The sequence below is a fragment of the Sorex fumeus genome, unplaced genomic scaffold (genome assembly GCF_029834395.1).
Source record: "Sorex fumeus unplaced genomic scaffold, SorFum_2.1 ptg000155l, whole genome shotgun sequence".
Classification (NCBI taxonomy): Eukaryota; Metazoa; Chordata; class Mammalia; order Eulipotyphla; family Soricidae; genus Sorex; species Sorex fumeus.
Genome location: NW_026606212.1, coordinates 543,204 through 681,309, shown reverse-complemented (window position 1 = coordinate 681,309; position 138,106 = coordinate 543,204). Strand labels below are relative to the sequence as shown.

Below are 138,106 nucleotides of genomic sequence, written 5' to 3'. Positions count from 1 at the left end.
TCAAGTGTGAGAAACCCAAGAAGATGGTGCTACCCTGCACTGCTAACTCAGGACACCCCTCCGGCTGCCCCTGCCTCTCACGCTCCAGCATGACAGCCACCAAGGTCAAAAAAGAAAAATGGCTAAGACATCAGACAGATAAGTCAGCAGGCAGGGTGCTTGGTTCAGAAGGGGAGGTCTGGGCTCAATCCCCAGCACCACAGGGGCATGCATTACCACCAGAAGAAAGAAGGAAGATCAAAATCTTGTCAAAGTTTTAACTAATATCACCTTAAGCCTGCAGGATACTTTGGAGAGACAGTTGGACAAAACTACCTTCAAGGAGGATGAAGAAAACCTGCTGGGAAAAGCAAAGTCCAACACAGGTTAAGGTCAAGTTGGAAAAGTAGAAGCCTGGCCAGGACAGATGATTCTTCCAAAAGCTGTTATTTTAGATCTTTTATTTCTGTCAAACTTTAAAAATATACCAATCCTTAGACGATGATTTTCAATCAGATTCCCTCTTCCACTCCTCTGCAGCTCTCCCAGGACACTGAATTCTCAATCCAAGTTGGTGAGAACCAGCCTGGGAATCCAGTACTAATAAGTTTTGGCCTTGAAGATTTATTCGTAGTTGTGATTTGCATCAATACTAGCCTATGGAGGCTGGGAACACCTACTTTACAACGTTGGTCATGCATACACTGTGCCTCTCCCAGTATTTTGTTGTTTTGTTGTCACTATTTTGTTTCATAATTTATTACAGTCGGCCCTTCAAAGCAATAATATCTGTTCCCACATAACCTACCTATCTTTTAACTAATAAATTCACGCTGCAAATAAATGTACTGAAGTAAATTGTACAAACTCATTTTTAAATGGTCTTTCTAAAGTGATTTATCAAAATTTCATATAATTAGAGATCAAGTTATCCAAAAAGATGCCAAGGTGAAGTTACCACAAAGAAGTTAGAGCTGAGGACGATTTCTCTCTCTATTCCCCTCTTTCTGAGGGCAAAGTGTAAATCTTACCCGGGTACTCAAATTCTTCATGATTTTATTGAGGAATAAAGAAATGACTATAATGGTAACAGAAAGATATTTTAAAAGAAGAACTTTTACAGAAGGAAGTGATGTGACTTCACAATACTCATTGTTCAGACTACTATCTCCAGGGCTAAATTGGTGGCCTGAGAAAGAAATTGTTGACTTTATAAATTATATTATAATTTTTATGCATGCATAATAATGTAATAAATTAAATAAATGTGAAACTGGTAGAGATTAGGCCAATTGTCCAAGGCCATAGAGCTTGCAAATAGCAGAGCTATCTCATATAAATGATATATGAATATATACTATATATAGTATATATGGGCTAGAGCGATAGCACAGCGGGTAGGGCCTTGCACGTGGCCGACCCGAGTTTGATTCCTCCGTCCCTCCTGGAGAGCCTGGCAAGCTTCCCGTGGAGTATTCGGTATGCCAAAAACTGTAACAAGTCTCACAATGGAGATGTTACTGGTGCCCACTCGAGCAAATCAATGAAAAATGGGTGCTATTTTGTTTCATGATAATGAATAAAAACGTGGCTTTAGTTCACAAAAACAGAAAAGGAAACACACATTTAGACTGATTTATAGCCAGAAGTCATTGCTAGCTTGAATGCAAGACCACAATTCCACACCTTGAGAATGCTGTAGATTTTAGACATACAGCTGCAGACTTACAACTCCATGTTTGATTGAACAAAATTATGCAACTCTTTTCTTAAAAAAGGGAGACATTGACTTTTTTTTGAGTGAAATTTAAGATGTATGACGTCTTTCTGGGGAATAGAGACATAACTCAAGTGGCAGGACACACGTGCAAGGTCTTGGATTTGATGCCCCAGGTCCCCACACCATTCCTCCACCGAAAACCACAGATACGACCCTGGACAGATGGGATGAAGAAATGAAGTGGTCACCAAAGTTCAGAAGCTGAGGCTATTGGATGGAGCTAGAATTGCAGGAAATATCTAGCCACTCAGAAGTTCCAGGGCAGTCTCAGTGGCTACAACACCTGCCTTGCAAGTGTGAGGCTGCAGGCTCAATTATTAGGGCCACTCACATGTGCTATGCATGATCCCAGAAGCTCTGAGTGTATGATATCTGGTGCAATGGAGCCAGGCATGCATGAGCACTACAATTATAGAGTGAGGCCGCTGGTGAGCACCAAAACAAGGCGTGTGTCACTGCAGCAAAGCAAAGGGAAGCAGGAGAAGACACAGATTCTTGGAGAATGCTGAGAAAGGGAAAAGGCAAGATATACTATGGCACCTTCCTTTCTACTTCCTTCCACTCCCTCCCGTTCATTTATCCAGTCAGCTGACTCAGAAACTGGGAAAAGAAGCCTGCAAACTTTACTAATAACTCCACAACGTTTCATCACCTCAAAAATAAACCACATATCCACTGGCAATCACTCCCCACTCTCCTCCCCCCACCAATCCCTGGTAACTACTAACCTACTAACCATTGTCTTGATAGATTTGTGTATTCTGGACGTTTCTTATCAAAGAAAATCTATGGGTTCTTTGCATTCAGTTAGTGTATTGTTTCTGAAGTTCTTCCCATCCTTTTCTTTCCATCACTGAGCGTTTCATCTTAGGGATAGAACACATTCTGTTTATCTGTTAATGGACTTTTGAGGTGCCTCTCCCTTTCAGCTATTGTGAGTCATAGCGCTGGCAACACTTTGGTGGAAGTAGGCCACACGCATCAGTACTAAGGGCCTACTCCCATCTCAGTGCTCAGGAATGCAATGTCACAGTCATGAAAGAAGAGAACAATTATCAAAGAGACTAAAGTTTGGAGTAATGATGTTATTTTCATGTGCAGTTGAGTATCCTGCATGCAAACACGTGCTCTAGAGGCTGGAGCAATAGTCCAGTAGGCTAGGCAATTGCCTTGTACACAGCCAACCCAGGTTCCAACCCTAGAATCCCATAGAGTTCCCCGAGCCCCACCAGGAGTGATTGACTCCTGAGCACAGAGCCAGGAATAAGCCCTGAGTACTGCTGGATGTGACACAAAACAAACAAAAATATGTGCCCCAGTCCTTAAGCTATTTCCTTGGCTCTTTGAACTCTGTGCTGCCCTTGGTGGGGATTGAACCTGGGTCTCGTGCATGAAAGACTTGTATTTTAACAGAGCCACATCCATTGCCCAGGATACACGTGTATATTTTCAGGTTTTTTTTTATATACTTAGGAATGGATTTAGGGATCAGATGATAATTCTATGTTGAGCTTTTTGTGTGTCTTTTTTTTTTTTTTTAGCTTTTTCAGTTACACCTGACAATGCTCAGGGGTTACTGCTGACTATAATTCGGGAAGTACACCTGGCGGTGCTTGGAGGACTCTATGGGATACCAGTGATTGAACCAGTGTTGGCCACGTGCAAGGCAAATGCCCTCCCCGCTGTATTGTCGCTCTGGCCCCTATATTGAGCAGTTTTTTTTTGTTGTTGTTTGTTTGTTTTGCTTTTTTTGGGTCATACCCGGAGGATGCTCAGGGGTTACTCCTGGCTCATGCACTCAGGAATTTCTCCTGGCGGTGCTCGGGGTACCATATGGGATGCTGGGAATCGAACCTGTGTCGGCCATGTTGGCTGCGTGCAAGGCAAACGCCCTACCTGCTGTGCTATCACTTCAGCCCCTATATTGAGCGTTTTGAGGAGCTAGCTGCCAGACTCTTTTTCCACAGTGGCTGCCCCATTTGACTTTCCCCATCAACACTGGGGGGGGGGGGGGCAAGCTCTTCCTTTTTTCTTTCTTTCTTTTTTTTGCTTTTTGGGTCACACCCGGTGATGCACAGGAGTTACTCCTGGTTCATGCACTCAGGAAATACTCCTGGAGGTGCTCAGGGGACCACATGGGAGGCTGGGAATCGAACCTAGGTCGGCCGCATGCAAGGCAAACGCCCTACCCACTGTGCTATAGCTCTAGCCCAAGCTCTTCCTTTGAAAGAGAATCAGAGGGGCTGGAGAGATAGCACAGCGAATAGGGCATCTGCCTTGCACGTGGCAGACCCGGGTTCGATTCCCAGCATCCCATATGGTCCCCTGAGCACCACCAGGAGTAACTCCTGAGTGCAGAGCCAGAAGTAACCCCTGTGCATCGCCGGGTGTGACCCCCAAAAAAGCAAAAAATAAAAACAAATAAAGAGAATCAGAAACCCTCTTACTGATCAAGAATCATAATCAGCAATGCCATAGTCATGAAAGAACGGAACAATTACCAGAGACTAAAGTTCTGAGTAATGATGTTACTTCCATGATTTTGGTCTCTCTCAGCCCTGTGTTGCCCAAGAATAACTGTGCTAAGTTGAGTCAGTTTTCTCCATTTCTCATTAGACAGTAGCTCACCAGCAGCTAAATGCTGGTATGTCATCTGAAGCTCCCATGACAGAAGGGAAGACCAGCAGTGACACAGAATGCATGCTTTTCTGATGATCAGATCCAGAACTTCTGAAAATGACAAACTCTAACAGTGGTTGTTGTGCAAGACATCATGTTCGAAGAAATATGTAATTGCTCTAATTGCTTTCCACAAAGAAAATGTAACGTGAGGAGCAGATCTCCTGCCTGCATGCATGCCTGCATCACTTTTGGGGGAAAAAAAAAAACAGTTGAAAGGGAAGAAAACGCCTCCTTCCACATAAACTGAGTCCTGACTTTGAGTCATGCAGAGTCTCAGAGCTCAAAAAGAAAGTTCTGGGTAATTAACTGAGCTGCTGGGGAGACTTGATCTGTAGTCTGACAAGCATCGCTAAGTATTTCCAGGCGCAGGTAACATTCCAGCTTCTCAGAGTACAGGAACTGAATTGACCTTGTTCCCCGGGGAAAGAAACTCCTCATTGCTTCTGTGCGTCCCGATTCGTCCCAGGGAGATATACCTCTCTGGAGCTGTCCGGATCAATGGATGGATGAACTCAGGAACTGGTTTGCATTTTAGTGTCAACTCTCACAATTTGCTTTCTTGAACCCGCTTTGCATATCTCACAGCGCTACAGAAAGATAATACATAGTTTTCATCCACAAATGACCGCATTCCATTGTTTTTATTTGGAGGGGGAAGGGGGGCGTGGTTTGAAGATGTTTCTAACTATGCTCAGGGGCTGCTCCTGGCTCATCACTAGGGGGGTACTCTAGTGACATTCAGGAAATCATTCAGTACCAGGGATAAACCTGAGTCTCCCGCATGCCCAGCAAGCCCTTAGACCTGTTGAATTCGTTCCCAATGTTGTTCTCTTTTCTTCAACCTGACTCATTCCCAATACTTGACTTAATGGAAGTTTCCAGAAGAAGTGATGCTTTCAGTCTTAGAAGCAAACAACTGCACTTGATCCAGTGGTACCTCTCATAGGTATTTATCTAACAAATATGAAAACATTAATTCAAAAAAAGTTGCACCCCTATATTTATAGCAGCACTATTGCCAGTAAATAATTCACACAAAGTCAACCTTAACACCTGACAAGAGATGACTGGATCATAGGGCCTGAGTGATAGTCCAGTAGGTAAGGCACTTGCCTCACACACGACCGACCCGAGTTCAATCCCTGGCACCCCATATGGTCCCCTGAGCCTGTTAGGAGTGATCTTTGACACAAAACCAGGAGTAAGTCCTGGGTGTAACCTAAAAACAAAAACCAAAAAAGGAGGGGGCTGGAGTGATAGCACAGCGGGTAGGGCGTTTGCCTTGCACGCAGCCAACATGACCGACCCTAGTTCAATTCCCAGCATCCCATATGGTCCCCCAGAGTAATTCCTGAGTGCAGAGCCAGGAGTAACCCCTGAGCATCACCGGGTGTGACCCAAAAAGCAAAAAAAAAAAAAAGGAGATGACTGGAAATAGAAGAAGCTGTGTCATATATACCTGTAGAATACTACTCTTGTTATTTTTTTAAAAATGAACTCATGTCATTTGAAATAAAATAGAACTTAAAGTGATTTGGCTAACTAAAATAAGGAAGTAAAAAACAATTACTTTCACTCATATGTAGTTTCACTCATAGATGATTCATAAAGCAAATGAAGTGACAAAAAAAAAATAAAACCCTCCTCAACTTGGTGAAAACTATGGTGATTTCCAGAGAGCAATAGGGATTGATGGGAGTGGATAGAGAATTTGGTGATGGAATGATAATGAAACCTTGATGGCAGATGCAGCAAATCCTATACACATATAGAGGTTTTCATACAAATGCTATGAAAACAAAACAACAATAATCAAAAATCTATTAGGTAGATCATAAGGCCAGTTCAGAGAAAAAATAAGAAATAAAATGTGCCTCTTGAACAAGAAATGAAAGTCACCTGCCAACAAGCATGGTTACAGAGATATACAGCTTAACTGAATCTTAAAGCACAATTACAGGCAGATCCTTCATATCCTCTGTAGATCCATTTTAAATTTCAGATTTAGGGTCCAGGGAGATTGTATAGGCATAAAGCAATTGTTTTGTATGTGACCATCCCATTTGAAACCCCACACAGCACTAGGGGCTGCTAAGCAACACCAGGTGTGACCCAAAGATGAAAAAAAAAATAGGGGTTGAAGCAATAGTACATTGGGTAGGCATTTGCGCAGCCCACCTGGACTCAATCTCCAGCATCTCATATGGCTCCCCTGAACACCACCAGGAGTGATTCCTGAGAACAGAGCCAGGAGTAACCCCTGGGCATTTCTGGGTGTGGCCCCCAAATAATTTTTAATTAAAAATAAACTTCAGATTATTTAGGAAAACAAAGTAGTGGGCCCAAGAGCAAGAAATAAGACTGGGTTCTATCTTTCTTGGTATGGGGGCTTCCAAGATGTCCTCAGGAGACCCTAGGAGTCCCACCTGCAATTTTCACCCAACCAGGCTGGTGGTTCAATGCAAGGGTCTGAGGATGTGGTGCTGTTCCAACCTGTAGTTCCAGGGATACTCAGGACCCACTCTGAGTTCTGGAGGCCTCCAGACCATACCTGATGGTGCTTGAGGGCCTCCAGAGCTGCACCTGAAGATGCTATCTGAATACTGGACACAGATTCCATACTATCTGGATAAATTTTCTTACTATTTGGATAAATTTCCATACTTTTTGGCTCCTGGGAATACTATATTATCTGACTCCTGGGTTCCATAATTTTAATCTTACCCAAATAATTACATAAATAAAAGTCTGGGCCATCTTCATCTACTTAGGCTGCAAAAATACCATGAATAGGTTGACTTAATAAAGGAAAACAGTTTTTGGGGACTGGAGAAAAAGCATAGTGGGTAAGGCATTTGCCTTGCTTGGTTCCCTGAGCACTGCAAGGGATCACTCCAGAGCATAAAGCCACGAATAGCCCCTGCGTACTACTAGGTGTGCCCCCATCTCCAAAGAAACAAAATTAAAAATCAGATATATATATTTTCTTGCTTCTCTGGAGGCTGGGAAGTCCAAGATCAAGGACAGATTGTTTCTGTTTCTGGTGATGGTTCTTCTCTTTGCTTGCAGACAGCAGCATTCTCCCGAGTACTCACATGGCAGAAAGAGGGAAGAAACTCTGGTAACGCTACTTAAATGTGAGGGTCCCTACTTTCGTGACCTCACAAACCCACATTACCTGCCAGTAAGGCTCATCTCCAAATCCCTTCAGAGGGCGGTGGCAGACAGGGCTTTAATATACCGTTTTGTTGGGAATACATTTTAGTACTAGATGAGCTAAAATTAATGGTTTCAGATTTAATAACCATATTCCTTTTGGATTCCTTTTGCCAAATATATCTTAAACTTTTTTTTTCCAGAATTGTTATGTTGGCCCTCCACCATTATGCCTTCCAACCATTTTACATTTTTAAGATTAGATTAGGTCCTAATCTTCCTGGTCCGAATCAGAAGCTCTTTTTAAAAACACTAAACAGTTTATTTTATTTTATTTTTAAGATTATATTTTGGGTGTTTTTTTTTTTTTTTTGGTGGGGGCCATACCCAGCCATGCTCAAGAATTACATCTGGGTCGGCACTCAGAAATGACTCTTAGCAAGCTCAGGGGACCATATGGGATGCCAGGAATTAAACCCAGGTCAGCCACGTGCAAGGCAAACACCTGTCCACTGCACTGTCACTCTGGCCACACAAGACACAATTTCATATCCACGAGCATGACTCTTATTTTTGGTGATGAAAATTCTTGGAAGTTAGGTAAAATTATTATAAATAAGAATTATATATGAACAATTAAAATATAGGCATTTGGATTTCCTTTTTTAAAAAAAATGATTCATTAAAAATAAAAATTTTAAAAAAGGAAAAAACAAAACAAAAAAGCTAGTTGATGATCACAAAACTAATTTGAGATCCTCAGGACAAGGAAACTGAGAGCACAAGATTAGTCTTTGGTGACAGAATGAGGCCAGGATTCCTTACTCTCCTTATCTTTCCTTGCTTACTCTCAGCCAATGGGCAAAACCCAGCTATTATTGTTTTTGTTTTGCTTTCTTATTTTGGTTTTGGAGTCAAAACCAACTTTGCTCAGGGCTTACTTCTGGCCCTGTGCTCAGGTATCACTCTTAGCAGTTCTGGGGGGCCATCAGGGATACCAGGGACTGAACCAGGGTAGTAACAAGGCAAACCTCTCTACTATCTCTATGACCCACAAAACCTAGTTTTTAGAGCCCGGCAAGCTACCGAGAGTATCTCGCCCACACGGCAGAGCCTGGCAAGCTCCGCGTGACGTATTTGATATGCCAAACACAGTACAACAAAGTCTCCAATGGAGACGTTACTGGGCCCGCTCGAGCAAATCGATTATTTATTTAGTTAGGTTTTCTGGGTAACACTCAGTGCTGTTCAGGGCTGATTTCTGACTCTGCACTCAGGAATCATTCCTGGTGAGCTCGGGGGAATGTATGGGGTACCAGAAATCAAATCCAGGTCAACCACATGCAAGGCAAGCTATAGTATCACTCCAGTCCCAACAAAACTTAATTTTCAAACACTCTGTTGGAGGATATATCACTAGCATTGGTTATCTATATCACTAGAATAGACAATGATGATCAATATCTAGAGGCTTTTAGGCTTGCGATCAAACTAGGGAAATAAAGTATAAGTGAGCTCTCAGCAAAAGCAGGATAGTAGGTACAGAGGGAGCCCAGGAACCAGTTAGCAGAGACAACTGCAAATCCTTCATTTCCCTCGACAGTGGGTTCATTGTTGTCTCAGTTCATGGGAAGCAATTCTAAATAAATGACCAATTCTAAGCAATTCTAAGTAAATGCAACACACCATAGAGGGCAGCTCCCAGCCTGTTGAAAACGCAGTATCTCTGTCCTTCTGTTGTACCCATCAGTGTGAGCCTACTTTTTAGATCATGGGTAGAAGTGTGGGCTCCCTAATCAATCAGACTGCCTGGTCTGGAACCCAGTCCCCTCACATACTATCTTGGGATTTTGGACAAGTTACTTGCCTCAGATTTTTTACCTATCAAAATAGAATAAGGTAAAGGTATCAAAATAGAATAAAAATAGCCAAAAACTTAAAAAGAAACTATTATAAGCATTACAAATAAAATACATGCAAAGTAGCTGGCTTTTCTATTTGGTTGGTTTTGGGGGCCACAACTAAACCTGGTGGTGTTTAGGGCTTGTACTTGGCTTGGTGCTGACCATGGTCCCCTGAGTCCTGAGCACTGCCAGTGTGATCCGCCCCCCCGCCCCCAGGCAAGCTATGAAAGTCTGATAAATTATATGTGTCTGGGGGGAGAGGCAGGGGATCCCCAAAACTTAGGAGGTCCTAGGGACCCCACCAGTGATTCTAAGTCAACTATACCAGGAGTTGAATACAATGGGGCAAGGATTACCTGGTCCACCCCAGCAAGCTTTGCCAGGGGCCTCAATGGTTGCAGCCAGTGATTCTCAATGCCCGTATAGAGCATAAACACAGTCACTGAGCGCCATCACAGGCCTCTCTGTTCTACTTTACACTTTAATTAGTTCATTTTACAGGGGTCTCTCCCATCAGAGCTTGGTCTACTTCACCTGAGGTCCGTGAGTCTAAGGTACTAAGGGATCATCAGTGGTTCTAGGGGTCACCAGGGCTGCACCCAGAAGTGATTATGAGCAGAAGCATATGGTTCTGGGGGCCAAACTCAGGACTCTGTACATGCTAGACATATGTTCTACCACTTGAGCTCTCTTTTCAGCCCCACATTATTTTGCGATGCCAGAGATTGAACCTTATTTGGTTTTCATGGAGATATTTTTAATAACTGAGCTGATGACCAATTGAAGTTAAATGACCCCCCAAGCTTAAAACCCAGGGTCTGAGAGCCCTCTCACAAGCATGAGATAAGAGTGGGCCAGTTGGAAGGATAAGGTCACAGTGAGTTTCTTGGTTGTCTTTCAGTGAGATTAGGTGTCCAACATCTTCAGGAGAAGTTGCAGGACAAGCCAGTTACAAACAAGCCAGAAAGATCAGGTCATCTCAGGGTCTCTTCCAGAAATCAGGCCATTCTGGCTCTAAAACCAGCTTGACCACCCTGGCTGCTATCATTCTTCCTCCTAAGAATTGGGGAACACTAGTCTGCAACACTCTTGGGACACATCTATGTCCACTTATTCATTCATTGCAACATATTTTTCCAAATGCTCTTTGTTCAGTGTCTCTTTGGTTGATGCGGGACCAGATTCGAGGAGTGGAGTGGGAGTGGGCAGGACAGACAGGTGAAGAGAAAGTGGAGAATAAATCAAAATCCAAGGACTTCTCCCCAGATTTCAGGGAACCTTTAAAATGATATAAATTTTTTTTTCATACCTGGCAGTGCTTGGGGGCTACTCCCGGCTCCGTGCTCAGGGGTTTCTCCTGGTTGTACTTAAAGGATCATGTAGTGCAGGGGATCAAACTTGCACCTTCTGCATACAAAGCATGCCCTCAGCATATTGAACCATTCCTCAGGCTTCTCTCCAGGATATTTCTATTCCTAAATATGAAATAAGATTTAAAGGGCAGTGCCAGAGGGTGGGAAAGAATGTTCAAGTTAGGTATTACATCTACAGATCTGGGCCATCTTTTGTTTGGTTGGGGGGGGCACAATTGTCAAGGTTTGCTTCTGGCTCTGTGCTCTTGGGTACTCCTGGAAATGCTCAGGAAATCATATATGGTGCCAGAAACTAAATGAAATGCAGTTGGCCGTGTACAAGGCAAGCACCTTACCTACTGTACTATCTCTCTGATCCATTTTTGGGCCTTAAAAAAAAAGAAAGAAACTTGATGATGGGTCACCTATTTACAATAGATAAATAAGCAGAGATAGAGTGGATGGATGAATGGATGGTTGAATGGATAGAACTGGATTACATCATTTGCCTGCAATATTTTTAATATTATTCCTTTTTCTAACCTGCAAATACATTTTACTCAATCAGGCACGTATAGCCACTTAAAAGATAATTTTTAGAATGGCTTAAATATTGACTTTTTCTGGATCTAGCTATTAAAGTTTCTGGCTTTGTGATATCAAGTTTACAGCCAAAGATAAAATTATCAAGAGCAAACTCCAAGAATTTTGTTCTCTTGGTATTCCCTCAGTATATGTTGTTGAAAAGAGAAGAATGTTTTTTCAAATCTATGTAACAATCTTTAAAAAGAATGAAAAATTCCCTGTCTTTGGATGGGTAGGGTAATAGCATTTTCAAGCAAAGAATTACTCCTTTTCCCCTGCCACGGTGATGAATTCAGTGAGAATCTTATGACCCCATTTAGACCAATAATATTGTGTTTAGATTTTTGTCTAATTTGTTTCCCAGTGAACAGAAATGAGAAAGGATGTGGGTTTGAACCCAGAGGTTGCCATTAGAATAATTTAGTAATAGTTGCTTGAAAGAGGAGTTCAGGACAAAAAGAAAAAGGGGAATTCAAGAAAATGCAACTGAGAATTAGCAAGACATAAATGGTGTACTGGTTTCATTGTGAGAACCTCATATTAAGATTTGATTAGAGGAGTCTTGTTAGGTTGGTTTTTGGAGCCAATTCCTTCCATTTCTATGTTTTGACTCAAGCATACTTGGTCAGTTCCATTTGGTCATCTGTACCCAATGATTTAATAATCATTGATGGAAAAAAATATCTCTGTTGGGTCTGTACTGACATGTACACGCCTTCGTTTTTCACCTTGTTTATCACTTTATGCTGGGATTTCATTGTGTCTATCCAATTTGTCTGTAAATGGGAACGAGCGCCAGCCAGTCTGCCTTGGATTGTAAACTGTTAGAGAGAAGAGACACGGTTTAGCTAATTCTCTCTGTGAATCATTTAGCATGCAAAGAACCACACACAATTAGGGATTTAATAAATGTGTTTGTTATGACCTTTGGAAGGAGGTTTAGTCCTATTTTTATTGCCTTCTTGATGCTGGCAGAACTTTTCAAAAGAATAAGAATGTTGACTTGATCTACTTTTCATACATAATTCGTGGGAAGCAACTTCTAAATTTGATAGCAGACAATGACACCGATCATCAGCAATGTCTGCTGGAGAAAGTCTTAGTGGGATAATGAGAAAGAAATTTTCTCTGTGTATAAGGTTCTGGCCACAGACTTCCAAAAACCCTCAGAATTTTTGGAATGGCATGTATTTTGATATTGAGCACCCCTGAATTGATGCTAATGAGACCCAACGTGGAAACTTTTGAGAGCCTCCAAATGGGGCTGATCACCAGAAAGGCCAAGTAATTAGTGAACTAAAATTTCAGCCCACCTATCAATCTCTGGAAAGTGATTGATGGCTGGATGTAACCTATCCTTAAGCACTGAGCTGGTGTAGTCCTTGAGTACTCCTGAGTATGGTCCCCCAAAACGAAACAAAGCAGGAAGATGATATAAATTATCTTGCATTATATGGATATCCAAATTTCAATAATCTTACAAGCAGGGCTGGGATGTAGTTCAGTGGTAATGAGTATGCTTTTCATGTCGAAGGCCTCAGCACCAAAAAAAGATAAAGACAATGAAGACGACAAAGACAAAGAAGATTGCCAATTATATTTGTCAATATCATAACATTTGTCAATTATATTTCAATACAACAAAAAGAAGCTACAGAAAAGGTTATATGAAACAACAGAAACTTGTATGATGCTGCCACAGCAAGGACCCCTCATAGCCACTAGAAGGTGGAAGAGGTAGAGACAGATCCTCCTCCTAGAGTTTGGCAAAAGTATAGCCTGATCAATGCCTTCATTTAGGAACTCAGGTCTTCAAAGGTATTAGGTAAGGTAAAGGTAAAGGCCCTCCCGTTGATCGTCGATTTGCTCGAGCGGGCCCAGTAACGTCTCCATTGGAGACTTTGTTGTTACTGTGTTTGGCATATCAAATACTCTCGGTAGCTTGCCGGGCTTAGAGGACTTTTTTTTTAAACCATCGAATATGTGGTTCTTTGAGGAGCAGCTAGGCAAAACTAGTATATTACTCTCCCCCGCCCCACAGCCATTGAAACTCCTTGAGTAACTGGGCTGGGCATTTTTTGGAGTGTGGTCATAGTGGGTGCATATATAATAGATATCGATTGATATGAGATATGAGTACCAGTGGGAAGTTGTAGCAACTCTGCATTTCAGTTGTTTGTGAATTGTTTCCCCAGTACAGTAGCTATAAAGAGGCTTTAGGTGAATGCAGATTGAATGTACAAGAATTAACCTGTTTCACAAGGTCTGTTTTTTTTTATTAGAATAGTAATATGGGGGAGCAGAATGTTGGGCTGAGGATAGAAGACTTGGCAGGGAGTCTAACTTCATCATTGCCTCATAAGCCTCAGGCAAGCAAATTTACTTCTGTGGCTCAGTTTCTCAAGCCATGAAAAGAAAACCCTGTTCTCTTTCTGTCTACTAAGGAAGATCATGAGGGAGAGGAGGGTGAGGAGATTGTAAAGTGCTCTCACTTAAGAGAAATATAAAATGGCCCCGATTATTTGTTTTGCCCTGGAAACAAACTTACATTCAATTTTCTATATTAGGCTTTATTAACCATTCGGTCAAGAAAAAGAGATATAAGTTGCTAGTTCATATTATCTTCATTTTAAAGATGGAGAAATAATATAGAAGAGGGTTTTGTGTTCAAGTCAGCAAAGTAACTCACGAACAGAATTCCAAAATGATTTCATGAATCTAAAATAATATGATCTGTGGGACCATCTATTCTCCAACTGCAGTGATGGTTCACTAAAGAATAGTAAGTATTGTTGAAACTAGTTTTGTTTTACTGTAGCCGGTCACAACATGGGGATTTGGGTAATATGTGGTTTAGACATCCCAATCGAGAGATGCTTTTTTATCAGAGAGATAGTATAATGGGTAGGGTACTTGCCTTATACACGGCAAACCTTGGTTGGATCCCTGGCATCCCATATAATCCCCCAAGAACTAGCAGGAATGATCCTTGAGTGTAGAGCCAGGAGCTCACTGGTTGTGGCCCAAAGCAAAGAAATGAATTTTCATTCCATTGGTCAGTTGGTTTTATGAGATATCTACAGCTTTTTTTCCTTTTTGGGTCACACCCAGCAATGCTCAGGGGTTACTCCTGGCTCTGCACTCAGGAATTACTCCTGGCAGTGCTTGGGGGACCATATGGGATGCCGGGGATCGAACTCAAGTTGGCCGCGTGCAAGGCAAACGCTCTACCCACTGTGCTATCACTCCGGCCCAGAGATATCTACAGTGTTGACATTTGTAAACATGAGAATAGTTAGAAAATCTCTTTGGTCTTGTCTTGAAATTAGAGTCATGAAATTTAAGCAATGGCCACAAGGAAGAAGAATGAGCTTAATGGGGTAAAATTGCTGCCATTGTGAAGGTGACTACAGAGGAAACCAACACAGCAAACAAGACCTAGTTCTCAGATACTTTCATGTGGATCATATCTAGGCAACAGGAGTCATGTACTAATCTGATGATGCAATTTAACTCAGATGGGGGGGTGGGTGGGAGTGGGTGGAGAGTTGCAAGTGCTGGAAATGAGACAAGAGTGGCAGAATGTAGAAAACTGCTAAAACTGGGTGATGAGTACATGGAAGCGATTTACTTCATATATGTTTAAAATTTTCCAAAATAAATAATTTAGTATGAGAAGTTGCTAAACAACTTTGCAAAATGTTCATCTGGTTTTCTGTGACTTATCTTTCTTTCTGTTGCTAGACTAAAAATAACTTTCCACTCTGTTTTAAGTACAGTTGATTTTGAAATTATTATTCAGTCATTAAAATTTTTTTTGGATAATTTTTTTTGCTTCTTAAATTTCAGAGATATTTTGAAATTCTTTGGCTTAGCATACTCTGAAATAAATAATTTTTGAGAAATTAAAAACAGAAATTCAGGGAACAGCCCTATTACAAGTAATTGAGCTGCAATAAATTATTTTGTCTTCTGATTACTAAAATATGAAGATTTAGATAGATATAATTATGTGATTATGTTAGCAAATATATTTTTCTGAGCACAACTGGTATAATTACAACACAATTGAAATATATTCTTGTATAAAGTTTGAAACAAAAAAATTAAATAATCTAAATATTTATTTGAAAACGTATAAGTTTTTAGTCCAAGATTTCTCTCAGGGTTCAAAAGGTTCCAATTTCAAGTATTTTGATTGTGAACACATGTGCACCCTATTTATTTCCTTGGTATTTTTTTTAAATTACATAGTCCTTTCCAGTGTTCCAGAAGAAAGAATTCACCCAAAGATTTATAAAAAGCTTGCTTTGGAGGGGACAGGGGGCATACTCGGCGGTGCTCAAGGGTTACACCTGGCTCTGTACCCAGGAATCACTCCTGGGAGTGCTCAAGGAACCTTATGGGATGCAAGAAATCGAACCCAAGCTGGCTGTGTGCAGGGTAAGCACCTTCCCCCCTCTAAGGTCCCTAACCCTCCAGGTCCAAGGTCCTTCCTTTACATGCAACACTGAACAAGACAAATCTTCAAAGGCTTAGTTTTAAAATGGTCTCCAAAATCTAAATCTTTCTTTACTCTTGTTTAAATTGCCCTTTTTAAAAAAATTTTTTTTCTTTGACTTTTAGGGTCACACCAGGGGACACTCAGGGGTTACTCCTGCCTCTGCACTTAGAAATCATTCCTTGTGATGCTCGGGGGACCATATGAGATGCCAGGAATTGAACCCAGGTTGGCCACACGCATTGTAAACGCCCTAACTGCTGTACTATTGCTCTGGCCCCTAATTTGTCCTTCTTTAGACATTCTTCATTGGCACTCTATGTGTGTTGTTTCTCAATTTCTTTTATTATAAAACTTATTTATGTAGTTGTTACCATCACAACAATCAATATCAACTTTCATTCTCCTCAAAAGAAATCGTATGCTCATAAGCACTTTATAGCCTTCTTACCCTTAAACCCTAGACAACTGTTGGACTTTGTGTCTCCATGAATTTGCCTGCAGTGAACATTTGCTAGAAATTAAATCCAGGGCCGGAGCGATAGCACAATGGGTAGGGCGGTTGCCTGGCACACGGCAGACCTGGTTTCAAACCCTGGAATCCCATGTGGTCCCCCAAGCACCACCAGGAATATTCCTGAGTGCAGAGCCAGGAATAACCCCTGAGCATCGCTGGGTATGACTCAAAAAGCAAAAAAAAGAAAAGAAAAGAAAAAGAAAGAAAGAAAGAAAGAAAGAAAGAAATGAAATCTAGTGGTCTTACTTGATGAGAGGATGTTGGCTTCTGATATGGGGTACCATGCCCTAGCAAGAATCAAGTCCAGGTTAGAGGAAAGCAAGGGAGGCACCTTAGCCCTTGTACTTTTTCTTGGGCCCGTAGTTTGTCTTTTGTAATTAAGTTATTTCGTTTAGCATTATGTTTTCAAGGTTCACCCCTGTCATAGCCTGTGTCAGGTTATTTTCATTGCTATTTTGTCTGAATAATATTCTATTGGATGTATATATTTCATTTTATTTATTCATTCACCAAATAATGGGCTTTGGGTTGTTTCTGCTTTTGTTATTATGATCATGCCGCCATGATCATTCATGTATGTTTTTGTGTTTTCGGTGAACATATGTTTTTATTTCTGCCGGGTTTACATCCCAGGAGTGAAACTGCTAGGTCATATGGAAACTTAATATTTTAACATTTGCTGAATCTGTTCTATAAAAGTTATTGTTGTTATTATTATTATTCCCAATTTCTTCACGTCTTCAATAACTCTTACTTTTTTAAGTCATCCAAGTGGTTGGGGTCGAGTCAATAGTACAGCAGTAGGGCGCTTGAGACCCGTTTGGGTTGGATCCTTGGTTTCTGATATGATCCTCCCAGCACCGCCAGGAGTGATTCCCGAGTGTAGAACCAGGAGAAACTCCTGCGTACCGCTGAGAGTGGCCCCCAGACAAAATAAAACAAAGTCCTCCTAGTGGATGTGAAGCTGCATCTCACAGCACTTTTGATTTCCATTCCCTTGATGGCTTGTGCTGTGGAGCATCTTCGAGTATTTTTCACTAACTCTTGAGGTCGACCTACTGCTTCATTCCGAATAAAGGGGAAATACAACTTTGAATCCCCAAGCAAGTCTTTTGAGTTTCTTTGTGCCTCAGAAAAATCTGTATTTTTTTTTTTCAGGAAAGGGCGGATGCTGCTTCGACATGGGGCGTTTTTCCAAGGAAGATATTTCAAGATTATGTAGGGTAAGAAATCAAATTACATGATTTGAGCAAGAAAAACAAGGAAATGGGGGGGGGGGGCTAGATAGACAGTACAGCGGGTAGGGCGCTTGACTTGCACGCAGCCCACCAGGGTTCTATTCCTGGTACCCCATATGGTCTCTCAAGCCCACCAGGAGTGATTCCCGAGTACATTCGGGTGCAGCACCACAAAAACAAACGAACAACCCCCCCAAAAAATGTCAAATGTAAGCTAAATAATTGGTATTATTTCAGCCAACGGGAGTGGTGTGGCTTCGAGCTTTTACCTAATACAGGCTAGATAACAAAAACGATGTTAACAGAAGCCAACGATTTTAGGTCCTCCTGAGAACTAAATCGACACCTTCGTTCCTTAATTAAATACTGTTTGGGTGGGACGCGAGAACAAGCCTAGGCAAAGCAGCCGCTGTCAGCCAGGCAGGCAGAAGAGACCGATGCTGTCATTCGCCGCCTCAGTTTCTCCTCCGTCCACCCGCTCCGCCGAACTCGCTCGTTGTCGGCGGCTCTGCACGGGGCTCTCAAGGAGCAGCTCGTCCGAGTCCTTAGCTCTCCAAGTGTTTTCGATAAAGCCTATTGTTTTGAAGTCGGCCGTGGCGGGCGCAGCTGTCACGACTCAGAGGAGCCTCCGATCCGGAGGTCGACGCGAGGTTCGAACGTCGGTGCGGCCCTGAGGCCCAGCTCTGACAGGTACAACAAAAGCCTCGCGCCCGGCCGGCTTTTCCAAGCTTGCCACGCCCCCTCCCGCCCCCACGGCCCCGGGAATTTGACGACCCAGCCAAAGCCAAATCCCCGCCGCGCAGGTCGCCTTGGGGACGCCGACTCCTAGCTCAGCCGCCGCGCAGGGAGCGCGCCGGGCCCGGCGCCGGCCGCCACGCCCAAGCCGGCCCAGGGCTTCGGGCCGAGTGGAGTCTTCCGCACCCGGCGCGGCCCGGCTCCGCCCCGCTGCCGCCACCCCATTGGCTCTGGTGACCGGCCCCCCGAGCGCCGGCTCCGGATTGGCCGTCCCGGCCGCCGCTCGCGGTGGGCGTGGCCACGCCCCTGACGTCGGGACGCCGGAGCGCTCCGGGAGGAGCCGCGCTCGCCGCCTCGGAGGAGGGCGGTGGTGTGAGGAGCTGGTATGGTGCAGAGTCGTCGGGCAGAGCCGGCGCGGACGCGGCGGTCGCGGCCATGAAGGTGAGGGGACGGTGCGCGCGGGCGGCCCTTCTGCCCCTCCCTCCTCCCGGCCGGGGCGCCCGACCTGCCTTCCCTTCGCCTCGCGGGTGGTCCCGCCGGCACGTCAGATCCGCCGAGGGGGGTCCCGGCGGCGTGGGGAGCCTCGCGGGGGGCGCCCCGCGGCCCGGGACGGAGCTTCGGGGCTCCACGACCTCCTGACCCCGGATGGCGCCGCCCGTCAGGCCGCCGAGGGGGGGGGCAGGTCGGGCGCCCGCCGCGCTCCCGCCGGGCTGGGCCCCTCGCGGCGCCGGGCCGGGGCGCCTCCTGGGGTCGGGGCCGCGGCAGCCCCCCGCGCCCGCCGAGCCCCGGCCCGCGCCGCGCCTTCCCGCGCCCCGGGTTCTTGGGCTCACCCGGCCGCGGGGCACGTCACGGGACTCGCGGGCCGGGATGCGCAGAACGGCAGCGACCGGAGCGGCGCGGGACGTCGGGAGGCCGGGCGCGGGCGAACGGGGGGGGCGCGAGGCGGCGCGTCGGGGACGGCGACGCCCCCCCCGACCTCTGCACCCCGTGGCCGTGACCCGGCGCGCTGGCGAGGGAGCCGCGCCTCGGTCGCCGCTAGGTACGCAGGAAGGAATCTGACAGCTTGACTGCTCCGAGGTGGGTGTGAGCGCGTGGGAGCGTCCCCGAGTGAGAAGTTTCGGGCCGAGGGGGAAGCGGCTGATTCTGGCCTCCTTTGCGGAGCCGGTTCTCGCCGCCGGGTCGCTGGGAGTCCTCAGGAGTCCCCACCAGCGTGCAGCGGCTCATCCATCTGCCCAGGACGTAGCAGGTGGGGCCGAGGCAGAGGGTTTTTGGTCGGTGGCTGCATTCGTCGCCAGGAAGAGCGCGGTGGGAAAGGCGGTACGACAGCGCGGGCTTGACACAGTGAAGGGGACCGAGAGAGAGCACAGTGGGTCGAGCGCCTGCCTGGCGGACGGCGGACCCGGGTTCGATCCCCGGCGTCTCATGCGGTCTGCCCCTTTCCCCTAGCACCGCCTGAGTGCAGAGTGTGGAGTAGCCCCCTGAGCACCGCCAGGTGTGGCCCTAGCCTCCCCCAACCCCCCCCCCCCCAAAAAAAAAACAAAAAAGCAAGCCTCCAAGGATTTCAGTGCAGTATATAGAACCGAGGTCGCCAAGGAGGTGTGAAGGGGGGTGGGAAATGGATCTTATGAACAAGGGGCTTGTCGTGTGACTAGAAACCAGCAAAGCTCACAAATCCTCGGAGTGTGAGCTAAGAGGGAGACAGCCACAAGCGAAGAGGTTGGAAATACAGCCCCGTCCTTTAAGTGTACAGTGACACAAGGTAGAATGTGATGTGAGGTCGCAAAAAAAAAAAAAAAAAACCAGGGCAAAATCCCCAAGAACCATGCTATTTCTGGTTACAGGGGAGGGTTTTGGAATAGGTAACTTTTAATTTTGCATTGAAATAGATGGTTGTAAGGGCTTTCTAGATTATTAAATATCCAAAAGCAACTCCTGAAAATCGTTATTTTACTCTGTACAATGCAGAAATCTTTTCAATGCTTTGAATGCTTTCAGATTCTTGTTGCACATCAAGGAGCTAAATGTAGGAGAGAATTTGGTACTGTTCCATTGATTAATGGCTTTTTGTTTGGGGGCCACACCTGGCTCTGTGCTCAGGGATCTTCCTGGCAGTGCTTACTGAATCATATGGGATATGGCCCATGTGGGGGACCATATGGGATCAAACCCAGGTTGGCCATGTGCAAAGCAGATGCCTTATCCACTGTACCATCTCTCTGGCCTCCCTTAATTTCTTTTAATCATATTTTTAGCGTTTTGATTTTTGTTTTTTGTTTTTGGCCTACACCAAGCTGTGCTCAGGGATCACTCCTGGCAGGGCTCAGGGGACCATATGGGATCCTGGTAAATGAACCCTTGTTATCCGCATGCAAAGCAAGCGTCCTCCCTGCCACCATACTATCCTTCTGGCCCCAAAAAGTGTTTTAAATTTAAATGGAAGATGCTGTCTTTGTAGTTAAAATTTTAGAAACAAAGTTTGATGGTAGTTGAAAAGGTCTATTTTTATGAAGCAAAATGCTGACCTAAATAGATATCACACTGAGCAAGATGACATCAGGGTTTTGATTTTTTTTTTTTGTGAAAACGATTTACAATATAGGGCTTGGACTACTTAATTTTGTTTGATATTGAAATTGATTGTGGGCTATGCTTATCTGTAGATTATATGCTCAGTCCGTGATTGCTAAATGTTCTGGAATTTTATATATATATATATATATGTTTTTTGTGGGGGTGGCCACACCCAGATGTGCTCTGGGGCTACATCAGTATGTTGCTGGGATACAGCCAGATTGTCCCCTGAGCAGTGTTCAAAGGATCATATAGAATCTGGGGATCAAACCTGGCCCACATGGGCTGAACTCTCTCTGACCCCTCTAGTAGATTCTTAAGTGGAGTTAAAATTACTCTCTAGACTAAACAAGTAGATAAGTAAATCTTCACTCCAGGAGCAGCTGATTTTAGAATACATATGAACACATATTTTCTTTACTCTTTCCCTTTAGGAACTGACTTGAAATAGGTTTTATCTCACAAAGATTCTAGTAACTGTCCTTAGAGTAATATCTATGAGATAAAAACAAAACTCATATTGGTGTCCTGTTAGATTTAATGACTCTTGTTTTCCAATATTTATATTGATTTCTCCTTTAATTATACTAATGTGCATTCTTCCAAGCTCATAACAAGATGTTAGGAGATAGTTATCTACTGAATGCAATTTTCTCCTAGTGGTGCAAAGGATCAAATATACCACTTAAAAAACAGGGTTGGGGGCTGCAGCGATAGTACAGTGGGTAGGGTATTTGCTTTGCACGTGGCCAACCTGAGTTCAATCCCCAGCATCTCCTGTGGTCTTCAGAGTGCCTCCAGAAGTAATTCCTGAGTGCAGAGCCAGGAGTAACCCTGTGCATCAAAGAGAAAAAAAAAATCCAAACAGGAAACTACCATTTATGGTCTCCAGCATACATTATTTTAACAACCAATCTATTTGGATAGAGGTCTTTCCTGCAAATGTTATATTTTTTAAGATCAGAATCTGTTTTTTTTGCCACATCTTTCATGTCCAAATTGTATGAGATAGTAACTAGGATTTTCTCCTTTGTGTAGAATTCTCTCCTTTGATGTGTATGGTCTGATATTTGGTGATTAAGCAAGTAGTGTACCCTGCATATTATATTTCAATTCACAAAGAAGTTTCAATGAGAAGTTCAGCGTGCTAAGAACCGTATTTCTCAAATGACTCTAAGGTGAAAATTTTTTTGGTTTGGGGGCCACCCCCAGTTATGCTCAGGCATAACTCTTGGCTTTGCCCTGAGGAAGCACTCCTGGTAGTGCGCAGGGGACCATATGGGATGCCAGGGATTGAACCCGGGTTGGCCACATGCAAGGCAAGCACTCTACCCACAGTACTATCTCTGGCCAAAAGGTGAAGATTTTTGATTGTATCAACTGTTTCTTCTACTTTGCTTTAAGTTCTATAGAAAAATTTAATTGCGATTTTAAAATGGAAGATCTTTTTAATATAACGTTGCTAAGATTTGAAACATCTTTTCTGTTTTTTTGGCCACCCCTGAAGAGGTTACATTTAGAAATCACTCCTGGCATTGCTCAGGACTATACGGGGTACCAAGGATTGAACTCAAGGTGGTGTACAAGGGAAGCACCTTACGTGGCTATCCTATTCCTCCGGCCCCTGAAACATCTTTTCATGTTTAGCACATGGTCCTTGAATTTTACCATGTTGAAGGTTTAGGGTTTAAAACAAAGCTTTGGTGGGGAAATCCTTAGCACTGCCTGGTGTGGCTCTAACACAGTGTCTCCTCCGCCTGTGACTGTGACTGAGACTGCCTGTCTCCTCCGCCCAGTCAGTGGTCTCTTACTGCTGTGTGACACAGCTTTGGAAAGGCAATCCTCAGTCCCAGTGATACTAATTAAGTTAGGTTTGCGGATAACACCTTCATTTACACTCCTATAGAAAGTAGGGTGTTTAATTTGTTCTCTAGGAAGAAGCAAATGCAAGGAATACTTTCAACTCTTTGGGTTGATAAGTTTTAGCAAAGAAACTTAAACATGCTTGGTATAACACTTCCTGGGTCACAGATCTACCTTCTCTGTCATTCTGTCTTCACTCAACAAAATGGAAAGAACTGCTGTTTCATCAGCTATGATGCTAACTTCGTGGCATATTATCAAGATTAAATGGGCTGCCCAGCTAAAGTTATGTTCTGCAATTGGTGTTACCAATAAAACACCAAAATTATATGTATATATATATGGTTTTATATACATATAGTTAGCCATGTGCAAGGCGAGCACCCAACCCACTGTACTATCACTCCGGCCCTAAATCTATGCATTTTAAACCCATTCCAAATAGGGAGTGAAATGTAGTATCATTGGCCTGCTAAATCTGGTGCATCTTTTGGGGGAAAAAAAACAGTATAAGAATTGGCATTAGAGGGCTGGAGTGATAGCACAGCAGGTAGGGCATTTGCCTTGCACGCGGTCGACCTGGGTTCGATTCCCAGCATCCCATATGGTCCCCTGAGCACTGCCAGGAGTAATTCCTGAGTGCAGAGCCAGGAGGAACCCCTGTGCATCGCCCGGTGTCAAAAAAAAAAAAAGAATTGGCATTAGAGGGGCTGGAGTGATAGCACAGCTGGTAGGGCATTTGCCTTGCACGCGGCCAACTCGGGTTCAATTCCCAGCATCCCATATGATCCCCGGAGCACCGCCAAGAGTGATTACTGAGGGCAGAGCCAGGAGTGACCCTTGAGCATCACCCGGTGTGACCCAAAAAGAAAAAAGAAAAAAAAAAGAATTGGCATTAGATACCAGTGTAACACGAGACTATAGTGTCTAGAGAAATCCAGACAGGAGTCTTGATGCCCAGACTGAATCTTTAGGGCTATTATTTTTCAGGTGTAATATATTTCAAGACCCCCTTGGTAAGGTGTTTTTTTTTGGAGGGGGGGCACATCCAGAGGTTCTTAAAGATCACTCCTGGCAGGACTTGGGGAACCACGTGGATGCCATGGATCGAACCCAGGTTGGCCGTGTGCAAGGCAAGCTCCCTACCTGTTGTACCATCTCGCTCTAGCCCTTAAAGGCCTTCCTGGTGAATCCAGCTACTGCTCTTTTATTACGGGGTTGGGGGAGGCACGCTTGATTGAGCTCAGGGCTAACAACTGGCTCTGGCTGAGGACTCATTCTTGGTGGTGTTTGGGGAACCAGAAGGCAGGCTGGGGCTCAAACCCTGTTCAGCTGTGTAGGCAAGCAAGCACCTTACCAGACATACTCTCCCTAGCCTTCACTATCTTTTTAGAATTTAAGCTTTGTTTTAGGCACCATGATTGCAAGACTGTTCATGATAGGGTTTCACGCGCAGAACATTCCAACGCCTCACCCTCCACCAGAGTATCTGCTTCCCTCCACCATTGTCTTAGCGACCTCCTGCATGTGCCCTCCCCAACCCCCAGCTCAGTTTTGTAGACCAGTTCTCAGGCAACCACTAAGAGCAGTTTTATATTCCTTAAGCAAGAGGCAGTGACACCAGCCGTACCAGCTCTTGTGGCACAGGACAGGATTCTGGGGAGGTTCACTCATGTAAGTGATCACTTTCATATCTGCAACTGCAGTGCCAGAAACAATACCTCAAGGGGAAACAAATTCAAGTTTTTGTTTTATTTTTGTATTTTGGGACACACAAGGTAGTGCTCAGGGTTGACTTCTGGCTCAGTGCTCTGGAGACTGCTGTGATGATGATCCAACCAAGGTTGGGTGAGCAACAAGGAAGGGCATTAACCCCTGTTAATGGCTGGTTGAGGAAAGAAAGATAACTCCAAATAAAACTAGTAACTGGGCTTCCACTGTTTCAAACTTCTGAACAAGTATGCTACATTTGGAGAATAAGAATAAGCAAATTTTTTATTTGCTAGTCAGAATTTTTACTTTTCAGTTTGGTTCTGAGTACTGTGTTAGGACATTATTCTCTCAGTGGAAGGTATTTGTCCCAATATTAACTTTACAGAATGAGAGCGAAAACTAATTCTCATTTTGCCTTTACTGTTACTACTTTCCCTCTGCTATCGTCTTTGGCTGACTTGTAGCAAATATTAGGTCACAACAACATGTTTTTATTTTTCATTTTTTTTGGGGGGGTCACACCTGGCAATGCTTGGATTACTCCTGGCCCTGCACTCAGAAATCTTTCCTGGAGGTGCTTGGGGGACCATATGGGATGCTGGGGATCAGACCTGGATCAGCTATGTGCAAAGCAAGCACTCTACCTGCTGTACTATCTCTCTGACCCCAGCAATATGTTTTTGGCTGGGGAAACACTGAGGGTTTACTTAACCTTTGTTTTTTGGATCACTTCTGGCAGCTTTGTGGGAGTGGAGGGGAACCAGATGGGGTGCTGGGGATCAAACCCAGGTTGACTGCATGCCAGCCAAGCACTCCAACTGCTGTACTATCTCTTTGGCTCACTCCTTGAAAATTTTTTTATAATGAGAAAAACAAGTGGTTTATTATTTTCCTCTTTTGGGGGCAGAAGGGGAAACTCCCTCCCCCTTTACATAAGTATGAGGCATAAGATGATACTGTTACTGTTATCTTTATTTTATTATTTTTTTATTTTTTATTTTTTGGGTCATACCCGGCGATGCACAGGAATTACTCCTGGCGGTGCTCAGGGGACCATATGGGATGCTGGGAATCGAACCTAGGTCATCTGCGTGCAAGGCAAATGCCCTACCTGCTGTGCTATTGCTCCAGCCCCTACTGTCATCTTTAAATATTGCAGTTTAACAGGGATTTTACTTGTTTACTAAAAGAAAATTTTTACATCGCTGCTAATATTTTTAGTCAGGAATTTTAATGATCATACTCATTAACATGGTATGAAATTTGTCTTAATTTTCAAGTAAACCTGATCTATTAGAACAAAGTGTAGGACAGTGTTTTTCAAGGGAGTCTTAGTAGGGCTAGACCGATAGTGCAGTGGGTAGGGTGGCCTTGCATAGCATACGGGTTCAACCCCCACCAGGAGTGATTCCTGACCACAGCCGGATGTGGGCCCCCTGCCTCTAAAAAGAGCCCGAGATAGTCCAGCAAGAAAGGTGGACTATGGCTGACCCAGGTTTGATCCCCGGACCCCCATATGGTCCCCCAAGTACCATCAGGAATGATCCCTGAGCACAGAGTTAGGAGTACCTAAGAACCACACCCAAACCACCACCCCAGAAAAAGGAAGAGTTTCACTGGGAGACCAGTGGCTTAATGTGTCTGCACATTTATGGGCACTGCAGCAACCTGCAAGGAAGGAGCAATAGCACAGCGGTAGGGCGTTTGCCTTGCACGCAGCCAACATGGCCGACCCGAGTTCGATTCCTCCGCCCCTCTCGGAGAGCCCGGCAAGCTACCGAGAGTATCTCGCCCGCACTGCAGAGCCTGGCAAGCTCCCCGTGACGTATTCGATATGCCAAACACAGTAACAACAAAGTCTCCAATGGAGACGTTACTGGGCCCGTTCGAGCAAATCGATGAACAACGGGAGGACCGTGACTGCAGCAACCCGCAGTGAGCGCCACACTGTGCAGGCACAACCGAGGCAGCATAAGCCTCATTTAGCACCAGGCTGCAATCCCTCAGTGACATCTGGCAGGCACCACAGCCAGGTATATGTGCAGTCCCTGTCATGGGTAACAGCCTCAAAGGGAAGGCATTTAACTAAAGTACAGGAAATAACAAAATCATCAGGGTTCTGACCAAAGGAGTTGGTAGCAAACATTTTAAAAAAGAAAAAGGGGGAGCGGAGCAATAATACATCAGGTGGTGTGTTTGCCTTGCACATGACCCACTGATGTTCAATTCCCAGCATCCCATATGGTCCCCCAAGCACCGCCAGAAGTAATTCCTGGGTGCAGGACCAAGAGTAACCCTTGAGCATCGCCAGGTATTATCCAACACCCCCCCCATGAATGAATTAATTAAAAAAAATAGAAAAGGGAAAATTACTGGACATTTTTTACTTTCTGGGTAAGAATTTTTACCTTCGTTCTTTTTCAACAAGAGACAATTTGAACTTTGTAGGTAGTATGCAAAAGTTAAATACTACTACTTTGCCTTTAAAGAGATAAATCAGTTATTATTTACTTAAGGTGGAAATAGATGCTGTGAAGAAAGAAATTCTGTCCACAAGGAACTTTCACAGGAGTTGGGGAGACATCATCCCCCAAGATCAGAAAGGGGATGAAAGCTAACACAACTATTTAATTTTTTATTGAACAGGTCAGTAGGAAACTCAAAAACGTCAGTTCTTCGAACTCTTGGAATGAATAAAAGTTTATTCCAGTGGAACTTGATGTAGTTGAGGTACTGTTTTCCCCAAAGGTGTCATATGCAAAGTAACCCTTTTCTTTCCTTTCCCCTCCCTTTGTCGTTATCATTAGGCCACCTGCTTCCACCTTGGGTTGTGCTGTGCTGGAGACTACATAATGGCAGAGCTGCCTGGGTCACACTCCACTGGGGAGTGCTGGGGACTGAGCTCAAAACGTCGCACCTGCTAGAGACACATTCGTCCACTGAGCCCATCGTTTAGTCTCGGAATTTGGGGGCCACTTCTGGCTGTGCTCAGGGATGACTCCTAGCAGTGCTTGGAGGACCATGATGCCAGGGATCAAATCTGAGTCAGCTGCATGCAAGCCAGGCAGCCCCTTAACCACTTGGTTTCTACAGCTTGCTCCCCAATTTTTTTCTGTTTGTTTTGGGGCCACACCTGGAGGTGCTTATGGCTTACTCCTGGCTTTGCAATCAGGGATTACTCTTGCAGGCTCAGGGAACCTGGGGCATGTATTGGCAAATGCCCTACCTGATTATTTACCCAGCCCTCAACCCCCAAATTTTAAGATAAAATATTTTCAGTTGTCTTAATAAAACAGACCATTGAAAGAATTTCAGAAAACGCCATTGCCAAAAGAACAATCTTTAAATGAATTTCTGGTAAGAACTTCTGTTGTTTAAACCATGGCCATAGACGAAGAGGTTTCCAGACTTGCTTGTCCTCCTGCCCACTTCTCAAAAACTACACCTTTCCCGATTTACTGTCTTTTAGCAAACAAAAAGAAATCACACCCTAGTTGCACTCCAGGCTGCTGCCTCCTCTTTGAATAACACCAGCATCCCCCCAGGAGTTGGAATTACTCCATCACTTTGGGAAAGTGCTCTAGTGTCTGAAGTATTTATCACAAGAAATATTAGAATTTAACCTGACTTTTCTTGGGTTTTATTTTGGAAGGGCTGGTTACTCCTAGTGCAGTGCTTGGTGGAGGGTGCTTGGGATCCAACCCAGGGCTGCCACCTATATGCTTGCCTTCTGAGCCATCTTCCCAACCCTTGACCTGACTTTTACTTTACTTTTGTTTTCTTTGGGGGCCACCTAACAGTGCTCAGGGCTTGTGCTAAATTAAGGGAATTAGGGGACCTATATGTGGTATTGGAGATCAATCCTGGGTCAGCTGTGTGCAGAAGCTCCTGACCCACTGTATTCTCTCTCTGGCCCCATCCAACCTGACTTTTAAAGGCATCACTATTTTCCTAAAATTGCAATGCGTGTTGGGGCTGGAGAGATAGTATAGGGGGTAGGGTGCTTGCCTTGCAAGTGGCCAAACCAATACGGTTTCCCAAGCACCGCCAGGAGTGATTCCTGAGTACAGAGCTAGGAGTAACCCCTGAACACTGACAGGTGTGACTAAAAACAAAAAAAACAACCAAAATCAGAGTACTTAAGCAGTGACTGATATTTAAACTGTTTCGAACCTTGTTTTGCTGCTTCTCACTCCTCTACCTTCCCCTTTTCCTGTGTTTAATAATGCTTATTACTCTTGGTAGAAACAAGAATAGCATAATCCTTTATAGTACCCCACATAGCTATTTAAAATAGTTTTAATATTTTTAAAAGAACTGGATATACAGTAATTGCCAGGATAACTGCTGGAAACATGTAGCTATCCTGTATCACTGGATGTGAGCCCCAAGCCGGAGGCCTGCTTGAAAGACTTTGTATACCACCACCCCCGAAAATGTGTAATGAAATTAAGTAATTTTAAACTTATTTTCTTTCTACCTAATGCTAGTTGGAAAATCTACATCAGTGTATAGAAACCTGCTGTCTGGTCCTAGTGTCGGGCTGCCAGATAGTATGATGTTTTCATTTCAGATAAACAGGGCACAGTGTTTTTTGGTATAAGAATACTCCAAACACTTCACAGGATGTGTTTCTAGCTGGTATTTTTTTTCTACGAGCATATACACATGTTGTGTTATATTTTTAATAAAATTGGGAACAGGGGCTGGAGCGGTAGTACAGCGGGAAGGGCATTTGCCTTGCATGGAGCCTACCCAGGTTCGATTCCCAGCATCCCATATGGTCTCCTGACCACTGCCAGGAGTAATTCCTGAGTGCAAAGCCAGGAGTAACCCTTGTGCATCACTGGGTGTGACCCTCCCCCCCAAAAAAAGAAAAAAATTGGGAACAAATGTCTTGTTAGCAATTTATGAGGGGCTAGGGAGAGATTACAGTGGGTAGGGTGCTTGCCCTGCAAGCAGACAACTCAGGCTTGATTCCTGGTACCCTGTATGGTACCCTAGTACCACCAAGAGTAATTTTTGAGTGCAGAACCAAGATTTACCTCTGAGCATCACCAGGTGTGCCCCAAAAGAAAATAAAACCCAATTTGCCATGAATATTCCCAGTGCCAAATACTCTTTGGAAATACCAGAAAACGGTGTTTTTCTAAGATCTTTTTTTTTTCTTTTTTTATTAGTGAAACACCATGGGGTACAGTTATAGGCTTACAAATTTTGTGCTTGGGTTTCAGTTATACAATGATCAAGTGCCCATCCCTCCACCAGTGCCCGTCATCCATCACCACGGGTCCCAGCATCCCCCCCTACCCCCCATCCCCCCCGTCCCATCCTGCCTCTGTGGCAGGGTATTCCCCCTTGTTCTCTCTCTCTTCTTTTGGGTACTGTGTTTTGCAAGAGAGGCATTGAGTGGCAATCATGTTTGGTCTATTGACTACTTTTAGCATGCTTCTCCCACCCTGGGAGGGTCCTCACAACACCCTTCATTTGGTGCTCTCTTCTCTATCTGAGCTTCCTTTTCACCTAGAACGTGTGGCTGGCCCTAAGATCTTGAGTGTGACATAAAGCGGGTAGGGCGTTTGCCTTACACACGGCCAATATGGCCTACCCGAGTTCGATTCCTCCGCCCCTCTCGGAGAGCCCGGCAAGCTACCGAGAGTATTCGATATGCCAGACACAGTAACAACAAAAGTCTCCAATGGAGACGTTACTGGGCCCGCTCGAGCAAATCGACGATCAACGGGAGGGCCTTTACCTTTACCTTACCTTATTTAAACTTACCTTTCCAGAATGGCATTCCCTGCATATTCCAGAGAGACTGGGTTCCACTTTGGCTATAACTGTGTGGTCCTTACTTGTGTTTCTCTTCAGGCGGGCGCTACATCTATGTGGGCTTCATGCTGTGGGCTGCTGAATGAAGTCATGGGAACCGGAGCTGTCAGGGGCCAGCAGTCAGGATTTGCAGGAGGCACTGGGCCCTTCAGATTTACACCAAACTCTGATTTTTCCGCATACCCACCAGCACCTACAGAAGGGCCTAATATAGTTTGCAAAGCCTGTGGACTTTCATTTTCCGTCTTTAGAAAGAAGGTAAGTTGAATGAAATGTTACATACAAAAGGATAACAGGTAGAGATTAGAGTGCATGCTTCGCATGTGTGTGCCCTTGGGTTCTAACAAAGCATTGAATTATTAGCCAGGTTTTGTCATGATTGGCCCCTGGAAACCCTAGGCACTGCTTGGGAAGCAGTTCCCTCACACCCTAAGTAAATAAAACATTTTCTGACTAGACATTACTAGGCATCATCGAGTGACTGAACATTTTGTACTTTGATTCTTCCTGATCATGCTTCTGATTCAGTCTATAATTTTGTTAAGAGATGTTTTATTCTAATCCGGTGTCAAGCTTCAAAACCGTATGCCCATCCATATTCTTAAGAGATGAGTATAACTGCTGTTTGTGATTCAGCATAAAACACTTGCATTCAAGGGTTCTTCAAGACAAAGTCATTCTACAAATTATCATCTAGTCTTCTCATAGGCCTTAATCATAAATTTGCTCTTTTAAAATACTTCAAGGAACAAGCATTAGCTTGTGATAACAGTGCAACAAGCAGAAATGACCACATCTTTTAAGTGTTTCTTCTTATAAATTTAGATAGTGGCATGGCTTCCAGTCTCTGTAGAGCATTTCTCAGCTGGGGGCCCCCCAAGATTTTCCAAGGGGGCTACAGGTGGAAATTGCATCCATGAAGGAGCATGGCACATGACCTGGGGACCAACTGGTGGACAGGGTGAGGGGCACAGGAAAGAAACAAGATCGGAAGGGGCCTTGGAGGGAGAGTGGTTGAGAAGCACCGCCGAGCATAGATCACTGCCGGTGGGCTGCGGAGCTGGCCTCAGGAAAGACACCTTCTCTTTCTGCTATGCTGCCCACTTTAAACGGGTGATACTGTTCGCATAGGAAAGGAGCAAGAGAGTGTGTGTTTTCTGCTCCGTGTGGTTCAAGTCAGCTTAGTTCTGCTAATTACATGTTTGTACCAGGGGGTGGAAAGGTTTTAATTCACTAACATAAGAGTGTGTGTTTTACTTAAAGGACTGTGAACTTGTGAATCTAAACTGCCTTGGCAGTAACTATTTTGATCCCATGGTTTTTAGAACATAAAACACCTGTGACAAGACATAGTGTCACAGAGGACCTTGCAAGAACCATAACAAAATTTCATAATAGAACGGCAACAAGAAAATTGGTGCTTTCGCTATGGCTTCTATCTAGCAGTGCTTCTTTTCTGTTTCTTCAGCACGTATGTTGTGACTGCAAGAAGGATTTTTGCTCCGTTTGTTCAGTCTTACAAGAAAATCTCCGTAGATGTTCCACTTGTCACTTACTACAGGAGACGTCCTTTCAGCGCCCTCAGTTAATGCGACTGAAAGTCAAGGATCTACGGCAGTATCTCATTCTCAGAAACATCCCAATTGATACCTGTCGAGAAAAAGAAGACTTGGTCGATCTGGTACTGTGCCATCACGGGCTAGGGGCAGAGGACGACATGGACACAAGCAGTCTCAATTCCTCCAGGTCGCAGACTTCTAGCTTTTTTACACATTCGTTCTTTTCAAACTATACAGCACCCTCGGCTACCTTGTCTTCATTTCAGGGAGAGCTAATGGGTGGAGACCGGACCTTCGGATCTGGAACGTTGGCACAGGTATGAGGACTTAATTCTTCAAGATGTGAATGGCTAATCTGGGCACATACAGTGCAGCTTTCAAGGCTTGTTGCCTCCTTGCAGTAGACTGCAGCTTCTCCTGATTTGTCAGTGCTTTATGTGCTGGGTGGCCCCAAGGTCATTTGTCTGAAGGATCTCAGTACACTTGTGTTTTTTGTTTTGGTTTTGGGCCATACCCAGCAGTGCTCAGGGCTTACTCGTAGCACGCTCAGGGGACCTTGAATCCATTTCTGCCGAATGCAAGGCAATAGCTCTACTTGCTGTACTATCACTCCAGTCCCACACTTCAGCTTCTTAACCCCAGTTATGTATGAATGTTCACAAACTGCAGCTGGAACCACAGTACAGCAGGTAGGGCATTTGCCTTGCATGTGGCTAACGGTTCAATCTCCAGCATCCCATATGATCTCCCAACCCTGCCAGTACTGACCCAAGTGCAGAGCCAGGAGTAAGCCTTGGGCACGACTGGGTGTGGCCCAAAAAATAAAATGTTTACAGGCTATTTAAGTATCAGTAACCATGGAAACAGTAATCCAAGTTAACCTAATCCTCAGCATTATAGGAAAATTATTCTGATTTAAATAATGGGAAACAGCCGTCTGAAATTATCAGAGAAATGTGGTTATTCCGTAATTTCATAGAAATACCAGTGCAGAATATCATTTCAGTGAAATGTGTAAAATGTGTAGTGGCTTAATATTAATTATATGTATATGAATGATCCTAAAATACTGAAAGAAGCATTTTGATCAGTTCTCTAACATTTAGCTTTCTACCACGAAGGAATTATTGAAAAATAGAGGGAATGGAGGGCTGCGCTTGCCTTGCATGTGGCTGATCTGACTTGGGTTTGATTCTTGGTATCCCATTTGGTCCCCTACGCCTGCCAGGAATGATTCCTGAGTGCAAAGCCCTGGGAGTAAGCCCTGAGTACCACCTACCAGTTAAACAAAAACAAAAGAAAGAGAAATTTGTTCTAATTTTCTTCCAAGCAATCATTATAAAGTCTTAAGCTGGGCTGGTGAGATAGTACATGAGTTAAAGCATTTGCCTTGCAACCTGTTGACCCTGGTTCGATCCCTGGTACAGCATATTATCTCCTGGGCCGCTGTGCCAGAAGCCTTGGGCATGGCTGGGCGACACACACACAGAGAAAGACAAATGAAAAGTCAACTTTGGGGGCATGGGAGTACAGCTGAAAGTGTTTGAGCACACATGATTTGCATGCAGGAGCCTAAGCTCAGTTCTTAGCTCTACTTGTTCTCCCTGCCCAAACCAATAGGTGTGACCCAAAAACAGAAGCAAAGTCCAAACTTTGAGCTTTAGGATTTTCCCAAATTAGAGTTCTAATTATGACGCAAACACAAAAGATGCCAGCTGTGATTTTAAAGACACATCTGACTTTTGTTCCACTTTGGAGATACGTGACGCCACTTAGGAAAGGGAGGACTTTGGATACAATAGTCAGAATACAGTTACTGAGTGAAAGATACACGCAAGATAAATAGTCCAAATTTAAGGGATTTCTGGTCATTACCTCTGAATGTGTGGAGAAATTTCTGTTGTTTTTTGGTGGTCGGTGAGGGAGGTCATATCTGGCTGTATTCACATCACTCCTGGTGGTGCTTAGGAGACCCATATGCTACATGGCGATGAAAACCTGGGTTAGCCACATGCACCTAACCCACCATACTCTCTCTAGCTCTGTTGAGGGATTTCTAAAAGCAATCAGTGAAGTCAAGAAAGCAAATTCTGTAGAATTTGAGTATCTCAGTGTCATGTAGATCTGAATTCTTTGAAATGTCCCTAACACTTTGGCTGACCTTACTAAGAGCTTTAGTTTCTGTAGCTTAGAGGTTCCACGTCAGAGCAGTCATTTACAATTTTTTAATGTCATGGTGTCATTTATATGTCCTTGAGCATTCGCTGATGACATTTTCCTTAAGTTAATACTCTTGTAATATTTTACAAGTTTACACAAACACAGGAATTTGAGTTTTGAGATAAATTTATGGACGGTAAACTCTAAGTGTAAAGGTAAATGATATTAAGGTGTCTTAACTCATTGGGAAGGACAAGAGCAGGGTCCATAGACACGGAGTCTGCCAGGGGTTACTTGTCCTCCTTCGGGTCAGTCCATGCTCTAATGATAATTATGGGTTGATGCATCCTAGCGTAATTCCTGACCTTAGCAGATCCATAATGTGTATAGGTACAAAGTGAAATCGCTTCAGCAAACACAGAAGATGATGTTGACGATGATGACGACGACGACGATGATGATGAAAACTTGGAGGAGAGGGTAAGATTTATAAAATTTGGATTCTCTGACATGTGAAGCATGTGTATCTTGCCCATGTTAGCCAGTTCAGCCAAGTGTGTCTGTGCTGCCTATGCAGAATTTAGATTAGTACAGGATGTTTCTTCTGGTTCAAATGCAAGGCAGAATAAATGCTTCCTAAGGATGAGAACTGGAGGAAATACCCATGAACGGTGATGACTGGAGGGTGAGGGGAGCATGTTTTGCTTTGCCCTAGAGGTCGGCGTTTGCAGGATCATTCGGTAATGCAAGATCTGTTTTCAGACACCTGGCCTCTCTAAAAAGCGAGTGAGAGCTTCGCTGTCTGACCTGTCAAGCCTTGAGGACGTGGAAGGGATGAGTGTGCGCCAGCTGAAGGAAATCCTGGCTCGGAACTTTGTCAATTATTCTGGCTGCTGCGAAAAATGGGAACTGGTAGAGAAAGTGAACCGGCTGTACAAAGAGAACGAAGAAAACCAGAAGTCCTGTATGTTTCTCTCTCCTCCACCCCCCATTAGTATCAGTCCTTAAGCTTTGAAACACTAGACTTTTTAACAGAATTATTTAAAATTTTGTTATTTGGAAACCTGTCCTTTTTTCCTTTATTTTTTTCTTTTTGGGTCACACATGCACAGGGGTTAGTTACTCCTGGCTCTGCACTCAGGAGTTACTCCTGGCGGTGCTCAGGGGACCATATGGGATATTGGGAATCGAACCTGGGTCGGCCGCATGCAAGGCAAACGCCCTACCCGCTGTGCTATCATAGCTCCAGCCCCCAACCTGTCCTTTTTTCAAGTGTGAATATGAATCTGATTGTTAGATTTGTAGATTTGTTAAGTACCAAGTTATCTTGATAATGATGTTGGTTCTGAGACCACTGCCAAAGTCAGATGATCATTTTTTCACTCTGGCTTTTCTTGCCATAATTTTTTAGATACCCTCCCCCCAAAGGAAATTCCCTGTCTCTACAAAAATGTGATTTCTCATTAAATCATCTGCAGGCATATACCTAGGATTTAAAAAACTTCAACTGAGTTAAGAGTAGGGGGAAAAATCCCCTTGAACCAAGACATAAAGTAGTTTATAGCATCTAGTAGTAGGTTTCTGTATAAGTCTTCAAAAGCTGAGATTAGGAACTTGTTTTTTTTTTTTTTGAAGTAGAAAAGGCACTGATAGACGGGGGGCGGGGGTTGGGGAACAAATCCAGCTGCATTAAGATGGTATGGGTTTTTTTGTTGCTTTTTTGGTTTGGGACCACTCAGCATGCTTAGAGTAAACTAAGGGTGTTCGAACCCAGGTTGGCCTAGTGCAAGACAAAAGCCCAACCCACTCTACTATCACTTCGCCCCAAATGTTTTATTCTTATCTAGACTTAAGCTTTCCATAACTTGAGATCGTTTTGTATATGAAACTAGTTATGATGGAATTTATTTGATCTAATAGATTTATACCCCAAAGAGATTCATATAAGCAGAAGTATTTTTTTGTTGGGCCATACCTAGCTGTGCTCAGGGGATCCAATGGTGCTGGAGATCAAGCCCAGGTCAGATACATGCAAGGCAAGTGCCCTGACCTTTGTATCATCTTTTTGGCACACCTGTTTCTGAAATGTAGCCACAGTAGTAGACACAGGAATATGCTGAGGCTTCACAGGTACCAGGCTATGACTGGCATCTTCGTAATAAGGTGGGGATTGAGTTTACTTCAGTCAGTGTAAATGCCAACTGTGTTCATGATGGTTTACCCTGCGTTTTTTGTTGAGGCCACAAGACGAGCAATTATTAAGAGTAATTTTCTCAACTCAGTGCTTAAAGATCATCTTGTTTCAGTCTCTAAGTGTGTGCATGCATATTTTGAATACAATTGAAATTTTCCAAATTCGATTGCCTTCGGCCACTTGACCAAGACTCACCCCAATAAACTTTCCAAATATCGCCCTGACAAACTCAGATCCTCACTGCATTAAGCTTAGAATTTGTCTAAGAAAGGACTTGTCCATGTAGGACCGGAGACAAAGGCTCAGACTTTCACTCTACAGAGCCATCCATGAACTAAGACCACAAGTTGTAGATGCGGGGTGGGATGGGGGATGAGGGTGGGGGGTAGGAGGAATACTGGGATCATTGGTGATGGAGAATGGGCACTGGTGGAGGGATGGATACTAGATCACTGTATAAATGAAACCCAAGCACAAAAATTTGTAAGTCTACAACTGTACCTCATGGTGTTTTATTTAAAAAAAAAAAAAAAGACTGCAGGTTATAGAAATCTTTTATACCAGTTTTTCTGAAATGCACAAACTACTAGCCCCCTTTTTTTTTTTTAATTCCTGGCGGTGCTTGGGGGACCATATGGATGCTGGGGATCGAACCCAGGTCGGCTGCGTGCAAGGCAAATGCCCTACCCGCTATGCTATTGCTCCGGACCCCACTAGCCCTTCTTAAGTTTAAACTTTTCCCCCCTTAGCCATGCCCACAGAGATCAATGAAACCTACCGATCCCTATATAGAAAGGAAAACCTCAGTATGGAGAATTCTATGACCAACCCTCAGGTTGAGTTCAACATGACTCCGAATAAGCAATCTTCTCTAGAGGCTGAATTTTCTCAGAACCTAAGTCAGTCCCAGAGGGAGATTCTTCCATGTAGACTGACCCCAGCAGTACCAGCATGGCTAGGGACAGAAGACCCAAGGCTTGGGATGTGCCTTCCTCGATGGGCTCCTTGGCGCATTCAGTAAGGCCACACACACAACAGGTGTGGGACAACTGAAGACTTAATCATTTTGTTTAAACATTTTACGACAAAGCTTTTGCATGTGTATTTTCATAAAGTGGAATAACATGGTGGTAGTTCATAAGCTGCTCTTAAGCTCTAAGCACCTCATCCTTCGCAAAACTAGTGCCATTTCTACTGTTGGAACCGAAGTGCAAGGAAGGTGGGCTTTTTTCCCCCCATGCTGGTACCACCAGGTGGGCGGTGTCACTCGGGAGACGGGTGCACAGCCTGTCTGGTGGCCGCGTGCACAGCCTGTCTGGTGGCCGCGCACACAGCCCCTTCTCTGTTGCTTTTCAGATGGCGAACGACTACAGCTGCAGGACGAGGAGGACGATAGCCTGTGCCGCATCTGCATGGATGCTGTCATCGACTGTGTCTTGCTGGAATGTGGCCACATGGTTACCTGCACCAAGTGTGGCAAGCGCATGAGTGAGTGTCCTATCTGCCGGCAGTACGTGGTGCGTGCTGTGCACGTGTTCAAGTCCTGAGGTGCGCTCTGGCCCCGATCCCAAGCCCAGACATTTCAGTGCACAGAAGGAACTGGAAAGTTATTGTTCAAAAACTGATTATTTTTAAAAATTATTTTCACTACTAACTGGAGACAAAGATTCGTCTTAAGTTGTGGCAACACTGGTCCACACCATAAAGCAGAGAGACAGGCCTTTTTCCCAGGTTCTTCCGGCTCCATCCCATGTCCACAATCACTACTTGCTGAATTCCTCCTTGCTGAAGTCCAACTGCTTAGGGCACCGGGTAGTGCTCTGAGGAGGACCTTTATTCCGTTCCCTTTGGATGAGATCACTGTCCACAAATGGCCACTGTGGTTCAGGCCTCAGAAGTGGCTCCTCTCAAAATTCACTTTATTAGTCATGTATATTTTAAATGCTACTATTTGATGAATGTAAGTTTCCACATTGTTGCTATTTCTGCTTTTAAATTTAAATGGGAACAACTGACATTCTGTAGTTAACTGCCAGGGCCTTAGACTAAGTATGTTAGTTTCTGTTCAGTTACAGCTTTTTATAGCAAGGGCTGCATCTAGCTTCTTTCATTAGAAGTGTGTGTACTGTTTTGTATAGTGAAAGTGTATTTTCAGTGCTACCCGCTAGCTAATTTGGACTTTAGGAATAAAAATAGATTTTAAATGCTGTTGTTTATGTTGTCCCAGTCCCTATTTTACTTGGGTACAGGACAAATGGACGTCTGTGCCCCCTTCTTCACAACGATGCTGTTGCAGATTACCTCTGCATGGTTACTAGTAATCTACTTACCATGACTGAGTGCTACGTTAAGGAGATGCTTCAGCTTTCTGTAGTGACTTAGGAGAGATTAAAGAACCAGTCTAAAATTCTTTGTTTCAAGGTTGGGAGAGAGAGTCCAGTGGATAGGGTACTTGCCTTGCACATGCCTGACCCAGCATCCATGTGGTCATCCAAGCACCACCAGGAGTAATTCCTGAGCACTATAATTAATAATTCCTGGGTGTGGCCCAAAAGCAAAATGCTGGGATGTAGTTCAGCTAATAGAGTACGCACGCCTTGTGTGTGTATGGCCTTAGGTTCAGTCCCTGAACTGCAAAGTAAGATGTCAGTTTAAAGTGATACATCAGAACTTGAGACCAATTGGTGGCAATGAGTGTATATGAAAAGGTCATGGAAATAGCCATGACTTTAGTGAAGACAGATAGTCTGCCCGATACTTAGGGCAAAAACTTTGATAACTGAAGAAAACCAACCTATCCAATTCCTTTAGGGGTTAAGGGACATAAGAACTCCTGCTATACTCAGATACTTTTTATAATGGTATGAACAGATGGTTGCCTACTCGACGCTTAGATTTTTCAAGCTTGGTTTTGGCTATACGTGAGGCAAGTGCCTTAACTTCTGTATAATTTCTCTTGGGTTTACACACTATCTACAGCACTTGGTTTTAGAGAAGAGTATAGGATTGTGACGACTGTTCATCTGGAAACTACTATTGCCCTAAAAGCAACTTCCAATGAAGAATTGACTTTGGAGGGGGCTGGAGTAATAGTACAGCTGGTAGCACGTTTGCCATGCACGTGGCTGACCCAAGTTCAATTCCCAGCATCCCATATGGTCCCCTGAGCTACACCAGGAGTAATTCCTGACTGCTGAACCAGGAATAACCCCTGAGCATCAGTGGATGTGGCCCAAAAAAAAGATTTGACTTGGAGGTTCATAAAACTCAGATTTGTCAAGGAAACAGAAACTTGAACTCTCGGGGACAGGCTTACAAAGTAAACCACCTTTCATAGACACTTAGTTTAGACCCCAATCTTCCCTCTGTTAAGTGTATCTCCCCAAGTTTAATTTGGGTACAACAACATTGAATGTTTCCAGTCAGTCAAAAAGGATCTCTGGATTTAAATTACCAGGAAGCATGATTCTAGAAGGAATCTAAGACCATTTTTACCATGCCCTCCCCACCAAAAAAATGAAAAACAAGCCCAAACTCACTGCCTCTGTATCTCTCACCTGTGGAAGTACCTCACAGCTGAAGGCTTTCGGATACAAGGGCACAAAGCTACCAAGCCCAGTGGGTGGCTTTGGTGGCCGGCTGAGGAGCTGGACCCCACCCCCTTCAAAACAGAAGCACCAGGTGACAATGGAAGTTAGTTCAACAGACACGGTCATACCTGTCATACCGGGTACTGAGAGCTCAGCTGGTCTCAATATGAGTCCAGGTTAATCTGCATGTGGGTTCCCACATACTACCAGGGATTCCCTCACAACCCAAACACTACACTGGCATTTCAGAGAGCGAAGCCACCTGACCCAGAAGGAGGTTTCTGTCCGGTTCGAAATAGGGGCATGACCCTTCACCTCCTTTTATTAGCCGTAAGCAGAACTTTCTGAAGACAGCAAAAGCATGTGCCGAGGGACTACTATTCGCACTCATACAGACAAATACAGGTCATTTGGCCTCAGAACAACAAATGGAGGCTTCTGCTTCAGGACATTCTGATCAAAGGTCTAGTTCATTCCTAGAACAGAAACCCTCAAAGTCGAAGGGTCATTTTTTTTGTACAACTGTTTATACAAATTTAACAAAGGTAAAACCGCGCCACGGAAGGCCTAGGAAAACAACACCGTACAGCAATGGCACTTATGAATGCCTAACAACTAGGAAAGAGCCATGTTATAACCCTTAAATGAGAACCCAATCATACTTCAAAGGAGAGAAAAAAAGGGAAAGAAAAGCTATTTTGGATCATTTATTCTACTTCTTGACTTGCTGTATAAATTAGACCTATGTGGCGTACAAGAGTTCATGCTGGGCCAAAATCCTCCTGAGTACAAAGGCTGAAGTCTGAATTTTAAAATTTCGAGAAAAAAGGTGAATTCTATACAGAGAAAACTTGGCAAAGGATCTTACTTTGACTCTAATTTACAAATATCCACAACATGCTTATGTAATTCAACGTACAAAACAGACTCTCACTTCCAGTTAAACATGCTTTTAACCAGAAGGTCTTAGTCTGCTCTGCCAGACCTGGGCACGTGTGTCAGTGAAGTACAGGTTAAGTTCTCTCCTATCTCAAGAAAATCAGGAAAGTTGGCAATCTCTAAACAATAAAAACACTGGTATGCATTCAAATCTTGCATAAATAACTTTCAAACAATTTATACAAAAATAGTTCTGCATAATGTAAGATGTAACAAAACCAAACAAACAGAAAATGTCAAAACAGCTGCAGATGTGGCATGTGGTCCACTTTATGGGGACACCAAAAACCCTGGAGTTGCAAGGAATGAGGTGTCCAAACCCTACCACCACACACTCCGTAAGCTCATGCTTCAACAGGAAAATTTCTCCAAAGTCCATCCTCCTCTCCAATGGGAATGTCTTCTCGGTAAAGGCTGCCTTAGAAATGGTCCAGAAAGCAGTGCAGTAACAATTCCCAAATGTCCAGCTCACTCAGCTCGGAAAGGTGGTGCAATGGCTTCCCTTGCAGACACTTACAAAGTGGAAATGTTCTATGGTCTGTCATTCCAAGTTCCAAATTGAAAATAAAAGCCCTCGTTTTTGTAAAGTGTTTTGTTCTCCTTGCCAGGACCCTCCCCTACCCCCAACCCGTATTTACATACTTGTCCTTGGACTAACTCAGTTTTTGTAGCAGTTTTTCTTCCACTTGTCCAAACTGAACACTCACAGACATTTCGGCTATGAACTGCTCACAGCCTTCCTTGGTAACTTGCTTGCAGTACCTCAAGTCAATATGACAGATATTTCCACAGCGTTTGAAGAAGGACAGGCACTGATCAGTAACCTTATTGCAGTCTGCAGGGAAGAGAAATCAATGTGAGGCAAAGGAGTGTGGAGCTCAAGCCTCCCGCATCCCCCTAGGATACAAGGGACTGTGCTCTCCAAGGAAGTCTGGCCCCTGGTGCCCTAAGGAGAACCACTTGTTAAAAGCTGATTATTGGGCCAGAGAGAAAAGGCACTTGCCCTTACAGGTTCAAATCTCTCGCAATGAATAAATACCTGAGCACTGCCGGGTATGAATCCCCCCCCAAAAAACACAAATAAACCTCAAATTATCAAAGTGAATATATGCTTGAGGGCCAGAGTGAGAGTACGGTGTGTATTAGTAGTGCTTACCCTGCAGGAGCCTGACTCAAGCAGTTTAGTCCTCGGCACCCCATATGGTCTCCAAGGCCCGCCAGGAGTGATTTCTGAGAGCAGAGCCAGGAGTAAGCCCTGAGCACTCCAGGTGTGGCTCCCAGACAAAAACGGAACAAAAAGCCTTGAAAAGCATCCAGAGTTTTTTGGATAGTGTGTGGATCTTCCCATAAATAGACCTCCTGTGTATCTGACAAAGATAGGATCATATAATCTTTGAGCGGCTCACGTTTCCCACCTAATATATCCTTGATGAGAATCTACCTGTGTGCATTACAGGCACCTGTCTGCTTTTCCTTAGATCAATTCGGAAGTAATCATCCATCGTCATGACGGGACTCACAGCCTCTCTCGGTCCATCTCTTGCACTCTTCCCTTGTATTTTTATCAACTTGTTGATTTTGTCATATTTTTGATTTCGGTTTTAGGCCACACCCAGCAGTGCTCAGGGCCGACTACTCCCAGATACTTGTGGGTTGTTCTGAGCTGTGCACGGGGATTACATTAATCTGGGACCTAATCTGAGGCACCTGGCTGCAAAGCATGTGCTCAGTCATATAATCTTTGAGCGGCTCACGTTTCCCACCTAATATATCCTTGATGAGAATCTACCTGTGTGCATTACAGGCACCTGTCTGCTTTTCCTTAGATCAATTCGGAAGTAATCATCCATCGTCATGACGGGACTCACAGCCTCTCTCGGATATCTTGTGATGTCAGGGCTTACTCCTTGTGTGGTACTCAAGGCAGGGTCCCCCCCACTAAGTTCCTTTAAGAACTTGGGGGAACCAGACATAGTGCTGGGGATCGAGCCTGGGTCAGCGGTGTGCAAGGCAAGCACCTTACCCACAATACTTTCTCTCCAGCCCCATGTGCTCAGTCTTTGAACCATCTCCCCGAGCCCTGTCAACTCTCTGAGGGGGGAAAGGTAACAGGGATCAACCCAGGGCCACTCAAGTCACGTCCTTTTCTTTTGGAATTGCAGCCGGAGTCAGCGATGTTGGTCAGTTAGCACCCTCTGAGGCTCTGAGGTCCCTCTTGAGCCAGATGAATTCTTTCACCTCGGTGGCTGTGATCTTGAGACCTTTGCTGTCATTACTCCTACCCGCATTTCATCCCTCCAGTAAATGAGTGGGAAGGAGGAGTCACGGTAGACTGTGACGGTGCCGTCACGTCACCAAGGTCCCTGGAGGTGAAGACGTGGCACACAAAATGCACAAGGTGCGCGCAGTCTCGAGTCCACATTTCAGACACTGCATCGCAGGCAGGACCACCAGCAGATAAAGTAGCAAGGATGTTGACAAAGATACTTGAGAACTGGTTTCCATCACCAATCTGCAGGAGCCACAGAAATGTCGACTGGCCTCCAGTAAGGGGCTGCTGCCAGCACCTGGGGGCCTGACACGAGAGTGCGACTGGGAAAGTCTCACTTTAAAGTCCAGGATTTACTTTCCACCACGAAAGTAAATCCTGGACTTTATATGAGGGAGTCAGATGTTTGCAAATATTTTTCACACAGATTTTAAAAGGCTGGGAAACAACTGTTTTTGGTTTTTTTTCTTCCTTTTTTTTTTTTGGTTGTTGTTTGGGGGAAACCACACCAGGCAATGCTCAGGGCTCAAATCTTGGGTCAGCTACTGCAAGACAAGCACCTTATCTATTGTACTAGCACTTCAATCCAACAACTACTGCTTCATAAGGTAACATTCCGGGGACCGGAGAAACAGTACAAGGGTTAAGGTGTTCACCCTGGTTCACTCTGCATGCAGCCAACCTCAGTTTGATCGCTGGCACTGCCTGTGTTCTCAGAGCACCATCGGGGTGACCCCTGAGCACCGCCAAGTGTGTGAGCATCCCCCATCCAAGGGACTGAACTGGGATGGCTCAAAGGACTGGAGTGCACACTGGCATATGGGGAACCTGATCTCCTAGCCATGGCATGATCCTCTCAGCAATCCCAACCCTGCCTCAGAGTTGGGGAGAGCATTTGATCTGCGGAGCCACACCACCACATTGCTCCCCAGCACTGCTGGGTGTAGCCCGAGTGGCCCCAAGCACTGCAGGCCGCAGCCCTGCCCAGAGCCCAGTACCAATGGGCCGAATATGCCAATAGGCCTGCACAGCTGGGCTGAGTATCACTGGGAGTGCCCCCTCCTTGAAAAAATAAAAAATAAAAATAGGCAAAGGAACTGAGTATGCTTCTCCAGAGACATACAATGGCAGTGAGTTAGCACCTGAAACTATGCTCAGCATCATCTTAACTCTTCCTGATCGGGATGGCCGGCACGCCAGGATGGGGTGTTGCTGCTACTATGGAAAACAATGTTTTTGAAAACAGTGACTATGAAACATCATTCCTCTCCTGTCACCAGCCATGTAAGACCAAGCCAGACCCTTAAGATTTCAACATCAAAAGAAATCTAACTCTGAGCTTGACTAAGGGGAAAGCAAAAAAGCAGAGTTATTTTTTAGAATGCCAATATCCTGTTACTGGAAGGAAAGGTTTATTCAAAGTGGAACGAAGACGGGGATAGAACAGAAACATCCAAACTTATCTGGCTTACTCCCCCTGATCAGCAGCCCTTGGAAATCGAGCTCCTTTTGTTAACAGCAGTTAAATATAGTTTAACAGCAGTGCATTTTGGCTTTTGTTTGTTTCTGGGTCATACCTGGTGATGCTCATGAACTATTTCGGTCTGCTCAGGAGAGAACCCTGGCCAGGAACCAAAGGCAGGGGTTTGGGGGGTGTCAGCCACTTGCAAGGCAAGTGCCTTATTCCTGTATTATCAGGACTGCATTTTACAAGAGGAACTCAAGCAAAGCCCCGTCTGCAGGCGGGCTGGACCGGGCTCAGAGACAGGAACAGACCTCGACATGGAACTGGGCGTGACGCGCCAAAGTATTTTCATGAGGTCCGACCTCACACAAAATGACAGCCTCTTGGACTCTAAAGAGGGGGAATCCTAAAAAGAGTCAAGATAGATGTGGGAAAGTTGAGAAAAAGAAAAAAAGAGAACATTAACCATGAAGGAAAATTTCCTAGAACTAAAGATCATACATTCCCAGATTGAATGGGCTCAAAAGAATGTGGTAATAAAAAAACAGTCAAGTTAGGGCAAGAGAGATAGCACAGCGGGGAGGGCTCTCGCCGCACAGTGGCCAACCTGGGTTTAATCCTCACATCCCATATGATCCCCAGAGAATACCAGAAATAATTCCTAGAGCAAACCTGGAGTACCTCCGGATGTAGACCGCCTCCCCAAAACAAAAAACTCAAGTCAAGGCTCATTATTAAAAATTACAGAAAACCAGAGACCAAGGAAATGGGCAGAGTGACTGAAGGAGGACTGAAGCGTCGCAGGTTCTAAAGCGGCCTCTGGAGACCGTGACTGGTGGGGCAGTGCCTCCCGCTGTCTCCCCACCCCACTGTGCTGTGCCAGGAAGCCCTTTTCAGACAGATGCAGTCGCGACGTTCTCTTCACTCAGAGTACTGAGAAGGATGGAATCAAGGAGAGACGGGCTCTCATACGCAGGCTAGAGACCAAGGAAATTCTTGGCAGGGGTGTGGCAATAGGAGAGCTGGCATCTGCTCGCGGGCTGGAGCCTGGAGGGGAGCTCAGAAGACCAGTCCAGGAGAGACGCCCTGGTCCTCCACACAGACACTGACCTGCTCGGACACTCAGCAAACACACACCAGGCGATTATTAATTCCAGGAAACAAAACAATCAGACTGGTGCTGCTAAACAAGCGATTCTGCTGGCTTTGTCAGGGTCAAGAACAGTGATGGATCCAGAGGAAGAGGGAGAGAGGGGGGGGGGAAGAGGGGGGAGTGGAGGCAAGAGCAGCATTCTCAAGTTCCCCGTAGCAAGTTCATCAGTCGGGAGTGTGGCTGAAGAAGAAAATCAAGAACCACGACATCAGCGTGCTGCTCAGGGGCGCCTGGAGGAAAGGTGGCTGGCCAGAGGCACAGGCTGCCAGGCTCCGAACGAAGCTGGACAGCCACGACTCCACTCTGTCAACAAACTGCTCCAGGTCATGGATCCCGAGACATGTCACCCTTGTGGCTAACTGCACTACTATGAGCTCAACTAAAAAAAATAAATCTGTGAACTTTGTTTTGTTTTTGCTCTTTGGATCACACCCGGCGACGCTCAGGGGTCACTCCTGTCTCTGCACTCAGAAATTACTCCTGGCGGTGCTCGGGGGACCATATGGGCATATGGGATACTCGGATCAAAACTGGGTTAGCCACATGCAAGGCAAACTCCCTACCCACTGTACTTTTAAAATCAGTCAACTTTTTTTTTTGCTTTTTGGGTCACACCCAGCGATGCTCAGGGGTTATGTAACTCCTGGCTCTGTACTCAGGAATCACTCCTGGAGGTGCTTGGGGGACCATATGGGATGCCGGGGATCGAACCCAGGTCGGCCACATGTAAGGCAAACGCCCTACCTGCCCTATCGCTCTGACCCTATAATCAGTCAACTTTTAAAGAGAATTTGCGGAGTGAATATATTTGTCTTTCTGGTTGTCATAATCTTTTCCTTTTGGTTTTGGGTTGTTCTTGTTTTGGCCACATCCAGTAGTACTCAGGAACTACCTGGATCTGCGCTCAGGGATCACTCCTGGTGGGCTCGGGGGGGATCATATAGGGTACGAGTATTTCTGTACTATTGCTCTGGCCCCATCTGTTTGTCATAACTCTGAACAAGAATCTGAACAGCTCTATATACGGGGATAAGGTGACTAGAATGGACTATGGAGACAGAAAAACAGGAGATTCAACACCAGCGAGCGCGGGGCTTGTCCTGGGATCTCGGCCTCTGTTCCTCTAGTACCTGCAACCCCACACAGCCTAACTTCCATCTGCCACATGATCCATGACCCATCAGCACTACCGCCCAGCGCACACGAGCAGAGGAGGTGTCTAAGGATACTGGGGCCCCCATGCTGCCCCATTCCCCTGGAGGGTGGCCTGGCAGACAAGAAGGGACTTTATCAAGTCCAGTAGCAAGAACTGGACTCTGAGAAGCAAACAACTAAATGATATGCAACTCCCAACGAATGAAACAGCAGACAAGCTTATGTCAAAAAAAAAAAAAAAAGAGCAAGCGGAATTTAAATAGGTGAGAGCATCCTGTCTTGGCAATTTCTGAATTTCTTTCTCATCCCCCAGAGGTCTTACCTACCCAATCCAACTACCTGTAACTAGCAGAACAAGACAGGTTAGCTGGCTGGGCGTGGGCAGTGCTGCTCCACGTGACAAAGCCGTAAGACCAAACACCGGAGAGGAGTCCCAGGCCATCTGCAGACACTCCACCAAAAAGGAGTTGGCTTCACGCCGCTGGGAAGACGCACAAGGGCAGAACCAATGGCTTGTTCCACTGGCTGCAGCCTGCTCGCAGGGCCTTGGCCTCAGTGCACCCCTCTCCCACTCGACAGCACTGCCTGAGAAGCAGCTCTACCTCCTCATCCTGGGCTCTCTGGTCCCAGTACTTTCCTGGTAGCAGATTATTAGAAGTCACTAACTTGTCTGTGTCCCCTTTGGATGAGGCCTGTCTTGTTCACGGGTATAGGCTAGCATCCAATAGTGTGACCCCAAATTTCAGAACACAAATTACCAACCCAACCCGGACCCCCCGGGGCCCCCACTGACCTGACAGGTTGATTTCAGTTAAGGAGTCTCGGGTGGTGGTGCCCACGGCAGTGAGCAGGTTAACGGACTGGTCGGTCACGTGGTTACAGTAGCTGAGCTGCAGCTTGGAGAGCAGGGGCATGTGGCGGATGATGAGCCGCAGGGAGGCGTCGGTGATGTCCAGGCCCGCCAGCCGCAGCTCCACGATGTTCCGGAGCTTGCTCCGATTGTCCATCTGACCTGAGGGGCAAGGGGGAGAGGTCACACGTCGCCGAAGGCAGCACTGGTCACTGGGATACGCACGCCACTGGCCAGAGGGGACCTGGGCTTTCTCTCAGCACTAGCCTCCCACCCCACACCCGAGTCCCGACATTTGGAAGTCAGGACACCACACATCAAATGGGACATGGCTGGATTCTTGAAATATCACGCAGTCTTAAGCCACTGAGCCCAGCTCCCCCCAGCAGTGATGGCCCCAGGGAGACACCGTGGGGTTCCCTCGAGGAAGCGGCTGGCAGGAACATGACCCAGCGTCAGTGGCCCCATTCGGTGAGCACCCCGAACAAACCGCTGCACAGGCCGAGGCCTAAAAGCAAGGAAGCACGGTGCAGGGAGATGTGGCTGAGGCTCACGGTGTCCGGAGGAAAGCCTGGGAGCCGCTGCCCTCTCACCCATGCCCACAACCCTGGAGAAGGGCAGCCACTGGGCCATTTCCAACCCCGCCCCCCGACGTGTGGATAACACAGGTCCAAGCACACAGCCAGGTCACACCTGCCACCTGTCCAGCCTCTCACCTGGCCGGTTATCAGTAGGAGGGGACAGCAGATCCCGCATCTGGGCGTCCTTCAGTCCTTCCACCCACTGGACATCCAGGGTGCGGAGCAGAGGACAACTGGCGCTACAGAGTGCGGAGACGGCCACCCACGAGCAACCTGACAGCACCAAATCTCGCAGCCCTGCAGGCAGAGGTGGGGGGCAGCGGTCAGGCGCCGGGCCTGAGACCCAGTCACAAGGGCGGGCTGGGCTCCCCGGCCCCGTGCTCACCGGGCAGCCGGTTGATGAGCCAGCTCAGCTGCTTCTTGGAGATATTGGTCCAGCTGAGGTCCAGGGCGACGGGCTGCCGACGGATGACGCCGCTCAGCAGCAGGGGCGTGATGGACTTGCAGTGGTTCAGGTCAATGCGCGTCCACAACCGCTTATCACAGCACCTGGGGGTCAGCCCACACGCAGGACGCTAGAGACCCCTGCACCCAATGTCCCGCGCCCCGCCTCTCAGTGCTCCTGCCTGGGGCCCAACGTGCCCTCGGGCCTCTGCACCCTGCATCGTGAGTCTGCAGCAGGGCCAACGGCCCAATCGGTACAGTTGAAGTCAGCGCTCCGAATCCCTGGTCCCTAGTCATCTGCCAGGGAGCCCCCTCAGGAAAGCAAACAGGTCTGCTTCTCCAGACATGAGCAGGCTGACAGCCCGCCACCACCGCCCAGCTCTGAGGACAATGAAGCCTCATGAGGGACTCCCTGGGGCCTGGGACCCATGCGTGCCACCCTCTCTGGCCTGGCTCACCAGCGGTTCCAGGTCCTGCAGACCCGCATGCAGACACACAGGTCTTGGTGGCTGAGGTAGCTGAAGACGGCCATCCACACCTCCCTGTGCATGACGTGCGCGGCCCCGTCGTCCAGGGGCAGCGAGTCAGGCGGGGGGCTGATGGGGGGCGGCCGGATCACGTGTCGCTCCATCTGGATGCACTTGGGCGGGGACATCGAGGGCGGGGGCCGGGAGATGAGCCGAGGGGGGCTGCGCAGGCCGGGCCCCAGCTGGTGCCGCAGCTCCCGCGGGGTGCCGTTGAGCCCCTTGCTGAAGCGGTGGGGGCGCTCGCAGAGGCCCAGCAGCTGCTTGGGCTCCTCGCTCTCGCTCTCGGGCTCCGACTTGATGGGCTGGTGGTTCTCGTTGGCCAGGCTGTTCTCCGTCTTCTGGATCTCCTGGTTCAGCTCCTTGCTCAGCTCCTTGCTCAGCTCCTTGTTGGGAAGCCTCCGTTTCCGGCGCATCTTCACTTTCTTCTTCTCCTCGGGGCCCTCGGCCCCCTCGGTGCTCGGCCCGGCCGTGGGGGAGCTGGAGCGGGAGTGGTCGCTCTCCCTGGTCTTTGGGGGGGCCTCCGGCAGATCGTCTTCGGGCTCCTGCTTGAAGCGCCGGATAGGCTTGGACAGGGCCATCCGGTCCTCCGTGTTCTTCCAGGATCGCCGCTGGGGAAGGAGGGAGAGGTGAGTGTCCAGGCACTCAGCTCTGTCCAGCCCCCAGGCCTCCCCATCGTCTGCCCGGACAGGCGGCCCCGGGACTGGGGTGCGGGGAGAGGGGAAGATGGTACCTTTTTCCTGAAAAGCTTATCCTCTTTGCCAGGCTTTAGCTGTCACGGGAGAAAAGAGGACGCAGAGCTCGTTGCCGGTCCAAGGGATCCGGTCTCTTCCACTACCCGCCACAGGGCTGCCCCCTGCCCCCGGGCCCCTGTCCCAGGTCCTCTGACAGACAGTGGGGCCCTGCCTGCTGGGCTGATGGCAGCAGCTGGGAGCATGGTCAAACTACCTCCAGGCTACTGGCCTCCCCCCCCCTGCAGAGACCCCCTGTCCCAAGGGTGCGGGAATGCTGGCACAGGCGGCCGTGAAGCCTGGGTGCCGCCTCGTGGCTGCTGCGGGAAGGGCGGGTGCAGGAGAAGGGTGCAGGATCCTCGGCGCGGGCGGCAGTTCACCCAGCCCCACCCAGCCCCGCCGACAGGCAGGGCTGAGGCCAGAAGCAGGGGGGCCGGTGGGGGGCGGGGCGGGGCGGAGGGAGCACCTGCTGCTGGAAGTAAGTGAGACTGGATCTCCACCAGGGGCTGAGGCTGCTGCCTAGAGGGGGCCTCGGCGAGAGGTGAGAGGAACCGGGGGACGTTTGAAGCGTCGAGGCCTAAAGGGGTGGGAAGAGGAGTGACTCGGCCGTGTGCCCCTCCTTGCTTTTGGGCCGGGCTCTCGGGGCTCAGGGGACCTGATCAGGGCAGCAAGAGGCCAAGATACCAGTTTTCCCCCAGCCCCTGCCACCCCCTGCACCCCCAGACTCAGGACCTGCCAGGCTGCCCCTCCCACCCCTTCCCAGTTCTTACTCGCTTGCGGCCACTGAGCTCTGGGGGCTTCTCGTATTTCCGCTTCCTCCTCAGGTGCACGTCGTCCGACTTCCGGCGGAGGATGCCATCGGGGGGCACCTTCTTGGGGTGCTCGTCTGACCGGCGCCGGGGCGCCTCCTCACACTCGCTCCTGCGCTTGGCAGGCTCCTGCCCTTCCTTGTTGTCCCGGTTCATCTTCTGCTCCTTGAGCAGGGAGCCCGGCAGGTTGGAGGCATACTTGAAGCCAGGGCCACGCTTTTGCTTGTAGGCCAAAAAGAGAGAAGGAAGAGACCGACTGTATATCCCTGGACCTACCTGCTGGTCGGTCTCCCGCCCTCCCTGCCCGGCGGCACCCCAACAGGCTCACGCCCACACCGGGGACAAGCCACGTCTGGCAAGGCCAAGGTCCGCCCCTCCCGCTGACCCGGGACGGGAGCCCAGCACTCACTTTCCCGGTCTTGCCGGCGTGGTTGCACTTCGGACACTCCCAGCAGTTGGGAAGCTCATCGTTGACCACGCCCTCAGACTCCTTAATCTACAAGGGACAGGGGCCAGAGGGCAGGGGTGGGGCGTGGGAGGCCAGCTGGACAGGAACGCCAACACCCCCTCCCAAATACCTCGGAGAGATCATCTTCGCCAAAAGAAAACAGGGCTGCTTAGAGAGGTGGGTTCGAATCCTGGGTTGCTCCTCCCAGCTCAATGACCCCAGGCAAATCATCTCATCTCCGGGCAAGGTCCCTGTCTCATCCCACCCAGGACAGACTCAGCGAGCTCGGGAAAGCTCCGCGCGCTGAGTCTGGCACCAGCGAACCAGGCGGCCTCCAAGAAACCCCGCAGCCTGTGAGCCAGGAGAGATGCAGGGGGAAAGAACCCTAGTCCTCCCTTCCGAATGGGGGGCAGAGGGCCCACCTCCACTCTGAAGGGAAAAAGAGACATGACATCCCAAAGAAGAATCACTGGGGCCAGCCCTGACATCTAAAACAGACACACGCAGGTCAGGCTTATCCTGCTGAGCGGGCACAGCACCAGCCCGGGAGGAGCCCCAAGGGGAAGGCCCTGCCCCCGCGGCAGAGCGCACAAGTACTGCTGGGGCGCGGGGGTGGGGCACGCAGCCAGGTCCCCGCAGGCCGCTCACCTTAAGGCATCCGGGGTGGATGATTTCATTGCAGATGGAGCACTCCATGAGCATGAGGTTGAACTTGCCTTCCTCCTCCTCCACCGTGTCCTCCTTCCCGGCCTCGCCGCACACGAGGCACACGGCGGTATGGGGCAGCACAGGCTACAGAGCCGGGAAAAGCAGCCCAGTGAGCAGGGCTAGGCCCCGGGACGGTCGGCGTGGCGCACAGGCTCTCGCTCCCAGTCCCGCCAGCCCGGAAGGCCGCAAGCAAGGAGAGGCCCAGTGAAGCCGCCTCCCCCAGGGAGGCAGACACCACCGTGAACCAAAGTCTGGCCGGTGACAGCACGGCGGAAGAAAAGTAACCACAGCGAGGACTGTCCTCAGGCGGAGGCTGCACACGTCTTACGGCCTGGCTGGCAGACTCCAGGCTCTCCAAAGACCCAACTAGCAAGCTGGGGAGACCCGACTCTTTTTCTAATACCACTGAGACATTATTTGCCTTTGCCCCTTTTGAATTTTGAATTTGAGCCATGCCCAGCTCAGGGGACCCTCTGGGGTACGAGGGAAGAGCCCTTCCCGCTGTACCCCTGCTGCAACCCCATGATTCGCCTTTTTCACTGTGTCGCGCTGGCAGTCAGGGGAGCTACTGGCACTCATTCGGGCTCTGGCAGGCCTGGCTGTCCCTGGCTCCCTAGAAAGTTTGCAGACTTCAAGCTACAGAGAACACAGAGTAAGGCACTGGCCAGGCATCTTCGGAAGCCAGTTCAGATCCCTGGAACCATACTTGGTCCCCCGAGCATTGCCAGGAGTGACTCCTCAGCACAGAGCCAGGAACAGACCCTGAACAGACTGGGTGTGGCAAAAAAAAAAAAAGACCTCTAGCTTCGTGTAAGCAAGTCTTCGATGAAGCAGTAGAAGTGATGAATTTTATTATGGGGGTGTCCCTAAAACCCACAGTGGCCCGAGTCCACATCCTTTAGCCATTCTGTATGGTGAATAGCACTTCAGTTGTCCGAGGCCCGCAGAAGTGATCAGTGCAAGGGATAGCGCTGAGTGACTGTGAGGGCTGCGTGCCCAGAGACAATCTCGCTCGGAAGGACAACTGATCAAATGCCACCGCCATTGCTATTTACAAGATTAATGAAGTTAACTTTCTGAATCTCCTATTCAGAAAAATAACTGGTGGCATGTATTGCAAATGATCAAATTAAAACACACATGAAAGTTAGAATTTAGGGAAACGAAACAACCACCACCACAAACTAGACATCTTCCCAAAACTGCGAGGCTCTTCTGACGAAGACTGCAAGCTATCTATTTCTTTTAGGCATTTGAGAAATCCATCTAACTCCAGAAACGGAAGCAGTTTTCCAAATGAAGGATGCACCATGCTACAGTATCGAGCAGAAGCAAACTCATTGATACAGTTTCAAGTTCCACCTGACACCGAACTTTTCTCTGGGGAGGTTGGGGGGTGGGAGTTTGTGCCACACTCGGCAATACTCAGGGGTTACTCCTGGCTCTAAGCTTAGGATCACGCCTAGTGGTGCTAGGGGGCCCATACGGGATGCTGGGGATGGAACCTAGGTCAGCCGTGTGCAAGGCAAGAGCCCCATCCATTGTACTATCTCTCCGACCCCCACATTACAAAAAATCTTTAAGAACTGAATGTCCTCAGATGGTCCCTCCAAATCCAGGCAACACAACAGCTTAAGCAGTGGAGAGATGGAGGTAATCCAAGCAACACAACAGCTTTTCTAAAGATTTGTAAGAATAAGGGGCTGGAAAGAAAGGCCGCTGGGCGGTTCCACAGCTCCCGGAGAATGCACCAGGTCCCAAAAAGAGCGGAGATCACCGGGAAGCCCCAGATGGGGTAGGTGCCGCATCCCGCCTCCTCCAGATGGAACCCCAGTGACTATGAGCCTCTACAAGCGTAGCTCGAGTATGTGGGAACCAGGACTTTTACTCCAAACCACGCGGCCGCATAAGCAGCCGCGCGACATCCCCCTATATACAAAGTGATTAATGGAAAGTAAATCATCCAACGTTTCTCCCTGAAAACCAGGCTTAACTCTTATACAGGCCACAACACCAAATGAGACAGAGAGAGAACAAAAGGGAATGTCCTGCCACAGAGGCGGGTGGGATGGGGGATTGGGGGGTGGGAGGGATACTGGGATCCGAGGAAATGGTCACTGGTGGAGGGATGGGCATTCAAAATTAATTAATTAATTTAAAAAAGAGAATAAGGGGCTGGAATGATAGCACAGCGAGTAGGGTGTTTGCCTTGCATGCGGCCCGACCCAGGATTCAATTCCCATCATCTCATATGGTCCCCCGAGCACGGCCAGGAGTATTTCCTGAGTGCATGAACCAGGAGAAACCCCTGTGCATCACTGGGTGTGACCCAAAAAGCAAAAAAAAAAAAAAAAAGTCGTCTTCCTATCAACTTTTTGTTTTGGAAAATATTTTCTTATAGATACGTCATTTTCAGGGGGGCAGAGGAACATTACAGCAGGTCTTGCACACAACTAACCCGGATTCGACCCCCAACACCCCATATGGGACCCCAAACCTGCCAGGAGTGAACCCTGAGGACTGAGGAAGTAGTAAGCCCTGAGTACTGCAGGGTATAGCCCAAACACTCACCCCTGCAAATGTCATTTTGTTAACATGTAGAAGGACTCTTGGTTTTGTTGTCTGGCACCAGTTATCAAACCAGGGCCTCCACATGCAAAATACATGATCTGACAAGAAGCTGAACCCCCAACTATGCTCAGGTCTTACTTGAGACTACACAAGGTGCGGGGATTGAACCTGGTCGGCTGCCTCCAAGGCCAAGTGTCCTTATCCACTGGGCTATCTATCTAGCCCTCATATTATTTTTAAATAAGTTTTTTTTTAAATTTCATTTCCAGTTTTAATTTTAGATATAGTAGGCTTAAAGAAGAAATAGCTCACATAAAGGTTTTTTGGATCTGTAAGATTTTAAGACCACACAGGGGCTCCAAGACCAGTTTGAGAACTATAAAGCTCAAGGGCACAGCAAGCAGACATACTTGTACACACACACACACACACACACACACACACACACACACACACACACTACCTCTCCTAGAATCTACACGAGTCTCTCCCAGAATCATCTACGTACAATTGCGCCTACCTCTCCCCGAATCTAACACACACACACGCACGTGTGCACCATTCCCAGCACCTGCAAAGACAGCTTTAACTGACTGTGTTAGAGAATCACCATGGCACTATGAATCTGTATGATATGGGCCACAAGTACGAGTTCAGAACATGGAACACTGAAGGCAGATGTCACCCCCCCACCCCCACATTAGACAGATCCTCCATAAACCTCGAAGCCCAGATACGAGACCAAGGGAACCAGCAAGCGCTAAGATCAGGGACGAGACAGGGATGCCCACTCTCTCCACTGCTGTTCAATATAGTACTGGAAGTACTTGCAATAGCGATTAGGCAGGAAAAAGATATTAAGGGCATTCAGGTAGGAAAGGAAGAAATCAAGCTCTCACTATTCGCAGATGATATGATACTCTACTTAGAGAACCCAATAACTTCCACCAAAAAACTCCTAGAAACAATAGACTCGTATAGTAAAGTTGCAGGTTATAAAATCAATACCCAAAAGTCCATGGCTTTCCTATACGCAAACAGTGAGAGAGAAGAAAGCAACATGAAAAAAACAATCCTGTTCACAATTGTGCCCCAGAAAATCAAGTACCTAGGAATCAGCTTAACTAAGGAAGTAAAGGACCTGTACAAAGAAAACTACAAAACGCTACTTCAGGAAATAAAAGAGGACATGAGGAAATGGAAAGATATCCCCTGCTCATGGGTCGGGAGACTTAACATTGTCAAAATGGCAATACTACCGAAAGCATTGTATAAATTCAATGCAATCCCTATAAGGATACCCATGACATTCTTCAAAGAAATGGAGCAAACACTCCTGAAATTTATATGGAACAATAAGCCCCCACGAATAGCTAAAGCAATTCTTGGGAAAAAGAAAATGGGAGGAATCAACCTCCCGAACTTCAAACTGTACTACAAAGCAGTAATAATTAAAACAGCATGGTACTGGAACAAAGGCAGAACTGCAGACCAATGGAACAGGGTTGAATACACTGACATCTCCCCTCAATCATATGCTCATCTAATCTTTGATAAAGGTGCAAGTAATGTGAAGTGGAGTAAGGAAAGCCTCTTTAATAAATTGTGTTGGCATCACTGGACGGCTACATGCAAAAAAATAGACTCAGAACTCTGCCTAACACCATGTACAAAAGTAAGATCAAAATGGATTAAAGACCTCAACATCAGACCAGAAACCATAAGGTACATTGAAGATAAAGTTGGCAAAACCCTCCATGACATTGAAGCTAATGGTGTCTTCAAAGATGCCACGCCACTGGCCGAGCAAGTGAAAACAGAGATAGATAAATGGGACTATCTTAAACTAAGAAGCTTCTGCACCTCCAAAGAAACAGTGACCAAAATACAAAGACAGTCTACAGAATGGGAAAGGATATTCACCGAATACACATCTGACAAGGGGTTGATATCCAGGATATACAAAATACTGGTTAAACTCCACAAGAAGAAAACATCCAACCCCATCCAAAAATGGGGCAATGAAATGAACAGAAACTTTCTCAAAGAAGAAATCCGAATGGCAAAAAAGCACATGAGAAAATGCTCTACATCATTAATCATCAGGGAGATGCAGATCAAAACCACAATGAGATACCATCTCACACCTCAGAGACTGGCCCACATTCAAAAGAACAAAAGCAACTGATGCTGGCGTGGATGTGGCGAGAAAGGGACACTCCTTCACTGTTGGTGGGAATGTCCACTGGTTCAGCCCTTCTGGACAACAGTATGGACGATTCTCAAAAAATTAGAAATTGAGCTCCCATTTGACCCAGCAATACCACTCCTGGGAATATATCCCAGAGAGGCAAAAATGTATAGTCGAAGTGACATCTGCACTTGTTTGTTCATTGCAGCACTCTTTACAATAGCCAGAAACTGGAAGAAACCTGAATGCCCAAGAACAGATGACTGGTTAAAGAAACTTTGGTACATCTACACAATGGAGTACTATGTAGCTGTTAGAAAAGATGAAGTCATGAAATTTACATACAAGTGGTACAATATGGAAAGTATCATGCTAAGCGAAATGAGTCAGAAAGAGAGGGATAGACATAGAAAGATTGCATTCATCTGGGGGATATAAAGTAACAAAATATGAGATTAATACCCAAGAATAGCTGAGATCAGCACCAGGAGGATTACTCCATAACTTAGAGGCCAGCCGGGTATCCTAGAGAAAAGGGCAGTTCAGATAGAGAAGGGAGCACCAAATAAAGGATGTTTGGAGGATCCTCCCAGGAGGGGAGATGCATGTCGAAAGTAGACTATGGACTGAACATTTTTGCCACTCAATGCCTCTTTTGCAGACCACAAGACCCAAAAGGAGAGAGAGAACACAGGGGATTGCCCTGCCACAGAGGCAGGGGGGGATGGGGGGATGGGGGTGGGTGGATATTATCCATGGTGGTGGAAAATGGGCACTGGTGGAGGGATGGGTATCTGATCATTGTATAATTGAAACCAAAGCACAAAAAATTGTAAATCTACAACTTTAATAAATAAATAAAATAAAATAAAGGGAAAAAAAAAAAGAGTTGGCAACATGGAGCAGGCACCTGTGGGCAGGCGAGCCACGAGAGGCGGTGAGTGCCACGGGCATCTGAGGGGCAGAGGCAGTTAGGGGCAGGGCAAGGAGGGAGACAGGCCTGGTCTGAGCCAGAGGGGCAGAAGCAGAGTCAGGAGCAGGAGTCCGGGCCTGGGCTGGCCGCACTGCCTAGTGGGCAGGGATGGAGGGGTCTTGCAGAGAGAACAAAGGCAAGGGGAGGGGGCCCTGGGAGGAGGCGGCTAAGGGTCTGGAGCAGGAACTGAGGGGGACCTGTTGGGCCAGAAGCTGGGAAGGAAAACATGGCAGCAAGTGCAGCCACGGTGGGGCTGAAACCAGGACACACAGCGGGGAAGGCCGCCTTCGACCACACTCCCCCAGCTAGGCACTGCTTGATAAGCAGAGCCAAAAGGCACGACAGAGACACCGACAGCTGAGGAGAGCAAGTCCCCATGGCCCTCTCCGAAATGCTGACAAAACGCAGAGTCACGTGGCCTCCTGCGACAAAGCACACTGAAGGATCCGAGAGGGGCGCTCACACGACCTGCAGAACAGAGATCAACTAGAAACACCAGCAGAAACACGTGAAAGAAAAGGAAGCTAAGAAAACGATTCACAGAGGAACAAGGGCAACATGCAGAAAGCGAAAAACTCAACAAACCAGTTGTCTGAGAAGGGCTTTATTTCCAGAACACAGGAAGAACTGCTACACCTTCACAGTAACAGACCACGCTCCTCAGAAATGGGGCAAGGAACTGAGCAGACACCTCCGAAGAAGCCAACTCTAGGGCAAGAGGCCGCGCGTCACTGAGCAGCACACAGCACCCATGCCGAGTCCGATGGTCGCGCTCAGAAAGAAAACCCAGAAACAAGCAAATGCAGGCAGGGGAAGGCTGAAGGCCTGGGACCAAGGTGTGGAGAGGAGTCAAGGGATCCAAGTACATCGGTGGTGGTACAGCTAAACATCCACAGCACAGCCAACAACACTGAAAAGAGATCCGAACTCAACAACCAAACTTACAAGTGGGCCTGTCAAGGCAGTGGGCTGAGATGGGATGGGAGGGAACCCGGGAACCCTGGTGGAGGGAGAAGGATAATGGGGTGAGAATGGTGCTGGAACATGGTATGTCTAAAACCCAACTCTGAATACTTTGTAAATCATGGTGCCTAAATAATTTTTTTTTGTTGTTGTTTTTTGGGTCATACCCAGCATCGCACAGGGGTTACTCCTGGCTCATGCACTCAGGAATTACTCCTGGAGGTGCTTGGGGGACCATATGGGATGCTGGGAATTGAACCCAGGTCGGCCACGTACAAGGCAAACGCCCTACCCGCTGTGCTATGGCTCCAGCCCCTGAATAAAATTTTTAAAATTTTTTTTAAAAACCCTCAGAACTGGGAGCGAGTCCACCCAACACATTCAGGTTATTTATCCAAGAGAACCCCCAATAGATTCTTGAAGAGTTTCACATGCCTGCACTCAGAAATTACTCCTGGTGGTGCCTGGGGGACCATATGAGATGCCAGGGATCGAACCGAGGTTGGCTGCATGCAAGGCAAATGCCCTATCCACTGGGCTATCACTCTGGGCCCTCATCCCTATGCCTTTGTTCACTACATCATTCACTATAATCAGAGGTGGCAGCTAAGTTGCCATCTCCTATGTGGAATATTATGCGGCCTTCACAAAGGAAGAGGTCGTTCCTCAGCATGGAAAAGCCTGGACAGAGCATAGCATGCTTAAGTGTAACCAGCCAGCCCCCAAAGGAGAACCTGTGGGATTCCCAGGGGAAGAATCCAAAGCTGGTGCACAGTTAAAAAGAGGGAGTAGGGGCCAGAGAGACAGTATGGTAGGGAAGGTGTTTGCCTTGCACATGACTGATCCGGGTTCGATTCCCGGCATCCCTTATGTTCCCAGAGCATCACCAAGAGTACTTCCTGAGTGCAGAGCCAGGAGTAAACCCTGAGTACCGCCAGGTGTGACTCAAAAAGACCAAAAAAAACGGCGGGGAAGGGAGTGGAAAGGTGTGTATGTGTTGTGTGTGTGCTTTGGGGGTGGGGGCAAAAACCAAAAATTGGTTTGTACAACACCGACCAGATATAAAAGTAACACATACAACGGATGCCTAAGAGCAGCTAAGATGGCAATCTTCAGGCCACGTGCTTCACTTCCACCAAAAAGAAGATGCTGTGGCAGAGACCAGTTAAGACGCTCCTGGGCACAGAGGGGCTGGCGGCCAGGGATGAGGTTCACCTGGGGCCAGGAGTAGAAGGACCCGGGGATTCAGGGGCCATAGGAGGTGCAGAGGCAGGTGAAGCTGGAGCGAGGCCATGGCAGTGCTGCGCACCTCTGGGCACCATCCATCGGCCATCTTCATCCGGGGCCGCCCCTCTGTGGGCACTGACCTTCCCACACACCCAGCCTTAGGTGGACGGCAGGAAGGAAGGGTGGGCTCAGAACTGTCCTGAACTGGGCCATAAATGCTGCCGACGGGGGTCACAGACAGGACAGGATGCTCTGACCTCTTTAAAGGCAGAGACTTCAAAGCGCCCGGCGAGCTGCGGGAAGGGCCCCGACTAGGAAGAAAGAGGAGCCTGAGCACACGTGGCAGGGCTGAGCAGCGGCCTGCCCGCCTGGGGTGTGGAAACAGCCCCAGGCCCAGCTCCCTGCTTCCCCCAAGGGGCAACTTCAGACCTTCCGTGGCCAGAATATCCTCCACCAGCCGAGGCGCAGGCCCCGGGACCCGAGGGCGCCAGCCCCCAAAGCCACTGTGACACTAACCGCAATGCACTGCCGCATGATGCAGCTCTGCTTCATGCGCCCGGGGCCCCCAAACTTCTTCATGTCCTTGCAGAAGTGGCACTCTCCGCACTCCGTCCGCAGGCAGGCCTCGCACTTGCGGCATCGCGTCCGGCGCCGGCGAGCTCCCGCCGTCGTCCGGTTGGCGGCCAACTTCACGGCGGAGGCCGGGCCCAGCTTCCCCTTGGGCCGACCCACCGCTCGGTTCTGCAAGAGAACAGACAGGGCTGGTGAGATCTGGACTGCCGAGAAGGCCAGACTCCCCGAGGGAGGGAGGTCCTAGCAGAAGCTCCTGCCCTCGTCCCGTGGGGCCCTGTATGTAACTGGGAGCCAGTGATGGTGTCCCTGTGAAGAGGGCGGTGCGGACAAATGCAGAGGGACACAGGGAAGGACAGTCTTTTTTTCTTTTCTCTCTTTGGGTCAAACCCTGCGAGGCTCAGGGGTGATTCCTGGCTCTGCACTCGAATTACTCCTGGCGGTGCCTGGGGGACCATATGGGATGGTGAGGATCCAATTGTGCTCAACCACGTGCAAGGCAAACACCCTTCCTGCTGTACTATGGCTCAGGGAAGGACCATCGTGAAGAGGAATGAATGCGAGGATGCGGTAGACACCAAAGCTGGTGATGGTGGGGATCTGTGGCCCCGCACACACCAGGGGTCCGTACATGGTGCCTCTAGCACTTCAAAAAATCCTGTTTCTGGCTGGGTTGTTTAGGGCCACACCCAGTGGTGCTCAGGGGACCATGCAGTACCATGATCAAACCTGGGGCTCCCGTATGCAAAACCGACACCAGTCTGTCCCTTGCCTGTAAGTTCCTGTTGCTTTAAACCACCTAGTTTCTGGGAGCTTGCCCATAACCACCCCCACCCCAGTTCCGGGGCTTCTGCCCCAGCAAAGGGCACAGGTTTAGATAGAAGGCCCCTTGGCCACCCGCCTGGATAAGGCTGACTGCTCCTGGGGATGCAGTTCACACCCGGGCACTTCAGGGTGCCAACTACTCCTGTGTGGGGCCTTCCCTGACTGTGGGCACAGGAAGGCCATGTGATCCCAGCGTTCCTCGGTCAGACAGCTCCCCACACAGGAAGGAAGCAAATCTTAGGACGATGTGACAGTAGCCGGGAAGAACTTCCACTTCTCCCCCATGTTTCAGAGGAAAGCATAGCCAAAAGCAGAACAGGGCATGGCACAATAACCAAAAACGCCAGTCCGGCCTGAGACCTGCACATCCTGGCCAGCAGCTGCTGGAGGATACTGTCACTGAGGTCTCCTCTCCCCACCTCAGAGCACAATGTGAAAACAGGCGGGAAGGGTGTCATCCCACACCCAAGGAGCGCGACACTGCTGCGGAGCGGCTCCTGCCTCTGAGCAGGGGTACCGATCACCCCGAACTATGGGATCTAAGTGCATCTAGTGCTACTGGCCTCAGCCCACGCAGTCACCCTGGGTGACCCACCCACATCACACTTGGCTTCTGAGCAAATTCCCACCTTCCTGCTAACTCTTACACCCAGAAGGGCGTCCCTGCATCCCCATGCAGGACCTCCTTCTGCAGACACCCCCAAATTCCCTCATCCCCCTGCACCATCACAGCTGGGCCCTCAGTTCTCCACAGTGCAACAGTCCTGTGGATTGCTGATTCCCGCTGAGTTCCCCCACCCCCCACATGAAGAACTGCAGCCAGGGCCGGAGTGATGGGACAGTGGGCAGGGTGTCTGCCTTGCATGCCTGAACACCTGTTTTGGTTCCGGGACCGCATATGGTCTCCGGAGCACTACCAGGAGAGATCCTTGAGCCCACACATCAACACACAGACTGCTGTATTCCAACATTGTTTCCTCTATCAGCAATTTGGAAGCACAGTTCCGAAAAGGAATGTTCTAAGGAACACTAAGGGACTGTTTCATTCAGTCCAAAAATGTTTAGTGCTCCCAATGCATATTCCAACCTCTGAGTATCTGTGGGCTAAAGCAGCTTCTTCATTCCTCATCTCTCCAACACTGGACAATTACTTGGACTAGGGGGTTGGAGCATGTACAGCAGTCAGGGCTCTTGCCTTGTATGTGGTCAACGCAGAATCTATTCCCAGCACCTTATATTCTCACCAGGAGTGATCCCTGAGCATAGGATCAGTAATAAGCCTTAAGTCATCTCTGGTGTGTCCCCGCCAAAAATAAAAAATAAAAAAAAATACTTGGACTAGTCCAAATTAATGGAAAAACATTCTGTGTTCATAGATTAAAAGACATTTATTATGGGTGAGGAAGACAGCAAAGGGCTCAAGCACTTGCTTTGTGTGCAGGAATTCTGGGTCCGATCCCTGGCACAGCAGGGGGCCCCCAAGCAATGTAACACATGATCCCCTTCAACCTGAAAACAAACAGTATCATTACGAGAGCAACCCTAAAGCGATTTCTAGATTCCATGAATCTTATATATTAAAATTGTAGATTGTGCAGATACTAACCTGATCCTACAATGATGGAAATGCAAAAAATAACCAAAGTGGTTTGTGGGGTTTTTGGCTTTTTTTTTTTTTTTTGAGATGGTGATGGTTAACCCAGCTCTCAAATGTTACCGCTGAGCCCATCCCCAGGCAAAACACTCCTGAAAATAAAGAACAGAATTGGAACGCTCTCATTTCCCATTTCAAAACCTTCTGTAGAGGCTAGGGCAAAAGCCCAGCACGTGTCCGATTCGGGTTCGATCCCCAGCACCCCATATGGTTCCCTGAGCCCACCACGAGTGTCCCTGAGAAGAGAACCAAGAGTACGCCGTGAGCAACGTCGAGTATGGTTCCCCTCTCCCTCCAGAATAATCTACTGCAAAGCCACAGCAAACAGTGCCGTGCCAGTAGACAAGACAGACAAACAGACAAGCCAGTGGAGCAGAATTTAGAGTCCAGAACCAAATGCGTTCACATTTACGACGAACTGATCTTTGACACAGATGTTAAAAAGACAATTCACCAACGACCAATTTTTCCAACACAGCACATTAATTCCTGTGTGATCTCTCCAATGTGCTTCTCCTTTCCCACAAAATGGGCAAAGGAGAGTGGAGAGGTAACTCAATGGAAAGTGTTCGCTGGCACACGAGATCAGAGTCTGAGGCCAGCACTGCCCAGCTCCAAAAAAACCCACAGGTGGGGCCAGAGCTACAGCAGAGGAAATAGGAAATAGGACATTTGACTAATGTCCCCAGAATCCCAAACGGTCCCCAGAGCACCTGCAGGAACAATTCCTGAGTACACAGCCAGGAGTAACCCCGAGCACTGCCAGGTGTGGCCCAAAAACAACAATAAAAAGAACTACAGGGGCCAAGGAAATATTACAGAGGGCAGGCACTTCCTTGCACACAACAGACCTGGGTTCAATCTCCAGCAGCCATTATGTTCCCCCAAGCACTGCCAGGAGGAAGCCCCCAGCACTGTCATGTGTGACCCCAAAACCAAAACAAAGCAGAAAAAAATGTTTAACTACAATGAGCCAAGGGTTAGTAAATATCCCCCCCAGAAAAGGTATGAAAATGACGTAGGCTATGAACACAAGAAATGATGCGCCACAGGGCCAGCCAGCGGGATGTTACTGCTTAAGTAGCTCATTTAATCTGTCCCAGAGACTCATTCGCTCACACCTCCTCCCACCCACTCACCCAAGTGTTTTCTGGCTGTGAATTTTGCCAGGTTCAGGGTTAGGTGTTTGGACTACGGCAATGAGTAAACCGAGTCCCCTAACCTCACAGGCGCTCGCTGTGTGGGGAGAGAAAGCCACAGAACCACACAACACAATGCATCCCACTGTGGTGGTGACCATGCTGAAAGTATGAACGTTAACATAACCCTTCAGCTTAATCCCTGCACCAGTAACCTACGATGCAGGGTCTTACCTCCTTTTAAAATGTGTAAAGGGAGGCAGATAAAAAAGGGAAACCAGGAAGCCAGACAGGAGACCTAAAGCTTGGACCAGAGGAAGGTCCAGGTCGCACTGGAAAGGAGGACGAGAAAGTGGGCTGGAAACCAAGGTGAGTAAGTCTGACGGGAGAAGAGAAGCCTGGGGCCACAGGAAGGGGTGTGGGAGGGACAGAGATGGGAAGTGCACAGCACACTCAACAACCGACACAGGCCCGGAGGGCCACTGGGAGCCTGTCCCTGCTGGGTCACTGGCGTGGCCCCTGCCCAACTAACAATACGAAGTCCATGCACAGAGCAGCACGAGTTTACTCTAGCGGGAGAAAGCTTCTACCTCTGGACAGCGAGGAAGATGAAAGGCAGGGACACGAGGGGTTGAGGTCGCAGCAGCTGGGACAGAGGCGCTAAGGCGATGGAAGGACGCCAGGAGGAGCTGAGCAGAAACCCAATCCCACTCCGAGAGGAACAAGCGAGTAGCCACATGCTGGCTTCCAGCTTGAACAGAGTAAGAGGCTTTGGGGAGGAGAAAGCTAATTCTGCTGTGGACCCCTCCTGATCCCAGGGCTGGGACCTGAGCCGAGAGACAGAAATGGAAAACCAATAGTGCAGTGTTCAACCCTAGTCGAACAAGTCCAGGAGGCCGAACAGAAGTTTGGGAGAGGGAGGAGAAGATCCTGGAGACTTTCCAGTTTCCAGGCTGAAAATCTGCATTGGGGGCCAGGTGAGAAAGTACATCCTGCCAAGGGCCGGCCAGGTAGGTGGGAGGGACAGCGCGGGGGCCGGGGAAGAGCATCCAGAACAGTGATCTGGGGCCAGAGCTATAGTACAGCAGGTGGGTGTGCACATTGCATGGGGCCAGCCCCCATATGCAACCTCGAGCCCATCGGGAGTAATTCCGGAGTGCTGAGCCAGGAGTCACCCCTAAGCATCGCCAGGTGTGGCCCCAAAACCAAGAACAGTGATCAAGTTGGAGAAAAAAGTACACTGGGCAAGGCCTTGCATGCAGCTGACCCAGGTTTGACCCTGATCCCCAGAATCCTATGTGGTCCCTGGAGCATCACTAGGAATGATTCCTGAACACAGGCCCAGGAGTAACCTCAGAGCACTGCCAGGTGTGGCCCAAAAACAAAACAAAATACAGTCGCCTCCTATTTCACCAATCAGGAGAAGCCAGAAGCTAAGGAAGCACTAGAACATGGCTGGCTGTCTGCTGAGTGACACTGAGTCCCACATGGGCCCTTCCCCAAAGAGTCCAGTCTGTCACATACATTCTATGCCTGACAGATTTACTGCCTGTCCCCAAATCTTCAGTAATGGATATCCCAGGAAATGCTGGATGTGAATAGCATCGAAGGTCCTGTAACATACACCTGTAGACTCCGGGGAGTTTTGTTTTGTTCACATACTGAGGGTAGGAAGAGAAAAAAAACACCCAAGAGCTACCAGAAACCCAGGGGATGAGCGGACTCTGGAGAATCTGAGGAAAGTGAAGAACCTTTAACCCCAGAACAATGTACACAGGAACAAAGTCCCCAAACTTCCAAGTACAGCGTCAGGAAGGCTCAGGAATCCTATCTTAAAAGTTCACTATTGCGGGGGCTGGAGAGATAGCACAGCGGATAGGGCGTTTGCCTTGCATGCGGCCAACCCGGGTTCGATTCCCAGCATCCCATATGGTCCCCTGAGCACTGCCAGGAGTGCAGAGCCAGGAGTAACCGCTATGCATTGCCAGGTGTGACCCAAAAAGAAAAAAAAAAAGAAAAAAAAATTCACTATTGCGCATATATGCTGCCCAAGCCCATGTGCTGCTTGTGCCCATGTGGCCGAGCACATGTGGTGCCTGAGCACTTGTGCTGCCCGCATCTCCCCTCTTGAGACGTGGACTTTCATGCTTTATGCTGGGGTGTGTGTAGGGGCTGGGCTCTCTCCACCCTTGGAGAAGCCCACGTTCTCTCTTGAGCGTGCATTATTCTGTCTCTCTTACTCTCCACTCTCTCCCACTTTCTCTTCCTCCTTCCCTTCAAAAACCCTCCAAATAAAATGTTTTACTTCAAAAAAAAAAGTTCCCTATTTAAGGGGCTGGAGAAACATTACAGCAGGAAGTGTGCTTGCCTTGCATACAATCAATCCAGGTTCCATCCCCAGCATCCCATAAGGCCCACCAAGCACTGCCAGGAGTAATTCCTGAGTGCAGAGCCAGGAGTAACCCCTGAGCATCACTGGGTGTTTCTCTTCCCCCGTAAACCTCACTATTTAAGAGACTATGGTTTGGGGTGCAGAGTTATAGTACAGTGGCTTAGACCACGGTGTTGAGTGCATGGTCATGAGTTAGAATCCCTGGAGTATCACATGCTCCAAGCACGGCCCAGGCAACTCTGCTATTTGAGCCTGGCAGCTCTGCCGCCTGTGATCCCCCACACCACAAGCAATTTTCAGCTGCACTACAGTAAAGCGTTTGCACACCACAGAAAGGGTAAGACCCTTTTCTCAGTAGCCTCAGCACAAGTGCCAAAACTGAAAGGCATGCAAAACCTTGGTAAGCACTAGCTGTGCGTGCAAGCTCTGAAGCCTGATATGCAACCCCCAGTCACTTGCAACAAAGAGGGCGATTAAAAATAAGAAAGCGGGCAGAAGTAGTACAGCAAGTAAGGTACTTGCCTTACACGTGGAAAACCTGGGTTCAATGCCCAGCACCCACTATGGTCCCTGAGTCCTGCCAGGAGTGATCCCTCAGTACAGAGCCAGGAGTAAGCTCTGCTCAAATCACCAATAGGGGCCCAAGAGCCAAAAAATAAATATAACAAAAAAAAAAACCTTAATTTTTAAAGAAATTGTAAAGGTAAACACAATAGCTGTAGTGACATAAACTGAAAGACTTTCTCCTAACTTCTTAATTATAATTATTTTTTCTTTTTGGGTCACACCTGGCAATGCACAGGGTTATTCCTAGCTCATGTGCTCAGAAATTATTCCTGGCAGTGCTTGGGGAACCATATATATGGGATGCTGGGAATCGAACCCGTTTGGGCCACGTGCAAGGCAAACGCCCTATCCGCTGTGCTATTGCTCCAGCCCCCTTAATTATAGTCTTTATTGAAAGTGCCAATCATAATGTTTATAAATGGTATACAGAGTATGTGTCTATATGTATTATATGTAATATATATAAACTTTTTGTTTGGGGGCCATACCCTGCTGTGGTATGGCCCCACAGGGCTTACTACTGGATCTGCTTTCAGGGATCACTCCTGGACAGACTTGGGTGACCCTATGAAGTGCTGGACATCAAACCCAGCTGCCCTCATGCAAGACCAGAATCCTAACCACTGTACTATCCAGTCTCTGTACTTTAAAAAAAGAAAACCAAAAAAAGCTACTTAGAGTGAAAAAAACACCTTAATTTTTAAAGAAATTGTAAAGGTAAACACAATCGCTGTAGTCACATAAACTGAAAGACTTTCTCCTAACTTCTTAATTATAATTTTTTTTTCTTTCTGGGTCACACCTGGCAATGCACAGGGTTATTCCTAGCTCATGTGCTCAGAAATTATTCCTGGCAGTGCTTTAAGGGTTAAAAAAGACCCAAGTACAAGAATTCTGTTCCAGAGCTGCCCACCATCAAGGTGTAGCCCCTCAAGCTGAAAACCAGGCTAAGGAGTTTCATAACACCAAACGCAGTCCACGGGGGAAGGTCAGTCGGAGGTGCTCAATGGCAAAGCACAAAAAAGGGGTTCCTGGTGTCAACGTCTCGTCCACCCCGTCCCCCATTCCACAGACTAAGGAAGTTGTGGGATACCAGCCCAGCAGATCAGGTCCAAGGAAGCTTGCTGACCCCAGAAAGGGGGTGGGGTGGGGGTCGTAAGAGCAGGCTAGAGAGATTCTACCAAATCCAAGTGCAGCTGCAAAAACAGGGGAACGCATCTGTGTGCATACACTCCAGGACCCCCACTCCTTGCAGGAGACTCACCAAAGAGTGGGGTCTGGAACCTGCCGGCAGGTGAGCCTGACACGCAGGAGGTCCTTAGAGACAGTATCAATCAGCTGAGGTCCAAGAATCCCAAAGCCGCCACAGGGTGGTGGAGGCAAGAGCTGAGAGTGCGGAGTGACGGAGATGCAGGGCCCGTAGCTGATAAGCATCTTCCCTGCTGGACTATGGGGAAACCTGCTGTCCACAGCCCTGACCCTGAAGGCCGCACCCTCGGTGGAGAAAAGAAGTCTGAAAACGAACATGGCAAGCAGAACATGTGTTCTACCGTGAGCCTGCCACAGGACCTATCGTGGGTAGCCCAGAGAGCGTATGAAGTCTTTTTATTACTCAGGGTCAGAGACTTGATCTCCCATGGCCACTCAGTATGGAAAAAATAGAAAAAAATAAAAAATAAAAAAATAAATAAAAAACACCGCAAGAGGTAGAAGGAACCTTAACCCTGAAACACCAAAACACAGCCAACAACAAACGCGAGCGCCTCGTGAATAAACATATCCCAAAGGGCTCACACGGGCAGGTGGACCCAAATGAACTGAAAACTTTCCAGCCAAGAGCTGGGGTGGGAACCAGGGGGCAAGAATGCCAGGACCCGGGGCTGGAGCGATAGCACAGCGGGTAGGACGTTCGCCTTGCATGCAGGCGGGCGCGGGTTCGATCCCCAGCATCCCATATGGTCCCCTGAGCACCGCCAGGAGTGACTCCTGAGTGCAGAGCCAGGAGGAACCCCTGTGCAACCGCTGGGCGTGACCCAAAGAGAAAAAAACAAGAGAAAAGGATGCCAGGCCCCTCCAGCTGCAAAGTTTCTGACTTGACCCAAGTTCCCAGCCCCTCTGGGCAAACCCAACCCACCAGGCCCGGGAAGACTTGGAACGCGTGCCTGGGGGTGGGGGAAAAGAATCATCAAAACGGAGAAAGCAGGAAAATTTCATTTTCCTCTTCACTTAGAAGCAAGCGCGGGATGTAGCGCCGGCATGTCCAGCACTTCCTCCACGCGCCGCTCGGGAGAGAGAAAGAAACGAGCGAACCACCGCGAGCGTGCGGGCGGCGCAGACTCTCCCCGATCCACGACCCGAGGCAGCCGGGGCCGAGGCGGAGCGCGCGAGGGGCGAGGGGCGAGGGGCGAGGGGCGGCCGCGTCGCCGGCGTCGCCGTCACCTGGCCCCGCGCTGACTGACAGGCGCCGCCGCCGCCGGCTCCCGGAGCCCCGCGCGACACAACTTTTCCCGCGGCTTCCCGAGGGCCCCCGCCCCCCGAAGCGAGCCGCGCGCCCCGCACGCACGCCCGGGCTTTTGTTGCACGGCCGCGCTCGCCCCGTCGCGGGCCCGGGAGCCGCGTCCCCGCCGGCGGCCGGGCCGGCGCTGCCATCTGGGGTCACGGCTTCCTCCCGCCGCCGCCGGGCGCGCGGGTTCCGGCTCCCCCGCGCCGCGCACCCCTTCCTGTCCCGGCTGCCCACGGCGGCGGCGGGCGGCGCCCAGACAAAAGCTCGGGCCGTCGGGCCACGCGCGGGCCGCCCCCGCCTGCCCCGCCGCCCGCCCGGCCGCGGGCGCCCCCGGCCCCGGCGCCGCGGGGTCCCGGCAACTTCGCCGAGAGGCGCGGGCGGCGGCGGCGGCGGTCCCCGGGCCGCCGGGCCGCGCGTGGGCCGCGAGCGCGGGCGCCGAGGAGGGCAGCGGCGCCCCCCCGCCGCCGCCCGCGCCCGCAACTGGCCCGCGGGGCCGGCCCGGCCCGCCCGACGGCGAGGCCCACATTGTCCCCGCGGCGCCCGCACACGCCCCCCGGCCCGGCCCGGCCCGGCCCGGCCGCCCGCGGGCCCCGCGCGCCTCCACGCCCCGCTCGGGCCCGGCCCGGCCCGCCCCGCCGGCGGCCGCCGCGAAACTTTCTCCTCCGCGCCGCGCCGGCGTCGCGGCCGCCCCGGGGCGCGTCGGGCGGGCGGGCCGGTCCCTCCCGGCCCCACCCGGCCGCCGACCTGGTCCGGCTCCGATTCATAGTCGTCGTCCTCGGCGCTCACGGACATGGCCATGGCTCATGGTGGGCCCCGGCTCGCGCGCGCTGACATGGCCGGAGCCGCCGCGCCGCCGCCGCCGCCGCCCGGAGCAGGCTCGGCTCGCCCCGGCTCGGGCTCGGGCTCGGGCTCGGGCTCGGCTCGGCTCCGCGGCGGCCGCGAGGAGGGAGCCGCGCCGCGCGCCTCGCACGCCCGCGCGGGAGGGGGCGGGAGGGGCCGCGGGGGGCGGGCCGGGGCGCTCATGCATATGCATGAGGCGAGCCAGGAAGGGGCTGGCCCCCGGCCGGCGGGCCAATGGCGCGGCCGCGGCGCTCGGGCCGCACACAAAGGGAGCCGGGCCTGCGGTGACACAGGGGCGGGCCCGCCCGCGGCGGCCCCTCGCGGCCGGCGCGCGGGGCCCGGGGCTGCGTGGGGGCGTGCCCCGCGCCCGCCGGCCCGCCGCGCCGCGGGTGCGCACGGGGGACCGCACGCCGCCTCTGCGGCGATCGGAAACGCCCGCCCGGCCGGGCCTGGGGTGGGGTCTTTTGTGCGGTCGGGAGGGGCGGCCGGGGCAGCCTCGGGGGCTGCACGCGACGCCGGGCGCGGGTCCCGCGTGGCTCCGGAGACCGCACACGTTCTGAGCTCGGGATCGTGCCCGCGAGCCCGGGGGCTCGTTCGCGACGCCCGCAGGCCCGCCGGTCTCAGTCCCCCCCCCGCCCCCCAAGACAGGCTGCTGCCTGCCTAGGGCTGTCAGGTCTGGGGGCCTCGCTGGGAGTAAAGGAGGGGCTCCAAAGAAAACGTTCGAGGCGCTCTAACCCGGGTGGAGTCCTCTTCTGGGGTGCCCGGGTCTTTCGGCCCAGGGATGTTTTCCCGGGGAAATTAGCAATCTCCTCCAGTGACACAGAACATCTACCTTCTGCACGATACAAGTTCCCAGTGCTTACCCTGAAAGCAGCCAGCTCCTGCAGAAAACGAATGCTGGAAATCCACATGGAAATCCATTAAAAGGGGCAGGGGTGGTTTCTGGGGCACTGTAGCTCTGGAGGAACTCAGTGACCATTAGCTAGTGATCAATGACGTGGTGAGCACCCAAACCACAGTTTTACTTAGCTAACTGTGCGGCTGGCATCCAGATTACCCAAGGTGACAGGAAAACATGCACACCTGTACCCGTTCACTACCTTCACCTGTGAATCAGCAAGATCTGCCCATGGAGGTGCGGTAACCTGCTTGAAAGAGATCCGAGTTTTCGCTCAAGAATAAGCCCAGAAGCAGTGAAACTTGGCGACCCACTTTGCATAGGCACCTTATTGCTACTGGTGCCCAGCACTCTGACCCTGAGAAATCACCCTGAGAATAGACCCACAGGCAGAGCGTGGTGGAGACCTTGGAAAGGAAACTCAGGAAGCTCTCAGCAGCCAGCCGGCAGGAGGGAACACACAGGGATGTCAGTTTGCGGACAAGACACACCCACTGACGCTGCGGGAGAAAGCGCAGCAAACTCGCTCTTCACTCACACAGATCTGCTCCAAGTTTCCTTCCTCCCTTGGTTTTCACCACCTACATTTTAACTTGTAAACACAAGCCAGAGAATACTCCCCAACCCCGCTGCACAGCAGCCCTCTGTGCTTTTGGGAAAGCTTCGTTATCTGGACTGAAGTCTGTGTCTAGTGACCTCAGGGGTCACAGTACCCCGCAGGAAGCCCCTTGAAGAAAGGGCAGGGCTGATAAAATGCAAACGGACTTGCACTTTACTCTCATTGGTCAGAACTACAAGGGGGTGTGGGGGTTGGAGCAATGCAGGGAGGGCATTTCCCTTAGATGCAGTCAACCCTGGATTCAATCCCTGGCACCCCAGAGGGCTCTAACCCACCGGAGTGATCTCTGAGAGCAGAGCCAGGACTAAGCCATAAACCTTACCATGAAATAAAACAAGAACTGCAGGGTAGAGTTACACAAACGATGGACAGACAGTCCCAGCAGGACCTTCCCTGGAGGTCCTTCCATGTATATATATGGACTTGACTTTGGGCTCATTTCTTCTGGGGGACTCTCAGGCACTGGTTTTTTTTTTGTTGTTGTTGTTTGTTATTTTGGGTTTTGAGATACACCTGACAGCGCAAAGGACTTAACTCCAGGCTCGGTGCCCCGGGGACCATATGTGAGATACCAGGGATTAAACCAGAGCCAGCTGCATACAAGGCAAAAATCCCTTAACCCCTGTACAGTCTCTCCCACCTGAACAAGGACTTTTTTCCTCAAGGGAAAAAAAAAAAAGGCAGGGGCTGGCAGGGGAGATAACACAGGAGAATGGGCACTTGTCTTGAGAGCAGCTGACCCAGGTTTGATCCCGGGCACTCGATATGAGCCCTTGTGTCCACCAGGAATGGTCCCTGAGCACAGAGCAAGGAGTAAGCCCTGAGCATCGTTGGGTACGGCCCAAGAACAGAAAGAGAGGGAGAGATAAAAAGAGAAGGAAGGAAGGGAGGGAGGGAGGGAGACAGACAGACAGACAGACAGACAAGACAGGCTATTGTTGGTTCTGAGCTCACTGTCATACAGAGAAGGGGAGAAGGGGCCTCACGGGCACCCCCACTGGCCCCACCTCAGAAAAGAGGAAGTGGAGGCCCAGAGAAAACAAGAAAGGCACTTCGGCCTGGGTCTGGGACTACCACCACCAGAGAGCCTCCAGAGGGGAAGGGCGGCTCCCCACAGGGTTCGGGGGTACAGGGATGTGGCTCAGCGCAGGCCTTTCACGTGACGGCCCTGGTTCCACCCAGCACAGCCAAACAAAGTCAACACCACGCCTCCGTGACTGAGGGTGCAGCCAGATGTGGAGTGTGCTACAGACATCCCCTCACTCACACCATGCGCACCCATTTTACAGATGAGGAAAGGGAGGCACACTGCTGCGAGGAAGCGACAGAACCTGGCTAAAGCCACAGGAGCCTGGGCTGAGCATCTCAGAGGCCTGTGCCAGAGACACGAGGTGGAGACACCATAGAAGTTGGTGTCACTGTTCAAGCGAGACACGCTGAGGCACACTTAAAACAGTGAACAGTCCCGCAGCGAATTCTGCAAAGTCCGTACTTTGAGCTCAATTCTTTTTTCAGGGCAGTTAAGTGTGACTGTTGACAGTTTGCTGGGGTGGTCTTTTTTGGGGGGAGGGAGGGTAGGTAGAATTCCCCCAAGTGCACTGGGACCATGCCCAGCAATACTCAGCTGAGCCAGTTTGTGCCCAGGTCTGAGGATGCAACACCATTTGGCACTGCAGAGCTCATCAGGGACTGGCCACCGAGCGCCTGCCCCAAACCCCTGGGGGGGTCTCCTGGCCTCAGAACAGGTCAGTGTGGTTTTGATAACCAAGCTGTTCTCAGGTTTGTCAGGGCTAAATTCCGGGAGCTAGAAAATGCAGCTCGAAACATGGTAATTTGGTCTGATCGCCCCAAAACCCTCAGAAGGTTCCTGCCAGTCACTGTCCCAGCGCCTCGTAAAAATCGTCCCTCAGGCACAGTTAACAGGTTACACCTGCAGTTAACCAGTATACGGAATTATCCAACTTTTGTTTTATATTAGTAGCATACTAGATTGTGCACAAAATACATCCAAGCTATAGCCCATGCCCAGTAGGATGACTGCCTTAAAATGTGCAAGCAAAGCCAGAACGGTAGGATAGCGGGTGGGATGACCTCGCACACAGCAGACCCAGGTTCAATCTCTAGCACCCGTATGCACCCCATATGATACCCACCGCCAGGAGTAATCCCTGAGTGCAGAGCCAGGAGTAAGCCCTGAGCACCGCCGGTTATGGCCCAAAAAAAAAATAAATAAAAATAAAACAAGATGTGCATCCAGGGGGCTGAAGTAGGTAGTACAGCAGGGAGGGCACTTGCCTTGCATGCAGCTGACCCAGGTTCAATCCCCAGCCCCCGACATGGTTCCGAGTTCACCAGGAGTGATCCCTGAGCACAGAACCAGGAGTGAGCCCTGACCACTGCCAGGTGTGGCCCCAAATTAAATAAAAATGAACATTCAGGAGCAGAGAGCTCCACAGGCTGGAGGGCATGCTTTGCACACAGGAGCCCTGAGTTTGATCCCTAGTGGGGTCCCCTGAGCAGCATCGGGAATAAGCCTGGAGCACTGTACAGGGAGAATCCCTGCAAACTGCAGAGACCCGAGAACCAGGAGAATCCCTGCAAACTGCAGGACCCTCTCCCCTCTTCTCTTCTTTGACCTTTGACCCTCCCCTCTTCTCTTCTTTGATCTTTGACCCTCTCCCCTCTTCTCTTCTTTGACTTTTGACCCTCCCCCTTCTTCCCTGACCCGCTCCCCTCTTCTTCCTCTCCTCTCCCTCTCTCTCTCTCTCTCTCTCACACACACACACACACACACACACACACACACACACTCTCTTGCCTCCCATATCATCCGAGTAACTCTTAGCACTTGCACCATGCCAAGGCCCACCTTCTTAGAAAGTGCCACCCCCCAGAGCGACCCTACCAGGGCAGTCCGTGCTTGCCCAGCGCCACAGATGGAAGCCAAGTCCCCCTCAGCCACAGCATCCACCCGCCTTCCCTGCTTTCTGAGTGTCACTTCCCTGGCTGTTGTGCCATTCGGAGCGAGGGACTCCAGCCACCTCTGGACAGCAGACTGTCCTAGGACAGGCAGGCAGGAAGATGTCAAAGACACAGGCACACATACATACAGACGCTTTCTACTGGTTTGTGTATGTGTGTGTGTGGGGGGGGGGTCACACCCAGCAGTGCAGAGGGGCTCTCTCTGGTTCTGTGCTCAGGGTTGCTCCCATTGGCACACCGAGGACCATGCAATGTGGGAATGGAGCCCAGGTCTCCACAGTACAGTGCTCCAGGGCCGAGCCGTCCCTCCCGCCCAGTCTGCCCACTGTCCTGTCCCCTGCACTGCCCACCTCAGGGAACTGGAAAGGAAGAGGGCAGAGGGGGACAAGGCCACTGGACTCCGGGTTCCCTAGACAGCAGGCGGCCCCCACCTCGCCCCACGTCACAAAAGGTGCAGCCAACCTGGGCAACACTCTGCCAGGAGACCAGATCCCCTGTGGAGGAGACAGGGACGGGGACGGGGCACCACTTGCACCTGTGGCCTCACGAGGGAGAGAAGCGACAGCGCAGGCCCTCCGGCGCTTGCCGAGTCTCACGCAGCTTCTGCACCCCACGAGCAGGAAGGCGTGCTCCAGGGATGAGACTGGGACTTCCCATTTGTCTCCGCTCTGCACTAGATTTGCCCTCCAAGGCAGCACAAGTCTTTGAGAATGCAATTTCTCTCGTAAAATGTAAACGGAGAGATTTCCACTCCCCTTTTCTCTCTCTCTTTTTTTTTTTGCATCATATCACAGCAACTTAGAGCCAACTCGAAGACTGCACGAATTAAACTCCAGTTCAAAGATCAAAAGAGAGGACGGTTGCAGTGACTTCAATTTAGGAATTTACTAATGTTATTTAATGGTTTTTTTATTGTCCTCTGGAATATTATTCTACATGCATGCAAAAACCACCAATAGGGGGTGGAGAGATAGTATAGCAAGTAGGGTGCCTGCCTTGCACGTGGCTGACCCAGGTTCAATCCCCAGCATCCCATATGGTCCCCTCAAGCACCACCAGATACCTGAGTGTAGAGCCAGGAGTAACCCCTGAACATCACCAGGTGTGGCCCAAAAATAAAAGCAAAGTAAAATAAATAAAAACCACCAATGAGGTTGAAGGATGGATGATGGATCGTTGTATGACTAAAACCAAAGCATGAATAACTTTCTAATGGTCTATCTCATGGATATTCAATAAAATTTTTAAAAATATTAAAATTATAAATTAAATTAAAAAAAAAATACCACCACCCATAGGGTGGTGATGTGTGGCTCTATGGTGAAGCGCATGCTTTGCATGTCTGAGGTCCTGGGTCTGATCTCCAGTACTTCCACACACACACTAAAATAAACACCAGCAACAGTGCCAGAGAGAGCGTGCAGAAATTAAGGCACTTGCCTCGTATGTCTGACCCCAGGTTAATCCCCAGCACCACATCCTTTAAACGGACAAACTTTTCTGGGCCAGAGAGAGAGTACAGCAGGTAAGGAACTGGCTTCACACACGGCCGACTCAGGTTCAAATCCCCAACAGCCCAGATGGTCCCCTGACCCATACAGGAGTAATCCATGAGCACAGAGGCAGGAGTAAGCCCTGAGCACTGTTAGGCGTGGCCTAAAAACAAAAGTGAAGAATTTTTATTTTCCGCTTTCTATTCGATGGGGTCCCTTCTCCTAGTACTATCTCGTACAGCACCCAAATCAATCAGTAAGTATTTACTCTCGCCGGAAGACTGTGTGTGCGCTCGGCAGGTTCCTAATGAACTCACTCAGCGAGCGCGCAGCCTGATCCGAGAAACGGCCTTCCTTCATCCACCTCATTTTCAACTCACTCGCTGACCTCAAGAAGTTTTTTTCCAGCGCAAGTCTAGACTAAGACTGAGTCCTCAAACAGTTCAAAAGGCACTCAGTCTTAGTCTGGATTTGCGCTGGAAAATAACTTACTTACTTTATGATTGCCCGCCAGTCCCCCGAAAACAGGCAAGGCTCAAAACACGCAGAATGCTAGCAAAACCCAGGCCCATAACAAGGAGTTTGTAATTCCTTCTTTCTTCCTTCCCTCTTTTTTTTTTGGGGGGTCACACCCGGCAATGCACAGGGGTTCCTCCTGGCTCTGCACTCAGGAATTACTCCTGGCGGCGCTCAGGGGACCATGTGGGATGCTGGGAATCAAACTCAAGTCGGCCGTGTGCAAGGCAAACGCCCTCCCCGCTGTGCTATTGCTCCAGCCCACCTCTTTATTTTTTTGAGGGGGGAAGGGAGAATCACATCCAGCCAATGCTTAGGGGTTACTCCTGGCAATACTCTGAGACCCAGTGCTGGGCGTTCGCTTTGCATGAAGACTGAGGCTTGCTCCCAAGCACCCCATGCCAGAAATGATCCCTGAGCAGAGAGCCATGAGAAAGTCCTGAGAACTGCCAGGTGTGGCCTGCAATTTTTTTAATATAAAAAAAAGTTTCTCAGTGGGAGTGTTATCTCTGGAGTCCAAGGATTTCTTAGAGACCAGAGCAAACCATACTATGGTCTGTCCCACTATCCTCCAAAGAAACAGCAACCTTGTTAGCAACTTCATCAATAAGTAATCCAAGTCCTGTCTATTACTGAACAAGGAGGGAAATGTAGTCTGTCCCTGAGGTGGAATATTACTCGGTCACAAAAAGGAAGAAATACCAATGTTGCCATCTTGATGCAGATGGCATCAAGACACAAAAAGTCAACAATGATATGATTCCAGATATAAAAATGTGCAGAAGAGGTGAATCCACAGAGACAGACGTAAATCAGTGATTTTCAGGACTGAGGGCCATTGAGGGTGGTGAGCAGAATTTCCTCCTGGAATGATAGAAATATCTTGAGATTCAGACAAAAGTAGTATCACCCCGCACTGCGGATGTGCTAAAATGCCACTGATTTGCTCACTTTCAAATGATTAACTCTGGTCACACATGTGACTCAGAGATACAGCCCACCAAGAGGGCCTGGGTGTGATCTAGGGTGTCCCTAAATTCCCACAAAAAAATTGAAACTGGGGACTGGAGCAATAGCACAGCGGTTAGGACGTTTGCCTTGCACACAGCCAACCCGGGTTCGATTCCCAGCATTCCATATGGTCTCCTGAGCACCACCAGGTGTAATTCCTGAGTTCAGAGCCGGGAGTAACCCCTGTGCATAGTCGGGTGTGACCCAAAAAGAAAAAAAAAATTGAAACTGGGTGAATTTTACACACACACACACACGTGTATATATATATATATATATATATATATATATATATATATATTTTCCCATGGGCCATTACTGAGTACTCAGACTTCCTGTTCCTAGAAGGTTCCGTGAGGAAATGCAGGTCCTCGGCTGGGCAGGTTAACCCACCTCTGCAGGGAGCGGCAAGCGTGACAGAGGGGCGCCGGCTCCAGTTTGCAGGGCAGACAGATGCAGAAAGGCACAGGGATGGTGGGGCAGGGAAGGGGACAAGCACCCCAGCCCCCAAACACTCAGGGAGCTGTGGGGAACAGGCCCCACGCCCAGGCTGCTTTTCTCTAAAATGTCTCCAGCAGGGCCAGAGCGACACTACAGCAGGAAGGGCACTTTTGCCTTGCATGGGGACAACCCAGGTTGATCCCCAGCAGCCCATATGGTCTCCTGAGCACCGCCAGGAAAAATTCCTGAGTGCAAAGACAGGAGTAGCCCCTGAGCATCTCCAGGTGTGACCCAAAAGGCTAAATAAATAAATAAATAAATAAATAAAATGTCTCCAGCAAGTCTCCCAGGATCCAATGGAAATTGAGAGTGGAACAATGGGGGGATTTGGGGGGGTTGCTGGAAGGTTGGGGGCTAGCTAGGGCTGGCCTTGCCCTGACTTCCACAATCAAGGTCCCATTGCCAAGAAATTGAAGACAATCAATCTGTACGTGTATCATGACACTCAGAACAGAAACAGCCTGACTACTGTCAGTACTGGAAGCTGCCGGGACACCCACCCTGCCTGGGAACGCTGGCGTGAGGGGGAGCGGCCTGTCCTGAGGTCTTTAAGGGGGGGTTCCCAGGGGGAGCCAGCGCCAGGAGGGATGTGAATCTTCCCCGCTCCACGTTCACAGCCTAACACAAACATGGCAAACGGGAGGTGGAAGCATCAGTAATGGTGGGGGGAAGCCTGGGGCCAACACGGTCCCTTCTAGACCATTCTCTGGAGGAAAGAGGATCAAACCTTAGAGAATAAATCACACCGCCATCACCTTGATCCACCACTGAGAATATTTAACTTTCATCTAACCAAGCCTTTAGATCTGACCTCCAAATTGCGGAAATTGGAAAGAGGCCAAGACGTGCCTCGGTGCACGCCACGCATAAGGCCCTGGGTCCCAGCCCCAGCTCACGGAGACATAGAGACAGACAGACAGACAGACAGACACACACACGAATTGACCCATAAGGACACACCTGGACGAAGGCCTGAGCAGGAGCTGCTCCAAGCCTCGAGGCCCATCTTCTCGCCCGGGATCCAATGTCCCAAGAAGGGGTTCAATCCCGAGAGGATGAGCAGCAGAGTCGCGGGGCCTGAGACTGCACCGCCCTGCTTTGAGGCTGAGCCTGGCCCAAAGCGCCCTGAGCACCACCAGGGGTCGCTCATGAGCACAGAGCCAGCAACAGTCCCTGGGCAGCACCTGGAGTGGCCCCTACATCCCCAGCCCCCCCATTAAGTAAAACTTAAAAATAAATAAATAAATAATAATAATAATAATAATACAGCCTGTGGATCTGGAGGCACATCGGGAAATTCGGATGGTGCCGGAGCGTCAGGGGCATTATTGCACAGAGAGTGAAGTAATACTATTTTGGCTACACAGAAGTAAGTAAGTAAAGGCCCTCCCGTTGATCATCGATTTGCTCGAGCGGGCCAGTAACGTCTCCATTGGAGACTTTGTTGTTACTGTGTCTGGCATATTGAATACGTCACGGGGAGCTTGCCAGGTTGCCGTGCGGGTGAGATACTCTTGGTAGCTGGCCTAGCTCTCCGAGAGGGGCGGAGGAATCGAACTCGGGTCGGCCATGCTGGCTGCGTGCAAGGCAAACGCCCTACCGCTGTGCTATCGCTCCGGCCGGCTACACAGAAAAAAACTTTTTTTCCAGAGTGCCAACAACGGAATGCAAATTCAGACACAGACCCAGGGATAAAATGTCACAACGTCTCTCATTCTCTACAGAATCTTCCGACATAGCGCACCTGAACACTGGTGGAGGGAGCCGAAGACGGGAGGGGGACGGAGAGGAGGCCTGCAACGGCACCGCCAAGCAGGGAGCCGACATGAACACGGAGACAAACCAAGTCTGGGAGCTAAGAAAGTTAAAGCACCAGCCCAACATGGGACCCAGAGCACTGCCAGGAGCAAATCGCAAGACACCTCTGGGTAGGACCCAAAGCCCAAAATTGATAAGATAGAGTGAGTTAAAAAAAAAAAAAAAGAATACTGGGGGCTGCAGCAGCAATAGAACAGCGGGTAGGGAGCTTGCCCTGAACACGGCCCAGACCGCGAATGGATTCCCCACATCCCACATGGTCGCTCCAGCCCTAACAGGAGTGACCCTCAGAGCAGAGCCAGGAGCGCGCCGAGTCTCAACAGGCGTGGCCCAAAAACCGAAGAATAGAAAGTAAAAGTGGTGGAGAAAGAAGAGGGAAGGAGGGAGGGAAGGAGGGAGGGAGGGAGGGAATTCCGGAAGGAAGGAAGGAAGGAAGGAAGGAAGGAAGGAAGGAAGGAAGGACGGACACGAGAGGAGGGAGAGAGGGAGGGAGGGAGGAAGAAGGGAGAAAGAACTCACAGGACCAGAGGACCAGAGGTCCTGGGCTCAATTCCCAGAAACATATGGTCCCAGAGCACCACTGGGGGACCCCGGGAACCCCAGCACTGCGGGACCCAAGCACCACCCAACACCCGGAGCACTGCTTGGAAGAGTAAGGGATACTCTTACTCTTCCAGGGAGCCCCACTCACCCCCCCCACCCCACCCCCCAAAAAAAGAAGAAAGGGGCTGGAGCGATAGCACAGCGGGGAGGGCATTTGCCTTGCATGCGGCGGACCTGGGTTCGATCCCCAGCATCCCATATGGTCCCCCGAGCACCACAGGAGTAATTCCTGAGTGCAGAGCCAGGAGTAACCCCTGTGCATCGCCGGGTGTGACCCAAAAAAAACAAAAAAAAAAAAAAAGAAGAAAGAAAGAAAAAAACTACGGGCAAGAATGTGAAGGAATGGGAGCTGGAGTGACAGTACAGTGGGTCAGGCATTTGCCTCACATGCGGCCGACACGGGTTCGATCCCCAGCATCCCACAAGGTCCAAGTCTGCGGGGAGTCAGTCCTGAGCGTATCAGGAGTAAACCCCCGAGCACCACCAGATGTGGCCAAAACAAAACAAAACGAGGCTGTGACACAGTGTCACCGCAGACAAGGGGCTGGGGCAGGGAGGGGACACGGAGCTCAGGGCCACGTGCTGTGCGTGCAAGGGACTCCGCTTTGATTTGGCACAGCAGAGCCCAGCTAACCGTGGACCATCTGGCCTAGGTGAGCACTGGGAGCGGCCTCTGGGCCCCACGAGCACTGCCTGGGAGGCTCCCCTCAAAAATAGGAAAGAAGGCCAAAGGCAGTCCAGCAGTTCCCGGAACACTGGACAGTTACCAGATCACCCACTATTCACCTGCGGGCACAGAACAGCCGAGAGGAGGAAGGACTCGAGATGTCCGCACACCCAGCGCACGGCAGTGCTGGCGTTCATCAGAACCAGAGCACCAGGCAACCAGCGCTGCAAGACACACAACCTCGGACCGTCCACATGGATGTGTGTGGAGACTGCCCCAACGACAGACAAGGAGGACACTTAGGACCCCACCCCTGGGTGGGAATCGGAGAGGGGGCGGTGGGCTGAGGGGCTGGGGGCCCGAGACGGTCCAGGGGAAGGATGAAGAAAGAACTCAGAGGTGGAAGGTGGTAATGGTGGTACTGGGCGTGGCTGGGCCCCACGGCAAAAAGTGGTTAGAACGTCTTGGATGGTTCCCAGTTCCAACACGACAGAGAAGCAGCAGCCTCTCCCCAGTTAGGGCAGCCAGAGGTGGGGGTCGACTCTGACCCGCAAACCTTCCCACGGGCCCCCTACCGAGCCTCCCCGCCACCCACCACATCGCCAATAACCCAGGAGGTGAGTGCTGGGCGCTCGGTCTCCAGCCTAAGCAGGTGGAGCAGGACAAGTCGGCCGAGACGAGTCCCACCTTCCCCGGCTCCCCACAACCCCCTTCTTGCCCTCACTGTGCAGCAGAGAGCAAAACCGAACGCCGGATGCCTCCCCAGACCCCGCGCTGCTTTCCTCTGCGTCATCTGCACCTGGACAGAGTCTCTGATGTCCACGCTCCCCACATCGCCGATGACAGCTGACCAGGAGAGTCGTGCGACACAGAAGCCTCTGTTCAGAAGAGAAACCGCGAGTGTGGCGAGCCGCCTGCCCACCCAGAGCGGGCTCACAGTCTTCGCCTCTGTCCAAGAGCTCATGGTCGTTACCATAGGCTGAGCCAGGGCCGAGATACGGCGACCCCGGGCGTCAGGCCGTAACAACGGGCTCCATGACACCTGAAAGGTTCAGCTACCAGGCGGTTCCCAAAGGAGACAGATGGCAGCGGGGTAATCTCAGGGAGGGGTGAGCGGTCCCTGCACCTGGGGCGTTCAAGGGGAGGACGACACCGGACGGTCACACTTGGGTCTCTGCTGCAGGACCTCCAGTCAGCTGTAGCGGACACACACCATCCATCCCCGGAGCAGCCCCAGCACGCGGTGCGGATGGCACGGAGCACTTGCACTTGCCTGTCGATTTCTTGTGGTTGGGGCTACACCCACTGGTACTCAGGGCTTACACATGGCCGCTCTCCGGGATCACTCCTAGCAGTGCTTGGGGGAAGCCCGTGCTGGGGAATCAAACCTCGTGCAAGGCAAGTGAAGTACCTTGACCCCACTATTATTTCTCCCCCAGGAAGGGTCTGTTTGGGGGCCCCTCTAACCAGGGTCCAGGCCAAACCCAGGAGCCCGCACGTAGAGTGCAGCTCCAGCCCGGAGTCTCCTCCGCTTATCGGACAGCGTTTCCAATCCTCATCCCCCCTGAGCCAAACGACATTCTTCAAAGCCCCTCGCGGTGGAAGATCCATTTCTGGCTCCGTCAGCAGCCAGGAGAGGAGCAGGAGCTTCAGAGGCATGGCTGAGTCCAGCAGGGCGGGACAGGACTGTGGAGACGGACCGTGTCTACCCAGCCATCCAGCCCCGCTCCGCAGAAAGTGGTGACCGAGTCACGGGCCTCGGGCCTCTGTGACGCGGGTCCAGAGGCAGAAAACTGGGTCACAGTTGCAGAGGGAGGGTACTGGGAAGCCACAGGGCGAAGGTGCCGGAACTCCGCCTGTCCAGCCACTGCTGTCCCCTGCCTGGCCCTCGCGGGTGGTGATGTTAGAAGTCTCCACCTTCTGGACGCAAGGCTCTGGGTGGAGGTGCGGTGGGGACAGTACTGAGGTCAAGGCACTTGCTGGCTGTGCACGTGGCCAGCTGACTCAATCCCTGGCACCGTACGTGGTCCTCGGAGATGCCCCCACTGCCCTGGATGAAGTCTGTGTCCCCTCCCCCCCACCCAGGACTCCATCCTGCTGGCTCCCAGGAGCAGGCAAAGTCCCCTAAGAAAGTCCCCCAAGGAAATGTGTGAGACCGGAGGGGAAACCAGCCGGTCTGGAGGCTCACCTGGAATCCCCCCGCTAGAAGGAAGCCAGGGCTAAGCCTCTCAGCCTGAGTCCAGCAAAGACCTGGCAACGATCTGTAGCAGAGGAACGAAGGCCGTCGGCTGACACCCCAAAGCGCCGATCTCATCGGCTCCTTGAAGAGCGGGAAGAAACCCCCAGGGAGCTGAAGGGACCAGAGCGCCCGCATCTGTCGGCTTTCTGGGCTGAGTCCAGCTCCGCCGACAGTCCTGGATTTGGCAGCCACAGCCAGCCAGAGTTCACCCCCACACCCCTTCTGTTTTCAGGGGGTCTTTTGGTCTTTAGGGGGTACTGACATGGCCAGCAGTGCTCAGGGCTGACTCTTTGCTGTGCTCAGGGATCACTTCTGGCAGTGGGTGGGTGTGTGGGTGGAGAGACAAACTGTCAAACAGAGGGTGGGGAGCTGGATATTTTTGAGGCCACGCTCAGATCACACTTTGGGGCGCTCTCCAGTCCTTTGAACATCTCCCAGTCCACAGCTGGGTTGGAAGGTGGTTTGAGGTTACACCTGGCAGTGCTCAGGGATCACTCTGGTGATGCCCAGTGACCATATGCAGTGCCAGGGACTAAACAAGAGTTGGCTGAATGCAAGGCAAGTGCCTCGACCCCTACACTATCGCAGGCTAGATAGATATATATATATATATATATGAAAATATATATATATACTTTTTTTTGCACCACAGTTGTTGGGGTGGGGATTGGCCAGCCCCAGACGTACTCAGGTCTTGCTCCTGACTGGTGCTCAGGGGACTGACTTTATGAGGTGCCGCTGTGAGGACAGAACATGTGCAAGACAAGTGTTTTACACACTGGATTCTCTCACGCCCCAGACCAGACGTTTTGTTTCCGTGCCCAGCCATCCCAAGAGCAGGTGGGGACTTGGTAACATCTGCATCCGGAAGCCCCCATCCCCGCACCTAATCAGTTCCGGAAAGGAACTGTGTCCACACCTGGATAAGCTCAGGGGACCACATGTGCCAGGGATCAAACTGGTCAGTCGATGTCCCCGCCGTACTATTGTTCTGGCCCTTGAATTTTTATTTATTTGAACTGCATCACCGTGAGAGACAGTTTCAAAGCTGTTCAAAGCTGTTTGTGATCGGGCTTCAGTCACACAATATTTTATTTTTCTTTAAGTTGCCCGGGTAGGTTGATGCCAGGGGCCCAAGGACATAAGCTATCACCTTGCAGGAACTCCCCAGGCCCTGACTGGGCCACAGCACAGGGTGACGTCACACCCTCCCCTCCCACCAACACCTGGGACTGGGGAGGCACGGACAGGAACAGGAAGTCCCAGGGGGGCTGCTGCCACCTCACTCCCCAGCACGTGTCCCAACACACAGGAAGAGAGAAGCACAACAGAAGCGGGGCTGGGCGGACCCCAGGGTGTGCGTCCCTTCCGCTGGGCACCCTTGGGCCACGCCTGACCCTGTGGCCTTAGGGACTCTCCCAGGCTGGTTCCTCCCCACTCTGGCCTCCAGGAATAAATCACGGAATCCACGAGGCGGAGGGTGTCGAGAATGCCAGGGGGAACAGTTCACAAACACTGGGGGTCCCCGCTGCCCCGCACCCCACGCGTAAATGAGGCCACCAAGAGCTGGGCAGAAGAAACTGCCCCCTGGCTGGGTTCTGAGGTGACAAATGGTGTCCCCCTCCCCCCCCTCTGCCACCTGGTCATGGAAGGAAGTAGCTAGAGCGTGGAGGATCAGTACCCAGCCATCGCAGGAGCAGGTGGGGACTTGGTAGCATCTGCATCCGGAAGCCCCCATCCCAGCACCTAATCAGTTCCGGAAAGGAACTTGCCCTTCTCTGAAGGGCAAGGAGGGGGCTCAAGTGCGCCCAGCTCACCTTCCCGGCATGGGCACACGGAGAGGTAACCTGACCCTCACCCTGCAGCGCTCCCGGCCGAGGCCGACAGCCTCCGCACCCTTGATCTGTCAAGCCAGCCTGCACGGAGAGGAGGGACGCAGCCTGGGAACCCTGAGACCCCGGCGGCCCGGGCAGTCGGCCGCCACAGCGCCTCCCCTTCCTGTTCACTGTTTAACCCGGCAGCCAGGAAACGCATCGCGGGGCCCCTGCCCCGGCCCCAACACCCATCAGACACACTTCACGGAGCTTCTGGGGACACGCCACTCGCTGAGGCCCCCGCCTCGCGGGCCACAGACTTCTAAGTCTGTGCTCCCAGGAGGGAGAACTCAAGATTTGAAAGCCGGCGTCCTCTGAGCAGAGAAGGGGGGCGGGGGGCGGGGGGCGGGGGCAGTGCAATGAGACAGTGATTCTTCTCGAGCCCCCTTTGGGCCCCTGCATCTCCCAATCAACATCTTCAGTGAGAGCCGAAGTGGGTAAGGCATTTTGCCTAGCACGCGGCCAACCAAGGTTCAATCCCCAGCATCCCATATGGTCTCCCAAGCGCTGCCAGGAGTTATCCCTAGCGCAAAGGCAGGAGGAACCCTGAGCATCGCTGGGTGAGACCCAAAAAGCACAACTAAAACAAGAAGGAAAAAAAAGGCTCATTGTTACTTACACCTCCATGTGGCTCAGAAATGGTTTCGAAGAAGTTGATCTTACAAAGTGAGCTGCACCCACCCAAATTCCTTCAGTGAGGGCAGGAGAGTGAGAAGGGCTCTTGCCTAGCAAGTGGCTGACCCAAATTCCATCCCCGGCACCCCAGATGATCTCCAGAATCCCCCAGAATCCCGCCAGGAGTAAGCCCTGAGCACTGCTGGGGGTGGCCCCCCAAAAACAAAACAAAAACAAAAAAAAAAAAAATCCCCAGGGGATTTGATGGGTTGGGCAGGGCCTCGGCGTACAGCACTCGCCTGGGAGGGCCTGGGTTCCAGCCCCAGCACCACACTGTAACTCACCAAAGCCAATCACCCAACCTGGGTCCCTCTCCCAGGGCCCCGCTCGCTGGACAGTCCTCTCAGAAGAGCCCTGAGGGGCATGGACAGCCTCTGCTGCCAGCCACTGAACTTACCTTTGGAGTCTTCTTTGGCCAAGAGACTACAGGGACCCCAGTGATGGCCAGACTGGGGTCATCATCCGCGTGTTCCTTCAGGACATTCTGCGGCCAAACAAAGAAGCACATTAGCCCAGGGCAGAGGGGACATCGCGGGTGGGGCAGGAGACACGCCCAGCAGAAGCAAGAGCTCCCCATCCTCACCTCCACAGAGAGACCATCCATCCCCTGGGGTCTAGCACCCGCCTGAGTCTCTCAGGCGCACCCCGATACCAGCGAAGCACGCCTGCTCATACACCAAGGACACACGGCCAAGGCCCATGGGCTCTCTGGGGTGTGAGCCAAAAACCGGAAAACAAAAATAAAAATAATAGAATTGGCCGGGGTTGGAGCAATAGCACAGCGGGTAGGGCGCTTGCCTAGCACACGGCAGACCCGGGTTCAATCCCCAGCATCCCATGTGGTCCCCGAGCACCACCAGAAGTGATTCCTGACTGCAGAGCCAGGAGTAACGTAACTCCTGTGCATCGCCAAGTGTGACCCAAAAAGAAAAAAAGAAAAAAGAAAAGAAAAAGAAAAGTTGGCAAATGGACACAACAAAAGAAAATGATAAACCACAGATCACTGACGACAGACGACTCAGGTTACCTGAGAAAGAGGTGGCAGAGGGAACATAGGGTTAGTTAAAAAATAATTAAAAGTGGGGCTGGAATGACAGCACAGTGGGGAGGGAGTTTGCGTTTCACGCGGCCAATCTGGGTTCGATCCCCAGCACCCCATATCGTCCCCAGGAGTGATCCCTGAACACAGAGCCAGGTATTACTCCACCCACAAAAAAAAAGTTAAAAAGTAGGCAGAGGAGATGGTTCAAAGGGTTAGAGAACATGCCAGATTCTGGGGGCCCTTGAGTTCAATTCCTGGTGCTACATGATACCCCAAGCACTGCCCAGGGAAACCCCTCAGTAATAACCTCTAGGGTTTGCCCTAAAACAACCCCCCCTCCAAACACCGGGGGGAAATTTAAACTGCAGACAGAGACTGCGGAGGAATAAGGCGTTTGCCTCACATACGGTTGACTGAGACCCTAGTGAGAGTCCTCGGAAGCCCAAAAATGTTCCCCTGCCCCTGCCAGGAGGGATCCCTGAGCACCTGGGTAAAGGCGTCCAAAAAAAAAAAAAAAAAAGAAAGGAATTGGAACAATTAATACATGAGTAACAATAAGTGAAAACCAGCGACTCCTCTGACAATGGTAGTTGGAAATGATCAAGAACGAGTGATGAAAGGAGGTAAAGGGATATACCTCTATGATAACCTCTATACTGCAAACCTTAATGACCATGATGCCCAAAGGGGGTGGGGGAGGGAAGGGGGGAAGGAAGGGAGAGAGGGAGGAAGAGAGGGAATAGAGGAGAGGAGAGAGGGAGAGATGAGAAGAGGGGAGAGGAGAAGGGGGGGAGATGGGGAGAGAGAGAGAGAGCGAGAGAGAGAGGAGAAAAGTGCCCGTCACAGAGGCAGGCGGGTGGGGTGGGGAACAGAGGCAGGGGGAAAACACTGGTGAAGACGCGTTGGGACACTATGATTGAAATCCATTCATGAACAAGTTTGTGACTGTGCATCCCACCGAGATTCGATTTTTTGTGAAAATTTAAATTAAATCGTTCCCCAGCATCTCCACCAAAAAAAAAAAATTAAGTAAAAAAAAAACAAAAAGCAGTGACCCTCCAAATGCCCCAGAGACAAGCGTCTCATCCACAGCACCCCCGGCGGTGACTCTGGCGGCCACCAGAGGGCGCCCTGCTGCCGTCCTCAGGGCTTGCGTCTGTGAGTCAGACTGCAGAGCCAGGAAACAACTTCAACTGCAGATTTTCTCTGGGAGAAAAAAGATGGAGCTGAAGGGAATCATGACCCAGAGGCTCTTGGAGGCCTGTAGTCAGCCACACCCCAGGCCCGCGGGGACCGGCTTTGCAGGAGCATCACCCGGGGCCAGGTTTGCAGGGTGAAAGCTAAGGCGCTTTCAGTCCAGATGGTGGCTGTACAGTGGCCTCCCCTCCACCAACTTCTCGCAAAGAATTTAGTGATTTAGTTCACCAGGGTCCGCTGGCCATCCCCGAGGCAGGTGTTAGGAACGAAAATCTCCCCTTTCCTTTAACTGCTTTTTTGGGTCACACCCAGCGATGCACAGGAGTTACTCAGAAATCACTCAGAAATCTCTCCTGGCAGTACCCGGGGGACCATATGGGATGCTGGGAATCGAACCCGGGTCTACCGCATGCAAGGCAAACACCCTACCCGCTGTGCCATTACAGCCCCCACTTTCCTGTAACTGAACACAGGCCTGCAACATAGGCAGAGCACAGCTCTGGGCGCCCAGAGGTCTCAGGGGCTGCTGAAACCAGGGTCTCCCAAGACCCCCCCTTCCCTTGGCCCACATGTATGCGGCTGACCCAGGTTCCATCCCTAGCACCCCACATAGTCTCCCCAAGCCCCCCCGAAGTGACCCCCGAGCACTGAGCACCTCCGGGTGTGGTCCAAATACAATCAACAAAAACATGCCAGTGCCTCAATTTCTCCTTCTCCCATGAACAAGACCCCCAAGAGAGGCCGGCAGAAAGGCAGTGAGGAGCCTCACTGCCAAATCCCAAAAGGTGCAGGCTGACCAGGCCGACCCCCACCCCACGCTGGACTCTCCCAGGACACGGCCAAGTAACCGGAGGGACACAGACCCCTCCCTCCCCTCAGACTCACGCTGGACGGGCAGAAACCTCAGGGCCACGGCGGCAGCCTGGTGGGCGCCGCGTTCGGTATGGCTGCCAGGGCAATTCAACCGTCCAGAGTCCCACCCACAAAGGTCACCCAGCCTTCCAGGCGCCAACACCCAGGGACGCTGCACGGGACAAAAGCGAGTTGCGGAATCGCATGATCTAACTTTGAAAAAATGAGGCCTAGACGTGGGTGTCCTGGGGGCGAGAAGGCACGCGGGACAGGAGCTTCCCAGCGATGATTAACCCAGCCAGGAAGGCCTCCTGCATGGGAGTCTGGACGGGAGAGGGGAGCGTCATCTGCCAGGAGAGTCCCGTCCTGTCCCGCAGAGGAGAGCTACGGGGCTGCGCGGGGGGGAAAGGGCCTCTCTGTGAGCTTTACCAGGTAACGGCCAGCGGGGCGGGACAGCAGAGAAGCCGTTTGCCTTGCACACAGTTGAGGAGCAGGTTCGATCCCCGGCAATCCCTGGCATCCCACATGGCCCCCAGGCACCACCAGGAGTAATTCCTGAGCGTAGAGCCAGGAGGAACCCGAGCACCACAAGGTGCGGACCAAAAAACGACAAAAAAACCTTCACCAGCTAACACTGTCCCACTTCACGCTTTCCTGGAGATGAAATATAGGAACAAGGAGATCCAAGGAGACAAGCAAGAGGAGGGGAAGAGATTGCCCAGGGGGGCTGAGGAGGGGAGCGGGCGGTGCCCAGGGTCAGTTCCACATTTTTACCTGAGGCCCCTAAACTGGCCAGTAAGTAAAACAAGCGCAAATAGGGGCTGAAGCGACAGCACAGCGGGCGGGCATTTGCCTTGCATGCGGACGACCCGGGTTCGATCCCCGGCATCCCATATGGTCCCCCGAGCACCCCCAGGGGTGATTCCTGAGTGCAATCCAGGTAACCCCTTTGCATCGCCGGGTGTGACCCAAAAAGAAGGAAAAAAAAACAAGCACAAATAAAATTATCAGTGATATTTTTGGTATGTTTTACCACAGTTAAAAAACAGAGTACGCCTCATGGTGTTTCACTAATAAAAATTAAAGAAAAAAAAAAACAGCACAAGTGTGTGTGTGTGTGTGTGTGTGTGTGTGTGTGCGCGCGCAGGCACACACCAGCTGACCTTGGTCTAATGCCCTGAAACAGTAGTGTGAAACCAAGGGACGCACACCTGGGAGTGGAGGGCCAGGAGGGCACAGCAGGCACTGAGTCTGTGGCCAGCTGCTCCTCACTCCCATTGCTTGTAGCTGGTCACCAACAAAAGTCGAGGTGGCCAGCAGACTTTTGATTACTTGTTTGTTTGTTTTTTGCTTTTTGGGTCACACCCAGCAATGCTCAGGGGTTCCTCCTGGCTCTGCACTCGGGATCACTCCTGGTGATGCTTGGGGGACCATCTGGGATGATGGGAACCGAACCCGGGTCGGCTGTGTGCAAGGCAAACGCCCTACCCGCTGTGCTATCCGCTCCAGCCACCTCCCTCTTTTCTTTTTTTTAAGCAGGCAAGTAATTACAAACATGTTTCATTTCACGCACTGCCAAAAAAATTAAAATGCAGGTGAAACACGGCCACTGTTCTTCAGGGGAAAAAAAAGTTTGATCCTGTAAAATCTAAAGTAAAATGTAGTCAGGGCTAGAGTCAGGACGTCTCCCAGGGGCTCAGACTTCAAGGCCTGCCCTGGGGCCCAACCTACTGCCACTCTTCAAGGCCACACAACCGTCCATCCCACAACCTTCCCCATTCCCAGAAGGCTTCCGCTCTCTCCAAAGCCCGAACACGGGCAGAGCAGAGACAGCCGCTCTCCTCTCTGCACCTCTGTAAAGCAGAGATAATAAAGCCCGCAGGCTGGGAGAGCTCTGACAAACGTATCTGGAGCCTCAGGTCCTGGCAGCACCCAGAGGCATGACCCCCTGCACGGAGCCAGCTGTGGCCAGACAACTGAAGTGCAAAGGAACATGGCCTCCTCCTCCAGAAGAATGTGTCTGTAACTCATTCACAACATCTGGGGACCCAACAGCAACTAATGATTAAATCACTGATGTAAATATATTGTTTTCATGCTAAGAATCTCTGACGAAACAAAAAAGTCACATGACAAAATTCTAGTTGAAAAAAAAAAAAGCCCAAAGATACATTATTCTGGGGCTAGAAAGACAATATAGTGGGCGTTCGCTTGGCACACAGTCAACTCGGGTTCAATCCCCAGTACCTCAGATGGTCCCCTGAGCCCCACCAGGAGTGAACTCTGATCACAGAGCTGGGAGTATGCCCAGAGCACAGCTGGTGTGGCCCAAAGACAAAAACAGAAAGATAAGGGGGTCCTTAGCACAGAGACCATGAAAGCTCAGGAGTCCAATGGCTCAGGAGTCCAATGGCACACCAAATCCCTCGCAGGTAGGAACATTTTTATAAAACCCCCTTTTTTTTCTTTTTATTTGTTTTCCTTTTTTGGGTCACACCTGGTGGTCAGGGGTTCCTCCTGGCTCTGCACTCAGGAATTACTCCTGGCGATGCTTGGGAACCACATAGGATGCTGTTAATCGAACCTGGGTCGGCCAAGTGCAAGACAAACACCCTCCCCACCGTACGGTTGCTCCAGCTGATTTTTACAAAACTCTTAAGAGAGTCAAGAAGCCTCCAAAAACTGAGAAAAACCAGAGCCAGAAATACAATACAGCAGGCGGGCATTTGCCCTGCACGTGGCCAACCCAGATTCGATCCCCAGCATCCCACGCAGACCGTCCCGCAAACACACCAGGAGTGATTCCTGAGTGCAGACACAGAAGTAAACACTGAGCACACCTGGGTGCTGACAAAAAAAAAAACAAAGGAAAAAACCTGGAAAAAATTAAGCTGGAGCGATAGTACAACAACGGGTAGAGTACTTGCCTTGCCTGCACACAGCCAACCTGGGTTTGATCCCTGGCATCCCATATGGTCCCCGAAAGTCCCACCAGGAGCTGTGCACCACCACAGAACACAGAGCCAGGAGAAAAAGTAAGCACCACATGCGTGACCCAAACACAAAACAAAACTGAAAAAGAAAATTTTTTTGCCTTTTTGGGTCACACCCAGCAATGCACAGGGGTTCCTCCTGGCTCTGCGCTCAGGAATTACCCCTGGGGGTGCTCAGGGGACCATATGGGATGCTGGGAATCGAACCTGGGTTGGCCGCGTGCAAGGCAAACGCCCTACCCGCTGTGCTATTGCTCCAGCCCCGGAAAAAAATTTTTTGAGGGGAAAAATAAAAACGTTTACAAGAAAAGAGGTCTGCTGTATTTTTATAGTGCTGGGGATCAAACCCTGTGCCTCGCACGTACAAGGTAAGTGCGTTATACTGAGCCACCCTCCCCAGGCTGCAGGAGTTTCCCTTCATGGCACCCGTGAGGCTTGAACCAGGGCAAGGGCTGAGGACGGGCAGTTCTGCGGCTCTGGCTCCCCCTGCTGGTGGTGTCTGCCCTGCGTCCCAGGCCTCCGCTCCGCACCGGGAGGGACAGTCGGTGTTTCCACAGCCGCTGGCAGATCCAGTGATGCCACGGGAACAAGTGAACAAGTGAACAGGCCGTTCTAAATCAGACCCAGAGTCTGCGCGGCAGGGACTCGCGGGAGCCCAGGCTGCGAGCTCTGTGCGGCCCCCGTGGACACTTTCGTCAAGTGGTTCCACCAGTTTCTCATCAACCAGGCCTGACCCAGCCACAGAAGGGAACTTCCTCTGTTCCTAGCAAACTTTCAGCTAATATTAAGATCATGATTCCTATGATCCAACACCTGCCAACGTGCCTTCCTAGGCTTGCGACTTGTAACAGCAGCCTTCCCATCGCTGAGGAACTCCTATCCAGCTGCTAGGGCCCAGCTCATACTGCCCTCTGCATAACAGCTCCAGGGAGCAGCCTGGTCCCTGATGTGGGAGGCGTTTCCACTCACTCAGTGCCACCCTTGTCTACACAGCGTGCCAGGGGGTGCTTAGTTCCACACCACAACCCGACTCTAACCTGCTGTAGAGGCAAACTTTGGGAGTGGGAGGAAGAGAGAGACAGGCCGGAACACGAGGTTTGCCCAAGCAGGCCAGGAGCATGACCCCAGATCCAACTGCAGCACGGCGGGCGCCCCGAGACTCCCACCTTCTACAAACATGAAGGAAGAACTGAGTCCACGGGGCTCGGCTACCAAGACACCCACGGCATCTCCCAGGCAGTACCCATCAGAGTCTGCGGACTCACCCACACTGACCAGCCTGGCCCCACCCACCTTCACGCCCTCCAGGAGTGCCTGGGGGTCCTCGATGCCCTCGGGGACGCACTTCTTGTTCTCGGGGAGGGATTCCAGCTTCTCCACCAGTGCTTTCAGTCCCTTCAGCTCGAACTCGGTGAGGTGGGCCCAGCGGGCAGCCACCTCGGGCACGGGAGAGCCAGCAGGCGTCCTGGGGCAGTCAGCAGCGGCAGGGGACCGCACGCTCTCCTCCGACTCGGTGGACAGAGTCCTCTTGAGGAGGCGCAGGGCCGAGGCTTTGGGCTTCTTCCCTGGGGCCTCCTGGTCCTCGGAGGGGCTGCTGGAGGGCGAGGCGCGGCCATCGGCAGGCAGCTTGGGGGCCTGGTCGGTGCCCTCCCCCTCCTCCTCCTCCTCCTCTTCCTCCTCCTCTTTCTCCTCCTGGGGCTGCTGCTCGCAGGACGCCTCCTCCATCTCCAGCCAGGAATCGGATGAGAAGCCGTCTACGCTGGCCTTCCGTGGGGCATCTACAGGGAGAGGCAGGAGTGGTCACAAGAAGAGCGTGCCCTGGTCCCCCTTCACTGGAGGCGCAGTGAACTTGACAATTCCCACAGCCTCCGACTCAGTTCTAGAAGCCCGGGGGCCCGGGGATCAGCGACACAGATTCAGATCCCAGCCCTGGGAGTGCAGAGAGACAATTGGAACTTAACCCGGAGCACTCGCGCTGCATGTGGAAGAGCCCAGCTCAGTCCCCGGAGCACCCCAAACCAGAACCAAGCCAATCTCAGCCCTTCCTAGCTGTGGTTAACCCCAAAGAAGTTGCTTTAACTCTCTGAACGTATCTGCATTTTATTTTATTTTGCAATACACGGATCATTGCATATGAGACATATGCTTTACTGCAAGGACTTGTGCATACGAGACGTAATTCTTTACTGCTGGCCCAGACCCTTGAGCCCCTGTATTTTCTGTTTCAACATATAAAAATCAGGGGCTGGCTCCATCGGACACTGGGCAGGGTGCTCCCCTTGCACGCACGCAGCCAACCCAGGTTTGATCCCTCCCACCCCATATAGTCTCTCAAGCCTGCCAGGAGCACAGAATCAGGAGTAAGCCCTGAGCATCACAGGTGTGGCCCAAAAACAAACATAAAAAGATTAGGCAGGGGCTGGAGCGATAGCACAGCAGATAGGGCGTTTGCCTTGCATGCGGCCAACATGGGTTCGATTCCCAGCATCCCATATGGTCCCCTGAGCACTGCCAGGAGTAATTCCTGACTGCAAAACCAGGAGTAACCCCTGGGCATCACTGGATGTGACCCAAAAAGCAAAAAAAAAAACCAAAATAGGCAAGGAGTTCATGCCCAATTCAATCTGCTTAATCAATAACTGAATAGCAGTACTCATATTTTTTTTAAAAATTTACAAAAAAAAAATAGGAAGAAAGAATATATACGTTATACATAATCTCATTTGTTGAGAAATGTTGGTATGGAGCTGGAGTGGTAGTGTAGGGGGTAGAGTGTCGGCCTTGCACTCGGTGGACCTGGGTTCGACCCTGGCATCCCATATGCTCCCCGAGCACTGCCAGGAGTAATTCCTGAGTTCGGAGCCAGGAGTAAGCCCTGAGCATTGCTGTGGCCCAAAAACAAAAAGGAGGAATGCGCTGCTCTGCAGAGCAATGTCACAGCCAGCGTGCTGGGCATGTGATGCCAGTCAGGACTGAAGCGCCGGGGGGTGGGGGTGGGGGAACCATGACTAACGATGACGTCACAGCAGGGCCCGACTGGCCCCACCCCACTACTCCCAAGCGGGTCACCCCTGCACCGGCACAAAGCTGCCAGCGATGTGGGGAACTGGCTGCAGCCCACAGCCTGCTCCACAGACACAGCAAACAACCCCCAGGTCTGTCTGTTAACAAAAACAGCCGAACGCCCGGGGCCATCACTCAGAGATAAAGCAGGAGAAGCCCCGGGTTTGATCCTCCTGGCATGCTACAGTCCCCAGCACCGCTGGGGGGGGGCAAACATCAAACAAAAAGCAGGATTCTTCACTCGATTCAGCAGCTCCCCACACCCCCACCACACACACACACACACACACACACACAAGCACACGCTCACGCGCGTCCTGTATCTGCCTGCAGCCACCAGCCTGCCACGATTTCATTTCCTGCACATCTGTAGTCCAAGTGAAAGGCTCCTGAGGACGGCTGTCCCTTCAAAAGCGCCCCAAGCTTCTGCCGCGACATTTTGCTTCAAAGGAATTCCAACAGCCACCGTGGGGCCCTGTCCCACTGCAAAAACTGCTTCTGCCCCCACGGTGTGGTCGGCCAGCAGGCGCGCTCACCAATAAGCATGGATTCTCTCTGGTACTCCTGAGTGAGGTAGGACCGCTGAGTCACACAATACACGTAGCGCTCCAAGACATACCAGCACATCTCATAGTAGAAGGGGTAGCGGAATTTGGGCTGCACCTGGAAGCAGACAGGAGTGGGGGTCAGTTTCTGGAGGGCAAAGGTGCAGCGGGAGGGACCGAACAGGTGCGGCAGGGGCGGGGGGGCCTGGGGGTCACTGCCATCTTTGCAAGGGCACAAATGGGGAGAGGAGCAAATGGGGGGGTGGGCTGGAGGGAGGGCAAGAGAGCGACGCTGAAAAGCCGGAGATGGGGCTGGAGCGAGAGCACAGCGGGGAGGGCGTTTGCCTTGCACGCGGCCGACCGGGTTCGATTCCCAGCATCCCACCTGGTCCCCTGAGCACCGCCAGGGGTGATTCCTGAGTGCAGAGCCAGGAGGAACCCCTGTGCATCGCCAGATGTGACCCAAAAACCAAAAAAAAAGAGAAACCAAGAAAAGCCAGAGATACCAGCAGCATGCACAGGCGGAGGAGGAGCGAGTCCCCTGATCTCACACAGGGCCAGCGGTGGGGACCGGCTTGCAGTAAGAAGCTGGAAGAGTGGGTTCCCCCCCTCCGATCGGTGATCTGGGGGTGCCTGCCGCTGCCTAGCCAGGCCAGACACGGGGCTGCTGTGCTCAACCCTGCGTAGACCCTGCTCTCCGGGTACAGGCTGAGACCCACCCCCAAGCCTTACCCCACGGCTACACTGGCATCAGCGTTGGGGGTGGGGGAGAAACGCCTGCTGACCAATGAGGATGAAGAGGGTGCGGTGGCTCCTCCTCCGGGGGCAAGGCCTGGGCTGGGCCCGCCCCCCCCCCACCTTCTTTCTGGAAAACAGGCTTAGGACATCCCACATCCCAACCCGGGGCAGAAGGCCAAACCAAGTCTCTCTCGGGCGTCTCTGTAGAGGTGGGTCACAGGAGGCAGCTCCAGACCTAAGGTGAGGGGCTGGAGTGATAGCACTGCGTTTGCCTTTCATGGGGCCGACTCAGGTTCGATTCCCAACATCCCATATGGTCCCCCGAGCACCACCAGGTGGAATTCCTGAGAACAGAACCAGGAGCTGCACCTTTGCACCGCCGGGTGTAACCCAAAAAGCAAAAAAAAAAAAAAAAAAAAAAAAAAAGAAGACCTAAAGTGAGGAGACGAGAAGGAGAAGGGCAAGCCAAAGGCCACGGCCCAATAAGTCTCCAGAAACTACAGCCTGTGTGAAGGGGGCGGGTGCGTCCTGCCCACCCCGCCAGCCCTCGTGCAAGCAAGGGTGTGCCTGCCTCCTACAGAGACCCCCCCTCCTTACCGCTCCTGTCCCCCAGGGAACTCAGGGCCCAAACAGTAACTAAGCCCTGCTGCTCCCAGAGGCACCCCTATAGTTAAGAAGGGAAACACAAGCCACCAGGAGGTGTGGGGGGGGAGGGGTGGGGGGCGGAGGGGCCTCTCCATTCCGAGGCCTACTCCTGCTTCTCTCAACACCCCAGCTCAATGCTTCCAGAATGCTTTAGACGAGAGTGGAAGGAAGAAGTGTGGTCGAATTTCTGTTCAGAGGCCCAGCGCCCAGCGCCCCGCAGCCCAGGTCCCTCGCCCTGCCTCCCTCGTTTCATCTGCACAGTGGGTCTGTCCGGTGGATGGGATGGTTCGCAATGAAATCCTGCATGCTTTCGAGCTGGCGGGAGGCGGATGCATGGAACGGTTTCCCTGGCCCCAGCTACGTTCCCGAGAACTCCCGTTCCCCTTGCTGGCCCATGCTCGGCCCTTCTGAGGGGCTACACAGTCTCCCCGGAACTTAAACACAGAGAGGGGCTCTTCATCCGAGGCAGACTCAGACCTCAGTGAGAAGGGGTTTGTGGGTGGGAACCCTCGGCCTCACCCCACTCCACAACAAGGATTTTGAATGATTTTTGAAGCGAATCGCCAAATACCTACAGAAAAGGCCAACAGCTGGCAAACCCCAATCAGTCACCTCCAACCCGGGCTTCATGGCTCCGAGAACTCAAGTTGGTTTTGACTTTACAAATTGGGGGAAACCATCTTGCACCCCTTGATTTCAAGGGGCTATTGCATGCTGTCTGAAGATCCTTCTAGACTTGGAGGAAAAATATTTATGTTTTGGCTGCATTTCAGGAGGAAAGGAAGTCTCCCTTTTTGTTGCTGAACCCAAGGGAAACCAGCGAGAGGGGGAACAAATGCTGATGAAGGAATTCCTATTTTTAAAAAAAAATTTGTTTTTTTTAATTTTTTTTTTTCCAAGAGAGTACTACAGGAAACAAAATTGGCGAAGAATTGACTTACAAACGGGTTGTCGCCTTCCACCCGTCGCCTTCAAAAGGTTTCGGCCACATGCCCGAGGACATTAAACACACAATTGCTCAACATTATTTGTGGACACAACTGGAGCCTGGCCAAAGTTTCGTTCGAGAGCAATCCAGAAAGTCAGGCATGGCCGTCCCAGGGCTCTGCTCAGGCCGGGAGGGGAACTCAGCCCAGGCGACTGTGCATAGGGAGGAGGTCGAGGGGGCCTCCGGGTTCCTAAAAGCTGGCTGAGGCCTCTCGGCACCGTGGGGGGCCCAGCTCTCAGTGACTTGGAAAACTAAAAGAGGATGGACAGAAGTGTGATCAAATTTGTTTTTCTCCTGGAAAAAAAAAAAAGTCAATGGGGAGAAAAAATAAATAAATAAAAGTAAAAACCCCAATGGAAGGGAAACGGTGAGAGGCAATTACTGGCAGTTTCCAGATAGATTCTCTGGCTGGGAGCGAAAGGCTGACGTCGTTACCTTTCCCGAGAAAGCTGCTCACTAAAGCCATTGGGAAAAAAAAGATCAATGTCAGAATGAGCATCTCCTCAGCCTCACCCTTCCCTTATCAACCTCACTGGAGTTAAAAATACACCCCAGACTTGTTGAGACACTCTCTCGGCAACAAGCGGCACGTGGCGGGGTGTCGCATCCCCCCCGCGCCCCCCCACCCCTCCGTCCCCCTAGGCTCTCAGCGACCTCTCCTCACCGCGCGCAGAGCACCCAACCCGCAACGCTTCGATCCCCAGCCGACACCGGGGCCCAGGGGTCCTCTGGTCCAGAGGGGAGGTGCCCCTGCTCTCCCTCAGACCCCCGGCCCCACGCCAACCCCGGGGCCCACACAGAGCCGGCATCCCCCGTGCCCCCAACTCCACTCGGCCACTTGGCTTCCAAGCCACGCCAGGTTGTTTGGACTCTTGGAAAAAAACACCCTTCCCAAACGGCCGTAACCCTGAGAGGGCTCCCAGGGCTGTGAAGAATTGAGCTGTAGCGGGCTGACAAGGCGCCCTGGCATCTCGGTCGCCTCCCGACTCTCCCCCCCCCCCCCCCCCCCCTGCACCATCTTTTGTCTGCTTTGGCTCCTAAGACATAAACAATCGGGCCTTGTAGCCAAGCTCTCTCCAAAGACCAGAAATCAAAGCAGATTAACAGGCTGCTGCTGGGTCGGCCCAGCCGGGGCCTCCCCCATCTACATGCTTGGGGGGTTTAGGGGACTGGGGAGGGGGGCCTGATAGCCGGGATTCCACAGGGGCTCACTCGGCTCCATTACCTCTTCTGCCTCCCACCCAGGCGAGGGGGCTGGGCCCGAAATCAGCCAGATCTAGCCGGAGATAGGCCGGCTGCGATCGGGTTTCCCTGGGGGAGGGGGCCGGTCCTGGAACCCCAGCCAGCCTCTGGCTTTCAGGAATTGCCTCAAAAGCTGCAGTGAAGCTGTGTGCCGGCCCGGCTGGACTCCTTTCCATCCCACACCTCGCGGCAGCTCCCCAACGGGCCCCCGGCTCCAGGGCAGCCAAAGAACAGCTGGCCGGAGCCCCAGACGGCGCGTGGGCCAGACTTGCAGCCCGCGGCCCCCACACACCGTGCCTTCCTCCTGCTCGCCCTGGGTCACGGAAGGGGTAGGCTGCTAGGGTTTCCTCCACGTCCACAGACCAGCACAAGCCTGCACACCTAGCAGCCCGGGAGATGCACATTCTCCCACACTCCAAGCCCCTACCCACCCCCCCAGCCCCGGGCAAACCAGAATGAAACCCATGAAGGTCGAACGCTAAAAACATCAGGGACACACACAGTGACTGAGACTGGCATGGTCCCCAGCAAACCAAAATGAGAACGGAAGAGAGAGAAGGGGTGAGGGGTGCAGGCAGGGCAGGTTCGCAGAGGCCTGGCAGGCGGGATTCTACAGCCCCTCCTCAGAAAGGCGGGGAGCACCCTCTGAGGTTCTGAGCACACAGACCCTGGAAACACGACGCAGAGACCACGCGTGGCAGTTCCCTGCTGGTGCCACCCCTGCACAAGGAAGCTGCCGGCAAACGGGCAGGCAGGGCCAGGAGGCCTCACAACGCTGCGTCCCTGCTAGATTCAGCTGAAGTAACAGCTGTTTCACGCGGGAGGAGGCCGGGGGACACTCCTGGTGAGTCGCTGCCCAACAAGGAACAGGGTCTGCCGTCATGGAACCAGGGTCACACACGAGCCTTGTGACCTGCAGGTGGGTGCCACCCCAGCCCCCGACAGCGACTTCAGGGCTATGAAAGCCCCCCAATAGGAAAGAGGAAATAAAAATTCTGAGTAACTGTGAAAACAAAAGGAGGAACAGACCTTCCCCTGGCCGGGTTCCCCCCTGGCCTGCCCGGGTCGTGGCCGGGCGCCAGCGGGCAGCGTGCGGGCACTCGGAGCAGAGGGGGGCCGAGATGCAGCCTCATCTCCCGCTGTGGGACGTGTGAAACTCCGGGTCTGAGGCTGCCCCACCGGCACCGCGCCAGGAAAACACTGGACGGAACCAGACCCCAGAGGCCGTCCACGGGGCGACCGCCTGGTTTCCCCGGGACATCGCGTCACAACCGGGGTCCCCCGCAGACGCCAAGCCAAGACCTGCCCTTCCTTCCAGGGCCCAGCCAAATTCCCCCCACTCCCTGTGTCCCCTCTGACTCGTGGCTGAGAGTTTCTGGTACTTTCTCAAGAAACTTCCTCTGCCACGGAAGCCGTGGGAAGTAGGGTCTGGCTGGGGAGCACAGGCGCTCCTGCGCTCTTGCAGAGGGGGGGTCCCTCGCAGGCACCCCTGCCCTGCAGCCCCGGAAGAGAGGCCGAGGGGGTGAGAGGCGCTTACCCGCGTCCTGTCCTCGATCTCGTAGATACGCAGCTGCATGGGCACGTTGAAGCTGTGCAGGATGTTTCCGCCGAACACCAGGGAGTCTACGGGGGTGTAGACCGCATGGATCCAACCTGCGGTGGGAGGGGTCAAAGGCCAGGTGTGCCGGAGCCCGCGGGGGCAGCCCTGGGGAGCTCGGCTGGGAGAAGCCTGGTCGGGGAGCCGAGGGAGTCAGGTGAGCAGCCGAGGGGGCCAGGCGGGCAGCCACCCCCTCTCCCCCAGCTAGATCTGTGCCAATCAACCACCACTTTTTTTTTGTCTGGTTTGGGGGTCTTACCCGGCAGTGCTCAGGGCTGACCCCTGGCTCTGCACTCAGGGATCACTCCTGGCAGGATCAGGGTGCCGGGGATTGAACCCGGGCCAGCCGCATACAAGGCCAGCGCCCTGCCTTATCTCTCCATCCTGGCCTCCCGGTCCTTGACAACAGAAAACAGGCAGGCCCGGGAGATAGTAGAGGGGTCAAGGCACTTGCCCTGCCTGTGGCCAGCCCCAGTGTGAGCCCCAACACCTCCCGGTTCCGAAGGACACCAGGGCTTAATCCAGAGCAGAGGCGGGGTAGCCCAGAGCACTGCAGGGTGTGGCCCGAATCCCGCCCCGCCCTCCAGAAACAGGATCAGGCGGTTCCTCTCCCCAGGCCACCTGGTGGGGGGAGACGACCCCCTCCCGCCCAAGAGCCTTTTCATCATTCCAGCAGGATCACAAAGGTCACGGGCCAGCAAGGCCTGAAGTCCCAGCTGGGCGCGGGTCTAGGCCCAGCGAGGCCATCTCAGCACCCGCCCCCGGCCAATGCTGCGTCTTCCAGGGGAACATCCCGATTCCCCAGAGCCGACCCTCAGGCTCACTCACCCCACCTGGCCGCAGACGGGGGGGGGGGGGGGGGGGGGGGGGGGGGGGGGGGGGGGGGGGCTGGTCAGGGCCCAGAGCCGGGAGTCGCGCCACTGGGTTCAAGGACAGTGAGAAGCACCTGGGCCACCACTAATCGTGAGGGAGGGAGGGACCCCCGGGGCTCAGGATGGGGGTGGGTGGGGCTGAGACAAGCCACAGCTGATAAGTGCAGGCACTTAGAATTCTGGGGTAGTGCTGGGATTGGGGAAGGGGCGGGGATCTCAGGGGACGGAACCAGGCGCCCCCTCGGAACCAGGCGCCCCTCATACGGGGCCACAGCCCATCCCACGGGCACCTCCGCGGCAGCCGAGACACTGCAGGGTCCTCAGATGCAAAAGGGGAGCAGACCACGGTCCCCCCCGGGCCCAGTCCCCCGCCTTCAGTTTGCTGGCTCGGAGGGAGATGCACCGCCATCCTTCAGCCTCTTCGCTCAGATAAGCAGCCCAGCCCCAGCCAAGACCCCCATGGACAAAAGTCACATGGGGGGGGGGCGTTTTCACAGACGTACCTGGAAAGCCACTGCAAGGGGGAGTGGGGGGGGTCCAGGGCCTCCTTCCAGGCTCCGTGCAGTGAACCCCCAAGTCTCAGCATCCACACCTGCACTGACTGCTCCCCTTCAGCCCTGTGCCCAGTGACCCCCGCAGTCCCCGGGTGACCCTGTTTCCCAGCCACACCCCCGAAGGGTGGCTGGCTGGCCACTCCCGGGACCCTTTCCCACAGTGAGACCTGGGCCACCCCAAATGCAGGAGCAGGTGGGGGCCAGAAGGAAATGAAATATGGACACTCAAAGCCCCATTTCTGGGTGCCATGGGGACCCCGAGTCCCTGGGGACCAAAGCGAGGCAGGACACAGCCGGGGGAAGTAGGGGGCTGAAGTCCCGCGTTCCCCAGCCTAGGACACCCCCTCCCCTAGAGATAAACACCCCACTTGCATCGTTACCCCGTTTCCCCAGTGTGGGGGCAAAGAGGTTAACAGCAGAGGTTCTGTACATCTAGATACTGGAGAGGTTCTAGAACCTTCTGCTGCTCTCGTCCCCATGTATTAGAGCCCCTGCAGCCAAAGGCCTGGCATCCTGCAGACACAAGAGCCTTCGTGAGCCCCATCCGGGCAGACCCTCCAGCTCCTCAGGGCACCCCAGGAAGCCCGCGAGCAGGTGTCCGGGGAGGGAGGCGGCTGGGAGGCCAGTACCTGCGTCCTGTCAGGACTGGGGTCACCCCCCGACATGGCAATTCGGGGGAACAGGCCCGACCCTACTGTCCGGCCAGTCTCACCCACACCCCCAACGTTCAGAAATGAGGACCCTCCCCCAGGCTTCCCGGCCGCCTGACGCTCGCTGGTGGGCAAATCCCAAATGACACTGCGGTCGCATGCCAGAGGGCGCTGGCTACTTCCTCCACAGGCAACCCCAAGTCCTGGTGAGCCAGATGCTGCCTGGGCGAGCACTGTGGCTGGGGCCTGGGAGCTGACACTAGGGAAAGCTGGACCTGAGGCAAACTGACTGAGAAAGGGAGATTTCGCCTGAGGCCTGCACTGCTTCCTGCTAGGGACAAAGAAGCCGCCCTCCACCTCTCGCCCCCTCCCTCTCGCCCTTTCCCCCACCCTCTCCCTCTTATCCTAGGAGGCTGGAGTCTAGGACAGAGCGCTATAGACACAGCAAAGTCAGGCCGCTTTCCACCCCCCCCCTCGCTGTACTGCTCCCATTTCACAGAGGGTGCCACTGAGGCCCACGTCCCAGGCCACGGCCAAAGCGCCTGGTGACTGCTCAGCTGGCCAAGCACTCTCCTCCCCGGGCAGCTCTGGGTGCGAGGCCGGGTGGAAAGCAAGCCGCAGGCAGCCCCAAGTCCTGGCTCCAGACTTCTGAGCACCACATCCTGGGCGGCACTGGCTGCCAGGATCTCGGGCCAGAAGGAATCTGACTAACACCCTCTGCGCTGCCCTCTTTGCCAAGTGCTTCACTCACAAAGCTCAGCGGAGAGTCAACTCCCCCACAGTCAGAGGGACCAAAGGGGACCAGATCCCCCAGGCACACAGGAACCCAGCAACAATGCAGCTTATCGGACCCTGGCCCTGCCCTGCAGCAGCTGGGCCTTTGGGCCTTGGCCCAGCAGCTCATTTTTTTGTTTCTGCTTTTGGTTTTTGTCTTTTTGGGGTCACACCTGTTGATGCTCAGGGAATACTCTTGGCTCTGCACTCAGGAATTATTCCTGGAGGTGCTGGGGGGACGCTATGGGATGCTGGGGATCGAACCCGGGTCGTTCACTGCAAGGCAAACGCCCTCCCAGCTGTAGGATCGCTCCAACCCTCTAAAGCAGCTCATCTCTTTGGGCCTCAGAAACCTTTTCGTTTTTGGTTCTGTATCCGGTTGTGCTCAGCACTCGGAGATCCTGTGGTACAGGGTACCAGGCCCGACCTCCTGAACACACAGCATGAACCGCAGCCCACTGGGCCATCTCTCTGGGCCCCCGGGAACCCTTTCGCGAGTGTAAGGCAGGAGGATAAGCTTCTCCCGACGTACTTAGAAGATAAGTGATATGCCCAGAATCCGCGCTGCTCAGGAACGTGTGTTAATGGTCGTGATTAACGAGCCTTCACTGAGGCTGCCTGCTGGCCCAGGCGGCCAAGACCAAGACAAAGCCCAAGATCAAGGCGAGGCCTTCGCGGCTAGACTTCCTGTTCCTGGGACAGACTTCACCTCCCTGCAGCTGGGACCTCTCCTGGCTTCCCAAAGCAAGGGCTTTAGAGAGAACGCCCCAGGAAGTCCCCGTTTCTCAGCCCTGGACTCTCCCTTCTCCCTTGGAAGTGGAAATGACACCCCTTGGCCTCGCGGAGGTCTGGGCCAGCTCAAAAAGGACAAACCCCACACCCTCCCCTTTCTCCTGGTTCAAGGGTCTTCCTCCTCCGGGCAGCTTTCTGGACTGTCTATGGAGAAGGCCTGAAGAACTGCCACACCCAACACCTAGCTCAAACCCTTCACCTTCTCATGGAACAACACTAGGGGACATCTGGTTGGCCATTTTTTGTCTTCGTGGCGGGCTGCTTCTTAGTGCTCCCAGGAATTCTTAGTTAACCAGCCGACAGTTCAAAGTGAGAGCACCCACACGTGCAAGGCCTCTCAGTGCTGGGGTCACGGGGTCCCCCAGTGGTACTCAAGGAGCGACCCAGGACCTGCTCCAAGGAGCTCAGGGTACCACGCAGTGCCGGGCTCCCATCCAGCTGTTCTGCACGCAAGCCTGCTCTCAGCCCCCGGAGCTCTCTCTGCCCCCAGGTTAGGGTTTTTGGGTTTTGTGGTGGTGGTGGTGGTGGTTTGGGGGGGTCACACCCAACAATGCTCAGGGGTTACTCCTGGCTCTGCACTCAACAATCACTCCTGGCAGTGCTCAGAGGACCGTATGAGATGCCAGGGATCAAATCCAGGTTGGCAAACACTCTACGCACTGTATACCGTTGTTCTGGGTAGGAAAAATATAGGCTGGGTGGGGAGATGCTCAAAGGACTGAACACACACCTTGAATCTTAAATACAGAGGCCGCAGGTTCAATCCCCAGCACCTCATGGTCCTGAGAACCACCAGGTCCAAGTCCGCAAAACATGGAACCACAAGCAGCCCCCAGCATGGCTGGTAAGTGTGGCGCCCCAAAAAACAAAAACGAAAACAAAACCCTCCAAGCTATCACCCTCTGTGCCTCCCAGTCTTACTGAACCTCACTGGCCCATGAAGTCAGTGCCTGAGCCCACAGAACCTGTCCTGCAAGGGGACACACATCACTCCCAGCAAACCCACTCGGGACCCTTAGGGACACTGTCTCTGCGGGGGTCACTCTGGGTCCCTCCTCAGGTCAGCTCCGGTACAGCTGCTCCCCCGCTTCTAGTCTGCACATCTCCCTCCACCGTAGGATGGGGGGAGTCACCCTAAAGTCCATCTGCTGAAGGAGGCGGGGAGGCCTCTTGGGCAGGAAGGGGAGCACCGTGGAGAGTTCCACAGCCGAGCCCTAACCTGCCCCCCACAGAGGATTCGGGATAGTCGAGGCCTAGAAAGGTCAAAAAGAAAACCAGAATCGGGGACCGGAGCGATAGTACAGCGGGGAGGGTCTTTGCCTTGCACACAGCCAACCCAAGATCGATCCCCGCCATCCCGTGTGGTCCCAGAGCACCGCCAGGATCCCGAAGTGCAGAGCCAGGAGTCACCCCTGAGGATCGCTGAGTGTGGCCTAGAAACAGACCAGAGAATGAGGTAACCTGCGGCCGAGCGATAGCACAGCGGGGAGGGCGTTCGCCTTGCACGCGGCCAACCCAGGTTCAATCCCCAGCATCCCATATGGTCCCCCGAGCTCCGCCAGGAGTAATTTCTAAGTGCAGAGCAGTGCATACCCCTGTGTATCGCCAGGTGTGACCCAGAAAGCAAAAGAAGAAAAGAAAGTGAGGTGTGGGACCCAGTCTCCCGCGCGCGTGCATACTCCCCGCCCCAAAACAGCTCCCAGGGACAGCCAGCCCTGCTGGGCATCCCTGCTGATGAGGCTGGGGCTCAGAGAGGGGCAGCCCCCAGGCCATCCCTCAGGGGTACCAGGTCATTAGTGTCGCGTTAACTTTGGGGGGAGTGGTTCGGGCCACACCTAGAGGCACTCAGGCTTATCCTGGCTCTGCCCTCAGGGATCAGTCCTGATAGGGCCGAGGGGAACAGAGGATCCCGCAAGCAAGGCCAGCGCCCTGCCTCCTATTCTGTTTCTTGGCCCCAACGGAAACGTTTTGTTTGGCTTCATTTGGGGACGGTGCCCTGAGATGCTGGAGGTGCTTGGGGGACCCCGTGGGGTGCTGGGGATCAACCTCACGTCAGCCCCAGGGTCCTACCCCCTGACCAGCCCCAAGTCACCTCTTTATCTCCCTGTCCCTCTGAGTAAGGCTCAGAACCGCTGCCAGCCCTGGCCTCCGGGACCGCCAGAGAAAGCCCCGGCTTCCTCCCGGGGAGGGGACAGGAAGTCTTCCTGTCTGAGGCTGCTCCTCCCAGGAGGGCCCAGCGCGCAAGGCTGCGCCAGAACCTACCGGAAGGGATGAAGAAGGTGTAGCCCTGCTTCAGCTCGATCCTCTGGCAGCGCTCCACGCGGTCCCCCAGGAAGATGTCGCTCTGCTTGCCCGACAGCACCCACTCCTCGTACAGCGCCAAGTTGTGCAGGGTCGGGGGGATCAGCCAGAAGATCTCGGGTGGGGGGAGGGAGACGCAGCTCCAGATGGGCCAGAGCTGGCTTCTGCCCCGGCTCTGTCCCCTGACCCCACCCCCCCAGGCGGTCTAGGGCTCTGGGGGCCTGGGGGGCCCTTTCCCTTTCAGGAGACCCCAGAGGGCGGCGCAGGGTGGGGAGACGTCCAGGCTGGGATGACTTTCCTTCACCTGAGTCCCAGCTTGCTGGGGAGGTGGAGGCAGGAGCGATAAGATGACCGGGAGAGCCCAGTGCACGCCCTCTGCAGAGTGACCTGCACAGGCTGACCTCCCACCCACCACAAGGGCAAACAAAGGCACAGGCATGCCCAGACGGCACCGCTCGTGGCCCCACACACAAGAGGCCAGAGCTTTCCCAACGCCGGACGTCACGGCCAGCCTGAGCCTGCCCCTAACGTCCAGCAAACTGGAACCCAACATGCACCTTCCACGTTGGAATCCCCCCAACCCCCAGCTGGGATGTGTGTCCCTTCCCTTCATTTTATGGGGTTCCAGTTTCTCTAGCCCAATTATTTTTTTTCTTCTGGTTTTGGGCTTGGGGGGCCACACCCGGCAATGCCCAGGGCTCACTCCTGGCTCTGCACTTAACAGTTACTCCTGCTCAGGGAACCACAGAGGATGCAGGGGATCGAACCCAGGTCAGCCACATGCGAGGCAAGAGCCCCTACCTGCTGTCTATCACTGTAGCTTTTTTTTTTTTTGCTTTTTGGGTCACACCTGGTGATGCACAGGGGTTACTCCTGGCTCTGCACTCAGGAATTACTCCTGGCGGTGCTCAGGGATGCTGGGAATCGAACCCGGGTTGCCCGCGTGCAAGGCAAACGTCCTACCCGCTGTGCTACTGCTCTAACCCCATCACTCCAGCTTCTAAATAACACTATTTTTATAACGATCTGCAGTGGGGCCGGGGCAATCACTCCAAGGCCAGAGAACACACCTGGCCTGTGTGACTCGCCCTCAGGTGCCTGAGCACCCCTAAGGGAGGCCACAGTTTAAACAAAATAACAAAAAAATCTCTTGGAACCAGAGATGCAAAAGTACAGAGGGGAAGGCACTTGCCTTGCATCCTGCCGGCCTGAGTTCAAATCCCCAGCACCATATATGGTACCAGAGTCAGAGATCAATCCAGAACACAGAGACAGAAACAGTCCCTGAGCACTGCCGGATGAGTCACACACACTACACATTCCTTATCCCAAAAAAAAAGAAGGAAAGAGAAAGGAAAAAATCTCCGGAGCAACAAGGAAAGGAAACCCAAGGGGCCCAACCTGGAGCTGAAATCTGGTCTGGGCGCCGAGAACATGTGGCCGGGTTGTCACTAAGACAAATCACCGTCCAGTTGACCTTTCCCTGGCAGAGGGAGGCGGTGGCCCCAGGGTGGCCCTGAACAGGCAGGACCAGGCTGGTGGGAAGTGGGGACAGACAGAGGGAACAGAGGGAAGAGGAGTGGGGGGCGCTTACCTTCCCTCCCCGGAGCACATGGTACCACACGGACGTCCCGCCGAAGTCGATGTGGAAGTCGGTGAAACAGCCCTTCACGCTCATCAGACAGTACCTGCGGGCGCCGGCCAGGGCAGTGCTGATGGTGGGGGATTTTCTTGCTTTTTTTTTTTTCAAACCCAAATGGAATCGGAGTTCCCCAAGGGGGAAGCCCCCGAGATCGGGTGACAAACTTCAAGCAGTGGCCAGTTGCCCTCAGCGCCGGGGGAGGCACTTCCTCTGCTCCCCACGGCTCTCGAGCCTCCGAACCCCCGTTTCCATCCAAGCCAGAGGTGGGGCTGCCTGGCTCTGCAGCCCTCCGGGGCCACTGGGCCCCCTGCCTGGCTGTCCCTGGCCAGAGCCCCTCCCGCTCCGCACTGGGCCAACAATTCTGCACTGAGCCACTGAGGCTCCCCGAGGCCCCGAGAAGCTGGCAGTCCTCACCCCCTGCCCGCTGAACGGGAAGCAGCGGCCCGAGCAGCCGCCACAAAGAACACGGCAGCCAAGCAGGAATGCGCAGAACCCGGGAACTGGGATCTCCGGGCACGGGGCACCGCGGGGGCAAGAGGGCTGCTGGCGGGCTGGCTTCAGTTGGGGTGATGAAAATGTTTCCAAACTCTGGCCGCACAGCTCTGGAAAACGGGAGCCAAGCCACTCCACGGTGCACTTGCAATGGATGAACGGGACGGGATTCCTACCTCCTCGGAACTGCTCAAGACGGCGAGAAAATCGGAAAGAGATTCAGAGCCGACCTGGGGGTGGGGGCGCTGGGGCGGGTGGGAGGCGGGGGGCTGCCGGACAGAGTGGAGGGAGAGGAGGGGTCCAGCCCCTCGGAGCCCCAGATAAGCCGCCCTCCCTTCCCGCCAGGAACGCCAAGCCCCTCCTCCCATGCTCACAGCTGCCCTCCGAGGGGTGGGCAGAGCTGGTGCAGGCGGGGGACAGGGCAGGTCTCCAAGTCCAGGCCTGGCCGACAGGGTGCGGGGAGCCCCCCACCCCCTACCTCTTCCAGCAAAAGCCACGGGGGGGACCGGGCCGGGCCTCCAGCACCTTGACACCTGGGGGGGGGGGGGGCCCTGCGCGCCCCGCTTACCCACTGACCTCTTTCCCGCGGCACTTTGCTTTTCCAGGGGTTGGGGCCGAGGGGAGGAGCGGGCGGGGCCGGGCAGGGAGGAGCCCGCAGCGCCCGCCCGAGTGCGGATCGCGGGAAGGGGGGCGTGGAGGCCGCACGGGGAGGAGGCCGGGGACGGGGGCTCGGGGCCTGCCCTCCCGCCCTCCGCCGTGGGCGCCTCACATTCAGGTGGACTCGGCTCGCCGAGATGCGGGCGGCGTGCCCGTCCCGGCCCCGGATAGGCTGCGCGGGGCCCTGGCATGTGTGTGCGCGCGCTGGCGAATCAGGAGGCGCCCGCCCCGGAGCCCGCCCGCTGCCTAGCAACGCGGCCAGGGGCGCCGTTGACAGCGCAGGACGCGGCCGTCACGAAGGCAGGCGCGGGCCGGGCTGCGGGCGCTGGGCGGGACGCGGCGCCGGGGGTCTCCGGCCGGACCCCGCGGGCCCTGCTGCCCTCCGGCCTCGCAGCCCCGTTCGGAGTACTAGCCCTCGCGCTCCGGGAGCACCTCTCGGGGATTTTCTCCTCCTCCTCCTCCTCCTCCTCCTTCTCCTTCTTCGTTCCCGTTTTCCGACCCTCAACCGCGGTCCCCACCCTCCTCCCCTCCAGCCTCGCGGGAGCCCCGAGGGAGAACAAGCCGGCGGGGTGCAGCGCGGATGGGTGCGCAGGGCTGGGGCGCCGGCCCCGCCCGCGGGGACCCCCGCCGCCTGCCCCCGCCCCGAGCCCCCGGCTCCCCGGCACGTGCGCCAATCGCGCACCCCCGGCGGCGGCGGCGGCTGGCGGGGAAAGTTCTCCAAGTTCAGCGGCGCCGGCCGCATCCGCCGCGGCCCGGAGTGGGGGGCGGGGGCCGGGGCGCCCCTTCCAGGCCCGCCTCCTCCTCCGCGGAGGCCCCTCCCCGCCCTCGTTCCCCGCGCCCGGCTGGGGTCGCCCCCCCGCGGCGCGCAGGCAGCCCGGTGGCCGCGGCTTTGTCCCGGGCGGGCGGGCGGGCGGGCTCCGGCGCCGCCTTTGCACTGACCTCTACGGCTTCCGCTCCCTCCCGGGCACCGCAGTCACATGGGCCCGGCCGGTGCCGCGGCCGCTCCCCGCGCCCCGCCGCCCGCCCGGCTTCCGCCTCGGCCGCCCCCCTGCCGGGAAGCCACGCCCCCGACACCCCTCGCCGGCCGCGCCGGGTGGCACCCAGGAGCCCAGGACGGCGGCGAGGGGGCCGCGGGCGGATCCGCCCCGCCCGGCGCCGCCCGGCCTCGCTCGCTCGCTCGGGCGCTCGGCCCGGGGCGGGGGTTCCGCCCGGGCGGGAGGGACGCGCCCGCCGAGGGGGCGCTGCACCTGCGGCGTCAACTTCGGGGGCGCCCGCCGCGCCCGCGCCCCTGCAACTTCGCGCAACAAGCCCCGCCGCCCGCGGGTGGGCGGCGTCCCCTCGGGCGCAGGGCCGGCGGCGTGGAGGCGGGGGGCCCCCGAGGTCCCCGAGCGCGCGCGCCCCCCACTTCCACGCAGCCCCGGGAGACACAAAGGGCCGCGCGGCCTCCCCGCCCGCGGCCCCGATGGAGCGGGAGGGCGCGGGGGGCCGCGCCGGGGACGCCCGTCCCTCGCCGCCCGCTTCCTTCCTTCCTTCCTTCCTGGGGCGCCGGGCAGCGGGGCTCATCCCCGAGCAGAAACTGCACCGGCGGGTGGGGGACACCTGGGGGCCAATACAAGCTCGCACGTGGTAGGGGAGTGCCCGCCGGCCCAGGGTGCTGACCGGCCACCGTCTGGGTCCTGCAGGACAAGCCGGTCTGTCTCCCCTCTCCTCACTCAAGTCCAAATCCACGTCCCAAGACAGCTGTTCCCACAGGCTCTGGCGCGCTTGGGAGCCCTGTGACACCCCCCAGCACCCCAGATAGAACTGCGGTGAGAGGAACTGATGCTCACAGAGCACCTGGGTCACAAGCACCCTCCGGTCATTCCCAGGGTCCTCCTCCCAGCAGACTCAGAGACGGGCTCACCCTAGCCACAACCTAGCCCGGGGGATGTCTGACCGCTGACCCTTTGAGCAGTTTCTCAGTCAGACTCCCGGTCTGCATGGGAATCTGCTCTCTGCAGAGACCACCCAGCCATGGGGACAGCCATGGGGCAGGCTGCACAGAAGCCCCACCCCCGGGCACTCAGCAGGGGCCCCTCCAGTCCAGTCTCCACCCCTGCCTCCAACCACAGGAGGAAGAGGCCTCCAGCTTCTCCAAACTTCGGCCAAACCCTCTGCACCATTATTAACGAACAGGTGGTAATTCTCAGCCACGTTCAGGCACCTCCTTCCAGCCCCTGGTGCCAATATACTCAGCAGCTCTGCCACTCTTCCAGTCTCCAAAACACTCGCTCTTCATCGTGTGGAGACAGTCCTGCTAGGGGACGCCACCGCCAGGGTGCAGGGCAGAGAACACTGGTTGTCACTGGTTCCTCTTTCAAAGGAAAGAGGCAGGGAGGGAAGGCAGGAACCCGGGCCTGGGGCCTGAGCCCACACCTCCTCCCGTGTGGCCTCGGAGATTTCTCTGGGACCGTTTTTGTGAGGGACTCCACAGGGATGCTGCCTGCATGATGCCTGCAAACAAGCGAGACCTCACCTGGGTCGGACAGAAAATTCTAGAACAAAGCGTGAACCAAGCAGTATAGACTGGGAAGCTGAGGAAGGAGCCCCTCTGTCTCCACGAAGGCCACAGACACTGAGGTAATATAAACTGTGGAGGTCTTTTTTTTTTTTAATTCACTGTATCATGGTATCATTGTCATCCCGCTGAATTACTCAAGTGGGCACCAGTAACGTCTCTATTCCTCCCAGCGCTGAGATTTTAGCAGCCTCTTCTTACTCGTCTCTTCCCCAATGATTAGAGGCTCTTTTCAGGGTCAGGGGAATGAGACCTATTGTCACTGTTTTTGGCATATCAAATACACCACGGGGAGCTTGCCAGGCTCTGCCCATGCAGGTGGAGTCTTAATTATGGAGTCTTAATGTTTTAGAGGGCTGGAGCAATAGCACAGCGGGTAGGGCGTTTGCCTTGCACGCAGCCAACCCGGGTTCGATTCCTCCATCCCTCTCGGAGAGCCCGGCAAGCTACAAGAGTATCCCGCATGCCCCCACGGCAGAGCCTGGCAAACTCCCCGTGGCATATTCAATATGCCAAAAACAGTAACAACAAGTCTCACAATGGAGACGTTAGTGGTACCCGCTCAAGCAAATCAATGAACAACGGGACAACAGTGCTACAGTGCTAATGTTTCAGAGAAATCTGTTGTCTGTTATGCAGCAATAAATAATAACTGTCACTTTGTATCAAAGGGAACTTTCCAAGTAATTCTGTACAGCCAAACTCTTTCTGCAGGGTAGGGGAGGTGCTCAGGGTCGGGCACTTGCCTGGTATGTGTTGAGCCCTCCACTCAACCCCCAACACCACCACCCCCCAACATCGCCGAGACGTGCCAGGCAGAACTGGAGAGAAATGGCGCGCGCACGGGGCAGTCCTTCCCCTTCATCCTGCTCCTCACTCATCACCCCTGAAATTACAGCCTCCGCTTCGGTGCTTAAAGGCTGCCTCCTCTCCCCGCCACAATAAAAGCTCCACAAGGAAGTGGTTTTGCTCCCAGAGTCACCCCCTTAGTATGTGACATGTACCATGTCAGCGGAGGGGCGTGAGAGGGGAGCCCCCAACCCTTTACAGAGCTTCCATCTCCGATGCTGGGCGGGTGGGAGGAGTGACGCCTTTCCACCACCTGAGCTCAGCATCGGCACCCAAACCCATTCGCCCCCCCCCAGCCCTGAGGGTTGGGGGTGGTGGGGGGATGGGAGGGGGCAGGGTCTGTCTCCCAGCCCCTACTCGTCAGCGCCCTCCAGTGGAAGCTCCGTGATTCCCAGGAACAGTGTCACTCTGTGGCCAGAGCCATAGGACAGCGGGGAGGGCACTTGCCTTGCACGCAACCAACCTGGGTTGCATCCCTGACATCCCATATGGTGCCCCGAGCACTCCAGGTGTCATTCCTGAGTGCAGCGCCAGCAGGAACCCTTGAACACTGCTAGGTGTGGCCCAAATAAAAAAAACAAAGAAATCCAGGCGAGCAGACTCATCAACGGCTCCCTCTTGCTTTTTAACCAAAACTCCGTTCTTTGGAGTCAAACAAATGAGCTCTTTCTAGGGCCGACAGAAGGCTCAACAGACCCCAAGGCAAACGTCACCACGCGTCTCCGGAGCACGGAGAGCAGCACCCGGCCACTGGGAGCAGGGAAAGAAACAAACACTAAACTAAATGAACTCTTTCCACGGTGACCATTTCCTTCCTAACAAAGTTCAGAACCTCCAACCCCCCTCAGCCACTGACAATTTGTTTGTAAGTTAATTTATCACAACCAAACCAACACGTCGAAGACGTGTGATCCAAGAAAATTGCAAATGAGTCTTTTTTGGTTAACTACATAAATTTCTCTATCGGGGCCGAACTATTTATAGGACTCTTCCGATAAAGAAAATAAGGAAAGGCGTGAGAAAGCACAGAGCGGGGGGCACCGGCTCTGCATGAGGGTCCGACCTCCTGCACCCCCGGGAGTGCCCCCCAAATTAAAATGGGGGGGTTTCAGATCAAATCTAGCAGTGCTAAGGGAACGCTCCCTGCAGTGCTCAGAGGTCACTCAACTTCCCACTATACTATCGCTCTGCCCCCCCAAATTAATTTTTTAAAAGAAAATCATGAATACCACGGGAGTCGAGGTAGGCAGAAATTAGTTCGAAATCTGTCACCTATGCCGTCTCCCTTCCTAGACACAGATCCAAATCGACCTCTCTCCCCGGTGCAGTGCCAGTCCCTTGCTCTCATCCAGGCCCTCCCACGCCTCTACCCCTCCTCCTTTAATCCACCCAGGAGCAGAATGATCAAATGCAAATCTGAGCACAGCCCCGTGTTTTCAAAATCTCAGAGGAGGTTCAGCAAGGAAGGAAGCGCCAGGGCTGAGACTCCCCTGCAGGCTGGCCTGCTGGAGCCCAGCGCGTCCCGGCTGCAAACACAGAGCCAGCAGCAGCCCCAAGTGCCGCTGGATGTGGCCGAAAGTGAAACCAAAACCAAATCCCAAAACGTCTTCGACGAGTTTCCAGTGTTCCAAGGAAAAATGCAGACCCCTCCCCTGGGGTGTTCAGCCGCCCGCTCTCCCTCCCCCAGCCCCAGACAGTACACATCCAGGAAGCCTTCTGGAGTCCCCTCCTGGCCTCCCCACACTGCATTCCCTATCCAGGAAGCCCCCTGGCATGCAGACCCGCCACCCCCCAACTGCAGGCACCCGCCTGGCCCTGGTCGCCAGCCAGTCTGGAAGGCCGGGCAGGGCGGAGCTGCTTCCTACACCCATCAGTGAGAGCCAGGAAGGGTCCCCCTCCTGGGCGGAGTCAGCAGTCCACTCTTGCAGCACTCTGACCTTTCACCCCTCCCCACCATTTCTGAGCAGCCCCAAGTCTCTGACATGCCCCTGCGCCCACACTTGGACACGGATCAAACACAGCTGCGAGGCAGGCGCCCTACTGCTGGCCCAGGTCTCCTGCTGGGGAGATGGTTCCAGGGGATGAGACACTTGACAGAAGCCCCAGGTTCGATCCCCAATCCCGCGGGGTCTCCTGGGCACTGCCAGGAAGGAGCCCGCACGCACTGCTGAAGGTGGCCCCTGAGCCCATTATTAAATAAAAGCCCAGGGCCCCTCAGAGAAGATTCTGTGGCCAAGATTCTTGTCACGGGACAAGGAGGCTCCCCTCCCTTCCTCCTGCCCAAATGACCAGCCACTCTCCGCAGAGCACAGGGCTCCAGACCGCCCTGCCCCCAGGCTTCGACTCGACTCAATCATTATGGAGAGACTAAAGCCCGGCCCCATCCAGCTCTGTCCCCTTTCATGCAGCCCAGATCCAAGGTCTAAGCGGCTGCAGCCCCGAGAGGAAGAGGCTGTGGCGTAATTAAAGCGGGAAGAGCCAGCCAGCCAGCCAGCTTGAAAGTGAAGCCCAGAGCAACCTGGGGCTGGCACTCGGGCCTCCCTTCCCAGACCTGCTGCAGAAGGCAGGGCCGGGGACAGAGTCGCGCCTGGCACGGGCTGGCCCGAGACAAGCTACTGGGCGGCAGCGTCAGAGCCAAGCCTTTGAAGAAGCCCAAGTCTGAGTCCACAGCTGCCAGCCCCCCACCCCGCCCAGAAGACACGGGGGCTACCAGGGGCCTCTGCCCACAAGAAGTGACAGGTCTGTGGATTGGCTAGTGATACCAGAGGCACCCCCAGCCCAGTGGGCGGGTTGCAGCACGGGGCAGGGCTCCGGGGGGCTCCTCAGGATCAGAATCCCCAGGTCTCAGCGACCTGGGCCCAAAGAACACAAGACCAAGCCCCTGGAAAAAGCAAAGTGCCCATAGTGGAGAGATGGCACAAATGGAATCATCCTCTCAGCACACAGCAGCAGCCGGCAACTGTCTGGTATACGAGGACACACCCCAGCGTCACTCACACACAAGGGCCGGTACACGGAACCCTGCACATGCACACACACACCCAAACACACACGCACGCACGCACACACAAGCCAGCACACAAAACCCTGCACACACAGGCGCACACACACGCACACACATGCACACTCAGACATGCAAAACCCTGCAGAGGCACACACACGCACACATATGCACATACAAACATGCATGCACACTCACAGATACACACTTAAGACACATAGGTCAGCACACAAAACCGTGCAGAGGCCCACGCAGGTAACATAGATACAAACACAAACATGCACACCAGGACACACAAACACACATGCACGTTCAGACACACAGATACACACTCAGACAAACAGATGAGCACACTAAACCCTGCAGAGGCAGACATGGGCAACACAGACACACACACAAACACAGATGCACACTTAAGACAACAGGTCGGCACACAAAATCCTGCAGAGGCACATGCAGGCACACTCAAATGCAAGCACACACAAACACACACACACATGCACACATGTACACACAAACATACACTCAGACATACAGATGCAAACGCCCAAGGACACATGCACTCAGGAACAAATGCACGTGTGCAGGTGCACAGACATGCACACATATACACAGGTGCAGGCACACACACACGCACAAACACGGGTGCGTATAAGTGCACAGATACATACATGCAGTACACAGGCGTGTACACACACACACAGGCCCACCACAGCACTGCTAGTCCACCTCCTGCTCCTCCTCCTCCTGCTCCTCTTCCCGCCCCGTGCCTGGGGAGACTCCGGCTGGCACCCAGACCCTGGCAGAGGGCAGTGCCCTATCCCTGCCGCCGCTTAGCTCCTTCCCCTCTAAGGTGGACCATCCCCAAAGCGAGGTTCCGGCCTCTGGGGTGCCATGGGCCCCGCCCCCGCCACCCCCAACTGGCAGCACCCATCCAGCTCCCCTGCCCCGGGCCTTACTTCTTCACTTTGGGGTACTTCATCTCGGCCAGGGCATTGGTGGCTTCCGTCTGCTTCTCCTTCAGGTGCTGGGGCCACATGTTGTCCACCCAATCCACCAGATCCACCTGCAAGCCCTGTGGTCAGCAGGAGGGAGGGGCGCCCTGGCCCACCCCCACGGGGAAGGGGGTGCGGTGGGCGGGGCCTACCACAGTGGGCCGTTTGACCAAGTGTTCCAGCTTGGTGTGGCTGAACTCCAGGCTGATGACGTTGTAGAGCTTCTCGCGCTGGGCCTCCGGCGTCTCGTAGTAGCGCACAAACTGCGACAGGCTCATCTCTGTGCCCTTCTGCGTGTTCACGTCCATCACGTCCACCAGCCGCCGGCTCCCTGCAGGTGAAGCCAGGCTGCGGGTGCCGCTCGGCCAGTGACGCGGCTCGTGCTCCAGGGGGCGCCACAGGCCTGGTCACAGAGCAGGTCCTGGGAGGGGGTTCCTGCTCCACCCAGCACCCCCCAGTCTCCTGCCCTCCCCTCCGCCCCTGCCACGCGGAGCAGTGTTGCCTCCCAAGCCCAGTCAACAGCCGCATTCCTGTGTCCCCCAGAACCCGCTCCCCGGCTCTTGCTTGGCTGGTGATGACTAGGAAGAGCTCGGCACCACGTTGGTGCAGAAAAGGGCCGGGGTTCCTCATTATCCCCTCAGATCCCGTGACAGGGCCCCGTGTCTCTCCCGCTACTCCAGCACCCGGCCTGGCCCTGGTGGGTGTTTGTGGAAAGTGGCTGCTGGCAGGAGGACACGCCTCGGCTCGCCGTGACCCAGCACCCCGCCAGCAGGTCACTGTGCAGAGAGAGAACCCGGCACCCTTGATGCACCCTGCCAGGAAATCTCTGCCCTTGGGTCTGTGCTTCCACATGTGCACCGTGGACAGGTGGACCCCAGAGCCAGCGGGCAGATAGGAGCCCCGGGCAAGGTGGGGATACTTAGACGCAGGGGGAACAGGGCCAGAGCCATAGCACCGTGACTGGCCTTGCACATGGGGACCGGATTCCACCCCTGGCAACCGACATGGTCCCCCTTAAGCATCGTCAGGAATGATTCCTGAGTGCAGAGTCAGGAAAAACCCCTGAGCATCGCAGGGTGTAGCCCCCATCAAAAAGAACAGGAGCTCGGGGGCTGGAGCAATAGCACAGAGGGTAGGGCGTTTGCCTTGCATGTGGCCGACCCGGGTTCGATTCCCAGCATCCCATATGGTCCCCTGAGCACCGCCAGGAGTAATTCCTGAGTGTAGAACCAGGAATAGCCCCTGTGCATTGCCGGGTGTGACCCAAAAAGAAAAAAAAAAAAAAGAACAGGAGCTGACACAAAACCAGCTGGAAATTGCTGCCGATCAGCAAAGATACCACCTCGATACGTGTGCCCACAACAGCAACACGAAGAGCCCTGAGCTCAGTGACAAACGGATGGTCCATGGAGATGGAACTCTGTCGGGGGGGGGGGGGGGGCTGGGGGCAGAGAAAAAGGGCCAGAAGTGTGGGGGGAGGTGCTTGCCTTGCATGTGACCGACCCTGGTGCTAGCCCCAATATCACAGACGGTTTCCAGGTCCCTCCAGGAATGATCCGGAGCACAGAACCAAGAGTAAGGTCTGAGCTCCGCCAAGTGTGGCCCAAACCGAACAAATAAAATGGGGTGAGGGGTGCAAAGAAATAGTAAAGTGGGTAGGGCACTTGCCTTGCACGCGGCCAACTATGGCTCAATCCCTGGCATCACATATGGTTCGCCAAGCCCTACCAGGAGTGATCCCCTGAATACAGAGCCAGGAGTAACCCCTGAGAATCGTCGGGTGTGCTCCCCCCCAAAATTGGGGGCATATGTTGTGTCTTAGTGATTAAGCATCCATCTCAAATGCACTAAGGCCCTGGATCTCTCACACACACACATCACACACACACACACACACACACGCACACACACACACACACCCCTTGGTCCTCATTTTTGCCAAGACCTGACTGGATCTGTTTTGTTTTAGGGCCACATCCAACAGTGCTCCAGGATCATTTCTGGTTCTGTGTTCAAGACTCACTCCTGGTAGGGCTCGGGGGGACCAAACAGGGTGCTGGGGGCCAGACCTGGTTGGCTACATGCAGAGCCAGCACTGTACCCAACTACTATCTCCCCGGCCCTCAAGCACATATTCCTTTTTTTTTTTTTTTATTAGTGAGACACCATGAGGTACAGTTGTAGACTTACAAATTTTTGTGCTTGGGTTTCAATTATACAATGACCAAATACCCATCTCTCCCACCAGTGCCCATTTCCCACCACCACGGATCCCAGTATCCCTCCCACCCCCCATCCCCCCATCCCACCCTGCCTCTGTCAAGCACATATTCTTTCTTTCTTTTTTTTTTTTTGCTTTTTGGGTCACACCCGGCGATGCTCGGGGGTTCCTCCTGGCTCTGCACTCAGGAATCACTCCTGGCAGTGCTCGGGGGACCGTATGGGATGGCGGGGATTGAACCCGGGTCTGCTGCGTGCTAGGCAAACACCCTACCCTCTGTACTATCACTCCAGGTTTTCACATTATTTGTTATTCCCTATCCTCCTCCCCTGGTCCTGCCAGGCGCTATGCTGATGACACGCCAAGGCTGAAAACTCATCACCAGGTTCATGGGCGCCCACTTCCACCCACGGCTGGCCCGGCCTCTTTGTTTCTGCACTGGGAGTGCAGGACCACCAGGGGGCAGCGCTGAGCTTTGCTGGAATTCTGACCTGACTCCTCCCTAGGCTGCCGGGCAGGTGGGCAGCAAGGGCCTTTGTACAAGCCCAGGAGACCAGGAAAAGGTCGCCCCGGTTCAACCAGTCCTCTCTAACTGACCCCCCCCCCCGCACTCCTCCCAAACCTTGCTCAAAGTCCCGCTTGGTGACTGATCTGTGAGGAGGTTTACTGGGCAGACAGACGGGAAAAGGGCATCTCGCCCAGCCCAAAGGCTCAGGCTACTCAGCACTGAAGGCCCCAGCCAGGCAGGGCTGAACTGGAGCCGAGCGCACCCAACGCCTGCAGGGTCTCAATGCCTCTCACTTCTCAGGGAACACGGGGAACAAGAGGGGTGACCTGCCCAGAGCTGGTCTGAGCACCCCAAATCCTGCAGGAAGCAGGACAGACAGGAAGGTCATCAGGGCCACCAGCTCCATCTGTCATGACGGTGACAAACATGGCTGAGGTCAGAGCCAGTGGGAGCTCAGCCCCCAAACCCCCACCACTGCAGACCCTTAAATCAGTCCAGATGATGGGGCAGGGAGCTGCTCAGGACGATGGCAGCACAGGCACCCACGCTCAAGGCCAAGTCCAACCCCAGCATGTGCCCCTGGAATACTGCCAGGTACAGCCCAGTGAGGCCCCAGCACCAGCCGGGAACGAGCACTGAACCACCTGGCCTTGGTGACTGTCACAGAGAAAGGGCCCTGGGTCTCCGATGTACTGTCTGGGAGCCCCTCAAAAATGTACTAAGGGGGGTGAGCCAGAGAAATAGCAGAGCGGGTGGGCCGAAGCAGGTTTGATCCCTGGAACCCCAGAAGGTTCCTCTGATCCCTGACGAAGAGATCCCTGAGCACAAAGCCAGGAGAGATCCCTGAGCACAGACCTGGGAGTGAGCCCTGAGCACAGAGCTAGGAGTCAGCCCCAAGTACAGAGCCGGGAGTGAGCCCTGAGCACAGAGCCAGCAGTGATCCCTGAGCACAGAGTCGGGAGTCAGCCCCGAGCACAGAGTCGGCAGTGATCCCTGAGCACAGAGCCAGAAGTGAGCCCTGAGCACAGAGCCAGAAGTGAGCCCTGAGCACAGAGCCGGGAGTCAGCCCCAAGCAGAGCCAGGAGTCAGCCCTGAGCACAGAGCCAGGAGTGATCCCTGAGCACAGAGCCAGGAGTCAGCCTTGAGCACAGAGCCAGAAGTGAGCCCTGAGCACAGAGCTGGGAGTCAGCCCCAAGCAGAGCCAGGAGTCAGCCCTGAGCACAGAGCCAGGAGTGATCCCTGAGCACAGAGCCAGGAGTCAGCCTTGAGCACAGAGCCAGAAGTGAGCCCTGAGCACAGAGCTGGGAGTCAGCCCCGAGCACAGCTGGGGTGTGGAAAGAAAAAAGATGGGGGGAAAAAAAGAGAAGAAAATAAAGCAATAAACTCTACGATCTTGTATTCTGTGATGTCTTTGGAAATTAAACTCCATTGGCAAGATCAGCAAAATAAAAAATAAAGAAACGGCATTTCAGCGTGCTAAAGGCTCTCAAAGAGCAAAAGAAATTATCGCTAAAATAAAAATCCGACTGAATGGAAGCAAGTATTTACACAGGATACATCCAACCAAAGGTTGATAACCAGGCTCAGGGAGAGATCAGAAGACTCAGGCCCGGGATGTGGGTCTGATTCCCGAGCCCCATGGTTCCCCAAGGGCGGGGAATGACTCCCAAGCACCACAAAAGGTGTGGTCCAAACACCAAATCCACTCAAAACAGAACAGAACAAAACTCCTGAAACTCAACCAAAAATTGACAGCCCCATCAACAATGGGCAGAAAGAAAAGCTGATCAGACACTTCTCAAGACAGACAGAGGCACACGCAAAAACGCTGATCACCAGTAACATCAGGGAAACGCTAACCAAACCACAGAGATAGCAAGGCACCCCGAGAGAATGGTCCGTATCAAGAAGTCACAGGTGCTGTGGAGGCGTGAGGGAGAAAGCGGCCTGCGATTCAGAGAGAGCTCGCCCGGGGCCTTGCACACACGCCTGGCTTCCTTCCTTGGTACCAACTGGCCCTCTGAGCACTGATTTCAGGAGTGATGACCTGAAACACTAAGCCAGAAGGAGTTCCCTGAGCACTGCTGGGCATGGCCCAAAACCCAAAGAAAGAAACATAGGCAGAACCACCGTATGACTCAGCAGTTCTCATCTCAGCTATTCATCTAATACGAATACAAGTCACATGTGCCACTCTGTTCATGGTATAACAGCCGCCGAGACCTGAAAACCACCACGCCCGGGCCCAGGCAGACGACAGCACAGGGAGGAAGGCGACAGGATGGCAGGAAGGGTGTCCGCCTTGCACGCAGCCAGCCCAGGTTCAACCCCAGGACCCAGATGGCCCCCAAGCACCGCCAGGAGTGAATCTGAGCACAGAGTCAGGAGAAAGCTCTGAACATTGCTGAGTGGCCCCAGAAAAACAAAGAGAGAGAAACGGGTGAGGGACCCAGAATTCAGGCCCAGACTCCTGACTCCGGGGAAATTCCTGGGGGACATTATCTTCAGGCCCTTCCAAGCCAGAGCTGACTTCTTGTCTTGGTTCTCACACAGAGATCCCTCACCCGTGCAGGCGACAGGGGACGTGTGTCTAGGCTGGGGACCAAGCACTGGTCCACGTGTCAGGCTCCAATTCTAGTGGCCAAAGCCAGGCTGGAAGTGCTCACTGCTGGAAGGAGGCCAGGGTCCCCCAACCAGAGACAGAGGGGCCAGACCCGGCCTACCACAATAGCAGCTCCGAGCTTCGGGGAGCAGCACCTCGGTGCCCACCAGAAACTCGGGCCCCGAGTCAGCGGGTCTGGGACAGCGCCCAGAGTTCCGAAACCAGCCCCCAGAATTTGGAGGGCCGGGAAGTGCTGAGGTTCTGACAGGGGGACTCCTGTGTGCCAGGTCTGTGTGCACTTAGCTTTAAGCTCCCGCCCAGGCTCCAGGGCACCCCCACCTCCTTCTCCCGCATTCCTGGGGCTGCCGGGCTGAACACGCATCCAACAGACTGCTACAGGAAAAACAAATCTGGGCCCTGCCGGGGCCTTGCTAGGAAGGCCACATCAGTCACATCAGTCACCCCGAGTCACAGGCTGGCGTGGGGAGGGGCGGCTGCAAGGCACCTGATGCAAAGTACACAAGCCCGGCTGCAGGCACCGAGACCACGGCACAGTGAAGGCTCCCGCTCCACATCAGTTCCAGAATTTTCTTCATCCTCCTCGGGCTTCCAGACAGTTTTTTAAATCCTGCCTCTGGGGACTATCTTCTCATCCATCGCCCGGTGACAGTGTTTACTAACCCGAGCTGGCCGGGGTTCACTCCCGCACGCTATTTTCTAGCAAAGGCTGGGCCTGAAACCTCTCCGGGCGTCGGCTTCCTTATCTGCAGAATGGAGAGACTGGACCTACCCACAGTGCCCAGTTAGCTGCCGCAAGTGCTTTGTGAACGGCAAAGCACAAATCTTCCATACAAGAGCCACGCGATGAGGGACAAGTCACGGAGTCTCCGTTTAGTCATATGTAAAAATGGGATACGAGGGTCGGAGCCATAAAACAGCAGAAAAGGCATTTGCCTTGCGCGTGGCTGACCAGAGTTCAATCCCCGGTGTCCCATAGGGTGCTCTAAGAACCATCAGGAGTGATTCCTGAACGCAGAGTCAGGAGTAACCCCTGAACCCTGCCAGGTGTGACCCAAAAACAACAAAAAAGACAAAAAGAGGGGGCAATATGATGGGTCAAAGAGATTAGTACAGGAAGTAGAGTGCTGGCCTTAAACACGTCCAACCTGGGTTCAGTCCCCAGAATCCCATATGGTCCCCTGAGCACTGTCTGGAGTAATTCCTGAGTGCAGAGCCAGGAGTATACCCTGAACATCACCGGGTGTAGTCCAGAAACGAACAAAAAAAGCTCATTCACCAAAGGGGTTTGACAAATGGAACTTCATGTACATGAGGGGAAAAAATAAGGAGACATGACTGCCTGATAATTAGACCTCAGGAAACAGGAGCTTAATGCTACTGCAATTCATATTCATGAGGCCGCAGAGAGAGTATAGCAGCAGGGCGCAAGCCTTGCATGCAACCAACCTGGATTCGATCCCCAGCACCCAATATGGTCCCCAAGCGCAGAGCCAAGAGTAACCCCTGAGCATCACTGGGTGTGGCCCAAAACAAAAGAGGCTCAAGCACCAAAGAGTGAGCTCGAGTGCTGAGTGCAGACAACCTCTGAGAACAGGCCAGCGAGGGCCCAACACTGCATGGTGCCACTAGGCGTGCAGCCAGGTGGCGCCCAAAAACAACTTAGATCCTAGGGCGGGGAGACGGCTCACAGGGCTGGAGTCCAGGTTTTACACGGAGGAGTCTTGAGTTCGAACCCAGAACCACATGCTCTGCTAAGAATCACTCCCGAGCTTTCCCTCAAGAAAAATGTATATTCTAAGAAGGCACCCAACAGAGAAACAATTCCTAAGCACAATCCAGATTTGATCACAAAGGTCAGGGATGTGGAGTCCAGGGCCTTGTAGGTATAGTGTGCGCGCGTGCACACACACACACACAAACAACAGACACACATGCACACATGCACGTGCTCTAATTGTAAGTGTCTTCTTGGGCTGGAGCAATAGCACAGAGGGTAGGACGTTTGCCTTGCATGCAGCTGACCCGGGTTCAATCCTCAGCACCCCATAGGGTCCCCCATCACTGTCAGGAGTAATTCCTCCATGCAGAGTCAGGAAGCCTCTGAGCAATGCCAGTTGTGACCCCAAAAGCAAAAAAAAGAAAATCATCTCTGAACACATTCAAAGTACAAAATTCAACAAACATAGGGGCTTGTACAAGTACAGCAGGTAGGGAATTTGCCTTGCACTTGGCCAAACCAGCACCCTCTCAGGTCCCCAAAACCTGTCAGAAGTGATCCTTGGCCCTGAGCACCGCAGGGCAAGCCCTCCCCCAACCAAAAAGAAAAAGAAAAAAATCAACCAATACACATCTGAAAAAGTCGACCCAGCCCTCACTTTGATCTTCAAATTTCAGCCCCAGGATTATGAGAAAATTCACTTCCACGGTTTCCATTCCGCAGTCTGACTGGTTTGTCAAAACAGCCCTAGCAAACTAATATTTGCAATCCATCAGACAACACTTCAAAATAATGGAGAAATTGTGAGCAGATATTTCATCAACGAGGAATCCAAGCAACAAAGAATCCTAGGAAATGGAGTTAATTTCATCAGTCACTAGAGGTATTCTGACTAAAACCACAATGATGTAAGGAACACGTGCCCACAGAGAAGCCAGGAGAATGCCCCAAGAACCACAGGTGTGACACCCCAAAACAAACACAAACTCAAACAGATATGCATAGTTCCTGACCCAAAACATTCCACAAACAAATCTACTTTTTTTGGAGTGAGCAGTCAGAGCTTGCTCCTGATTCTGAACTCAGGAGTCGCTCACTCCTGGCAAAGCCCCTGGAACCAGATGGAAAGCCGAGATCCAACCAGGGTCAGCTGCTTGCAAGGCAAGTGCCCTCCCCACTGGACCATCACCCCGGCCCACAAACCTGCTCCTTAAGGTACACTAACAAAGGCATTCAAGTGTTAGAAACGGATAGACACGGAGAGGATCGTGCTGAGAGAAACGAGTCAGAAGGAAGACAGCTGCAGACTGGCTGCATTCATCTATGGGATATAAAAAACATACATAGTACAAAACTAACATCCAAGGCCAGGGAAAACAGGGTCCAGGAGGACTGCTTGATGGTTGGAAACTTGCCACAAGAGTGTTGGGGGGTGGGGGGCGCAGAGGGCAGTTAGGATAGAGAAGGGACCATTAATAAGAACAACGATAGTTGGAAATGATCATTGGGACAGAAACTGGTAAGGTAAAAAGGTAAGGTAAAGGCCCTCCCGTTGATCGTCGATTTGCTCGAGCGGGCCCAGTAACATCACCATTGTGACAATTGTTACTGTGTTTGGCATATCGAATACGTCACGGGGAGCTTGCCAGGCTCTGCCATGCAGGCGAGATACTCTCGGTAGCTTGCCGGGCTCTCCGAGAGGGGCGGAGGAATCGAACTCGGGTTGGCCGCTTGTAAGGCGAACGCCCTACCCTCTGTGCTATCGCTCCAGCCCTGAGTGTTGGAAATAGGTGAAGGGATAGACCTGATGACCTTCCAGGATCTATTGCAAACCATAAGGCCTCAAAAGGAGAGAGAGACAGACAGAGTGTGTGTATGTGTCTGTGTCTGTGTGTGTGTGAGAGAGTGAGAGAAAGAGAGAGAGAAAGAGAGAGAGAAGTGGGGGTAGGGAGGGAGGGAACCTGGAACACTGGTGGTGGGAAATGGTGTTGGAACATTGTACGACTGAAACCCAATCATGAACAACTTTGGAACTGTATGTGAGATTCAATTTTTAAAAACTAAATTTAAAAAAATGCATTCACCTGTCGACAGTTCATCCTCGTTCACAGCCCAGTCTCTCGAGAGTCTGGCTATCCGTGAGCCAACCGGTCCCCAACACCACAGGCCACATCACAGCCAGAGGCGCACGTCAGCACCACAGATGAAAGGGAGCTTGAGGGCCTGAGATAAGAGTCAGGAGCCAGATAACGTGCAGCCCCAAATACAACAAACCTTCAGTGAGCCTTTAATTTTTTTTTTTAAAGTGCAATCCGCTATCGGGACCACTTTGCAGATTTGGAGCCTGAGGCACAAGGACACTGCAGCTACCAAGCGCTGCTGCCCTGGGGGTGTGTTTTGCTGCTGGTAATGGTGGGGACAGAACCCAGAACCTCACAGGTGCCAGGCTAGGGCTCCACGACTCAGCTACATCCCGGGCCCTGAGCCCAGCAGTCAAGACCTCAGACGAAGTCGGTCCGGCTGCAAAGACAAGACTGATCCCAGGGTCGCCTCCCTCACTTCCTTCAGCAGTGCCAGAACCCAGCTTGGGGGGGGAGGGCTTCGCTACTCCCGAGGGGGCCCTCGTGGCGCGGGGGTGGAGGAGCCAGGATCTCCCCCTTGTACAAAGCTGCTGACATATGTTAGGCCCATTATTCAGGCAGGGTCTCCTGACACACCGACAGGCCGGCTGTCCCCGGCTGTCCCCCTCCGCACGCAGCCACCACTCGGCTCTCAAACCTGGACCCGTCTCCTTCACACCCACGAGGGCGGCTTTCAGCTCGAGACAGATGATAACGAGCGCTGGCGGGAGCCCGCGGCCAGCTGCTCGGGGACAGCCGTCTGGCTCCTGGGGAGGGGACGCGCTGTCACCGTCTGATCACCGACCCAGCAACTCCCCCCAGGCACACAGGCAATGTGCGCCCACCCGGAAACAGGCACGGCTCCACGAGGGTGTCCACAGCCAAGACAGCCCGAGTGAGGCCTCAGCTGGCGAGCGGGTAGGACACAGCCCCGCGTGGCCACTGCTCCTGCAACAGGGCCCAGAGACGGTCACCAAGGACCTAGGGCAATTCACCTCAAGGGGCTGGACAAAGCCGGGCAGGCAAAGAGCCGGTCAGACCGAGCAGGAGGTGCTGAGAAGGGAAACTGGTTTTTGGTTTGTTTTTATTTTTATTTATTTTTTTTGCCTTTTGGGTCACACCTAGCGATGCACAGGGGTTACTCCTGGTTCGTGTGCTCAGGTATTATTCCTGGCGTTGCTCAGGGGACCATATGGGACGCTGGGAATTGAACCCGGGTTGGCTGCGTGCAAGGCAAACACCCTACCCACTGCGCTGTCACTCCAGCCCCGTTTGTATTTTTTTAGGGGCACAACTGGCAGTGCTCAGGACTGCCTCCCAGCTCTGAGCTGAGGGGTCACTCCTGGCTGGGCTCGGGACACGATGAGGTGTCAGGGATCGAACCCAAGTTGGCTGCATGCCAAGGCAAGCGCCCTCGTCACTCGACTCTCCCTCCAGTCCATTTTTTGTGTTGGTCTTTGGAAACTGGAAGGCACAGGGTGTATCTGGGAAGTGCTGAGTGGGAATGTTCTGGAAGGAGAATGGGATGGTTGCAGAGCGTTGTGAGAACACTAGATCTGAGACATTATGTTGTGTTTTGCTTTTCTCTGTGCTCAGGGGCTACTCCTGGCTCTGCACTCAGGGATCACTCCTGGCAGTGCTCCAGGGAGCCTATGGGATGCCGGGGATGGAACCCGGGTGAGCCACGTGCGAGGCAAACGCCCTCCCCACTGTATCTGGCTCCAGGACCCTGATCTCAATTTTTTCGGACCAAAAACAAACCAGGAACTGTTTCAAACTCCCCCTCCCAAGAAAACGGCCTAACCATAAAACTCATGCCCTCACTCCCCGTGACACAAGCAGTCCGACCCACACTCTAGGCCAGGCCCGTGCCCGCTCTATCAGCAACACCTTCTCACCAGGTGTTTCTCCCTCACCGCCTGACCTTTGCCCCTGCTCCTCCCTCAGTCTGGAATGTTCTTTCCCACGGCTGCCTTTTTTCTCATCAGTCAAGTCTCTGTCCAAGTGTCTCCACCCCAAACCGCCCTCCCAATCTCAGCCCCTTCCAGCACCGCCCCGGTCCTCTGCCTTGCACCACTCCAGCCCTCAGCACCCTGCAGAACGGGAAACGTTTCCTCCAATTGCTTCTCCGCAGCCTCTGGCTCCACCTGAGAAGCCCGGCTCTGGGCTGTTGCGCTCAGCTCAGAACCCGGCTGCCAGGCAGGAGCTATGCAGGAGAGACACTTCTGGAAAGGAGAAACGTGGCGAGCACCTTCCCACAGAACAGGAGCCGCAGCCGGCCACACACAGGAGACAGCGGGTCCTGGTCGCGCCAGCCTGGGACTGCCGAGCGCCCGCAGGAAAACGAAAGTGTGGTCCCCTCCCGCCAACTGTGGTTGCGGCCACCAAGCCCCGTGTTTACCCAGCAACCCGCAGGAGCAAACGGGAACCAAGAGCTAGAGCACGGCAGCCGCCAGCTCGCAGCTGGAGGGGAGGGTCCCAAGCGCCCCATAAAACAGGCCCCCGGCACACACCCTCGGCCACAGCTGCCAGGTCTGAGCTGGTCTCCAGAAAGGCACCTGCCCCAGGGCCCTCAGAGGCCGACCCCACCCCAGACAGGCAGGCTTAGCCCCTCCCCGCTGCCGAACCGTCGCAGGCCACTTACCCACCAGGAGTTTGACATCTCGGACAGAGAAATCAGGGTCGGGCATCCTGGCAAAGGGGACACAGACATTCGGTGAGGAGCCGGAAACACTAAAGGCATAAACCCAGCATCGGAGAGGGTTCCCTTGCTCCTGGATTGGGAACCCAAAATGAGCTGACCGGAGGAAGATGGACAGATCGGCTAGTGTCTCAGGGATCACCCCCAACCCCCGGAGCACTGTCCTCAACTCCCCCCCGGCTAACTCTCACTGTCACCTGCACCCGCTCTCCTCCCAGAAAACACTCTCCATGGGGCTGGAGCGATAGCACAGTGGGTAGGGCATTTGCCTTGCATGCGGCCGACCCGGGTTCGATTCCCAGCATCCCATATGGTTCCCTGAGCACCTCCAGGGATAATTCCTGAGTGATCTCTGTGCACCACCGGGTGTGACCCAAAAAGCCAAGGGAAAAAAAAGAAAAGAAAACTCTCTGTAAGGGACTTTTCGGGGGCTGAAGCTACAGTATAGCAGGGAGGGTGCTTGCCTTGCACGCAACTGACCGAGGTTCAATCCTTGACATCCCGTATGGTCCCCGAGCACCGCCAGGAGTGCAGAGCCAGGAGGAGCCCCTGAGCACCGCTGGGTATGACCCAAAAAGACAAAAAGAAAAAAGGGACTTTTCGGCTTTTTGGTGGTTGTTCTTTTTCTTTTCTCGGGGATGGCCACACCCAGCAGGCCAGGGCTTACTCCCGGCTCTGTGTTCAGAGCTCACTCCTGGCGGGGCTCGCCACCGGATGCAGTGCCAGGATGGAAGCCAGGTGGGCTGGATAACGGGCGAGTGCCTGGCATCTCTCCGGTCTGGCTTCTGTCCTTCTGCGGGGCCGCACCCAGCACTGGAGGCTGATCCCCACCAGAGGCAGAGGCCGCCCTGAGTGCTGGGGGCCCACAAGAGCTGGGGACCAGCCCACACACAAAGCCTGTGTCCTCGGCATCTCCGTGAGCATGTGTGTGCAGGGTCGAAGAACCAAAAAGACACTTCAGACCAATCCCAGACAACTGTGAGACCACAAGCCCGTCATGGCTTGACAAGCACCTAGGGCAACCAACTAGGTTTCCTTCCCAGTCCCAGGCAGGTGGCTCTCAGCAGGCTGGGTGGCCAGATGCCAGCAGGAGCAGCAAACTGGGGTGACACCCTCAGCCTCCTCCACAGCCTGCCCGGAGGGGCGGAAACCTGTTCTTCCAGCCTTCTCCGGGCTCATCCCTCTCCCAGCTGTCAGATCTCCAGGTGAGCGAAAACAAACAGTGGAGAGGGGCTGCCGTGGAAAAGGGCCCAGAGGGGCAGGGGAGAGCACCAAGGGCTAGGAGCTCACCCAGCACAAAGGCGAGCCAGGTGCAATCCCCGGCATTGGATATGGGCCCCCACACAGCGCCAGGTGAGGCCAAAGGGGGAAAAAAGTAAACAGGCAGGCAAAGGCCCTCCTGGACTGTGACGGCTCCTCGGGGCGAGCTCAGGCTTTGCGTGCAGGGGCTCTGGGTTCAATTCTAGGCCATCAGGAGGTCTCCCAGCACTGCTGGGTATGGCACAAAAACAAAACCAGAGAAGGACCCGCTGCTCCCAGCGTGGGAACTGAGTGCAAGTAAGGACCTGGGGTCTGGGCTCTGCAAGGCGCCAGCCCACCCCAGCCTTGCCCAGCCCCAGCCGGGTCTCCAGGTTTGGAGGAAGTGAGCCAGTCTTCAGGAACTCGCCGAGGAGACTGTGGATCCGGGGCCCGGGGGAACCTGTCCATCAGCCCCTCTCTCCCAATTCCTTACAGGCCCCATTGCAGTGTCCCTGGTCGGAGACTGGGTGTGGTGTCGCCCCCACCAGACCCCACTAGGAACTCGGCCAAGGAGGGCGATGGGGGAGGGTGGGGGGCAGTGGGGTCCAGCGACTTACTCAATCCCCAGTCCATCCTTCTCTCGGAAGATCAGGGGGACCCTGAGAGCTTCTCGCTGCACGTACTCATAGTTGAAATCTGGAATTAAAAACCAACTTTCAGGGGCGGGAGCGCTCCTATACAGAGGGCAGGGCGTTTACTCTGCCCACTCTGGCCGACCGGGTTTGAATCCCGGCATCCCTCAGGGCTCCCCGAGCACCGTCAGGACTGATTCCTGAGCAGAGCCAGGAGGAACCCCTGAGCATCGCTGGGTGTGAGCCAAAAGCAAAAACAGAAAAAGAGGAAGAAAGAAGGAGTACAGCAACTTTCAGACAAACGCTCAGAGGAGGAAAGAGGATGATGGGCGGGATGGGGGTAAACCAAAACGAGGGCACCCGCTCTAAGGCAGAAACTTCCAGAAAATGCTGGGGGAAGGGACTAGGCACAGCCCAGGAGTAGCCATGCCAAGTGTGGGTGCCCCTGCCTCCCCAGTCATTCCCGGCATGCCCCCACGGGTCAGGACAGCCCATGGGCCCGCACAGGAGCCTGGTGGGGAGCCGGGAGGAGCCTTCGGAGGCAAAGGCTGGAGCCCAGGAAGGCCACCTGGTGGGCACTGAGGCCAGGGAGGAGGGAGGCGGCGGGGTGGAAGGTTCCCATTGTAGCTGAGCGTCAGGGAAGATCTGATTGTAATATCCTGCACAGCAAGAGGAGGGGGAAGCCGGTTTCCCTGGAAACTGTGTATCTGGTGCCAAAGTAAGTGGGGGCTTGGGCACAGCTCTGTCGTCTCCCTCGGAGAGTCTGCCGCAGCCGTCACAACTCGCTTCATGGGGGACGAGAGGGCCGACCTGCGCAGGGGCCCAGGAGCCCAGAGAAAAGCCATGGGGAGGGGGTAGGGTTGGGAGGTGGGCATAGACGCCCAAATCTTCCAGGAAAGCCCTAGAGAACAGAGGCACAGGGCCCCAACGCCAGGGTCTGACCCGACCATCGCCCGATTGGGAAGGCTGAGACACATCCTCACAGTCACAGCCCTCAGAAGAGCCGGGAGACACAGACAAGGGGGTCTCAGGCCACTGCGGCCCTGCCCGTTCCCAGGGGAACAGGGGGGAGGAGACCAGAACAAAACCTAGAGCTGGGGAAAGCCCGACCCGCAGCCCCCTCCTCCGGGGGCTCCCAGCCCAAGGGGGTCTGCTACGGACTTAAAGGCACACAAGCTTAAGAAGCTCCTACTCTGAACCCAGGCTCCGGGTCGTTTCTCAGTGCCCCCCTTGAGTCTGGGGGCCAGACCGAATGAAGGGCAGGACCCTCATGCCCTTCTCCTTTGAAAGGAACGAGATGGGCAGACTGAGGGGGCCCCTTTACAGATGGTGTGGCAGGGCCACCCGGGTCACTTTTAACTTCCTCCCGTACACAGGCCAGAGAGAAAGCTCGGGCCAGGCTCTAAAGTCCTAGCATTGTTTTCTGGCAGATCTGCCCAACAGCTTGGTAGACGGGGATGAAAAGAGAGGAATTAAAATCCCATTGGTGCTAAGGAAATTTAAACGCAGTGGAAGCAGAGTCCTGAAAACCTGGCAGGCCCCACCATGACCCCCATCCCGGCCCCATCCCGGCCCCTCCCCAGCCTCCCACCCCCCCACCCCCACCACTGCAGCCCAGAGCCCCGGGAAGCAATGGGCACAGGAAACAAAACTTCAAAAAACGCAAAGGCGGCCAGTGTCTCCCAGGGCTCAGGCCACAGTCCCGGGCACTCAGGCGGAACCTGGCGGCCTCTCCATCTCAGAGGGGGAATAAATCAAATGGAGATTCAGGAGGGGGAAAAGGGACCGACAGCCCTCAGGCAAGGAGGCAGCGGCCAGGCCCGGCGAGTCCAGAGACCTTCCCCAGCCTCCGAGAACCAACCCCCACCCCGCAGCGTCCTTCCCGGTGCAGGAGTCTGGGAGAAATTGGGGGCCTCCGAGTCTCAGGCTGGGGAGGATCCCTAAATCTGGGGAGTTTCTCCAAGCTTCTGCTCCTTGCTGGCATGGAGACAGAACTCTCTGGGTCTCTGGGAAGACACCCGGTCCCCCCGGAAGGATGCTTAGAGTCCCCGATCCAAAGTGTCAGGAGTCAGTAATCTCAACCGTGATTCTAGGCGGAGGGGGGCTGCGATCTCACTCGGACACACACCCCGAAGCCCCGCTTTAGCTCCGAAGGCAGCTGGGGGCCAACAAGGACCATCCCGGCTGGCGGCAGGCGCGGTGAGGTCCAGGGCCCCCCAAACACCCCTTCTGTGGGGCACTCGGATGCCCGCTCCTAAGAGCAGTCCCGAGAGCCCCAGGGTGCGGGGAGCCTAGGTCCCGAGCAGGGTCTCATCCCACGGACCCGGAGGGGCCCGTCCTGCTTCCAGCGGGGCGGCCAGGAGCTGCGGGACAGCCGCGCCGCACCCGCCTCGGTCCATGCGTCCGTCCCGTCCCGGGCCCCCTGCCCACCGACCCGGCTCTGCCCGCCCCGGGCCCGGCCCCCCACCCCCGCCGCCCTCCTCCCGCCACCCCACCCACCCCACCCCCAGTGCTCGCCTCGTGTCGTCACCGGATCCCCTGGACCGGGGACGCGGGCGCGAAATACGAACCGGCCACCGGCGGCGCGTCCGCCCCACGTGCGCTGGCCGGCCAGCGGGGCCGGGCGGGCGGGCGGGCGGGCCTCACCTTTGCCCTCCATGGCGTGCACGAAGTCCCCCTGGTAGAGCTGGCTGCGCAGCTTCTCCTCCAGGCTGAAGCCGCGGACGCTGACGATCTCCTCCACGTCCGACAGGTCCTCGTTCTCGTCGTACCTCTGGCGGTCGATCGGGCGCTGCGGGGACCCCAGCCAGAGGGCCGGGCAGCAGCGTTACGGGGGGCGCGGGCCCCGCTCGAACAGGTGCAGGGGCCGCCGCACGCCCGCATCCCGCACACGCAAACCGGCAACTTGGCGCACGAGTCGGAGGCGCCGAAAACCGGGACCGCGAGGGGGCGGGGGGCTCCGGCGGCGCCCCTGACGGTGCCTGCGCTCCCGCTCCCCCGGGGGCCGCGCGAGGGGCATCGGGGCAGCCCGCCGCCCCCCGCGCCCCCCGCCGCCGGGAGCCGAGCGGCTTCGGCCGCCAGCCGGGTTATGTAACCCGCCCGGGGTGCTCGGAGCACGGGCTGGCGGGGCGTTTGTAGGCCCCGGCGGCCGCGCCGAGAAGCCGGAACCCGGGGCCGCCCCCCGAGCCTCCGGGAGGCTGCGAAGCCGAAAGGCACGGGCCGGGGGTCCCCGCCGCCCGCCGCCCGCCCGCCCGCCAGCGCGAGGAGGAGAGGTGGGAGGGGGCTCGGGGCTTCGGCGCGCGAGAGGCAGGCGGCCCACCACAAAGCGCCCGGCGGAGACCCCCAAAACGCACCAGCAGCTGCCTCATCGCCCCACCGGCGCGCGCGCACACTCACTTCCGAAGGAGACTCCCCCGCCACTCCCCGCAACCCCTGCCTCCTCCCTCCGGCGCCCGGCCCCGGAGCCCCGCAGATTCCGGGCGCCCCCCACCCCACGCCCCTCGCGGCTACCACCTCCCCGCTTCAGTGTCGGAGACCCCGAGCCTCGCAAGGGACTGGGGAGAAGTAAGCCAGCTTGCTTCCTTTTGCATGCAATTTATTGTATTTTTTTCCCGGTCCTCTTGCAAAAAAAAAAAAAAAACAGAAAAGGAAAGAAAAGGTAGCAAGAAACAAGAACCAAAAAAAAGAAAAAAGGAAAAAATAATCTACCCTAGACCAGCTACAGATTTGGGGGGGGGAGCTACACACCAATCTTCTTCCAGAGTCTTTCACTGCCTCCATTTTTTTAGGAGAGTTCACCAATTAATTGTCAACACTCCTGCCCCCTGCATTTTGGCGGAAGGGGGGAGGAGGGAAGCCCGAAAGAAAACAAACCCGAAAATAAACAAATAAAGCAAGCCAGAGCGGAGGTCTACAAAGTTTTGCACCGACACTTAGAGCGGATCCGTTTGCAAAGTCCTAGGAAACCATTTTCGGCAGTTGTGGGGGAGGCGCCGACGTCATAATCCCCGGAACGTAAACATTGTTGCCGATCGCGCCGGGAGCCCGCGGCCCGGGCCAGCGCCGGGGGAGGGGGCGCCGCGGGCCCGCGCGGGGGGGCGCGGCGGGCGGGGGCGGCGGCCGCGGGCGCGCGGGCGGGGAGGGCGCCGTTAGCGTCCTGGCATCGCCGTTGTGTCGTCGGGTCACGAGTGCGCCGCCGCACGCAGGCGCCGCCGCCCGGGAGTGGCGAGCCGAGCTGACTTTTGGAGCGCGGAGTGGCCAGGCGGCGGCGGCGCATCCCGGGACGGCGGGGCCGGGCGGGCGGAGGGCGGGGCGGGAGCGAGGTGCGGATCTGCGCGGCCGGCCTCGGCGGGGGGCGCGGAAATGCAGGCCGAGCCAGCGGCCGAGAAAGCCCCCGCGCCCGGCACCCCGGGACGACCCCCACCTCAGTCCCTGCCCCCACCGCCCGGGGCTCGCTCGGGCTCAGCCCCTCTTCCTCCCCTTCCCCTTGTCCACCTTGTTTCGTGATCGCAGGGCAGGACCCAAATTCAAAGCTATCTTTTTAATGAATTTTTATTAGTAGTTTTTTTTGCTTTTCGGCAGAGAATGTATGGGGGCCTGGGGTGGCGGGAGAGACGATTCTTTGCAGATTCCCCACCTGCACGCCGGCCAGGTGGAGGCGTATGGGGGGGCGTGGGAGGGAGTAGCCCGAGTTCCATACCTGTCCAGGCGGGGTGACTTTTAAACTCCCGGGACTCAGCGAAGTGGACCCGAACCCGAACGGGTTCAGGAAGCAGCCAGACCAGAACCTTTTCAGATCTGAGCTGACCGGACGGCATTTGATTTCTTTCATTCATTCCGCCCGCGCCCGCGGAGCCCTGGACCAGACGTTGAATCGTTTTTAAAGGTCCCTGCGCTCGCCCGGAGCTGGAACTGGATGCTCAGGAGTGCGTTGCCGAGACAGTCGGATCTGGCGCCTCCTGACGCCGCTGGCGAAGGGTAAGCCCCCATTGGCTGCTGGTGAGAGAGGAGCTCGTGGAGAGTTTGCAGGCGCGCGAGGATGGGGCGCCGGGCACATGGGGTGCCCCGGAGTTGGCCGTGGGCTCCTCGCGGAGGTGCGCGCGGCTCTGCGCGTTTGACGTGGGGATGCTTGTTGGGTCCGGCTGTGCGTCTCGCGCCACACTTGCAGGTCCCCCTGTGACTGTGACCAGCCCCCGCGCGGGAACCCCAGAGGCGCTGCCCTGTGTGTCCACCTCAGCAACAGTCAGGCCCTCTTGGACTGTGCCAACCGGTGGGGAAATACTCCCGCAGCACAGCTAGGCCTGACCTGGGAAGCCGGCACCGTGCTGAAGCCAGACCGCAGGGCGCGAGGTCCGCACGGAGCTAACGGTACCAGGCGGCCCTGCAAAGAACACCCGCTCCCCTCAACTTCGCTTCTGCATTAACCCCGTGGGGTGATTGGAGCACACGGGAAATTGAGACTTGGGGAAGGGACTCACCCGGATCCAGGCTTCACGCGCCCTGGATGCTGTGACAACCCAGTGACTTCCCACCCGAGACCAGAGGCGAGCACCGGTCTCGCGGGCAAGAGGGTCCCCCACACTCAACCCTCTTTTCCTCTCCTTTCTTCCACCCACTCCCAAAGGTTCGGTCTTTGGTGATTTGTTTGAAGACAGGTCCACTAGCTGGAAATAATCTTGTAAATAGGGATGGGCTGGAGCACAGGAAATTTTTGTTTCGAAACTGAATAGCCCACGTGTTTGTGAGAGTGGAGATTATTGCCTTCAGCCTGGTGCAAAGGAACAGGGACCATTTTATTAGTTCCTCTCGAGAGCCTTAAAGGAAATCATCTTCTGATTCTTCATTTGGCAGCGGTTCGGAGAAGGATCAGAGCTGTTCGCCCGAAGCTCTCACAGGTTGTGGGGTGCCCTGGCCCAGACTGGAGGCTGGCCTGACAGACATCCCTGTTCCGTCCTGCTCCCCTGCCCCTCCCAGAGGCAAATAAACATTTTGAAAGTGGAGGAATTGGGGAGGGGGGGTGATCCTGAAAGGTGACTTGGGCAGATTAAAGCAAAACAGATCAAATGCTTGTTTTTAATTCTTTCCTCCCTCTTTCGCCCCCTGCGGCATCAGAGGTCCCCCAAAATAGAGGCCGGAACCTCAGCATAAAAACGTGGACGTGCATCTACCACCTCAGTGGGGAGTTCTCAAGTTGTCTCCTCATTTAATCCCCTCCCTTTGCCAACCGCCGAAAGCCCACAAGAGAAGAATGGGGGAGGCCAGGGTTTGTTCTCTCACCCCCAGCCCCCCATGCCGACGCAGCCGCTCAGCCCCAGTGATCACTCCGTAAATGTTGGGCCCGTGATGGATCACCTTCCCCAGCCATATTTGCATTTTCCCTTTATCAGTAATTGGCAGATGAAAGGCTTTGTCCTCCTGTTGAAAGAATTCCAGGCATTTGCTCCAAGTGGGGGAGGAGGTTATTTTGGGCCAAGGGGGAAGGGCCAAGCCCCTTGAGCGCTGAAGCCGGTTAATTGTCCCAGCCCTCTGGACGGTAGGTGAGCGAGGGGAGGGAAGTTCAGGGGCTGCTCCTCTGAGGTACTTTTTCTTGCAGGGAAGAAACAAGCAGGCCAGTTGTATTGGAAAACCTAATAATGGTGACTTCCTGGACCCTCGTGGCATCCTGACAAAGGGCCCAGTCAATTCCTCGCTGTGCTCCCCCCTTTCATTCATTTCTTCATTCATCAAAGGCTGATTGAGCGGCTCTGTGCTCAGAGACGCCGGACACAGAAGAACCAGCGCTGATTGATGGTGGATATGCTGGCCAGAGTGGACCCAAGACTCCCAGAGGGGTTCGGAGACTGGTCCCAGATGGAACCTCCGAAACCCGGACTGGGAACTGGCCCTGCTTCCACGTCCCTGTCACCCTGTTGCTGCTGGTCTTTGAGTGCTTGCCCTGCGGAGAGCAGAGAACAGAGACAGTAAAGCCGCTTTACACCACATCCTCACTAACCACCAAGGCTGTGATGGA

General features: G+C 53.0%; 2 protein-coding genes across 8 annotated transcripts; one reads left to right on the top strand and one right to left on the bottom strand.

The window, feature by feature from the left end:
• Window positions 1–18,752: 18,752 nt before the first annotated feature.
• RNF34 (ring finger protein 34) lies at window positions 18,753–38,501 on the top strand. The gene is made up of 6 exons (XM_056107143.1): window positions 18,753–18,870; window positions 30,448–30,666; window positions 31,877–32,284; window positions 34,518–34,607; window positions 34,890–35,091; window positions 37,678–38,501. Exons 1-6 carry the CDS (start codon window positions 18,865–18,867, stop codon window positions 37,866–37,868), a joined length of 1,116 nt encoding a protein of 371 aa, XP_055963118.1. The 5' UTR covers window positions 18,753–18,864; the 3' UTR covers window positions 37,869–38,501.
• A 2,104-nt stretch (window positions 38,502–40,605) lies between these two features.
• Window positions 40,606–135,971, bottom strand: KDM2B (lysine demethylase 2B). 7 transcript variants are annotated; one of them, XM_056107159.1, is made up of 23 exons: window positions 135,797–135,971; window positions 133,744–133,888; window positions 131,083–131,161; window positions 129,170–129,216; window positions 117,489–117,667; window positions 117,301–117,407; window positions 108,738–108,831; window positions 107,105–107,258; window positions 101,141–101,256; window positions 95,982–96,108; window positions 93,676–94,160; window positions 86,696–86,782; window positions 60,429–60,653; window positions 51,928–52,071; window positions 51,241–51,327; window positions 50,793–51,053; window positions 50,489–50,599; window positions 50,025–50,063; window positions 49,226–49,902; window positions 48,709–48,872; window positions 48,459–48,620; window positions 47,686–47,904; window positions 40,606–41,685 (listed from the first exon to the last, which is right to left on the bottom strand). In XM_056107159.1, the coding sequence occupies exons 1-23, from the start codon at window positions 135,926–135,928 to the stop codon at window positions 41,504–41,506; spliced, it is 4,023 nt and encodes a 1,340-aa protein (XP_055963134.1). In that variant the 5' UTR covers window positions 135,929–135,971; the 3' UTR covers window positions 40,606–41,503. The 7 variants fall into 7 exon arrangements, with proteins under 7 accessions (XP_055963134.1, XP_055963135.1, XP_055963136.1 ...); XM_056107160.1 differs by lacking the exon at window positions 135,797–135,971 and adding an exon at window positions 134,845–135,127 and having other exon boundaries at window positions 50,793–51,062; XM_056107161.1 differs by lacking the exon at window positions 135,797–135,971 and adding an exon at window positions 134,845–135,126.
• Window positions 135,972–138,106: the final 2,135 nt, after the last annotated feature.

What these genes read in the sequence shown, in the direction of transcription:
- KDM2B (XM_056107159.1), bottom strand. Translation starts at nt 135,928, where the DNA reads ATGAAAGAAATCAAATGCCGTCCGGTCAGCTCAGATCTGAAAAGGTTC. An exon ending in AGATGTCAAACTCCTGGTGG is followed by an intron (nt 117,668 to 129,169) that starts GTAAGTGGCCTG and finishes CTTCACCTGCAG; the next exon opens with GGAGCCGGCGGCTGGTGGAC. An exon ending in GCTCATCAACCGGCTGCCCG is followed by an intron (nt 48,621 to 48,708) that starts GTGAGCACGGGG and finishes CTCTGCCTGCAG; the next exon opens with GGCTGCGAGATTTGGTGCTG.
- RNF34 (XM_056107143.1), top strand. An exon ending in ATGAAAACTTGGAGGAGAGG is followed by an intron (nt 34,608 to 34,889) that starts GTAAGATTTATA and finishes ATCTGTTTTCAG; the next exon opens with ACACCTGGCCTCTCTAAAAA. An exon ending in CGAAGAAAACCAGAAGTCCT is followed by an intron (nt 35,092 to 37,677) that starts GTATGTTTCTCT and finishes GTTGCTTTTCAG; the next exon opens with ATGGCGAACGACTACAGCTG.